Consider the following 144,179-nt stretch of genomic DNA (forward strand, 5'->3'; position numbering starts at 1 on the left):
ATAAATGAGCATTAGTTGATAAATCATGGCAGGTATGCATAGTAGACCTGACTGCATTTTATTTATTTTTTCCTTGGTAAAAATATGATACAGGAAGTGATTTTTTTATGCTTATAAGCAATGACTTTTGTGAATAAACAACTATCAAAAGCATGATTAGAAAGGACATGGTAAAAATATGAATAGTCTTTGGACTCGTGTAAGGTGTTATCATTGGGAGTGAGTATGCGTGAGGGATCGGATCTCAGCACACTGTTATTTATACTGGTGATGGACGAATAAATAAACAGTTCAGGTGGGGCATATCCTCAATGTTGCCATATGCAGCCAATGTGGCACTACAGACAGCAACTAGAAAGAGGTTCTAATGCAAAACTGAAGGCATGTGGGATGAAATGGAGTACAGCTAAAACAATGGATGTAGCAGTAAATGGAAGAAATCAGAAGAAGCTTAAAACTGAGATAGGTAAAATAGTGGTAGAGGTTAACAACTATGTGGAAAGTGTGGTTGAGGAGAAGGTAAATCTGAATGAGGATCTCAGTCCTGCACTCTGAGGTGTTGTAGACAAATGGAAAAATGTGTCTAGGGTTGTGTGCAACAGAGGAATGTCAAGGAGATTGAAAAGTACAGTATTTAAAATGGTGCTGTGACCAGTGTTTCTGTATGGCACAGAAGCCTGGACAGTGCAGGTAGAACAGCTGAAGAAGCTTGAAATAATGGGGATGAAGTGCTTGAGATGAGGTGCACATTGGTGGGCAGACAAAGAAATAAGGACATTAGAACAGAAGCCAAAGTATCTCCACTCAAGTAGACCGGATTACAGTGGTTCAGTCAATGTGCAAAAAATCAGAATACAATTTGATAAAGCAGATTTGAGAGAGACAAGAAGAAGGCAATAGGAGATGCAGACATCCAGGCAAGAGATGGCTGGATTACATGAGAAAGAACTTTAGACATTTGGGCATGACTGTTGAAGAAGGTAGGATAATGCCTCCATATAGGCGACAAATGGCGATGATTGATATGACATCTTCATCACATGTAAAAATGGGAAAAAGAGGGTTAATAATGATGATAATAAATATGATGATTAGAAAGGAAATAAAAAGTAAGGATAAGAGAAAAGGAAAATGAATGGCTTGGGGCCTGATTCTTTCAACTGGACATCTGGAAATTAGATATGGCTGAAATTTTAAATGATAATAGAGGTTTAATGTTATGAATTATTTTTTATTTATTTACTTATTTATTTGTTTATTAACATATTTATTGTACTTTTGTGACTGGGTAAGTGAGCTGGTGTGGCTACCCTTTTCATGAATGTCCAGGGCTTAAAAAAAAAGTCAATGAAATGACCAAATGCAGATAATACATTACAAACAGTACACTAAGATAAAGGCATTCACTGCATATTGTGGATAAAACAAGGTAATACTGTATCAATTAACATTATTGAAATATTTACATTTATATTGTATATATAGGAGTGAATCTTATTCCATCCCAGAGTTATAATCATTGAGCATTGAAATGAGCAAAGACAAGTAGTTGTTACAATGACAAAGAAGAATACTCAGCAAGGGACATTATCCAGTATCAAGAACACAACTACCTACATATTTCTTAAAAAAATGCTCTTTCAGTTTTGCCTTAAAACCTACAAAAGTTTTTTTTTTTTTTTGGGGGGGATCTTATTCCAGAGTAAAGTTGGTTCCATGTAGTTGTTGCAAGTTTAGTAAATGAGTTCTCACCTAGTGGTGATCTGAAAGGTGATCTAACCAGGGTGATGCTTTCAACCAGACTACCCTTGAGTGGATACTTCTCCTGTCTTATAAAGAAGGTGATGTTTAATGGAGTGGGGGCAATGACAGAGAACTGCAGTTTTGAAAATGAGTGTGCTTAGTGTCATTATGTCTCTGCTATGTACTGGAAGCAATTGGAAGCACTTTAAGTGGTCACAGTGATGGATCTGATTATTTGCAAATAAGATGAAGTAACACATCTCTTTTATGCTTCTTGAAGATTATGAGTATTTATGTCAGATTGGAGTGAAGAGATCACACGAGCATACTCAGTCTTAGAAATGAAGACATATCTAGTGATGGATTGAGGTGCAACTGATTACAGGAGGTGAGATATTCTGTGGCAAACCAGTTGAGCATGTATCTTACTAACTATATTATCTGTGTGTAAAGACAAGATAAGGGTGGGTCACAAAGAACTCCAAGATATTTTTGATGGGTGACATTTGGCAGCAAACTGATATGATCACATGTTAATATCATTAGTGGGAAATATGTCAGTTTTTGGGAAGTATTGAATAACATAACACTGAGCTTGCTGGAATTACCCATTACTGTACCATCAGAAGTCCAGTTGCACAGAGCAGGAAAGTTTGCTTGCAGGGTTCACTTCAGTTCAGAATAGGATTTCTTGAAGGCTAGGAGTAATATATCATTTTTGTACATTACTTTGTTCAGCTGTGGAAGGTCATAAGTGAGGTCATTAGTGAACAGAGAGGAAAAGTGATAGTTTAAAAACTGACCCCTGACAGTGTTCCAATGTTTGCAGTAGCTGGCTCAAAGTAACAATTACTAATATTGACCTGGAGGGTTCAGTCAACAAGGTAAAATTCAAACCATTACATAGCATTTGCCAAATCACTGTCATACACGTGAACAGTTCTAACTTCAAGACAGCTTTTAGACTATTCCATAGAATTTACCCAAATATGAGTTGGCATAGTTTTTAAGTGAAAGGCTATAATTTACAGTTTTGAAGGTCCCAGCTATACTGAATAAGAGTCTTGCTGTAATCGGACTGCCATTCATGTTGCAAGAAACCTTACTGGTAGCAGTGTATAGGGCATTCATTGCACTGAAGACATTACAGAAGTCGTGTTGATAGTTGCATAGAAAATTATAACTGATTATTTGGTAGAAAACATATTCATATACGTTTTTTCCAACAGTTTGGTGAGGAGAATACATTTGAAAATAGCCTGTAATCCTTGCATTCTTTGATAGGTGATGAAACTATGATGGAATGATTAAAGGATGTGGGATCTATGCTAGTTGCTAGTGATTGGTTATAGATATAAGTAAGTGTTGGGTGCTGCCATTTTTAGAAGTTTGGATTAATGTGCTGAACTTAGCTCAAGGATTGACATCTAGCTTTAATGGTAGCCTTTTGGTTTCTTTAACTATTATCCTTTTTAAAGTAGAATGTGGCACTGGACTCTGCCAGGGTACAGAGTTGTGAGGAGAGTGCTTCATTTATTAGACTCTGTGAAGAAGTATGGACTGAAAATATATACTGCCTACATTTTAGATTGTTTCAAGTAAGAAGTGACAAGAAAAAAATGGGAGAATAAACTTCCACTAACTCAAAACCAGTAACAATCCAAAATGTGCAAGGAAGAGCTCCGAATGCAGGATGTAGTCAACCTTTTATTAAAATAAATGCTACAAAAACAGACTTCATCAGAAATACAAAGCACATTTCCTCAACTGTCTTAAATAATCCAATTAATTACAAACCCACCAATCAAGTTCTAAGCTTCATAAATATTAATGCATGACATGAAGATATGTAAAATGTCACCACAATTACTTATAAATACTGAATTACATATAATATTAATCATGTGTATTTATGCATTATATGTAATTCCGTATTTATAAGTAATTGTGGTGACATTTTATATATCTTCATGTCATGTATTAATATTTATGAAGCTTAGAACTTGATTGGTGGGTTTGTAATTAATTGAATTATTTAAGACAGTTGAGGAAATGTGCTTTGTATTTCTGATGAAGTCTGTTTGGAGATGAAAATGTGTGACAACGTGTAGCATTTAATTTAATAAAAGGTTGACTACCTCCAGCATTTGGAGCTCTTCCTTGCGCCTTCAAGTAGGAAGTGCCTATACAATGATGGAAAAGAAACATTAGCATTATCTAATGTTGAAGTAACACCTGTGTAGAGTGCATCTGTAACTTGGCCTATTAGTTGCTTTAACAACTTCCAGAAAAAATGTTTTAGGTTGGCTAATGAATGTCCTTGAGACAGGTAGCCTTATTAGAGTTGGTAGTTATTCTGGTTTCCTTTAAAATATCTCTGGGGCTTGTGTTATTGGTTGGGTTTTATTTCCAAAATCTCTAGGAATCCTCCCTTTGTTTAATTAGTTTTGTTAATTTGTCTGTTAACCAAGGACAGCTTAGGCCTCTAAGCCTTCTGCATAATAAGTAGAAGAGTTTGTCTTCTATGTTAGACAGTTTATTAATGATGTAGGCTAGATCAGTATTTAAGTGCTTTTAGTATGGATTATTGACCAGTCTATTGACTGAAATAGGGTCCAAGCATATATTAATTAGATTCATTAATTACTCTGTTTTGTAATAACTTGTGTTGGCTTTTTAATGAGTCTTAAAAGACCAATAAGGGAGGATTGGTTAACAGTCACTAAGGTTATTAGTAAGGACTTTGATCTGTAGGCATCTGTGTTTTATATTGTTTTTTGTAAAGTTTAGTGCAGAGCCTCTATCAGTCAGCTGATTAGCTCTGGTTATTTTTCTATTTGGTAAAGTTCTAGTTGTTGGAGATGTTTATCAAGTTGGCAAGATTATGAACCAGAGGCATTCATACTGAAGTCGCCTAGCAGGATATATTTAATTTAAAACAGTTTGTAAGGTTGAAATGGATGAGGGAGAAGGTATGTATACAGAGGCAATATGCAAAGGGTGTTTTTACCTAGTGTTAGGTTGGCTTGAACTCATTCATTATTTCTGTCAAGATCACTGCTGGATTTAGATTCCTTTATAGTATCTATGGAGATGTTGTTTCAGATTAGTGAATGTGCTTCTACTTCTGGACTGATATGCATTCATTTATCACTATACACGTAATTAGAGAATATGCGGTATGACAAAAGAAAAATCCATCTTTCTTTCAGTCAAGTTTCTGTTTCTAGGTAAATACTACATTGTCAGTCTGCAGACTATTACAAGGCTAGCCTATATTCAGTTGTCAAAACTAAACCCTGTACCTTATATAAACGAGGTAAAGACATTAACCATTATACCAACCCCTCCCTTCTATAATGGATCCACTGCAGATTAAATAAACAACTTTATGCATGGAAAGCAGATGTAATAACCAGTGTATCACAGAACTTTTTTTTGAGATTGTGATAGAGTTGTTCTGACATTAACCATGCTTCTATATTAATCCACTTCCTGTTTATGCTAACAATATCATGACATGTGATTTTAAAGTCTTTCCTTCTAATGCATTTTTAGGAATACTTTGTAATTAGATTTTGGTCTGGGGCTGAGGTAGATATCTCCTGATCTAATTATTCCAAGCAACATTTAGTAGAGTTTGAGGAGTAACATTTTGAGTAGTAATAGTGAGTTATTGTGTTTTTATTGTAGAATTACATGTTAAAAGCTGCTATTTCACAATATAGTTATATATTACTGAGAATGAAAAGTCCTCATAAACATTTGGTGGTGCAATATCAGAGTTCTGGTTATATTGTGAAGTGATGATATTGATACAATATGTGTTTGGTCAATTAGCAGACTATGTGTAATGTAAAAATAGGATAGTAGTGATAAAACCAAGGAAGTTATAAGGACAGAAGTTTTGAGATAGGACATTATGCTTGTATGTTTTCTATTTTAATGTAGAGAATTTCCAGATGAAGATTCAGCTTGTTTGGCTATATTCTAGAAACACAGGGTTTTAAACCCAGCTGATGTCCATAACCATTAAAGATCCTGTGTTTCTAGAGTACAGCCAAACAGTCCACTTATGCTGTGCTGACAAGGTCATAAAAAGGCCAAACCGTGTATGTCCGCAGCTAATGGCATTTGGCTTTGTTGGCCTAAATCTGTCCATAAAGACTTAAAAAGTAAAAAAGTCATGGACATTCAGAAACCGTATAGCTGAAAAACTTGATGTCCTTAAGGAGTCATTTGCATATAACCCATGGGCCTCTGTTACAGGAGGTATAAGGTATCACACAGTGAAAATTGTAGCTTGGCTAGGTTTTTCTTGCAGATTTTAATAACTGGTAAACAGAGAGAAGTGAAGACTAAAGAGTAGCTATAGCCTGCTGCTGAATATAATAGTTAGTTGTAATTGTAGGCAGGGGTAAGTCTTTGTGTTAGTTAGACTTGTTATGGAGAAGACATTAACTGATAAAGAAATGGCCTGGGGCTTAAGAAAGTTAGATTTAATGTTGATGAGAGTTGTATTGGGGTAGGTTTTTATGCAGAGGAAGAGTATTTTTGTTAGGTGTAAGGGGAGAATCAGACAGAGCTCCCTGAGAGGCAATTGAATTTAGAGAAAATGTTAGGTCTAGCTTAACTGCCACTAGGCCAGAAAGCTTTTGTGAAAAAAGATAGTATTAGTCTATCTGCCAGCTAGACTGGGTAACAGTTGTATGGAATACCTACCACTTCATATTAATATAGTAGTAAAGAAAAGCACTAAGACTTGCTTATAAAAAATAAGTAATTAGAAACAGTTTACAAGTCATTACCAAGAATAATTTGTATCTTCTGTCATCAATAAATATGACTAAAGGGTAATATAAAACATGAGAGTACCAATGAAGGTCTGTTTCCTATACCAATGTAGCAGAAATGTGAAGAAATGATTAGATGCATGCTATTTAACTGTGTGCATTTTTAAAGTATGGAACATGTTCATGATAAAGAGAAACAGAAGTGGTTAAGGACACTATCATACAAAAACTAAAAACAGCATCTGCTTGGGCACTGGAATACCATTCATGTCACATATTTCAGTTGTCAGCATGTGAAGATCCATTTATTTGGGGAGTGAGGAGGTGGGCAGTACCAAGACATGCGTATTATCTCTCATTAGGTTTAGTCCTCAGCAACAAGAGATAGCAGAAGCATGCTTCTCCACTGTCCGGAATATCATATTTTTGGTCTGTTCTTCATAAAATTTATGGTTTTCTGGCAAATCACTGAGGATTGCAGTCACTAAGTATTGGAAAATATTTGGGTTTCAGACTTCAGATTATTCAGAAAATGCATGGTAATGAAAAACCTTCTGGTCCAGCAACTTTCTAAGTTTATAAGAACAATATTTACAAGCTGTTCCTGATGTTGGGCCTTTGCCCCCCCTCCCCAGAGTTTCTGCACTAAGAGATTGACAGATATGAACATAGGTGTTATCTAAACTGCTGTTGTATGTCTTACCTTATTTACCATACCACATAACTTTGTTTTAAGTTCTTTAGTTGTCAGACAATTCTATAGCTGAAATAGAATTGGTCAACAAAAAGAGGACTGATTCCCAGTAAAGATTTTGATAAGGACTGTTTATCACCTTGAAGTATTTTTCAAGCAGAAACATTAAAATTTCAGATGAATCCATGTCAGGAACACATAATAATGAGGGTTATGATCGGAAAGACCCAATCATAATTCTTTTTAGTGCATGGAGCTTTACCTTCTCCCATGCACTACACAAGTTACAGAGAAAAACATGTTGTAGCACCACTTGTTTTACATTATTAAAAGTTGTAGCACACTTACTGCTACTCCACATAGCAGCATAACAGAGCTGCAAACTTCTTTCAGACTTTTTTTAAGGTAGGAAATAAATTTCAAATAAAGTGTTTAATGGCTTCCCACTGCTTTTCTGTGATGGCTGCAGACTGTTATAAATGCAAGGGGTTAACAAAAGTTATGTACATTTCTAATGAAATATATATGCTTAACAAACCTGTTGGAGTATAATCATGGAGCTCTGTGCATAACATTTACACTGTGGCACAATATGTGCATGTGGCATAAAGCTCTTTCCACCTTGGTATATAATGTTCTCATGAAGTGCAATAAAATTAATCGTATGCTCTTTACGGGTCTATATTATGAGGTTGAAAGACGAGTTCACCAAACACGTCTTAATCGACACGTAAATATTGATCTTTTCAAATGCCGAACAACCACTTCAGCAAATTTTTTCCCAGGGGAAAAAATCTCTTGGTTATACACAAACAAACCAAACTTTCAAACCCAACAGAGTGGTGGGCTTCGTCCCCCACACTTCCCAATGTGGCACCCCCCCAACTAAATATGCCAACTCTGAGATCACACTACAGTGGGGAAAGGGGCAAATCCCTGGTGATGGCCAAGTGATTTTTTCCCCTAGGAAGAAATTGGCTGAAGTGCCTATTCGGCATTTCAAAAGGTCGATATATACTTGTCGATAAAGACGTGTTCAGTGAACTCGTCTATTGACATCATAATATCGACCCCTCTGTACCAACACTAAAGCACAAACTTTGTGAGTATAAAACATAAAGCCTTTAATCATTTACCTTGCATCTTCTTGGGAAAATAATGGTCAAAATATTATTCTATGTATTGAGCAATGCAGGGAACAAGGTCTTCATGGAGGTCTATATGTGTATGGAGGTCTATATGTGTATTATGTCTACTGTATTCTTATCTGAAATGTTTACTGATCTAGTACAAATTCTGCACCATATATGTAGAGTATCCACAAAATTATGCACATGCCATGTACAGAATACTCTCGAAATCGTGCACATGCCAAGTATGGTTGCCAACTGTCCAGAATTCTTCCAGACTCTCCGGAATTAAGGGACAGTGTCCAGAAAAATGGAGAATGCCTGTATTGTCCAGAAAAAATGGTGCACATTTTCTTTTAGTTTAAAAAAAATTACGTTTTTTTTTTTTTTATGGGCATTCTTCTTTAAGAACATCCTTTGCGTCCGGGTGCAGACGACGAAAACAGCTTCTGTGTGACTGCTGTTTACGTCTGTCTTTCACGTGTGCATGGAATTTGAATTAGAAAGAAGAGGTTTGGACTGTATGCTGAAAAGCCCCAGGCAAAGCATGAGTCCGGCTGGTATTTGCTCTGAGTTTTCTCTAATCCAGTCATAACTGTGGAGCACTCAATGTTTTTCTTTCCCCCTCAGCTTTAACCTATAACTGAGGTAAAACTCCTCTGTTTTCTGAGTTACTTTGGTAAAGATTTATGATTTTATTGCACTTCCTTTTCCGGGGCTGAATAATAACCAAGTGTGATTATTAGCATTCTTATTGGAGACAATGCCAAGTTTGGTAGTAGTTTAACTGTTCCATTTTTAGGATGACTTTGTAGTAGAACGCCAAAATAGTGCTTCTTGTAACACCCGATGAAGAAAATTCAGCCAGTTCTTGTTGTTAGATGTAAATATGTGAAATATTTTCTAGCAGTTTGCGTTTGCTAAGCCTCAAAAGAGCATGTTACTATATAAAGAACTGCAACATTTAGCATTTTTGAAGAATACATAGTAAAGCAAATCTAAATATTCATTTAAATGTTTAGGTATTTAATAACAAAAGGAAATACATCATTTTGTGAGTTTTTAAGTTAAAGCTTCAGTAAAATGAGTTGTCAGACAATCTTATGTTGAAGTATTTCCAAATCTAAGCAAAAATAACTTGGCATTTTACAAAGAACAGTGCACCACTTTGACTGATATTTGCCCTGGGGATTTTCTTACTGAAGCTTCTAGGCTGCTGGTACTTATGAGTAATTGATGTGCTGTTTGCCTCTTGTTTGTTTTGCTTCATTGTTATTGACTTATGAGTTATTGCCCTGAGGGGGACAGAAGGGAGGTGGATTTATTGGCAAGCATTAGTCTTAGATGGAATGCTAGTCCATTGCAGTATACATGAGTATGGTCCTGTGGCAGTACACAGAATGAAAATGATATCAGACCTCTGGGCCTGGAAGAGTCTCAGAAGTAGAATGTAAAACTGGTTGCCATTGCTAGATTTTAGGCTTTGTCCAGATTTCTTGCACTGAGTTTGAGATGTGTGTGAGAGAGTGAAATACCCTAGTGAGGCTTAGCAGGTGGTTACTAATTTGCTTAGGCTCAAGCCCTGTACCTTAGCTACAGGAAACAAGAACCTGAATTCTCTACCCCAGCTACCAAGCTGCATTTTTCAAGGAACTGAGCTTCAGGTGCATTTTTCAAGGAATTTAATTTCGAGTACCTTTTCAAGGAATTGTGAGCTTCAAGGGAAACAAAGATTACTGCTGCTTATGCTAAGTCTGTTTACAATGTACAACTGTTTTGTTTAGCACTACTGTGGTTTAGAACGTTAAAGCAGTATTAGTAGCACAACAGGTAGCATACTTGTATATTGTATATAGGTTCATAGGTTCATAGGTAGGTGCTAGGCTATTGGCCCTGGGGCCTATACAAGCCCAGCCAAAAAGGTACCCTGGCTTTTGCCATGCAAGAAAATTATTTTCCTGTGTCACTGTCAAGCAGAGCCACAGAGGTGATCCCCGGGGTGAATTTCCTATTTCCCATCCACTCATCAAGATTTTTCTTGAAGAGTGCTAATGAGGAGCTTTGGTTGATATAGATAGGTAGTTTATTTCACAGTATGGGAAGTCTCTAGGACAGGAATCTATCCCTCCGGCATGTTCTGTTTATTGTGGTGACAAGGTTTAGGTCCCTAGACCGTGTAGCTCGGAGGGATTGGGATTTCTTTAAGTGGAGCATGTCCAACAGCTCTGGGTTTGACATAGCTTTGTATATTAGGCAGAGATCACCTCTGAGTAGGCGATATGTGACAGAGTAAAGCTGGATTTTTTTGAGACGGTCTGCATAGGGCATCTGTTTGAGGCCGGTAATCCTCTTTGTGAGGTATTTCTGCGGCCTTTCCAGTTGTTGTAGATGTCTTGTGAGGTACATACCAAAAGGGGCATTGGACTCTATAATTGGTCTAATGAGTGATGAGTAGAGGGAACAATGACCTCTTTTTTCTGGATGAGAAACCTTTTGTGATGAGGTGTGCCATGTAGAAGGATTTCCTGACTACTGTGGTGATGTGATTATCAAAGGAAAGACTACTGTCCACCTGTGTCCCAAGGTCTCTTATCACACTTTCTGTATTAAATATACTACCGCCTATGTTGTAGTTCATGGGTACAGAGTTTTTACCAAAGGGGATGACAATGCACTTTTTGGCATTGAGCTTGAGGCCATGGCTTTGACACCAGGCGTCTGTCTCAGTTGATCTAGAAGGTTGTAGGCTCTACTCCCACAGCATATAGATAGATTGCTCATACTGTGCTGTATTTTAATGGGGTAGGGTGCTGCAGTCCTGAGTATGTCCTCCTTTGGATGAGATGCCTAGTAACTATGAACCCCTTTTCAGCTTGCCATCCATTTCCTATTCAATATTACCAGCTTACCATTTTTTAATGTAACATAGGCAATCAGTTCTTCAAGGGCAGCATGCATTGGTTTGTAGATGAAACACTGAAATATAAAATTGTTTGCTAGCAGCAACCTTTTACTTAGTTACAGATCACTTTAATGTGGAATTATTTAGATGAATTTCACTTCTGCAGACATTGTGCATATTGACTGATATTGGTGGATTCTAATGACAGAAGTTTGAGTGGCCTTTTATGGTTAACATATTCTGTATTTGGCAGTTTTGTCATTATGGGTTCATGTGTTTTGTGTCAATGCTTATTGGCAAAATGTTTAAAACTGCAACTTTAACACACGGTCTAACAAGTGGTGCTGTATTATACAAGGGATATAATTTATTTATTATGTATTATAATTTAATACAGTCAGGAAGGTGAATCAATGAACTTTTGCATGGCCTTAAAAAATGTGTGCAAGGGGCCTATGATTTGAAAAACCCCAAAGGTAAACTTAATCCACCATTGGCCAGATGCATTTTCTTTGAATGTAGGTTTCAATGCTGTTTCAGTGAATGTGAGTTTTAAAGGCAAAGAAGTATTAAAGCTATGTATGTATGTTTTTATTGAGAGACTGTATATCTTTGTTTAGTAAATGTCTATTAGTATTTCTGCAGTAAAATTTGAAATAAAAGTTTTACATTAAATCCAAATATCTGTAATCATTGTAGAAGTAAAGCAGAAAGCAGTATGCACACAGAATTTTGAACAGTGTTTATGGCAAATATGGAGAAATGGAGAGATAGCCAAGTAATGGGACACCGGAATGACTGCGTTGGGGGGTTACCACATTTGCTTTCATGTACATGTCCAGAATGTTTGACGTGAAAAGTTGGCAACCCTAATGCCAAGTACAGATTAACTCTGAACTAATTAAAACTGAATGGCAGTGCTGTCTGCTTGCATGCACATGCAGTACATGTGAAGGAAATATGAGAAACAAACTGTGCCAGCATGCATAAAAGTAATGTGTTTCTTAAAACTTGATTTGGGATGTAATAGTGCCCAGGAGAAATCTTCATGTAGTTCTATTCATGTGGGATATGTTTAGTCAAGTAAATATGATGGGGCATTCATGCATGGAATGATTCTGAAAAAGAATGCAACCCTCAAGAAAGATAAATAGCACAGAGTAAATTTCCAAAAATGTAGTCTAATTTGCAGAACTCATTATTTCTAAAGTACTTCTGTCTATATAATTTCATTACTGCTGTGTGTGGTGACAAACAAGCAGTGGAATATAATATGCATGAAATCCTGGTAATGCTACCCTTCACCCCTAAACACATACCTTCTGAAGTAATACTGTCTATGTGGCAATTTGTTTTAGTTTTATGACTTCATGGTACCTCCATAATGCATTTTAAATAATAGAGATAACAGTCATGGAATGTTCCAGGAATTAAACAAACCAACAAAATCAAATTTATTCTAAAACACCAATGTCTTAATATCGGACTTATGGAAAATTTCTGGTGAAATACAATATGCATAATGTACACAGAAATATCACAACAGAAAAAATATTGGGGGCGGAGCCTAGATGGCCAACTGAGAGCAGTGAATTTTGAGAGCTCCATAAACCAGTATAATAATACAGGAAAAGTGTATTATTTTCAAGTATAAAACATCAGAAGGGGAACGGGGTGGATAAAACTGTGATTGAGTCACTGAATATGAACAACTCAAGGAATTCTTATCCAGATGCTGCTTTGAAAAAAGAACTGCAATTGATGACATCAATCTTACAGGAACTATCTTTGAAGATGGATGGCTTTAAAAATGACTTAGAAACCTCAAACTAAATTCTCAAAAACAGAGTGATACTCTTAAGGAACTATTACAGCAATACCATACAAAAATAATAAATATAGAGACTTCTCTAAATGACATTGAAGGGAGATTCAAAGAGGAAGAATTCCAAAAAGAATTGCTGCATAAACAGAATACATAGCTGATGAAAAAAATAGATGCCTTAGAAAACAGGGAAAGGAAAAACAACATAATGATCTTTGGTCTGCCTGAAAACACTGAAGGAGAAGACATTATTTCATTCTTAACCTGGATTCCTGAATTTTTAGACTTGAAAGAAGGACTTTGATTTTGAATTGAAAGGGAACATACAGCACTGAGGAAACCTGCTTCTAACTCAACAAATACTCCACCTAGATCCATAGTTATAAAATTTCTTTCATTTCTGGACAAGGAACTAATATTAAAAATCTGCTTGGAGAAAATCACCCTTAAAATATGATCAAAGCCTGATAAGGTTTGACAATGATTATTCTTCCAGAATACTAGAACAAAGGAAAAAAGTCTGGCCAATAATAAAACTGTTGAAACAAAACAACATTAAAGCACAGCTGGCCTTTCCAGCCAAGATAAAAATACATTTTGCCAATGAGATGAGAACCTTTAATGACTTAGAAGAAGCTACTATATTCATCAAAAACAACAACGTAATGTCTATCCAAGAAGAAATGGAATGGATGGCCCCTACTCTTAAAAGAATAATTGAAACAAATAATTGGAGTGATGCTAGAAAGAATAAACAAAAAACTGATTCCAAGATAGCTGCCCCCCTCTTACAGCTACATCTCTCAAAGTATCAACTGATATGGTGCATCACTTGTCATATGTTTTTATTTAAAAATGGAGGGTTTCTTAAAGAACTGAGAAACAGTAATGATTTATTCAGAATGTTCAAAGAGTCCAATAATTCTTCACACACAAAGGTAAGTCAAGATGGGTTACTATTTACATTATATATAAACCAAACAAAGCGACATATAATACAAACATAGAAGTTTCTATTCCCCTACTTGAACTCGATTAATACTTATCTTGTTCATTTTTCATTGATTTTACTTATAATAATTTAAGTAATTAATTAAATAATTCAACAAGGTACCATTCATCAGAGTTCAGACTCAAATGTAACAAATTAACATCATATATAATTGCAGTAACAGGAGAGTGTTTTGAAAAAAAAATGCTGCCATAGAGACTAATGCCTTCTTCAGTTAAAGTATGATTTAGAAATGTCATGTATATCCTGGTTAAGTAATAGTAGCAAGCGCTTAGTACAAATATCATCATTATTCTGTCTAAATATAGTTAATATCAGTTACGGCAGGTATCACAGCTATGAGTGCTGTTTGATCAATCCTGATATGGTGTGCTTGGATGCAGCTGTGTCTGGCAGCTAGTACAAATGTCATTATTATTCTGTCTAAACATAGTTATTGTCAATTATGGCAGGTATCATAGCTTCAAGTGCTGTTTGATTAAGCTTGACATGGTGCGTGTGGATGCAACTATGTCTGGTAGCTGTTGTATGTTGCAGTTTTCATCTCCGGGTAGCTGTGGGTTGCAGCTTGGGATCGAGGTTTACTGATGCTTGTGTATTAGGAAGAGACATTTGGTGTTTTAGCCTGGATCCAGGGGAAAGGGATGGATAAAATTGAGATTTGGGATATTCTGGCTGAGAATAGTTTGTTTATACATCTGCTGAGTGAGTGGTGGGAAGGCTGGAAGAATGTGTTATCTCTAGTTGTGGCGGCTTGTTGGGAGTTTTTCTTTTTATCTGTTTGCTCTCCATTCTTTTCCTGGATGCTGCTTCACTGAAGGGAGGGAATTTAGGCTTGAAGTTGTAGTGAAGTGAAGCTTTGATTCAGGTGCATTGCGAGCCTCTGGTATGCAGTACACTACAGTTACAATAGTTAACCACTAAGCCATCACAGCAGTAAAAAATAAACAGTCTCTGCAAGGCTCGAACCCAGGACCCTGCATACCATACACAAAGTGATTTACCACTACGCCATGGCAGATATCAGGCAACACAGATACACTAACAGAAACAGATGCTCCCAGGTGTATTTGGTAACACAGACAGAGTGACGATAATACTTAGCGGCTCTGAGGAACCTCCGAGATGATTCTAGGCAATGAAGTTTTTGGTTTAAAAAAAAAAAAAAATATATATATATATATATATATATATATATATATATATATATATATATATATATATAAAATGTTTAAAACCACATGTACACATACTGATGGTCTCCCAACACTTTGTTTAGCTCATTAAGTTGATTCTTGATAAAAAAAAAATAATAAGCGCAGTTTTATATTTAAAATGTATTTTGGTCCAAACACATTAAGGACTTACATAAGAGTGGAAGTCTGAGTTATTATGAAAGACTAAGAGCACTTGGTCTTGTGGAGTACCCTTTATAGTGGTCTGGGAGGTGAGCTTGCTCGGACGTGTTGGGCATATGGGGATAGCTGATTCTATGGGTGTTTGGGGTTGCTGGAAAGTGCTAGAGAGTCATCAGATTTCCTTCATGGAAATATCTGTGAGAATGGAAGGTGTGTTGAGTGGTTCACTGGCAGAGTGACCACTGCATAGAACAGGCTGGTAAAATAGAACAGGGCAGATATTGGTTTGGATATTTTAAGAACAGCCTGGAAGCACACCACAAGAACTAGTGAATGGTATTCTGGCAAAACTGGATGGGCATTGTTGCCCGTGCTTGAAGTTCTGATATGTATGTATGTAAGAATGGAAATATACTTATGACAAATGATAAACTAGAAGGGTCTCATAATATAAAGTCTATGGACTGTATAAACATGCTTGGAAGAAGCTAATAATAAGAATTCGCATTACAGCTTGTGGTCTCTCAAATAACTAAGCAACAGCCAAAAAATAAACACGCAATAGTTATGTAATGTATGATTTTAGTAAATCTAGACATAAAATATATAATCATCATATAAGATGAAGCAGTCTGCTGAATTTAGATATTAAAGACAGGATTTAATATCATGGGTTTGTGTATAATAACACTACTGTCTTAACTTGTCATAAATGACACACACTACATTGAGCATCAAGGGGAAGCATGATGATTTTCTTAAATAAGTAAATATGCATAACAAGTCATGTAATTGCTTTAACTTGAATTGTAGTTTTTGTAATCCATCTTCACCATATATAATACTTAAGCTGTTACCAAGGTTACTAATGTTTTATACATGACATCAAACTGACAAAGTTGTACAAGGGAAACAATGGAAGACTGAATTAGGAATGTCACAAAATGTAACAATCACATTCTGAACAAATAGTATTAAATTGACAATAATCACTCAGTTTAACCTTTGCTGATTATACAAAATAGAATGTTGCAATTTAAATCTAAAAATTTTCAGTATATGCCATAAAATGACAATTTATGAATATGGAAAGGGAACTTATAATCATTAATCACAATAAGTGAATTTGTTGTTTTTAACCTATAATTTCACTCATTTTATAATAAGAAATGACAGATATGAAAATCCTTATATGTAGGAAATGGGGGAAGAGGGATGCACTGATAATTAAAATGTGCTAACTTTCATCAATGGTCACATAAAACAAACTTGATGCTTTAAGTAAGTTAGCAAAAAACAAAGTGATTACTTAAATGCTGGCAAACAATGAAATATAACTTCTGATATATTCAATAAAATACATGGCACTATAAACATTAGGTATATATATATTATTGCCATTTATTTATATTAAGTAATAAGTTTTGAAAAACTTCATCAATAAGGTTGAATATGTTAAATAACTGTGTGCTATAATCTTTTACTGAGGTCTTATATATGATACATCCTGCTTTATTATGATTGAATACTTGTCATCGATCTTTCATGTAAATATTAATTGCTTATACAATAAGTAGACATTTTTATTATATTAGAATTCTGTCTAATCAACAATAGTCCCATATCTGTTCAAAATAATATAAATATTGCTTATTCCTATTACAAATAATCTAAATATGATAATTAAATTTATAGAGCTCAAATGTTCTGGATTGCCAAGGTATGAGTGATAATCTGATGGATTTAGGTTTATCCATCAGATTACAAATGATTTTCATTCCATGGCTAGTGCAGCTCTTGGTTTTCTTAACATTTATTAATTTTAATTTGTTATTTCACAAAAACATTTTTAGTATGGCTGACCAAAACATTACTTTATTGGCAAACACTCAAAGTATAAAACTGATAATTTCCTTTAAAAGCTTAAACATATAATTTATAGTTATCAGTGGAAAATGTTTAATAGTCACAATAAAACAAAAAATCCATAGTCTAAATAATCTAAAATGGATTTAACTGTATTATCTTTAAATACCAATTGCTTAAATAATCCTAGCAAGAGATCAAATCTACTGAAATATTTAAAACTGAACAAAGCATAAATTGTCTTCCTTCAAGAAACTCATTTCAAAACAAATGGCAATTACACATGGAATCTCAAGGAATATATGATATTGGTGCAATCCACTTACAAGACAAAGACAAAAGGGGTAAAAATTTATGGAAAACAAATGTGATTAACCCAGAAATCATTTATACGTATGAAGCTAAAGTAGGCCTTATGGCATTAGTAATAGTTAAATATAACAACAGAATATGGACCCTAGTCAAGCTATATTGGTTCCAAGGCACTGGAACAGGAACTGTTAAAAACACTTGGATTTCATTTCCAATAATTATAAAGGTAACTTAATATTAGGAGGAGATTTTAACTGTATATTTGATATTTCTGAAACTACAAATAAAAAAACACTGTGTACATCTACTGTATCAAAAGCTTTAAACAAGTGGGTAGAATCATTTCATCTTCTAGATGCTTTCAAATTTAAAGAAGATAAATCTTTGATGTTTTCCCATCAAGATCACAGATTTGGTACCCAAACTAGAATAGATAAAATATTTGCTGCCCATGACTTACACTCTAAAATTATTGCTTTCTCAATCACTCCCTGCCCCTTTTCAGACCACAATTCATTGATACTAAAACTTCAAATTTGGTACAAACCATTAATATTTAACTCCAGAATTCCAGCATATATAACTAAAATTAAAGAGCTCAAATGCTGGTTATTATCTGAATTACAGTTCTTCTTAGATATTAATTACACCACAGAGATAAATAAAATAATGATATGAGACTCATTAAAAGCTTACATATATGGTAAAACCCTAACTTGGTATAAAAAAATCAGAGAATGGGATTCTGAATTATTAGATCTTCAATCTAAACGTTTGTCAGTAACAGCTGAAAAAATCAAAACCATTTGGTGAAGAAAAAGAAAGTAGAAGTATTAAATAATAAATATAATGAAACTCTAACACATAAAACTAGCTTAGCTTTAGAAAAACTAAAAATTAATACCTTGGCCACTTCTCCCAAATATCTACATAATTTATCGACAAGAATCAAAATACAATCAAAAGCTAATAACATTAAAATTATCTTCCATGAAAAGAAATGGAAAAATGTCTTGGATATAGGTGACATTCTTGATGCCTATAGAAATCACTATATGGGGCATTTCCAAAAAGAAAATATACATAACGATTAATTAAATCTAGATGAAAATGTTCTAATATAAAAAAAAAAATACCAGAAAAAAAAACTAGATCTGCAAGCTCTCATATCCTACAAAGAAATTTCAGACACAATAAAAGAGGGTAAAAACAATAAAGCTCCAGGTATAGATGGCATAATTATGGAAATACATAAACTTTTTCCTTCAAAGATACTATACCTCTTCCATAAAACTTTATTAGAAATTCAGTCACAAGCTTTAATACCACCCTCTTGGAGATATTTCTTAATCACACTAATCCTAAAGGAAAACAAATCCCTGGGAGGATGACAGAATCCCTGGGAGGATGGCAGAATGGTTAAGGTGTTTACCTTGCAGACACAAGGTGCAGGGTTTGATTCTCACATTGGGTAATTAGCTAGGCTTAAAATAGCCAACAAAGGCAATAAGCCTAGTACTAATCTATAAACCACCATGCATTTGTTTAGGGTAGTGGAGGGTGGTCTAATGGTTAAAGTGTTTGCCTTATAAACACAAGATGCAGGGTTTGAGTCTCACAAGGGGTAATTTGGTAGGCTTAAAATGGCTCAAGGGCAGTTAGCTTAGTACTAACCTATGAACCTAAACCTCTGTACCTCATATAGACCTATGTCATTATTAAACAATGACTATAAGATATTTATGACAATATTAGCTAACAGAATGAAAATACCACTATCCAAAACAATAAATAATGATCAAACTGGAGTTCTATATTATAGACACATACATGACAATATTAAAAGGATAATTTCTCTTATAGATTATGTTAATAAAAAAATAAAGACACACTCAGAACTGGCTTAGATATAGATAAAGCCTTTGATTCCCTAGATTGGGACTAATTATTCAAAATGCTGGTGTTATTTGACTTTTCTCCTTCCTTTGTTTATCTTCTAAAGAATATATATATACAAATAATTTAGTGCATGTTAAGCTAGGTTCTTTTGCCTCTAAATCTTTACATATAACAAAGGTACTAAACAAGGATGTCCCATGTCACCAATTCTATTTGGTTTGATGTTTATGAACAATACAATTCTAAAGTAATGCTCTTTGCTGATGACATATTATTAACATTATCCAATACAAAAGAGGCATTAGAAGAATTAGATATTTTAATTGACACCTTTTACAGGACTTCGGGACTCTATTTCAATAAATCAAAATCAAAATTGTTATTTTTAAATAAAAAATGCAGATAAAGGGGAATGACATTATAGGGAAACAAGAATCTACCTTAAAATATCTAGGAATTGAGTTATGCAAGGATAATAATGAATTAGTATAAAAAACTACAATAATATCATCAATACAATTAAAATCTCTGTGGATAAGTGGATCAAAATAATATTAACATTTGAAGATAGACTACAGTTCATAAAAATGGTTTTACTACCCAATATTCCATATATAGCTTTGGCAATACAACTGTTACCAGAAAGCAATATACTCAAAGAAATAAACTCATGCCTAATAACATTTTTATGGTTTCCCAAAAGAAACAGAATAGCTTTAATACATCATATCAGACCATGGAAACAGGGAGCATTAAACTTTCCTGATACCGAAAAATATATAAAAGCATCAGTATCTAAAACAATCTCAGATTGCATAAGTCCAAATGATTCTGCAAATTGGAAAGAATTACTAACTGTATCAATAAATTCATTTGATTTACAAAAAAAAAAAAAAAATCAAATAGATAAAAACAATTTGCCATGGCATATATTATGTATTAGTATGCAATATAACATAACTAAGCCCACTAAAACTCATATGATTAATTATTACATTGACTCATTTAGGAAAATTATTAATGCAAATATAGATTTAAAAATCTGGTTTAATCTTTTAACACCATTCATAGTTACAAAGAGCTATCCACATAAAATATACAGAGAAATAATTAATTCATAGTTTCATAGTATAGTACTAGGCTATCTGCCCTGGGGCATTTGTAAGCCTAGCCATAGTGATGTGGCTTTTGCCACCCCATGAAATGGTACAAAAAATGTACAGAATAAATTTAGAATACTGTGCCTCTGTCTAGTAGTGACACAATGAAGGTCCCCTTATATAATAGAATTAGTTTACTGTGCCCCTGTCTAGCAGTGACACAGATGTGACCCCTGGGGTAAACTTACGATCTCCCATCCACTCATCAAGATTTCTCTTGAAGAGAGTCAGTCAGGCGCTCTGCCTAATACGAACTGGGATCTTGTTCCAAAGCATGGGAAGCCTCTGGGTTATGAATCTATCCCTCCAGCATGTCCTATTCATACTTGTGCCGAGGTTTAAGTCTTTAGCTCGTGTTCCTGATGGATTTGGATTTTTTGAGGTGGAGCATGTCCATCAGATCCTGATTGGACATGGCCTTGTATGTCAGGCAGAGATCACGTCTGAGCAGGCGGTATGCTACTGAATAGAGCTGAAGTTTCTTTAGTCTGGCAGAATAAGACATATATTGGAGACCCTTGATCCTCTTGGTGAGGTACTTTTGTGGTCTCTCCAGCTGTTGCAAATGCCGGGTGAGGTACATACCAAATGAGGCATTGTACTCAATCATGGGTCTGATGAGGGAGGAATATAGGGGTACAATGACATCCTTGGATCTGGATGTGAATCCCTTCATGATGAGGTGCGCAAGGTAGAATGTTTTTCTAACCACTTTGGCAACGTGGGTGTCAAATGAGAGGTCGCTGTCGACTTGGGTCCCTAGGTCTCTGATTACTTTTTCCATACTCAGTGGGTTGCTGTCTATGTGATAATTTGTGAGTACTTTGTTTTTCCCAAAGGGGATGACTATACATTTTTTGGCATTTAGTTTAAGGCCGTGACTCCGGCACCAGTTGTCCGTTCTGTGAGGCCTTTTGTAGGATGTGTGTGTCTGCTGGTGTATCGACTATGGCGCCTAGTTTGCAGTCATCTGCGAACTTTGTCAGCCACAGCCCTCCCATGTTTGCTTTAACATCTGAGAAATAAATGCCGAACAAGAGGGATCCCAGGACAGATCCCTGTGGGACACCACTTGTGACTGGCTTTGAGTCTGACATTGCTCCAGCGATTTTAACTTTATGGGTTCTGTCCTTTAGCCAGTTTGCAACCCATCTAGTGACATAAGGGTTTACGTTTAAGCTGTTGAGCTTATCTATGATGCCTGAGTGGGGTATTGTGTCGAAGGCCTTAGCCAAGTCCAGGTATGCTGTATGGACTGCTTTGCCCTCATCAATGGCTCTAGTGACTGTTTCGAAAAAGTCAACCAGATTTAAAAGACAGGATCTGCCCTTTACAAAGCCGAACTGGGTGGGGTCAAGTGTCTGCAGGTCCCCTATGTCTCTGTTTATGAGTTCCATAATGATTCTTTCCATAGCTTTGCAGACCAGGCTGGTTAAGCTTATGGGGTGGTAGTTTCCAGGGTCTGTAGAGGCACCCCCCTTGTGGAGTGGGACCACTGTTGCTGTACGCCAGTGTTCAGGTACATATCCCGAAGTAAGGCTAAGGTTAAATAGCATTTTTATGTGTGGGTTTAGCTCCTCTTGGAGTTCACGTAACACGCAACCCGGGATACAGTCAGGTCCCATTGATGCTGTGTTTTTTTGCTTTGTTTAGGGCGGTTCTCACTTGGACATCTGAGATGACAGGGAGATTACATTCAGCTGGGATAAGTATTTCTTCTTTTGGGGGTGAAGGAGGGGAGACATTTGCACTGAACCTGTCAGCCAGAATGTTGGCAATATCTGTGGGTTCAGTGTATTTTTTGTTGTTGTGAACCAACTCTGAGTATATCTGAGGGTTTCCGCCCAGGTTTCTAACATAGCTGAAGAAGGCTTTGTGGTTATCTTTAGTGTCCTTAGCGATTTTTCTCTCAAAGTTGGCCTTGGATGTTTTTATGAGAGAACGTAGTTTTCTGCTAATGTTGATCAGAGATGTCTTCCCTTCATGGGATTTTGCTCTGACGTGCAGTAGCTTCCTTCTTTTGTTATACAATTTGTTTATGGCTGAGGTCCACCAGACAGGACGGTTACCTTTGTTGGAGAGGGTCTTGGATTTGTTTGGGATTGCATGATCCATGCATTCTTGGAGATGTCCATAGAAAGCATTTGTGAAGGATTCGGCATTGTGGGATGTGGTATCCACTGGCACAGTGGGCTTAAAGGATACCATCTCAGTCTTAAGAAGAGTGAAGTCTGCTTTTGAGAAGTTTTTCACTGTGGTCTTTTGTGCTGGGGGTGGAGGTGGGATATGTATATCCAGGGTGATTAGTTTGTGGTCAGATCTCACTAGTGAGGGGTATACTTCCAGTGTGGAGCATTTTGTCCCCATGTTTGTGATGATCAGGTCTAGTATATTATCTCCCCTAGTGGGAGAGGTGACTAGTTGTTCCAGTGCATTTGAATTTATGAATTCCAGGAACCTTTGGGCTAGGGTATTAGGGCTAGAATAATGTACCCAATCTATGTTTGGGTAGTTGAAGTCTCCCAGTATGATGGTATTTTGTGATACATTCATATCCTCCTGGGATACAGAAAGGGTTTGTTTGTTGGTTTCAATCTACCAAAGAACTAAACGTTCTGCATATGCAAACAATAGAAACACCTTACAAAATTCTACAACAAGACTGGCTAACTATGCAAAGCATTCTGACATATTCACAAGATTTATGCAGAATCATTAGTAATTCTTCATTTAAAGAAGTACCTAAACTTATGAAATACCTATATGAAATCATATATAATGATTATGACATGGGATATAGTATTTCAAAATTTTACAAGATATTGATAAATTATAAAACAACACCCAAATCCTTATGTTGGAATTATATAACAAAAGGACACTCATTTCAGCTAACTGAAAAAATTAAATCAAATATTTTATTACAATAAAACATACATCCTTTACACAATACTGGAAAGTTTTTAATTGGAAATGCTTGCACAGAGCATTCTTAACTCCAGATTGAATTACTAAAATTAATTCTTCCATAAAAGGAATATGTTGATGTAAGCAAGTACACAATGCAGATTAGAACCACCTTTTTCTTTGACTGTATTAAAATTAAGCCATTTTGGAATTGTATTAATAACTTTCTTCAAGCTTTATTTAATGAATCATTTTATTTAACTAAAGCTCTTGTATTAGTAAATGTGAACAAAGGTCCTCATTTGAATAGGTCAAACATCTATCTAGTATGGACTATACTTGCAATTTCAAGAAAGTGTATAATAAGAAGATGGAATACAAACACAATGCCAACTCTGGAAAACTTCTACAGCCTACTGAAGAACATAGCATTACTGGAAATTAAAATTAAATAACTAATAATTTATCCAAAGCCATTTATCAACAGCCCTTGGGGAAAAGTCTTATTGCTGATTGACACTATACAATAATTGATCAGACACTTTGATAATTGATTGGATATACTTATAAAGTAACTGTATACATTAAGATCTGTTATAGTGTCAGGCTATTGTAAATAGTGCACATAGTTATTTAAGATGTTATGTATAAATACTATGGAATTCATACAAATGTATTTGAAAAATAAAAAAAAAATTGAGAGAAAAAAGAAAAAATATCAGAAGTAATTCCTCATTCTCATGTTTTTTTCTTTTGATTACAGTTTAAGTGCTTCTGCTACGGAAGTATTGCTGTGATGAAATTTGAACATTTGAATGTTCTAGAAATAGAATATAACTCCCAAACTTATCAACAGTTAAGTAGCACTAATCACAATGCACGTTCATTTTCCTTAACATTTTGAGGAGTCTTTAGCAAAATATGAATAATGGGATGCTTATGAATGGAGTACTTTAGAAGTGGAATATATATACCCTGAGATACACAAATACTGTAATATTTTGTCTCATATAACTGATTCTCAGTTTCCATGATGTTATCACATATTTGTATTAAAATACAGAATATAACTGACATGAAAATCTAATCTAAACATCACAAAATAAAATAGAAATTCACAAATAATGAAAAAAGCCAAATACAGAGTCTGAAACTATAAACATGCATATTACTAGGCAATTACAAATAAAATAAAATAAAGAAAAAAAAAGAAAAAAATATGTTTTGTAGAGGCAATGCCCATTGCCTTCCCCCTGATATGGATGGATTTTCCTCCACTCTGCAGAAATTTTAACATGCTTACATCACGTTTACACAGCTGTGAAATACCACTAAGTAACAGCCTCATCCCACACAAATCCTTTCCCATTCTCCAATAAGACTCCCCACTGGAACAGTTATAGGGTCCAGATCTCAGCCTAGTGGGCAAGCTAAAACCTCCAGCACCCTCTCTGTCCAACCAGTGCTTTGTGTCCCTGCCCAAGTAGCTGACACACACACACACACACACACACACACACACACACACACACACACACACACACACACACACACACACACACACTTTGAGAAGAGTTTATATAACCACACAGAAACTCCTGGGGAAGGCTGGCACAGGTTCTGCAGCTGTGCCCCTTTTTCCCAGACTATACGGTAGTACCAGCTGCCACCACCCATTAATATTTATCAGCTACTCAAAGGCCCTTAAAAGGGTGTCCAATTATTACTGTGCAATATTATTATCCACTTGGTAGTATAGCCCAGGGCTAAAGATATTAGAGTGGCTTTGTACAATTTACCCAAAGGCATGAAAGTACTCTAAAGAGCTTAAATTATCTCTACAAAAACAGCCACAGTTGAAAGGGTTTAAAACTATTTAATAACAAATAGTCAAAACACAAGACAATACTTTTTAATACACAGTGCTAGTCAAGAGTTCAGATATCACAGAGAAATACTTAAAATAATTCAGTAGTACAGTTCTGACATCACAGAAAACACAGTCTAATCTTTCTAATTTCTAGCTATTTCTAAGAGAAAACACAAATCTAAGATAATCTTACATATAGAGCAAAGGCAGTGCTGAGCTGGATTGTCAAGACAAAAAATGCTTAATTCTCTCTGATTCTCTCTATTTTTAAAATCACATTCCTGGTCCACATTACATCATTCTTCACACTTCCTTGGGTTCCCAGGCTAATTGAAACTACATTTACATTCTTCACCTCTGGGCAGAAAGCAGAACAATAAAGGACATTTATGCATGCAAATTCTGGCCATTAACTCTGGCCTTACAGCAATAGCAAGAATTCCTTCATTTAGACCAGCCGGAGCCATATTTACATCAAAGGATCGCAACATGCTTACTTGGTCTGTAGAGTGCACTGTTGTTACATTATTTTCCAGTCCCACATGTAACATTATTTTTACCATTTAAGACAACAAGCCTGTGGTTTACATTAATATTTACAGATGACATAATTATCTCCAAAATTCTATCTGGGTAGGCTGGCAGCCTTCATCTATCTTCACCCAATCTTCACAAACAGTTTAAAATAATCCCACTATTTCAACAGCCTCATGTGAGTAAACAATACAATCGCTATCTGAAGAGCTCTGAGCCAGACAAATTGTCTCATTCCATTCCTGGGGTTTCAGAGCATGAGCTTGCCTCTTAAGGTTTTTTTCTAACATGCTAATGGTCACTCTAGTAGGTAGTGGGCAACCCCTGAATTGACAATCTTGCTCAGCGACTGTGGACAACTTATGTTGTCTATGCTTACTCTGTTAGAAGTTTGATTAATAGTGTTTAAACAAATATTTTCCAGTAGTGCAGGAAGGATTTCTTAAAATTTACATTGATTTAAATGGCTATTTTGCATTTTTAACTGTTCTTTCACCTCCTTTGTGGTAACTTGTTTTGCTTCAGTTCTGGGGTTGACAGTGAGCTGATTAGTAGTTGTATGTCTTTTCTCCAGCCATCACCTTTGTTCAGTTCTGCAGCTCAGTCAGGTCTCCCAGACTGGCCAGATTTGTAAATCGCCATCGTCCCCTGTGATGACTCTTGTCTTTTGCATTATCCTGACTCTGGTTGGGGTGGAAATAACAATATCAGGGCTACCATTAAAATAAATAAATAAATAAATAAATAATAGGGAAGATTGCACTGGACAGTTGGGGCTTTGGGACCATTGTTTACTCCTGCATTGTTTACTCCCCTCCCTCTTCTGGTTCAGCTAGTCATATCTTTGGCCCTCACTTTCGGTGTGTTCCTTCCAGTACACACCCTGCCAGCTCACAGCATAATAACACATTCAGGCATTTCCAAGCAGAGTACCTGCTAACAGTCTCCTGCACCACAGCTACCTAGCAACACAGCCTTCAAAATAGTTCAGTAAAACATAAATAAATAAATAAATAAATAAATAAATAAATAAATAAATAAAATAATTTCTCATCATGAGAATTCACAACAGTTACAGGTTTGCTTCAACTTCTGGGCCAGGTGTCATTTAATTTTTCATCATTAGCAAACAAAACAATCATATCCACCCATCCCAAAGAAATAAAAAATAAAAACATACTAGTCCATCTGGTCCCTCCCTGGTTCATCAGGTTACAGTGACCATTCTTCAGTTTGCCCAATCATTTTGTCTGCATTGGGCTTAGCAATTCAACATCAGTGGTTTAAACCACTTCAACGTTCCATAAATATGTTCATAGGATCATAGGATCATAGAGGATTACTAGGCTGTCAAGCCGGAGGTCATTTTAAACCTAATAGTTTCAACCCAATGTAATACCGTAGAGGTACTAGTCAATACCCAAGATTACATTTAGTGAAGACTGCCCATGTCCAGGAGGGTTGTGGACACTATCCCTGGTAAGAATTTATGGTGCTTCATCCATTCGTCCAGGTTCCTCTTGAACAGTGTCATAGAGGTGCTCTGTTTCACATGAATTGGTAGCCTGTTCTAAAGATATGGCAGTTGCTGGGAGATAAATCTGTCACTCCAGCATGTCCTATTTAAGTCACAGACCATATTTAGACCACTGGAATGGGTAGCTCTAGTCCCATTTGATTTACAGATATGCAGCAAGTTCATTAGTTTGGGCTTGGATTGTTCGGTAGGCCAGGCATATGTCTCCCCTAAGAAGTCTGTATGATATGGAGTGTAGTGACAGGGATTTTAGCTGGTCTATGTAAGGCACATGCTGGAACCTCTTGATGTTCTTTGTTAGAATCCTCTGAGGTCACTCTAATTGCTGCAGGTGCATAGTGCCAAATGGGGTGTTATACTCAATTATGGGCTAGATAAGTGATGAGTACTGAGTGGGTTATAACTTCATTTGCTCTTCGAGACAATGCCTTTACTAATCAAGTGTGCTGGGCAGAAAGCTTTCCTTACTACTGTAGACACATGATGTTCAAAGTTAAGGTCGCAGTCAACTTATGATCCTAGGTACCTTACCACTTCATTGGTACTTAGGGTATTGTTGTTGATTTGATAGTGTGAGGGGACATTGTGCCAAAGGGAATGATGATGCATTTCTTTGCATTCAGTTTGAGACTGTGACTAATACACCAGTCACTGGTCTGAGTGAGACTCTCCTGGAGTATACTGACATAATTTGGCAATTCAATGACTGCACCTAGCTTGCAGTCATCTGAAAACTTGGTCAGCACAACCCTTTAGTTTTGACATGAACTTCTGAGAAGTATATACCAAACAGTAGGGGGCCCAGCACTGATTCCTGTGGAACCCCACTGGTAACAGGTCTGCTGGTTGATGTGGAGTCACCTACTTTGATAGTGTGTGTCATTTTTGTGAGCCAGTTGGTAACCCATCTGACAACGAAGGGGTTTATATTCAGTTTGGTAAGTTTATCGATAAAGCCTGAATGTGGGATTGTGTTGAAAGCCTTTGCCAGGTAGAGGTATGTTGTGTGCATAGATTTGCCCTCGTCAATGGCTTTGCCTGCTCTGTCAGACTCATACTACAATTTTTGCCTCTGGGTGACATTATTCTCATAGTCATACTTCGGAGCTTTCCAAGTCAGTGAATTGAGTGGAAGTCTTAAATGGTGGGAAGTAATTTTCACTAAAGATGTGGTCCTAATCCGGATCACTAGATCCAAAACTGACCAAATAAGTCATGGCCACCAGCTTAACTTTACAGAGAAGTAATGATCCTATAACTTGTCCTGTTTCATGGGGGCGAATATTCAAGCAACTAACTCCATATCCAAGCAACTACAATTTTCTATTTGTTAAAAGCAAAAGTTCAGTGATCACTATCACTGGTCTATCTACCCAGCTCAGGCGAGTTTTAAAACACTTAGATATTTACCTCAGCCCATACACTTCATACTTATTTAGAACTCGCCGGACTTCTGCTTTAGCTGCTTCAGGACAGCTGCAGAAATTCTCAAAGGGTACGCAAATGGCCCTCTAATGCTTATTTAAGATGGATCCCCTACAGAAGACTGACAGCTCACAACACTGACACGCACATTGCCGACACCAAAAGCACAACACAAGAAATACCGACAACAGCGCTACTACAGAAAAAAGGAAAATAACATTTCCTTTTTTCTGCTAGCAGGGGGGCTATGCCACCACCCACCCCCATAACTTTAATATACCAACTCCGAGATCGCACTACAGTGCAGGAATGGAAATATTTTCATTCTGCACTATGCACACTTACTGTTTCCCCATTGTCAGTATTTCATGTGTTGGGCTTTTGGTGTTGGCGATATGGGTGCCGGTGTTGTGAGCTGTCGGTCATCTGTACGGGACCTTTTAAGATATATATACACCAGCCCAACTATGATTAATATCATACAAATTTCATTTGAAGTAAGGACCATTCTTATTATGAGGCATTCCTTCATTTCACAAGCCCAGAACAGATCCTAAATTTGACCTAAAAGTTCAAACCTTGGGTTAGATTGAGCCAACTTCAAGGTCATATGGAAAGGGATCCATGGATTACATTGGAATCAACTACTGATTTGTCTTATTCAGATTCTTCAATAAACAAGATCCCTGCACACAATCAGTCTTCATGCTTGGGGGAAAGATTTGGGATTTATACCCAAGAGACATCTTACATACTGCATTCTTTGAGATTTAACAACAATTAGATATACTTTCCTTCAACAATGATCAGCTATCATGCCCAGACTAAAGTGGCCATCAGCCTTCATCCCACGAGCTATAGAAAAAAAAAACCAGAAGGTTGGTTAACCACAGAGTAGCAAGAGCAATCTCTGTACTAGGTATTTCAGTAATTGATCATCATAAGCTTTATGACAGGCATACTATTTGGTTTAACAAAGATGGTATTCAGCTGTTGGATGTTGATTTGGATCTATTTAATGCACACTTAACTTTGTCCTTAAAGGAACATTGTAAAACTAGTGGGTAACCAAGTGTAAGAGCAAATCACAGTTACTTTACACTGGTCATAAATAGTATCACTTCTATTTGTTAATATTATCAGTCAACTAATTTCATTTGAAGAAAATGTAAAAAAAATGCATAACAAAATTAAAAAGAGGAAGTAGGGTAATTTAGTCTGGTGGGAGGCTCCTCATGGCCTCAGCCCCCCTTGATGTCTACATTTCCCCAGTTTTTGCCTTTCTTGATAGTTTATAAGTAAAAAATTCAATTCAGAGTGCTGCTCAGATAGTGACAGGATTTACTGATTTATGGGTTTTGTAATCAAATCCAGTTAATGACCATCAAAAGGGCTTTATGTCACACAGACTGATAACAAGTTAATGGCATTAATATTGTCAGTCAAGTTTATAAGTTGTAGTGTGGTTCCCAGTAATCATATTTAGAGCCTATACATTTTAAATGTTACATTAATTGCCAGTAATAAATGTATTGGTTGCTCATGCAACAACAGTGTCTTGTACGTTTATTTGGGAATGGTATCCAGACACAAGACCCATCATGAGAGCTCCGGGCTTCAGAGCTTGAGTCAGCCTCTTAAAGTTTGTTTTTCTCAAACAGTAGTAGTCAGTTTGGCAGGTTGGGGCTACCCACCCACCATTCCAACATCCCCTGGGGAAGTTTATTACAGCCTTAGACCCCACTTGTTGTCTACATTCCTTCTTTTTCTACCTTGCTTGATAGTTTATAACTAAAGAATGCAGTTCAGAGTGGTGCTGGGCATGATTTATTGGTTTATGAGTTTTGTAATCAAATCAATTTAAAGACCGTCAGGAGAGCTTTATGCCACAACACCCAAAAACAGACCTGTGGCAGTATTGGTGTCAGTTAAGTTTATAAGTTGCAATGTGGTTCACAATGTACATATATACAGTCTGTACATTTTAAATTTAACATTAATTGTCAATAATAAATGTATATGGGTGCTCCAGCAACAGCAGAGTCTTGTGTGTTTATTTGGGAATTGAGCCCAGAAAAAATCAAATAGCATTTATGCTGTGACACTATTACATTCCTATTTGACACTCTAAACAAATATATTGGCTCATAAGCCTCCTTTACCTCATACATTCCACCACCAGAACATCATGACCATGCACATCAATCGTATTACTAATTTACCATGGCATCTTGGTACATCTGACTCCAAATATCAATCTGTAATATTGCTTCTTGTACTGGTCTTTGTTTCCTATGCACACCAAGCCATTCTAGTCAGTTTAAGATCTGCATATCTTACTTTGATGATGTTGAGCATAATACCACAGAAATAATAAACACAAAATAGAAACATATGAAATTTGTTCGGCCTTGCAAATAAACACAACATACATTGCAAAGAGGATTATTTGACTATAACTCATTGATATTTCAGGTCACTATACTCATAAACCAATGATACGGCAGGCTTCTTGTGGTATGTCCATACAGTAACAGATTGCTAATGCATGTCATGTTTGAGAAACTGAATTTAATAAATGACGTGGATGAAGTCTGAATTATTACCATTCAGATATCCTGCAAATAGAATGGGTCCCTCAAAAGAGGTTTATGCCACAACGTTGCTGCTCACATTATATTTGTATGCAGTTTAATGAGTACGTATCATACCTGCTATGAAAAAAAGACAGAATGTTTGTATGTGCAATGTTCCATAAATGTAGCAGAACCCCTGTACCATATTAATTCTAGCTTGGTCCTGTTTATATGAAAATATGTTGTCTAGCCATGATCTTAAACCTCAACCTTAGTTTAAGAGGTTTTATACACATATATGGCATTCCAAGAGCAAAACATAATCCCTGAAATATATCAGTCTGGAAGTACGAGTGACCATGTGACAGTTTAAAGTGTTTCCACATGTCAAGAACTGCATGTTTAGTAAAACATAAATAATTAAGAGCTTGTGCAAGCAATGTTCAAGAATCAAGCATAAATGGAAACATGGCAGCTATGAAGTATTATTGTCCAACAGAATATATATATATACATATATATATATATATATATATATAGATATATATATATATCTACACACACTCACACACACACACACACACACACACACACACACATATATATATATATATATATATATATATATATATATATATATATATATATATATATATTTATATAGTATATTTAAGTGACTCTGTATCCATACCTTGGGTTTGCAGTAAGACAGAATGATACCTTTATAATACAAGAAAAGTTTCATAAATAACAAAGATGCCCATAAATCAAAGCACTGTATTCTACCACTATTCAGTGCGTTACGCATTTTCATTGTCATATTAGAAAAATACTTAATTATATAATAGCAAATTATTGAATATCATCTCATTAATAGTATATTATTGAAGATTACACTATTTAATTGTCATGGAGTTGAAATTCATAAAGTGATAAAGTGATGAAAGATTAAAAAAAGCAGATTAATACTGAAAAAAATGACAGGCACATTTTTTAAAGAAAACACACACACACAAACACATACATATATATATATATATATATATATATATATATATATATATATATATATATATATATATATATATATATATTTTCCGCTTACATGGGGTTGATAAATCAGCGTTCGCTTTTTTAAGCATTCGCTGATTTAATATATACCCTATACACGAAGCCTCCGTGTAAGAGTTATAACTCTTACACGGAGGCTGCAGTTAAACGGAGTGATGTCAGCATGCTCTGCATACTCATGAGAGCATGCTGAATCACACCTAAGACGAACACGGTCCGTGTAAGACAGTAGGGGGCGTGTCCGTAGGCTGAGCCCTGTAAGCGGACACGCCCCCAGAAGTGTAAAAGTGCCCAAAGTAGACACCCACAACAGAGACCACGGAAATGTGAATAAACACAACACAACACATACCCCTACAGACTATTAAACATAAAACAATCTAAATGAACATGTCATATTTTTTTTAAATTGTAAAGATGTTTAACCGTGAGTGCGCGTTATGCTGGCGTGCCGTAGCGCAGCTACAGTTAGCAGTCAATGGGAAAGCATATAAGAACTAAATATGCAAAATAAGCCAGGAAGCAATAGTGTAGCGGTAGAGATGTCAGCTGCAGAGCAGGCATTCATGGTTCGAGCCCCCACAACTCAAATTTTTTTTTTTGCAAAATAAGCAGGAAACAAGTCCCTGACACATATGTACACATAAAACCGGAATATATGTAAAATACAATGAAATATCCCATTTTTATTGAATAAATGTGAGCTAAGAAATGAATATAAACTGCCAGATGTGCCCATAGCTGAGCTACAGTACAACAGAGGGAGTGTATGTGCCCGTAGATAAGCATTGGTCTAACTGGTGCAAACTGACTGCCCGTAGCTGAGCAGTGGTTTACCATGCGAAATATATGTGCTCCTAACTGAGCTGAGCGGAATATGCGTGCCGATAGCCAAATGAGGCTTAAACCAGCGAGCCCGTTTGCCGGAGCTGCGCAGCGCAAACAAGCTAACCGACGGGCAACGCGTTGAGCAAGCCGTATCCAAACTGCCTTTACACAGACACACCCCTCAATATGTCTAGACAGTCATGAAAAATAAAAGCAGTGGCCAGGTTCGAACCCAGGATACTATACACCATAGTCAAGGTACAGAACCACTAAGCCATGACAGCAGTACTTAGAAATGCAATAATAGCTCATATATAGGAATGAATACAAACTACAGCATGACAATGCAGGTTTACTGAAGTTGATACAATTCCAAACTGGCCAATCACAGATATATCTTGGAAAAACGAACTATATAAGCCCCATAGGCGGAATACACAGCATAAACGATTGTAGAACAGACCTGCAGGCAGAATGTCAGGTGTAGGTGAGGGTAGTCGCCGAGCGCAGAGGTGGGGTGTTGAGGAGTCCAGGTACATGGCCTGCCTCCTAGTCTACAACCATGAGGCCCAACTCATGCATGGCCAGGTCCTCTGGGGAGCGTGCAGGGCTGAGGCGTGGGACCAGTTGGCTCATGAACTCACCAGTGCCACAGGAATTCCAAGGACAGGTGAGCAGGTCCGTCACCACCATGCGGACCTGAAGAGACGCAAGCAGGACCAACTGAACCTTTGGATCCAGGAGGCCCGCAATCACCCAACGCCCACCACTGAGTAAGTAACAATTAATTATGTATGTAGAAAGTTAAACTACCTGAAATTATGGAGATGTGTATTCCAATATTACTTCATTTATATTACAGCTGCAGGTGTCCGTTCTGCGAACCGCAGAGCCTATGCCGATAGGCTGGTGCGGTTGCGCCACCAGGCAGGTCAGTAATCCACTACTAGTAACTGTAAAGATATATAAATGTATGACAGTCAGCAAAAGAGTGCAGTGTAGCCAGGAAGGAATTAAATCTGCAAGTAACAGTGTGAAAGTGTATGCAAGTATTGCCTGATTACAACAGTTCCCAGCCTGTAAGTGTAAACTAAACATGACACTGTCCAACATATATTTTTAAGTAAAACTGCCCTGCCTGTAAGAAAATAGTACACAACCTGCAGCAGCATGTAAAGTATAGCTGCAGAAGAGGATGAAATCACATGTGTGAAATATATCCCTGTGGAAATACTGAAACATGACAGAAGTGAGACTGCTGGAAAGAACTGTAATAACTGTTGTTAAAACATGTCAATAAAGCCTAGAAGTACCAGTCTGAATAGTAACATGAAAGCAAGTGAGAGAGTGTGAGAGAGTGTCAGGAATACAGCAATACAGTAGTTATCACCCCTGAATAAACCATACTGCAGTTAGGACAGAATTAAATGCATGTGAGACTCAGAACCAAACAGCAAAATCTGTTCAAAGTGTTGCTGCATGTGGAATGTGTACACCAAAATCTGGATATGTTGCTCCCAGTCTGAAATACGCAGATAGGATGATTGTCTGATATACCAAACATCCACACTTATCTACAAGTATATAAAGCAAAGGTAACAGGATGATGTATCTGAACAAAGCTCGATATGAATGTGTATGAACAGCAATAAAATGTAGATTGATGTTGCAGTAACAGTCCCATCTGCAAGGTTAAGTAGTTAACATATAGGACACTGTAGTTAGAACAGTAGTGTGTATATAACTGTAGCTATTAGAAATGTACAGCATATGTCTTTGTATTCAAGGTGTTAATATTACTTTATTTACCCCACCCTCTAACCACCTATAACCCATTCCACGTGAAAATGGTATGTGCAATCACAATTACCACCCCTGGACGTCTGTCATGTTGGGTCATATATATTTGCATGTCTGTTGATGCATCCGCCCTGTTCATACATCCACACCTGATGGCCTGTTGCCATCAATCAACCCTGCATGTTGTTCGACTGTGTATTACTGTTCAAATTATGCATGTGTTATGCACGCTGTTCAATGGTGTGAATATCTGGGTGTTTGGTTAATGGTAATACTAATGCATGCTCTTACAACTAACTGTGAATGGTATTAAATGTCACTAACCCAAACTGTCATGACATAATGCAAAACATAGAACGACAGGGAAGGCGGGTTCCAGCGGACCCACCTCTCCCACCTCAGCTGGCGAGTGCACCTGGCACTAGTGCCGAGTCCGGACCATCCTCCGGTGGCCCTGTGCCACCTGCGGGTGGAAGCGCTGCAGGGGATGGGGCCGCCCCTCTGCAAGTGTGGCCGGCGGAGAACCACCACTCACCCTCCGTCGCGTCCGGACTATGGTGGGTAGGGAGATTCGGGACTCTGTCCTCGAGGGCCTACGCCAGCTCGAGGCACGGTGGTGCAACTAACGGGCATGCCCGTTGCCCGCCTACACAGCCCCCAGCACAGCCCGTCCTGGGCAGTGAAGGAACAGTGGCAACTGCCTATGGATGGGGATATCAGTTCCACTGTTGCCATCTGTGGGCTCATGGGCTCTGGATATCCAAACCTCCGTCCCGTCAATTGTGTAACCCCCACACGTGTCATACACCGCCCTGTATGCATCTTGTTTGTCTTGTCTGTTAACCTACCCAACCTACCTCCCCAGCTGTACCGACTATCTTCACCTGACATACCACTCTCACCTGAAAAAAAAAAAGGGCACTCTGTACCCACAAAAAAATTATGCCCCATACATAGCTGCCCATTCCGCACACATGTCTACTGGACATGGAACCTGTCAATTCCAATTGGCTGTACAACAAGTATTATTGTTGTCCTGACACCTCTCTCAGGGGTGGAAGGTTTCAAATGTCACACCAAATTACACACATATGCACAGCTGTTGCTGCTGAAGGAATGGGCAGCTATGGGCCTTACCTATATCCCTCCTGCACATCCCAAGCTTGTTTCCCTACTGTCTTACCCTCTTTGTGACCCCTTTTTCACCACTTTCCTGTCTCCCCATTTTCTTTTCTTTCAAGGAAAATAGCGCGGGTGTGTGCAAGAGTAAGCACATTTAAGCGGTTGTAAGCGGGTGTGCGCGGAGCTAACCGCCAGTGCGCATGCGTGAGCTCCACGCAAACCAGCGCTAGCCCGGTTACAACTGCTTAAAAGTGCCTTAGGCACTTTGATTGACAGGTCCTGTACTCAGTTCAAATGAAAAATAAAATCCCACTGTGAGTCCCGAACCCAGGACCTTGGCAACTATAGTCTGCATGACTTACCACTAAGCCATGACTCTTATATAGAAACATTGTGCTAAAGTAAATATATCATGTAACAGTAGGAATGAATGTAAAGGGAATATAGATGTGTAGTACACAAAGCATGACATTTAGAATCACAAACAAAACTGGTGGAATTCCATAATGGTAGTGTGTGAACAGAAACAGCCATGCTAGTTGGAAGATAGTAGGTAATAATGTCACCATAGCACCTTGCAAGACACACACATACTCACAGCAGGATAAGCACTGCCAATACCCCACAACCTCTTACAGGAACACATCCGGACCAAGTAATAAAATATGTGGAGCAAAGGCCCAAAACCAGGGACACATTACAAATAAAGTTACAACAAACGCAGACATTTCAGAAAGTAACAGGGTCTACACCTTGTGGGATGTTTGGAAGGGTATGAAGTCTGGAACTTGAATGTTTGTCACCATATTCTGACTTGAGCCCAGACTAACTTGCCAGATAAAGGTGTGCATGAGATATTGACCAAATTATGAGGCAGACATGTGGACAGCCTGCAAATATCTGTACACATGACGGGTCCAACACCACCATATTTGAATAGTTAAGAACCTAGACATAGCAACAGTGAATGTCTTACAGGGATGGCCACAGACCCCATGTGAAATGTACAAACAGTAGGCAGAAAGGTGTAACACATGCAATGGTAACTATGGAGTCCGGAAAGTATTCACCACTCGCATGGCAGAAAAAGTGTAGTAATACATATGCTCATGCTAACCCACAGTCACAACTGCAGCATACCAGACATTTTAATGGGTGTACCCCACTGATATGTACCATTCCATGAGGCACATAACTGATGAACCTGAAAGTCTCTGGGGCCTGCTCAGCAGCATACTCAAATACCCTAATAGATGTCAAGGCCCACACCATGGCCAGACCACACTGCATGCTGTAACACCCTAGCAGATATAGCAAGCATTCCAAGGTGGGAATGTACATGGAAATTAGGAAAGCTACAGCAGCACACTACAGTCAAGACACCTAGCAGTCATACAAGTAGTGACTGTAAAGGGCAACTATTGAAGCCTTAGCAACAGAGTGCAAGCAAAAGTGAAAGGAAAGCACACACACACACACACACATTAACAATAGTAGTAGTTGTAGTTGTCAGTGTACATACACAGTTAGTACAGAAAACTGGAGAAATGAATGGAGGAATGTTAATCTACAACACACCTGGAAATATGAGAGAGATACCAACCTTTACACTCACAGAACATTGTCCACAGCATAACAGCATGGTCCCTGCCCTTAACATCTGAAAGGGCTATGCCTATCTCACACACCTTTTTATAGCACCGCTCTGAAATCACAGTGAGAACTGCAATCAGTACACAACTGGCTGCATGCAATTAGCAAATGCTGGCTAACAATTGGTGCAGAGGCCATCACATGGGCATATGCAGATACCTACAAAAGTATGCTGTACTCCATGTCCACGCATGCAATACTTTCATTGCACCCTGAGAAGGACGTGAGAGACAGACAGAGAGAGAGAGAGAGAGAGAGAGAGAGACAGAGAAAACTGCAATTAAGCAGACAGAAACGAATTGTTCAGCAACAGCTACCTGAAAGCTGACAACTGGGAAGTGGAGCAGCAGGACAGAGAACCAGACAGCAGCAGAAGCAGCTGTGACAAACACAGGTAATGTAAAGTAATACTATAAAGGTGTACATACTGTGAACCCTCCATATGTGTCATTGGTCTGTATCCATATGTATATGAAGATGTGTAAAGGGCAGGAGACATACAGCAACTATCAGTGAAGGCTGTACATACATTTGTATGTGAGAGCATGTATGTGCACATATCAATGTTGTTTTATTGTAGGTTGTAGTGCCATGTACAAATTAGGTTACACAGCTATGTATGTTTAGCAGTATGTTAGTGTGTGTATACAGTATGGTAGACAAATATGTTGATATACCTGTCTAACATATGGATATGTATGTATGTCAACATATGTATGTGTATATATATATATGTATATATATATATATATATATATATGATATGCATATATGTATACATACATAGAGAGAGAGATGTAGGAATACATAGACAGATGTCGATAGAATATTGTACCAACATATCTATGTAATGCACACATGCAGATATAGATATATGTAGATACATATACATAGACAGACTGATCTGACTACCTACAGGTATGATTGTATATGATGACCTGCAACACAGCCTGTCCCACCCCCTCTGTCACTCACACCCCCCTGTGCCCCCCCCTCCACATCTATGGCAATATATGTACATCAATATATATGTGTATATGTATACGGACATATATATATATATATATATATATATATATATATATATATACATATAGATATATCTATATACATATATATATATATATATATATATAGAGAGAGAGAGATGTATATAAAGTCTGAGTGAGGCACATGTGTACAGATGTATTGCAACAGGTGCCTGGTGACAAAGGCATGGAGTGAACACCAGTGTCAAATCCGGAGTATCATACCACATTCCAGATCACCTACACCAGTAACCACCAGATATGTGATTGGCTGCCCACCACTGCATGTGTCAGGGGTGAGCAGGGTCAGAAATGTGTAGAATAGTGGCCCCAATGATAGTCACAGTGGCACACTATCCCTGGAATACCTGCACATGGTATGTGTCCGCAGACATGGTGAGTCAGGTATGGACATGTAGGTCGGTGTACCCCCCACACCACATAATGGATGCCATGGTATGGACCTCACATGACAGCAAGAGATATGGAGAAGGACACAGTGACATGTACAACACTGTGACAACGCACTCAAACACATTACCAATGCACAGTGACTGACAACACCACAGAGTACACATATGCCACCCACATAGAGGTTACCACTCCCAGATTTACATATGGAGGTCACATCCATGACAGATGTCCAACAACCATAGTAACACCTCCCACCATCCACAACCTAAATGTCTGCTGTGTGTCGTCCGTGCCACTGCAATAGTGTGCACATGTGGAGGTAAGAGTTCCTACTCACAGATAAGACACACCCTGCAATAAACCACACAGTGTTAAGAAGCGAGACTCCCCATGAGTACATGTCACACATACCCCTGCTGAATGTTAGTCAGATAGGTAATATGCCATATGAGTCACCCTGTGTAACTGTGTGACGGCAGCAGTTACCATCACACCACATGTGTCACAATGGTCAGGGTAGCAGAACAGTACGCTGCTGTAGACACAGGGCAATAGCATATTGTATAGTATTGTATTGTAATGTAATGTATTGTGTTGTATTGTATTGGTATGGTGAGGTGCCTCCTTCATGGAGTGGAACCACTGCTGTGCGCCAGTGTACAGGTACATATCCTGTAGTCAGGCTAGTGTTACATAGCACTTCTATATGTGTGTTTAGCTCCTGTCAGAGGTTATGTAGCATGCAACTGGGGATACCATCAGGTCCCATCCATGTTGTGTATTCTGCTGTCCTGCGGGTGTCTCTCACCTGGACATCTGTGATGACGGGAGGTTACAGTCAGCTGGGATAACTATGCCTTATTACAGGGGAGAGGGGGTGACACCTGCACTGAACCTGTCTGCCACAATGTTGTCGATATCTGTGGTGTCAGTGAAATATGTGTTGTGTACTACCTATGGGCATAGAGGATGGCTCCTGACCAGGTTGCTAACATAACTGAAGAAGGCCTCCTGGTCATCTGTAGTGTCACTCTTGATTTCCCTCTCAACGTTGCCCATGTAGTCAGTATGATGGGAAATAGATCCTTACCAGTGTTGCTCAGACATGCCCTCCCTTCAGTGAATGATGCTCTGTCTTGCAGTAGCTTCCATCTTCTCTAATACAATCTGTCTATGGCTGAGGTCCACCAGACAGGATGCTGTCCCTTTGTGGAGAGTGTCTTGGTCATATATGGGATTGCATGATCCATGCATTCTTGGAGATGTCTGTAGAAAGCAATTGTGTAGGGGTCACCATTGTGGGTTGCATCTGCCACTGGCCCAGTGGGCTGTAAGGATACCATATCACTGTTACAAAGTGTAAAGTTTGTATCTGTAATGTTATGCACTATAGTCATCTGTGCTGGTGGTGGAGGTGGGATATGTATATCCAGGGCAATCAGTGTGTGGTCAGCCCACAGTAGTTGCCAATGTAGGCCATACATTACCTAGATACAAACCCCCAGAGTGAGGAGGTGCTTCTGACCTGAATCGGTGTTCTGACTGCTGGTGTTTGGTAGTATGTCGTATGGAGTCTGCCAGGTACTGTTGCACAGTTGCTGGCCGAGCACTGATACCTGGCCATCTACATGTGTATCCACCAATAGACAGACAGATGCTACATATGTGAGATATGTTGTATCATAACAGTCGAGTAGCATGTGTAGTATGTGTGCCAACGTCTGCTGACATATATTGCTGATACCAGGTTATTTTCTTTCTCAGGTACATGGCCCACCTGCGGAACCCCGCCTACTCCACAGCTGAGGATGAGGAGATACACCAGAGCCTGGTGCGGGACTATGCAATACTCTTTTCCCGCACCAGCCAGAATCAGCAGGAGAGGGCTGCACTGTGGCAAGACCTTGTCCGTCGGGTAAATGATATAGGCACGCATAATAGGACACATGAGCAGGTACGACATCACTGCAGTGATTTAATCAGACATGTCCGTCAGCTGCGCCAGATATCCACAGGCAACAGGTCGCCACAGGTGGTGGGGTGGCTACACATCCCCACTCACCAGACTGGAGGGACTACTCCTGAGTGTAGTGGCTCCATCCACCAGCAACAACAACAGCAGCAGACATGCATCATGATGGAGGCTGGAGCCACACAGCAGCAAGACAGTGAACGTGCAGGTAATATGTCATATGTATAGTTGACTGTTGTGTACACTGGTAGTTAATGCATGTGTGAGGTGTGTCCTTGGTTTGTAGCTGTCACCATAGTATTTAATGTGCAAGTGTGATATCCTCAATATTAGCTGCCGACCTGTGAAAGGCGACTGTTGTACTCCTGACCTGTATCATACTCAGTAACAATGGCACAGTTGTGCCCACTGACAGTTTCTTCATGTCTACAGGACCCTCTGGTATAACTGCAATGCAGCCTATCCATGCTGGTGAGTGTGTATTAACAATTCCTGTAATAGTGTTGATAGTAATAGTACTATTTGGCTCACTTAGTAGTGCTCTTTGTATGCATGTAGGTGTGTCTGTGTCTGTGTGTTGATATCACGCATACTGAGTACTGTACAATTGTGTGAAACTGTGTGCATGTGTGCATGTGTGCATGTGTGCACCTGTGCACCTGTGCACGCGGTGCATGTGTGCATGTGTGCATGTGTGCATGTGCACGGTGCATGTGTGCATGTGTGCATGTGTGCACCTGTGCACGTGTGCATGTGCATGTGTGCATGTGTGCACGCAGGCACGCAGCACGGTGCATGTGTGCATGTGTGCATGTGTGCACCTGTGCATGTGTGCATGTGTGCATGTGTGCATGTGTGCACCTGTGCACGGTGCATGTGTGTGCATGTGCATGTGCATATGTGCACCTGTGCATGTGTGCATGTGCATGTGTGCACGCGTGCATGTGTGCATGTGTGCATGTGTGCATGTGTGCATGTGTGCACCTGTGCATGTGTGCATCGCTGGTAATGTAGACATTGTAAACTGTGTTTCCTGTTTCCTTCCCACAGGTTCTGTTGCTGCTCTGGTGTCATGTAGCAGGAACCTGAGTCAGGTGCCGTGGGTACTGATAATGATGACATTGGTGTAATGGCACAGGAAGGTATGCCAGGGTCCGCCATTGGTCAGCCAATTGACAGTACACAGCTGTCGACCCCATCAATGCGCAGTTATCCTGCCAATACACCCCTTGTCACCACTGTCCCTAGGTGATGGACAGCATACAGTGGGCATTGACCAGGGTAATGTGGTATCTGTGGCACATGCCTCCCCACACAGCAGCCATGGGCATGGCCCAGAGATGGTACCACACAGACACATGTCCAGGGGTTCTCGTGGAGCATCCATGGGTACTGCCCCTGTCAGGCGTGCCCACAGAGGTCTTACAACCTCAGCTATGTTTCGACTGTCATGCAGGCACAGTCACGTATGGAACGGCACACCAGACAGGGTCTGAGGGAGCTGGCAGCATGTCGCACAGCCATGACTGACAGTATGCGTGACATTGCGGCTGCCATCCGTGATTTCACCGATGTCGTAGACAGACGTTGTGGGGACATATTAGACCGGTTCCACAACTACATGTCCATGAGCCAGGGTGATGTTGGGCGGTTGAGGCGTCGACATGGCCGTATGCCAGCAACAGCAGCAGCTGGCAGTCGGCGCGGACGACAACAGGGCCATGGCCGCCCCTGTAGTGCCAGCAGAAGCCCCAGCAATGCTGGGTCTGTGCTGTCATCAGACCGCCCCAGGGGGCCACGTGCACGCACTCTGGCCAGGCCCGACAGGGATCTGTGTCCAGTCAACGAACACCTGCTTCTGATGACAGTACCCAGTCTGGGTTGGTACCGGATATGGTCCGTAGCACCCCTGCAAGGCACAGGTACCGTGTCCGTGGCCAGAGACACTGATCTGTATGACCTGGCAGGTACAGTCTGTGGCTGTCCACAAACACCAGTAAATGGCAGCCATGAGGTGGAACTGTGTGCATCCATACACACATGCAAATTGACAACACCTAGGGCTACCGCATACACGCACACACTGCATCAACATTGCCCCACCTTCTACTGCTTTCCCTCACCAACACACATACACATACATGTCAATTGGTGGTATGGGTGGCTGACTCAGGCATACCAAGTACACACCCTGTGCATATGATGAAACTGTGCCACCTCCTGCAATCTGTAACAACTGTGCAGGTACAGGTTAACATGTTGCTGATGCACAGGGTGACCACATAGATGTGTTGTAATAGTATCATGTTGTTAACAGTACTGTGTGCTGAATTAATTGTGGGTATATCACAGCATGCCTGATGCAGTAAGTGTGTGATTGTCATGTCCTGTTGTCTACACCCATGGTAAGTACCATAGTGTATCATCTGCACATGTTGGCATACTGGTGGTAATGATGTCAACAGAAGGCTACATACATAGGTAGCACAGGGAGGGTAATGAATGTAGTAATACACAATGATGGACATGTAAATTGCAAGTGGCATGTTGCCCACACTAGACTCTGCAATGCAGATGTTTGAGGATGTTGATATGTGTGCAGTACTACACAACTGGTACAGGACACACAGGAGCACCCTAGCACTGCATGCACACATCTCATACCATGCTAGACAGCCCCAACACACATAACTAACTGTCACAGGAGGGAGAGTCCCATATATGTCAGGGATACTGTGGTGGCAGGCCAGGGAGCATACATCCTACTAAGTATGGAACCACTGAGTGAAGGCTCAGTGTCTGTTATTTGACATGTGTATTACTGCAGGTATGAGCACATGGGTTTCTATCCAATTATTGTACATCCTGACAGTACATGCATGTTCCGTACACTTGTGTGCACTGAGACTGGACCCTAGCCATCTGACCCGTGTATTTCCATGTACATGTGCATAGTGCCTGCATATTTGCAGTGTTACCTACTGCAACTGGTACAGCTTGTTTGTTGTACAATGGACTACATGGAGCCCTGTTTACTGTATCTTTGTTTGCATGCATGTTTGCTTGCAATTACCCTGGAATACCGATCACACCTGCAATGCATAGTTATAGAGCTTCTGGACTCCTAGTGCCATCTGCATAGCCTACTATATGTATGTCCATGTCCCACTTGACAGGTTGCCACTGTTTGTCCTGTTCACATGTACATTGCCTGTGACACAGTGCATATGACCTGCCTGGCATGTGTCCACGTGAGCAGTCATATATGCTACTGCTAACCAATCACAGGCACTACACCTTCACACATTCATCTTCTGTTGAACTACCTGCTTTGCTAGGACAGCCTGCACCTGTCACCCCTGGCCTTTCAGATATTGGCAAAGGCTCTTGCTACCCCCATAGTGCCTATGTTAGGCAGGGCTCAAATGACAAACCCACCTTCATAGGTATCACAAGGGATAAGACACTAAGAGCAATGCTACTCAAGGCCAGATGTCTAAACCTCCAGATGCATGCACCCAAAACACTCCTTGGCATGGAAAACATCGATATCTGTGCAGTAACAGATGCCTGGTTCAGGGCTACTGAGAGCACACCAGCACTACCGGTGTAACCCGTTGATTTCTTTGATACAGTCACCAAGGCCATTGCCGAGGGATTGTGGTTCACAGCCTACCTGGACCTTGCAAACGCCTTAACAATAATACCCACTTGGGCATTCTAGGGAAGCTCACCAGCTTAAATATAAGCCCCTATGTCACTAGATGGATTGCACAGTGGCTCAAGAACAGAACCCACATGGTTAGCATTGCTGGAGCCATGCCAGACCCCATAACAGTTACAGGTTGTGTCCCAGAAGGCTCAGTCCTGGGACCCTCTTGTTTGGTATATATTTATTGGAGGTACAGGCCAACACGGATGAACTGTGGCTGTCCAAATATGCAGATGACTGCAAACTGGCCACCATAATCGACTCCCCAGCTGACACAAGCATCTTCCAAAGGGGCATCATAGCAACAGACAACTTGTGCCAGAGCCATGGCCGCCTGCTGAACAGTGTAGAAGGGGAAATGTGCATCCTGTAGTCTGTTCACCTAGTTGCCAAAAGGGATATTGTCCTCACACACACACTAACCCCCCACAGCCAAAAACACACACTTGCCAATTGCAGGATTCAAACCCCTATCTGACTGTTATGACACTTGAGACAGACACATTAGCAGAGCACGCTATTTGCATTACTGGGGTTTCCTCTTCCCCTGCTATACTTATAGAGTGCTGACATCATCAGTGTTTAGAAAAGGGAATGGGCATCCTGTAGTCTGTTCACCTAGTTGCCAAAAGGGACATTTCCCTCACACACTAACCCCCCTCAGACAAACACACACACTTGCCATTCACAGGATTTAAACCCCTATCTAACTATGTTATGACACTTGAGACGGACGCATAAGCAGAGCGCGCTATTCGCATTACTGGGAGGTTTCTTTTCTCCTGCTGTACTTATAGGGTGCTGACATCATTGGTGTTTAGAAAAGGAAATGGGCATCCTGTAGTCTGTTCACCTAGTTGCCAAAAGGGACATTTCCCTCACACAAACACACACACTTGCCATTCACAGGCTTGAAACCCCTACCTAACTATGTTATGACACTTGAGATGGACGCATTAGCAGAGCGCGCTATTCGCATTACTGGGAGGTTTCTTTTGTCCTGCTGTACTTATAGGGTGCTGACATCATCGGTGTTTAGAAAGGGAATGTGCATCCTGTAGTGTCTTATCCTATTTGCCAAAAGGGACATTTCTCTCACACACAAACCCCACTCAGACACACACACACACTTGCCATTCACAGGATTCAAATCCCTACCTAATTATGTTATGACACTTGAGACGGACGCATTAGCAGAGCGCGCTATTCGCTTTACTGGGAGGTTTCTTTTGTCCTGCTGTACTTATAGGGTGCTGACATCATCGGTGTTTAGAAAGGGAATGTGCATCCTGCAGTGTCTTATCCTATTTGCCAAAAGGGACATTTTCCTCACACACAAACCCTTCTCAGCCAAACACACACACTTGCCATTCACAGGATTCAAACCCCTACCTAACTATGTTATGACACTTGAGATGGACGCATTAGCAGAGTGCGCTATTCAAGGCGTTGGAGGTTTCTTTTCTCCTGCTGTACTTTATAGGGTGCTGACATCATCGGTGTTTAGAAAGGGAATGTGCATCCTGTAGTGTCTTATCCTATTTGCCAAAAGGGACATTTCCCTCACACACAAACCCCTCTCAGACAAACACACACACTTGCCATTCGCAGGATTCAAACCCCTACCTAACTATGTTATGACACTTGAGACGGACGCATTAGCAGAGTGCGCTATTCGTGTTACTGGGAGGTTTCTTTTCTCCTGCTGTACTTATAGGGTGCTGACATCATCGGTGTTTAGAAAGGGAATGTGCATCCTGTAGTGTCTTATCCTATTTGCCAAAGGGACATTTCCCTCACACACAAACCCTCTCAGACAAACACACACTTGCCATTCGCAGGATTCAAACCCCTACCTAACTATGTTATGACACTTGAGACGGACGCATTAGCAGAGCACGCTATTCGGATTACTAGGGAGTTTCTTTTCTCCTGATGTACTTATAGGGTGCTGACATCATCTGTGTTTAGAAAGGGGAATGTGCATCCTGTGGGGAGCAGACACCAAGCACACTATGGCTAAGCTGTCATTCCCTAGGGCAAACAGCCTAGTGTTGGCCTCTACACCATTATGTTTAATTGTCAAATGCACATTATTTGTTGCTGATAGACTGTTTGCATATCTTTATTGCCATAGCATTCCCTGTTTGTATGAACAACTTCTGCATCTGTGGAAAATGTTTGCATATGGGAGGGATCCACTATATCACGTATGTCTCTGTAGTCATTTAACTGTGTGCACTGGGCAGACTGCTGTAATGTGGTTGGTTCCTGCATAACACATAACAATACCAGATATGTGTGTCCAACTGCTAAACCTAGATTTGGACTAAGTGTGTGAGCATGCCCAGTTCAGTCCAGCTTCCTTCCCATGGCATGTTGTCAAAGTGTGTGAGCATGCCCAGTGTGTGAGCATTCCATATGTTGGACTCTGCAGCCCACCACATTTGTGGATGTGTGTGAACTTTGACAACTATCACCCGTTTATGGTTGTGGGTTGTGTGTCATGTTGTGTAGTTACTGTACAACTGCTTTGTGTGTGAACACAACAGGATTATACTGTGCCTGCAGTGTTTGCATGGGATACTTTGCATACAGTTGTCAACATCCTTTCACACTGACCTAACACTGTAGTACTGTATAGTGTACTGGTAGTACTTTGACTGTGGTGGACAGTATCCTGGGCTTTACTGCTATCACTGCTTTACATTTCGATAGTGGGCACAACAGCCTGGTTGGGGCCAGTTGTGTACATCTCACCATGTTGCATTCTGTTCAGCTATGAACTACTTACACCAGGCTTGTCCAACATTGTTAGTGTATTCCACAACATAGGTGTACAATTGCAAACACTAGCGATGTGCCCTAGTCCATGTCTAATGCAAGTTGGAGAGTGTGTTTGTCCTGCAACACACATTGTAAGAGGGATTTGCCATGACATATGTCATGGTTAGTACTGTGCCTCTGTCTACCTGTGACATGACAGTGATACCCAGGATAAACCTACCATCTCCGTCCACCCATCAGGATTCCTATTGAGGGAAGATTGATAAGTGCCTCTATGGGTAGCCTGTGCTGAGGGTTCACTCATGGGTGGGAGTGGCTTCTGTGTTATGGATCACACAGTACAGCTTGTCCCATGTAAGTCAGTGCTGGGGTTCAGGTCTCTCATGCATAGCTCCACTGCCATTCAGATTGTACAAGGTGCAGCATGTTATTGATGCCAGCAACACAGGCAACACATGGCATCTGTGTAGGCTGTTTGATACTCCTGCTGAGGTACTGTTGGGGACTTTACAGTTGATGGAGGTGTCTGCTGAGGTACATCCCACAGGGGCTATTGTAGTCGACATTGTACCCACTGATGCAGGATGACTGCAGAGCCACAATGACCTCCTTATGTAGAGCTGACAGCCTTCATGATTAGGTGGGTATATGGTATGTTTCTGTAAACACTACAGCACATGTTTGTCCAATGCAGGATATCTATCACCCTGTGTCCCCAGGTCTCTCATTACATGTTAACTACATAATGGGTTAACACCTATGTGGTAATTGGTGGGGCACTTACTGTATATCCACGGGGTTGACTATACACGCTTCTGCACTTAGCTTGCTGACATAGCTATGGCACCAGTTGTCTGTTTCTATGTGGCCCTTTGTGGGATGCATGTGTCAGCTGGTGGATCATATGTGGTGAGCAGTTTGTAGTCCTCTCTGCAAAATGTTAGGACACAGTCCTTCCATGTTTGCCTGTACCGATGGGACATATATACCAGACAAGGGAGATACCAGGACAAAGCCTTGTGGGATGCCAGTTATATCTGGTTTGTAGTCTGACATGGCTGAAGCATGTCTGACCATGTCTGTTCTGTCCTTGGTCTGGTTTGCAACCCCCTACTGACATGTGGGTTTATATTTACGCTGGTGAGCCTATCTATACTGAACATGTAGGGTATTGTATAGAAGCCTTTGCAAGGTCCAGATACACTGTGTAGAGCACATTGCCCTCATCAGTGACCTTAATGACTGTTTCAATTGAGTCAAACATGGTTAGGGGCAGGATCTGCACTTGAGAAGGCCACACTGGGTTGGGTCCGGTGTCAGTAGGTCCCCAACATCCTTATGTCTGTGGTACATGCTGATCCTTTCCATAGCTGTGCAAACTGGGCTTCTCAGGATTCTGGGGTAGTACTGTTCAGTATCCATTCAGGCAACACCTTTGTTGAGAAGGACCACCACTGTTGTTGTTCTGCTCTTTGGGTACATCTGTGGTAAGGCTGACATTGAGCAGTAGTGTGGTTTGGCATTCCATTCATCTTAGAGTCCATGTTGCACTAAGCCCAGGACACCATCTCATACCATTGCTGCTGTGTGTTTTGCTTTGGAGATGTTGTCTCACACCTCAGCACCTGCAATGGCAGGGGGTAACAGTCTGCTGGGATAGATATTCTGCATTTGTGGGGGTGGGGGTTTGCACTGCACCTCGTGGGATGTATGTTGGCAATATGTGTGTGTGTTTGTGGTATTTGTGTGATTCAGGGCATATCTGTGAATTCCCAACATGGCTCCTACCATCAGTTGTGTAAGCCTTTGGGATTATCCTTAGTGTCCTGTACAATTTGTATCTACATAGGTTCATAGGTTCATACTAGGCTATCCACCCTGGGCATTTGTTAGCCTTAGCCAGAGTGTGTGGCTTTTGAGACCCCTTGCTATGTGGATATTATGGCCATTTATGATTTGCTTTGCTGTGCCTCTGTCTGGACATGACACAGTGAAGACCCCCACTGTAACTCTACAATCATCCATCCACTTGGCAAGATTCCTGTTGAACAGTGTCAGTGAGGGCTCTGCCTAACATGGAGTGGGATTCTGGTCCAGGGTGTGGGAGCCTCTGGATTATGTATCTGTCCCACTGGCACATCCTATTTCATTATTTGTTGAGGTTGACATCTCTCACTCGCAGCGCCCAATGGATATGTGTTTTCTGGGGTGGAGCATGTCCATTACTCCCTGTGTTGGGCATGGCCTCCTACAACAGGCATGCAATGCCTCTGTGTGGGCAGTATGTGACTGGATTCAGCTGGGGTGTCTACAGCCAGGCAGCATATGACATATATCTGAGACACTTTATCCTCTTGGTGAGGTACCTTTGAGGTCTTTCTAACTGCTGCAGGTGTCAGGTAAGGTAGATCCCATATGAGGCATTGTACTAGATTATGGGTGTGATTGGAGAACAGTATAGGGCACAGTGACCTCTGTTGTCAGAGATGTGACTCCTTTCCTGATAATCGGTGTCACATGTAGACAGTCTTCCTAGCCACATTGGCAAATGTGGGTAAGTCACATAACAGGTTACTGTCCACTTGTGTCCCTAGGTCCCTGGTTACTCCTTCCATACATAATGGTTTTACCACCTATGTGGTACTTCGTGGTACCTTGTTTGCTATTTGGTGGGACATTCATACTGTCCAGTGTCTTCAGGATGGTTTGGGGGTTATTGTGTGTGAGAGTGCGGTCAGTAGCATGCTACAGACTGCACAGCAGTCTTGCCTACAGTTAGTTGCACATGGGTGAACTCCACTGCCTTGTGCATTGTCAGTTACCTGGGCGTATGGGTGTCTGTGCTGCCTATGGATACTCACCCTCCTTTTATGTTTTATTCCAGGTTTTGGGGCCATGACACATGGTACGTGGTATAACCTGGTAGTGCTGGTGTGCTGTCAGGAGCCTTGCAGCAGGTTTCTGTCACTGCACAGACATCGATGTTCTCTATTCTGGGGATGGCCTCGGGAGCATGCATATTGGGGTGTACACATCTGGCATTGGTCAGCATTTCCCTTATGTTTCTTCCCACTTATGTTTTCTAGGGTGGTTTGTCAGTCTTTTCAGCCTTGCCTACAAAAGGCTCTATGGAGGTGGCAAAGGCCTTATCCAATATTCAGACGCCCAGGGGTAACAGGTGCAGGCCATCCCAAGAACAGCTGCATGGCTTGTCAAGCATGACATCCCAAGCAGACAGACATTGGATCCCCTTGGAATGACACCAGTAAGTGTGCTACTTGCTATGACTGATCATTCCGTGTTTGTACTGTGGCATTATTCTTGGTAAGGGTAGGATGCTGCAAACGGTGAGTGTCATACCGGCCTGGACTACATAATCGGATAGCTCATCTGTGTCTCTTTACATGTAGTCTAGGGCAGTACATCTCAGGTCATTCACACCAGCATGGACTATGACTGCATCACATGTCTACTCTGTTTCTGGAGTGACCTACATATTTCTGTTATGTGGCATATTGTGGCAGCCTACAGGCAGCTTACTGCACCCTTTCCCTTGCTCAGTCTGGTGTGGGACGACAGCAGTGTGTCTGACCATGGAGTCACCTATTACAACTGCCAGGCATGTTGTTTCTCCTTCTGGCCTGTGACTGTTTGGCACACCAGCTTTGTGTGCTATGTGTTGCATGTGCATGTTTGGAGGCTGTTTCATTGGGTGTCTGCTTTAGAGGCCTCTGTTGGTGTGCTGTGTTTGTAATTTCTGCCTCCGGGAATGTATTTCTGTGTTTATGTGTTTGGTTTGCAGTTGTGATAGGTCTATGTGGGTATGTGTTTGTGGTGTGTGGTTACCTTCTCCTACTGCCTTGTTTGTGAGTACTGAGTTGAGGGAGCTCAGCCTCCAGTTTGGATGGATGGTTGCATCTCTCACATATATTTGTATTTCTTGGGTGGAGTTGGGGGTTGTCTGTGTACTTGGGGACAGGTGTAACATTGCCTCAGGATTCACAGATTCCACTTGTTGTTAGCTGGCCTTAGTGGATTGCATGTGTGGACAGATTTTGTGCCATACTACTGATCAGTAATTACTTCATTGTTCATGTTTGCTGTATCATGTAGTAGCTTCCTCATTCTCTTGCATGTTTGGTTATGGCTGGTGTCCACCATGCCTTTGGGATTTGAACACTGTGTCTTGTTTTAATTTAGGACTGCATAATCCAAGCATTCCTGGCAGTGTTCATGGAATGGCTGTATTACAGGTTCTAGAGGAATTGGTGGCCCATATTTTGCACCTGCAGGACCTTTAGTGGATTCCACATCAGTTTGGAGGTGTGCATATATTGCTTGAAGCACATGTTTTCCACTGTGGTTTCCGGCCAGGGACTGTTGGTCAGGATTTGTATATCCAGTGTGATTACTATATGGTCTGGTTTTACCAGTGAGCAATACACTGTCTCATCTTCCCATCCCGTACCCATGTTGCTGATTATCACATCAATTATGCTTACCCCTCTTGTGGGGGTGGCACATTGTTCCCTCTGGGCCTTTTGGTTCTGTGGATTCGATGAACTTTTGTCCTACACTGTTGCAGCTGGTATAATGCTCCCAGTCTATATGTCTGAGTGTTGCAGTCGCCCAATATAATGTGGTTTGGAGGACTTGATATATTCATGTATTCCAGCATGGGCGGATGCAGTTCCTGGTGTTGGGCCAGTAGGTCTGTAGCAGGCTGTAAACTGGGGGCGTTTTAGCCACTGTTACTTGAGCATGGCTAGTCCATGCTGCTTTTGTCGGGTAAAATGTACCAACATGGGGTGTGGTTATCCTTGACAATTCTTGCTAGTCACCTCCTTTTGTAGCTTGTTCCAAGTTTTGAGGCTGTACAGCACAGTATGAGGTGTAACCTGGTAGTGTTAGGGTGCTGTTGTGAGCCTTGCCTCAGTTTTCTGTTACAGCACAGTTATCAACATTCTCCATACTGGGTGAGCTTAGACTGCATGCTGCATCCTGCTGTTTCAACTTATCCCTTATCTTATTCTTATCCCTTCTGGTACCTATGGAGATAGGTTTGTGTTTTTGAGCCTTACCTATTCAGGGCACACAATAACGGACAACAGCCTTTTGCCAGTATCCAGGCGGCCTGCACTGATAGGTGCCGCGCCAGTCCTAGCAGGTGGTGCATCATGTCATGCTCAGCATGTCATCCCAGACTGGCACACATTGGGTCCCCTTTGGTAACTGCAATACTTCAGTCAATTGTTGCACTGCATCATCTCGTTCTCATGTGGTGGGATGCTGCCTGTTGAGGGTAGGATGTTGGTCAGGGTCCTCAGGTATTGCATATGGTCTTGGTGTTACATTACTTAACACATAGCATTCATGCCTCAGGTGGTGCTGCAGGGCTGCCTCTGTCGGATCGCATATTACTGCACTTCCCTGTACATGTTTGAGAGCAGGTTGTGTCCACACGTTAGGCATCCCTGTTACTATATGAGTGAGTCAGAGAGGGTATCATTCCCAAGGTTCCTACTGAGCCAATGTATGTGCTTGCGCGTTGCCTCTTTGCCAAGGCCAGGGCATACTGGGCACGCACTCCTTCTGCCTACTGGGGCAGGCTCAGGTTGTTCCTCCTCCAAGTCACGCTGTCCTGTGGTGGCCTTGGCAATGGTGGGGGGGTGTTTTGGCCCGCCCTCAGCTGGTCCTGCTGCAGCTCTTTTCGCAATGATCATATTATGTAGCATAGCACATACCATGACAATTTGGGTACATGTGGTTGGTGTGTGTACTGCAAGGCTCCACCAGATGTGTCCAGACACCGGAACCGTGGCTTGACTTAGCTCCAAACACACGCTTCTATTACATTACGTGTTTGTGCGTGTGCCTCATTATGGCGTTCCTGTTCAGGTGTGTGTGCATTTCTGATGGGTGTCATCAGCTACAGCTCCAGTATATGCCCTGCATCCCCGCTTAGGTGTCCGGTCGGGATGTCCCCATTGGCAAATGTCTGGTACAGCGCGTCAAATGCCAGATGTGGGAATGGTGGTAGCTCCCAGGACAGCCGCACACACATTCATTATTATGCCTCTGGACATCACACTGACCTGGCAGTTGATGGAGGAAGCCCTTGGCGGTTGATGTAGCGCCCTACCGCTCACGGCTGGTGCATTGATCTTATCGCGTGCTCCGCACCCACTACCTCAGGGTATTCCGCTATTTGCTGGAAGAGACGCGATGTTGCTGGCCAATACCTCACGGGCATTGGGGAAGTATACATGATCACCGACATGTGCTGACATGGCATCCAGGAACTGGTGCAGTACCCTGGAAGCTGATGCCTGTGATATCCCATCATATCGCCAGTTGGTCTCTGGAAGGTACTCTTGCTAGTATTCTTAGGCCAACACATACCTTGGTTTCCACTGGGATGGGTTCCCTCTGTTGGTTCTGTGTGTGAGGTGGCGTGGCCTGCACAGCTCCACTATTTTGCTGCAGGAGGTCTCTGTCCACTCTATAGCGGCTCTAATACCCTCCAGCTCATGTAACCCTCGTGGTAGGTGACCCTGGGCCTGTACACTCTTCTCCGTCTCCTCACTCTTGCGGGTTGTCTGGCACCATCTGCATTGTCACCACCCTCAGCAAGTCGCCTATGTCTCATTATGACATGTGGCAGCCCCTAACATTTCTGCTCTGAGTTCAGCTTTCAGTTTTCACTTCTGATAACTTAACTCCTGTCTTACAGTGTCTCTTGAGAGAAACATTCTGCACTGCTGTTTGCAGAGTTTTAAGTGCTGGGCTGGCCTAGTATTCTGCCTCGTGTAATTGCCTGCATCTAATTGTTTTCACCTTGCTAGCTCCAGCAGTATTCCCTGCTAACTTCCTACTACATCTGTTGCTTCCTTTTTCCTTTCTGTTTCCTCAGGGTGGAGCTGTGTGCAGACCAGCAGAAACACGCCACAGTGGCTTCACGCCTGCACACATGCTTACACACAGTTCAGAATCTGCTATTCGGTTTTAAATGTGTGTGCACGCCGGTGTTAAACATCTCCCAACATGCTCCCACATGCGAGTCTGCCTTACTGGCGGCACACTGTCTTACAGCACACTGCGCTCAGCTCGTGCAGGGAGTGCCAGTGGGCATTAATGCGGCGCGATGCCGTCCAGCAAAGAAACTTTGGTGTGAGCAACAGTGTACACCTTCCATTTCTTGACTTTCTCATGTTTTGTAGTGGCACACCTCTTTCCTTGATATCTGTCGACATCTGTCGCCTTAACTCTAACCTCAATGAACTGCATCTCTTTCTACCATTCATTCCCCCTGTGATGTCACCTATCTCCTACTCTGTTCCTCACCCATATGTAACTCTTACACTGCTCAGAATGTGCTCATTTGCTATGTGACAGTGGAATTCAGTATTCTTACACTCATTTGCATCAGATTGCCTACTAATGCTTAGTTACATCTCTTAGACTCAGCTTCCCCATAGCAACCACTCACACGGTGGCCATGTTGGTTTGCTCTGCTGGGGTCCCTCCATTGACATTCCATGTATTGCATAAAACCTACATTTGTAGGTTTAAAACCTTCCGTTTTTATGTTTCGCCACTGCGGGCCCTGGTTTAAAAATCGGCAACAAAAAAAAAATATTTTAAATTTTTTCTGGGTTTTTCCGGCCCAATTTCCATTCTGCTCCCACATTCACCCATTTACACTGGCCCTTTGGGGAGCCTATTGCAATGATACATTTTGCACCGCTCTTTCCCTGTTTCCCGGACCAATCCCCCTTTTCAGCTATTTGGCTCAATTATTTTAACCCCCACCCAAGACCCTTTATTTCCAACCCCTGGGTCCCGGGGGTTCTTTCCCTTAAAACCCAATTTTGAATCCCCCATTTTTTTAATAAAAATTAATATTAAAATTAAATTTTAAATAGTTAAAATAAAAAATTTTAAATAAAAAAATTTTTTTACCTTTAAATAAAATATAAATATAAAAAATTAAACACCCACCCACAACCAACCCACCCAACAAAAATAAAAAAAGTTAAAAAAAGAAAAATTTTAAAATTATAATAAATTAAATTTTTTTTTGATAATTTAAAAAAGCCCCTTGCAAAAAAACAATAACTTTTTTCAACTTAAAAAGTTTTTCTTAAAAAACTTTTTTCTTTGAACATTCAAAAAAAACTTATTTTTTCCCCGAACTCTCTTAACAGGGAGAGTTTTTTTTAAACAAATAATTTTAAAAATTTCTAAAAGAAAATTTTTTAAAATTTTAGAATCCTTATTTATGTTTAACAAAAATATTCAAAGAATTAAAAACGACCATTACAAAAACTCAATGGATCCATTATTTAATGCAAAAGCCCATTTTATGAAAAAAAACCAAAACCCCCGGTCTTTAAAAAAATAATATTGTTTCTTTGTTCCCTAACCTTTTTTAAACTTCCCTCAAAAAATGGGACCAACAAACTAAAAATTTTTTCGAAAATAAATTGTCAAACCCTATTTTTTTGTTTAAAAGATATACCTTTTTTCTTATAAAAATTGCCCAAAATGGATTTTTAACAGACTTTTAATGTTTCAAACCTTAATCAAATAAACAAAATAAAAAAAAACCCTTATTTTCTAGATCTTGTTGAATGTTTCTAAAAATTTTGTAAATTTGCCAAATGGTTTACCTTTCCCTTGGAAAAAAATTTTATATTAAAATTTCCTTCTAGGTTTTTCATTTAAAAATTTTAAATAATTAAATAATATTTAATTTAAAAGAATTTAAAATGTTAAAATATCACATCCTTTTTTAGAAACTATTTATTCAAAAAAGTTTTAAAATTAAAATAATTTATAATTGTTTTGATACTGAAAAAAACCTCTTCCCGTTTGAAAAGGGGGGAAAAAAATTTCACATTCCCAAAATCAAAAAAGTAAAAAAACTTATATTTTTAAAAGAAATATAAATAACAAGGTAATTGGGCATATTCCCCCCTTTTATGACCCATTAAAAAATAAAAGTCAAAGAACAAAATTGTAATTTTAAAAAGATTAAATTTAAAATCCCCTTTGAAAACAATTTTTGGGATAAAAAACTTAATTTAAAAAAAGAAATTTTAAAATTACTTTTTTAAACCAAAAACCAAAAATTTTTCAAAATTTTTTAAATGGTTTTATTAAATTAAACCTTTTTCCTCCCAAGGTTTTAGAGTTTTCATTAAAAAACTGAACCAGCAAAATAAAACAAACAAAAAAAAAAAAAATTATTTAAGCAAAATTTTTCCCAGCCCTGGAAATTTTAGTGGATCCAATTTGTTCCCCCTTTGCCTTTAATTTACATTTTTCACAAAAGTGCTCAGTCTTTAAAAAGAAAAATTTTAGTAAAATGGTTTTTTTAACCCAAATATTTTTTCCTTGTTCCCTTCCAAAATCCCTGTTTTTGGTCAACAGTTCCCTTTTTTTCCAAGGAAAATTGAAATAAATTGAGTATTGAACTGTAGAAACTTTTTGTGTTACCCCCGTTGAATGTTTATATTTTTTTAAATTTCCTTTGTAAAATTAGTTTTTCCAGTTTAAAATGAAATTCCTCACCCTGCAAATTTAAAAAAATAAAATTTTCAAATTGCAATTTTTGACCTAAATTTTTGAAAATATTGTATTTTTTTTTAGGATTGATTCTGTTAAAAAAATTTTCTGTTTGAACAGGAAGAAAAATCATTCTCATCCTTGTAAAAAAACAAAAAAAGATTATTAAATTTTAAAAAAACCCTGTCTTGTTAAAAGGGGAAAACATGTTTTAAAAGAGTCTAAAATTTCAGAATTTTTTCATTTTTTAAAAAATTTTTTAAACTTTACAAAAAAAGTCCAATTTTATCTAAAAGAAAAAATTGGCCCCAAAAAATTTTTAAAAATTTTAGAATTTTTTAAAATTAGACTTTCCCCCCACATAAAAGTTTTTTTAAAAATGTAAAGAAATGTAAAAAAAAAATAAAAAAAATTCTAAAAAAAATTTAATCAGGGTTAAAAATTTACCATGCAGGGGATATTTGGGGCAAGTAGTATCTTTCAGCTTGAAAACATAAACAAAAAATTAAAAACTGGAAAAAAATGTTTTTGGTTTTGGACCCCTTTTTTCCTTGTTGCAATCCCCTTTTTTCAGACCCCAGCTATTTAGCCCAAACAAAGTAAAAAATTGGTATTTAAATTGGAAACTTAGACAAACCCAGCCTTGACTCTTAAAGACATTCTTATTTCTGATTGGTTTTTTTCCCGTGCTTTCACCCCCAAATTTGTATTTCCTTTAAAACTGAATTTTTAAAGATTTTTAAAATAATCCCCCAAAAAATGTTTGTAAATTCTGTCATAAAATTGTTTCTGTTTTAGGTATCACAGCAAGCATGTCTATTACTTGCATTCTGCCTTCTGGTATTAGCAAAGAAAAAGAGCTTGGGAGGTTTCATTTTACTTCCATCAGTCTCTGTTAATAAGAAAGTACTATGGTTTGTAATGGAGTATTCCTAAAAATGGGAGTCACGGGAATTGGCATAATAATTTAGATGTTTACCTCACAAACAAAAGGTCCAGATTTGGATTCTCACTAGGAAAAACAATTGGCTAGATTTAAAATTGTCAGCAATTGCAACAATCCTAGTACTTACCTACCAACATTAAATAGTATATTTGACGGGGTGTATCAGATGTTTTTAAAGTATTCTTTGCAAATTGAATCATGTCCTTAATTTGCCTATGACATGCTGATGATTTGGGCAGTAGATAACATCTTCTTTCTAGCTCCTGAAACATGATCTGCGTGCCATTATCTGATATAACATGTTCTATTTGGCATGTTTTGGGATTACTTCTTTATCACTCTGATATCTGTCATTTTCTTGCTTCATGTACCTCCAGCTATTTATAGCAGACACAAAGTAAACAGTTGGTATACTGAATCATGTCAGCACCACATACCCATGGCAACATTGGTATCTCATTAAAGATCAGTTCTTATTTCTGATTTTGGTTTCTTTGCAGGTTGCAAAGGCACCAGTTTTGTGTCACTTGCTTTATCTGTAATGTTATGTTGGAGTAACATAATACCCACCCGCATGTCTCTGTCTATTTCTGTCTCTCTGTCTGTATCCTTGTATTTAGGCATCCTGAAATATGACTCATACAAATTCAGCAGCATTTGATTTGCTAGCACAGATGGAATGAAGACTTGTAGAATTAAGACTTTATTATCACTGAATAGCTGCCATTGTGTACAAGATAATTCCTCAAGGAGTGTACAGTGTAGTTTAATTAGCAGATATAATTGCTTTACACTGCCTGGTCATACTTACATTTTGACTTCATGCTACAACTGAATGTCTGTGGCATTTCTTCCTGCTTTCAGTTCCTGCAGCTTCTCCGCTGTCACTGGTATTTTTTGTTATTGTCCAACATATACTGCTTTCATAGGTTTATAGGGACTTACAAGGCTATTGATCTGTGAAGATCTTAAGAAGTCCAGCCTTCAATTCTCAGGGTAGTTTTTTGGCCCATGTGTTTTGTGTATTAGTAACTGAGTTTCATTGTACTAATTGCTCTTTATTTGTCTTTCTTCTGCCTTATCCCTTGCTTAACACCCCTCAACACACTCTACTTCTATTCTACTTAACACTCTTTGTTGGCATTTTTCTGTATCATCTCACATTTTACACACACATTAAAATATGTACATACTACAGAAATGCTCTTTGTGGTACAGCTATTCTGGAAATTCATACCTTGCAATGTATTACCTGTTGAGATGTTTTTCATTGCTCAGTGTTGGTCTGCAATTACAAATATGGCTTCCAACCTCTGTCTGACCTCCAATGAATTGTTATATTTTCAAAGCTCTAGCAGGTTATTTAGATCACTACAATCTTTGGAAAAAAATATTTCCTGGGTTCTTCTGCCTTTCTCTGCAAAATACTCCATTTGCCTACTGTTCTTAACAGAGTGCGTGATTTGCATTACACTCTGAATGGCCAGCCTACTCTGTCCTCCTCCATCCTGGCATCAGTCCTAGCTACTCTGACCCATAACTGCAATTAAACTCAACCAATCCCCACTACAACATAACCAACCAAAATTGCCTAACTAATAAACAGTACTGTTAAACTACAGTCATATTTCCCTCCTATAAAAATGACATGCCGCTGTACTCTGATTTCCTTTTTATCACAAGTGGAAAAAATAGGAAAGAATAGCCATTTGAGCTATTCGAGCTAATCTAAAACCCAAGCAGTAGTAGTAAGAAATATTTGTAAATTAAACACCAAACAGTAGTAAAAATCTTGCTGCAATCAAAATTTCTTCACTTTTGTGAATACAAATGGCTTCACATTCTTCTTACCAAAAACAACAAATCTTGTTGCAATGAAAAATATCTTCACTTCTTAGTAGCAAAGCAACAAATCTTTATTTGGTGAAACTTATATAAATTGGCAAATAAGCACTGTGCTTATGTAAAGAAACTAAAAATAAATCTTGTATTTATATATATTTCAAAAACAAAGAAAAAAATAAACATTCTATTTAATTCTATAGAAACATCAATATTAATTGTGATTGGTTAAAACTTGAATATCTCTTAGAATATATATTAGAATATAGGTGGTTTTAGTATTCAGCGGTAGTGGTGCTGCGGTAGCGTTGTTGCCTCACAGCAAGACGTTGTCCCATTCAAATCTCAGCTAGAGCATCTTCTGTGTGGAGGCATGCATGAATGAGTGTGCCTTCATTGAAGGTTGTGCATCAGGGCTGGTAACGCGTCACGTAAAAATCCACTACCAAACATTAGTGGACCGGAGTTCCGCTGTGGTGACCCCTAACCGGGATAAGCCGAAAGACACAACAACAACAGGTGGTTTTAGTATTCATATGGTTATCTTGTTCCAGCTTCTGTGTGATTAAATGGAGTGCTTGCAGACAGGAAATTCAGTAGTAAAACTTGAATGAGAGAACTTTGAAAAACTGGTCTGCTATAAGACTTATAAATGCTCCTATGAGGATATAGTAATTGGGGTCCGTGTGTTTGGTGGTTTTTATAGATACATAAATTTCTACCATTAGGTGTTAACCTACATAGTTGATTAGATGGTTAACTTGTCTAAAACATATACTACACTATCATGGTCTGTGTGATTGGAAAGAAAAAATGTATGAGAAATCAGGAAGTAAATAATAAGGAAAGCAACTTTACTTAAAACGTCTCTGTGTATTAAAAATTAATAAATATAGCTTGTCTGCAGTGCTTTCACTCACACTTTTTCAGCTCTGCCTCCAGGGTGGAACCGTTTAATTCAAAAGGAAACTTTTTGTGTACAGAAGTAAAATAACTAATAACCAATTAATAATTAAAAATGAATAATAAATAATTGCATAAATCTCCACTAAAGTCAAATTAAAATAGGAGAGTTCAGCTGTCAATAGTAATCGTGATGATGGAGTCTTCTATGCTTGAGAAGGCTGATGATGGAAATATGAGTGTTAAGTCTTGGTGGTTTACATGCTTCTAGTGTTATCTGCCATTCTAGTTCACATTTTTCCAGTCTGCCATTTTATTTATTTATTTCACATTTATTTATTTGGGAATTCTGACTGGGCAGGCTGCCCATTTTCAGTGGAGACCCAAGGGGAAAGCTCCATTATTGACTATACGAGATTATAAAAATAAGAAGACAGTCTTACAGTAGGTGCACTGTAGAAAACTTATCTTAATACATAATAAAATTGTTGTCATCCATAATTTGCAGAGTAGAAATCTTAAATACATAGTAAAAATTGTTGTCATACATTTGGTGGCAGTTTTATATATAATATCCATTACATAATGCAATGGACTGAGATACATTAGAATAATGCAAGTGAGAAGGACAACAGTGAGATAAACAAGAATATAAGAGGAAATAGAAATAGTAGAAAACAGCCAAGATGGACCTGCATATATTAATCTTGAGTAACACAGCATAGTTTTCTAACAAGGTAAGTGAACATGAGAAGTGTTTCGCCTAGTATGGTGTCATATTGATATTAGGGGTAATGTAATATATTATGCTAGTGTGTATTTAATAGTGAAAAAAGGCATTATTGCTTGAAACAAGTGATAGTGATAGTATTTTGTGAATAACATCCTAGGTATGCCTTTCTGTGTAGGACAGCTGTGTTGCAAAAATGTCTGTATTTATTATGGAAATAGTTTAGTCTGGATCAGAGCAGGTGCATATCCATGAGCTAGCTAAATGGAATTTGAGAAGTTTTTTGAACTTGGCTTTGGTGGTTGCAGTTCTTATGTTAAGGAGTTTGGTATTCCATATTTTTGCAATGTAGCTGGAGTATAGGGAGTCACCTGAGATGTTTTTACTTCTAGTAATCTCCATTAGCGATTTATTACTGGATCTTAGAAAGCATTTACTTGGTATTGTTTTAATATGCCTTGTAGAGCTGGAGTTTTTTCAGGATGTAAAATATGTGATGGGCCATGGTGAGTTGGTTAAGGGTGAGCATGTTGGGGAGTTCAAGCCAAGATAGTTGTTTCAGGGCCTGTCAGTGATCAGACCTAAAGGCTGAATCAGTTGCAAATTTTGCTGTTCATAGGTTCATACTAGGCTATCTGCCCTAGGGCATTTATAAGCCTAGCCAGAGTGTGTTTGGCTTTCACCACCCATTTTAAATTAATTTTGCTATGCCCTTTTTCGAGGTTAGTATACTGTGCCTCTGTCTAACAGTGACACAGAAGTGATACCCGGGGTAAACCTACGATCTCCTATCCACTCATCAAGATTCCTCTTGAAGAGAGTCAATGAGGGACTCTGCCTAACCTGGACGGGGATTTTATTCCAGTGTGAAGGGAGCCTCTGGGTTATGAATCTGTCCCTCCAGAATGTCCTATTTATTTCAGTGCTGAGGTTCAAGTCTCTCGAGCGCATAGCTCGATGGGATTTGGATTTTCTGAGATGCAGCATGTCCATTAATTCCGGGTTGGACATGGCTTTATACATCAGGCACAGATCGCCTCTGAGCAGGCGGTATGCCACTGAGTAGAGCTGGAGTTTCTTTAACCGGGCAGCATATGGCATCTGTTTGAGCCCTTTGATCCTCTTGGTGAGGTACTTTTGGGGTCTTTCCAGTTGCTGCAGGTGTCTGGTAAGGTACATCCCAAAAGGGGCATTGTACTCAATTATGGGCCTGATGAGGGATGAGTAAAGAGGCACGATGACGTCCCCTGATCTAGATGTGAATCCCTTCATGATTAGGTGGTCTATATAAAATGTTTTTCTAACCACTTTGGCCATGTGGTTATCAAATGAGAGATTGCTATCAACTTGGGTCCCTAGGTCCCTAATTACTTCTTCCGTACTTAATGGATTACCACCTATGTGGTAATTTGTGGGCACTTTGTTTTTGCCAAAGGGGATGACTATACACATTTTGGCGTTTAGCTTGAGGCCATGGCTCTGGCACCAGTTGTCTGTTTCTATGAGGCCCTTTTGGAGGATGCTTGTGTCAGCTGGAGAGTCGATTATGGTGCCCAGTTTGCAGTCATCTGCGAACTTGGTCAGCCACAGTCCTTCCGTGTTGGCCTGTACCTCCGAGAAATATATACCGAACAAGAGAGGTCCCAGGACTGAGCCTTGTGGGATGCCACTTGTAACTGGTTTGGAGTCTGACATGGCTCCAGCAATTCTAACCATCTGGGTTCTGTCCTTGAGCCAATTTGCAATCCTTCTAGTGACATAGGGTTTATATTTAAGCTGGTGAGCTTATCTATAATGCCCGAGTGGGGTATTGTATCGAAGGCTTTTGCGAGTTCCAAGTAGGCTGTGTGGACCACCTTCCCCTCATCAATGGCCTTGGTGACTGTTTCAAAGAAATCGACCAGGTTTAAGAGGCAGGATCTGCCCTTAACAAAGCCGAACTGGGTAGGATCCAGTGTCTGTAGGTCCCCAATATCTTTATTTATGAGGTCCATGATGATCCTTTCCATAGCTTTGCAGACCAAGCTAGTCAGGCTTATGGGGCGATAGTTTCCAGGATCCGTTGAGGCACCACCTTTGCGGAGAGAGACCACTGTTGCTGTACGCCACTCTTTGGGTACATATCCTGTAGTAAGGCTGAGATTGAACAGTAGTTTTATGTTTGGGTTTAGCTCTTCTTGGAGTTCATGTAGGATGCAGCCCGGGACACCGTCTGGTCCCATTGATGCTGTGTTTTTTGCTTTGGAGAGGGCTCTTACCTGAGCATCTGTGATGTCAGGGGGGCAGCACTCTGCTGGGATAGATATTTGCCCTTTTGGTGGGGAGGGGGGAGAGAAGTTTGCACTGAACCTGTCAGCTAGGATGTTGGCAATGTCTGTGGGTTCAGTGTATTTTTTGTCATTTTGGACTAATTCTGAGCATATCTGGGAATTCCCACCCAGGTTCCTAACATAACATGTTTTGTTGTAGCAGGTGTTTATTTTGGCTAAGTCACCTTTGCTGTAATTAATGAATAAGGGAGATGTGTAGAAAAGTCTAGAAATTAGGTGGCATATGGCAATAATGGTTTTAGTATTATTGGAGAGATATATTTTGCATCTGTATAGATTTCCAAGTTTTTTTGGTCTTTTTGTATTGTTTGGGCAGTATGTAGATTGAACTTTATGTTTTGATATATTTTAACACATAGACATTTGGTGGACTGATGTAATAGAGGTTCTGTTGCTAGAAATGACTTTGAAAGAAGGGATGGGATTTGTGGCTGTTGTGGGATGAGATAGCATCAGTTTAGTTTTGTTTGGGTTGAGTATGAGCTGTGCATCTGATAGCCATGTTTTGACTGCAGTAAAAGATTCTTGTGTTATTTTTTTAAGTTTTGGAGGGTTGGGGCAGAGCTAATTAGGGTTGAATTGTCAGCATATTGGACCAATGTAACATGAAGGATAGCAGTATGAATGTTGTTGGCGAATAAACTGAAAAGAAGGGGACCGAGGATAGACCCTTGTGGAACACTTAGGGTAACAGGTATAAGAGGATATAGATTGTTTTGCCATTTTACAGCTTATCTGCAAGTGGATAGGTAGCCCTGAAACAGTGCAAGACCGGAGTAGCTTAGGTTGAGTTTAGATAGTACCATTAAGAGTTTATTATGAGAGACAGTATCAGAAGCTTTAGAGAGGTCTAGAAAGATAGGAGATACAAGGTTGCCTTTATTCTGGAGTTGATTAATAGTGTTAGTGAAGTTAATAACGGCTGTAGTACTACTGTAATTTGGGCAGAATCTGTGCTGGGTATTTGCCATAAGCTTGTTGGATAGGAGGTGGTTTAGGATTTGAGTATGTATGCACTTTTTTAGAATTTTTGATAAAGGTGATAGGATAGCAATGGGCTGGTAATTTGACAGTACAGTTGAGTTTCCACTTTTGTGTAATGATATTATGCATGAAATTTTCCAGAGAGCAGGGACATGTTGGAGATGAAGCGATTAATTAGTAGAGTGACTGGGTATGATATAGCTTTGGCTAGAATTCTGATGTATTCAGTAGGGAGTTTTTCTGCTGCAAGGGTTGTGGGTTTAAGTTTATTAAGATATCTATATATAGTAGTTGGGACTGGTTGTAGGGAGACGTGTTTGCTTTTATGAGCTAATGAAGATAGATTAGGTAGTGGAGTTGGGCAGTTATTATTAGTGAGGGCAATTATGGATTTAGTTAAATATTTGTTAAACTGGGTGGCAATATTGACATTGGAGATACTGGTGGATGGTGAGGGTGTGCTAGTTTGGCCTGGTTGCAGAATTTTATTAATAGCAGACCAGAATATTTGTGGGTTCTTTTTGTGCTTAGATTGTATATCAATATAGTGATTTTTTGTCATCTGATTTGCTTTTTTAGATTTATTTCTTAGTTCATGGCATGGTTGTTGATTTGTTGCAGTTTAATTATGGACCCAAGCTTCCCAGGCTTTATCTCTTACTTTTAGAAGGGATCTTGTTTCTTTGGTAAGCCAAGGGGCATAGTTTGATTTTATTCATAATGTTCTGGAGATGGGAGTGGCATGTTATTTAGGATCTTTAGGAAGGCAGTGTTGACATATTCTATTGCATTGTCTAAGGGAGGAATTTCAGTAGATTCCAATTACAAAGGTTTGAGGTTAGTTACAAAGTCTTTAGGTTTGAAGTGCTTTGTTTAATAGATGTATTGGAAAGAGTAAGTTTTTATTGGATTTACATGAAGTTGGAGGACAAATGTTGGATGGTGGTCACTAAGAGAGTCTAGGAAGGTACTACAGTGGTATGATAGTGAAGGTTGGTTAGTAAGGATGCAGTCAGGGATGGACTACTTACTGGATGCTTTGCTGTAGTTTGGATTATTTGAGTGAAGCCATGGAGGTTAATATGGTCAGTAGGGTGCAGTGAGTTGCAGGAGGACCAGATGACATTAAAGTCCCCCAGTATGATAGTCTCCTGGTGGAGTGTCTTTGCTGTCCGTTGTATGAGGGATTCTAGTGTGCTGATAATATTACAGGGAAGGGGAGATAGGCTCTGATTATATTTAAGTTTTTCTTTGAGTTGATTTTTAATCTGGAGAAAAGTACCTCTGCATTATTGAAAGTTGGTGAGCTGTGGTCAATGATTTCAAGTGTAAGTTTGCTTTTGAATAGTAAGGCAATACCTCCACCCCTTTTAGATTTTCTATCTTGCCTGTATGTGTTGTACCCTGGGGGAACTATTTTGTTGTCACTGATTTCAGGTTTAAGTCAGGTTTTGGTGATGAGAACTATATGTGGGGAGTATAATGAAAGTGCGGCATGTACTTCTTATATTTTATTAAGAATGTTCCTTATATTTAGATTAATTATGAGCAAGTCAGTTCCTTTTCTGGGGAAGTTTAGTAAATTTTGTTGTTGGGTGGTGAGAGTAGTAGGGTGGCTTAGAGGGCTGGGGTTGGGGTGGATGTTGAATACGTTTGGATGTTGTGAGTAATATAACATTTAGGTATTTAGATATAAATTGTCATATTGAAGGGGTATATGTGCAGAATAGTTGAGGAAATGTTTTAAATGTGGCTAGATCAACGTCCGAACAATTAAAGACTGTTGGGGATATGATGATCATGGTGGGTTTTGATAGAGAGGGGTTGGGAAATGGAGGGAAGATTGGGATGTAATGTTGAGATAAGTATGGTATGAGGTTAGATGAGCTATGAAAGTAAGAGTTAGGATAACTGTGCTGTATAAGATTAACATCTTGTACTATGGATGGTTTTGTAGAGTAGTTTAGAAAGCAGTGCATTTTGTAGTTTGGGGTGAGTTATGATAGAATTATGGGAAGAGGGAGTGCTTAATTAGGTTAAGTATGATAGGGGGATTTAAGCAATGGTACTTAAGCAGAGCACTTGAGGAGTAATTGTGATTAGTGGGTTGGGTTTTAGTGGGTGGGGTAGCATTTGTTGGTAATAGGAGTGGAGAGTCTAGGTGAGTTGTGATTGGATAATTGAGATTAGTGGGATTGGCTTGTCTAAAATAAATGAGTAGTGGGGCTGGGTGGGAATTGAGGATATGGTAGGGGACCATCGAGAGCCCAAGTGTAGCAAGGGGAAATGGAGTGGGCTGAACGAATTGGACTGGAGAGCAGAAAAACTACAAAAACTATCAGCTTTTCTGCCCAGGTCAGTGTCTTACGACAGCAAGAACAGTCTGTTCACACTTTAAAACTGAATGATAGCAACAATAAACACTTGGTTTTGCATTAAAAGTTAGTGAGACAGAGTTGTGTGCATGCCATTATAATGCAATTTCTTTAGAAATAATATGAAATTTAGTAGAACATTTACTGCAGACATTTTAGTCTTATTGTAAGTTTTGTTTTCTTAACGTTATTTCCCTTGCTGAAGCCATTATTTTGTCAGCAACTGGTAGTGGTTTCAAACAGCCAACTGAGTTTGGGAAAACCTTCACAGAGCAGTGTATAAGGGATTTTAATAGAGAGGAAAAAGAATAATATTTTGAGAGAGGGAATGCAAGATTCACCTGAAATAGTTAAACATAGTCTATCTAGAAATAACAGTAGGAGGCAGATAAAGTAAAGTAAGAATCAAATTGAAGTGAATATATCTGCTTGTGTATGATTGAAAGTACTTGGGTAAAAATAACGGCATGCATACACAAGCAGCAATTAGCAACAGTAAGTGGCTAACTATTATAATGCAGTAACATTGTTAGTTAGGCACCATGTCATGTAAGGCAGCCGAAAAGCCTCAAAACAGGTAGCAAGCAGTACTAGTGATTCACTAGCAGATAATTAAGAATAAACTGCCATACATTATTAAACTCAGCAAACTATCTCTTATCATAAGCAACCTCTATAATAGGTTTATGAGTACTATAAATTCCTTTAAAAAGTATAATAAATTCCTTTAAAAAGCATCACAGTATAATAAATTCAATTAAAAAGTATAAAAACTTTTATAAAACATGACACAGTAAATGCAGTTTATTCTGCGTACAGAGATAATCTGTGAGTCACTTCTACTTGGTGCTATTGTTAATGATACTGTGAAATTTTATTAGCAAAAATTATATTTTTCTCAGTAGCTTTTTGAAATAAAGATACATTGTTCTTACAGCAAGTACACAGCAATGTAGGCATGGACGTTTGATATGCACAATGTAAATGCAATGATTCACAGTAAAATAATGTGTAAATCTAAAAACAGAAACAGAAAACAACTTTAAAAAATGCTTATGTAGTGAGCAGACTAATATCATAGAGCAAAGAGGATGTTGCAGTTGCAGTTGCTACTCAGTTCTGTTTGAAAATGGCACCCTTAGCAGTCCAAGAAGGGCCATATAAGACAGACAAAACTACAGAACTGAACCACGAGTTACACTGGAGGGAAGAGAAAAAACATCAAAACTATCATGATAGCAAGAACAGTCCAGTCACAGATTAAAACTGAGTGATAGCGACAGTAAATACTTCTTTTTTTTGTTCATTAAAAGTTAGTGAGAGAGAGAGGGAAAAAAATTACTGTTTAGGGCTTTCGTAGGAGGGAAACCTGAAACTGCAGTGACTGGGTAGTGTGCATGCCACTATAATGCAAAGCTTTTTAGAAGGAATATGAAATTTAGTAGAGCATACACTGCTGGCACTTTAGTCTCATTGTAATTTTTTTTCTTTATGCTATTTCTTTTACTGAAGCCACTATTTTGTTAGTTGGCGGTAGTGGTTTCGAACAGCCGAGTTTGGGGAACCTTCACAGGGCAGTGTATAAGGCAGAGGCAAGCACACTACTATTGGAGCACAGAGAGGCTGTTGCAGCTCCTACTCAGTTCTGTTTAAAAATCTTTTGAAGTTTGAAGTTCTTCTTTTGGTATGCAATCTAAAATATGAAACTGGAATGTCTTGTGTCTGGGTTGATGTCAGTTGTGTTTAGCTAGTCCATTCTTTTTTCTGTACCAGATATCTGAAGGTGTCTAGCAATTCTGGTTTTAAGTCTATTGATAGTTTTCCTGATATAGAAGGAAGGGCATTGGGTGCAATGGGCCTTCTAAACTACTGATTCTGAATTGCAATTCCCAGGTTATTGGCTGTGGTAGTAGCGGTCAGTGGTAGGGCAGTGGAAACCCATTTTGTTGCTCATGTGCTTAAAGTAACTGCAGTTGGGGGTCCACAAGGGAATTTACCCTTAGGGGAGTTGGACAGTGGTTGTTTTGCTCATTTTTTCAACAAAATGTCTGACAAGCTATATTTATTAATTTTTAACATACAGAGACATTTTAAGTGGGGTTACTTTCCTTATTATTTATTTCCTGCAAACATTTTTTCTATCCAGTCACACAGACAATGGATAGTGTAGCAAGTGTTTTAGACAATTTAGCCTACATAGTTGATCTGATGGTTAACACCTATTGGTACACATTTATGCATTTATAAAAAACACCAAACACACAGACCCCCAATTACTATATCCTCATAGGTGCATTTATAAGTCTTATGGCACACCAGTTTTTCAAAGTTTTTCAAAGTTCACCCATTCAAGTTTTACTACTGAATTTCCTGGCTGCAATCACACAGAAGCTGGAAGCTAGATAAGTATTGGAATATTAAAACTGACTATATTCCCTCAACCGGTTTTGCTTGTTGCATAATGACCTTTTGTTCACCATGACCAATAAGCTAAACCTAAGTTTACTACCTGACTTTAATATTACCTTTAACAACTTTAGCAACAAATTCACTGGTCCCAGAAAAAGTGGTCTCTGTGGACTCCCTGCTAATGTAGGTCTCATAGAACTTAAGGTTAATCTGCTAGGCACAGCTTCAGAATTAATAATGACTTCATCATTTACCTGCACATTATTAGCAGACTTGCCAAGGTACAATACATTTGCATCGCATGTATAAAACTTACTGGCCCCTGCCCTGCCACATCAAGCTAGTTTAGCAACAGACCAAAACCCCATCTCTGCAATGTGTTAGTAGACATAGATCTGCAGAAACATTAATGCACTAAATAATGACCTTATCGACAACGATTTACCACACTTCCACCATACCAAGTCTCCTAAAACTGCTGACATATACTTAACACCATCCTGCTTAACATGCAAAGCAAGCATTTTCTACTAATACATCTGAGAAAAAACACAAGTATTCTAGTCTAAGCAAATAAATCCTGCTTTGCAAATGTGGAGATTTTACCTGGTTAAAATAGAAAAAAATATTTAGGAACCCATGGGGAAAATAAAATAGGTAGATTTAATTCAAGTGATCTAAAAATACTAGACATTATGTGTGTAAACATTAGCTTTCCTCAATTTGTAGTAATGATTTGGTTTAGAAGTTAGGGAAGTTGCAAATTTTTATCTACAAAGACACAAATAAAATCAAAAGCAATTTTGAAAATGAAATGGTACTAGTGAAAAAAAAATCAGAATAAAGGAATGTTTAAATGAAGTTCTTGTAAACAATGTAATTTATTCATGATGGTCTTAATAATACCATAAATTATTTCTCTGTGGTTATACCATTGCCAAGACATTGCAGTTTTATGATGTTAGGGTTGTTTTAGGTGAGTAAATATATTTCTAGTAAAGCATTATACATTGGAACCAGATGTTTTCATCAGTTAATTTATGGGCATACCTATAGCATAAAGAAACTTGATAAGGGTAATGCATTATTTTAACATCAACTATTCTATTAATATTTCTAGAAGTTTGCATTCTTTTTACTGGAGAAAGTATTTAAGAATTTAAGAGGTACTTAGATATTGTAAACTTGCATAGCAAATTAGATTCAATGTAGGTGTCTTTCCAGGTTTGAATGAGTTCATTTCCATTTCTTGTATTTAAAGGTGACAGCAGATGTTTTTATTCTGAAAAAAAAAAACATATATTATTCATCTAGTAACTGATATATTTTTGTGTTTTGTAATTAATGCTCATTTCCTGTTTAAGATGTGAATTTGAGGCCATGTTATTATTTTTTTAAACAAGAAAAATATTTAGTAAATTATCACTTATGACATAGGTAATCATACATTCATGTAAATGAAAACAAACCATATTGATATATTTACAGTAGCAAACATTATACATCACATATAATCTTCTATACAGTCATTGTCAATTAAACAATGCATAGTTCATTCAATTCCTGCCTTTCGTTAAATCTCACCCCTCCTCAAAAACATTATTATGTAAGTATTGTTTTTCAGAATTTCCCATTTTTTATATGCAATTTGCTCCAACCCTTTTCTAAAGATACCACTTTCAGTTCTTTTATCACTGTTATTTTGTTGACTACTTCTACTATGGTTGGTTTAGACTTTGATTTCCATTTTCTAGCAATTGCTTTTTTTGGCAGTCACCAGAATTAAACTCAGCAAGGTCTTACTAAGTGTATACAATTCCAATTCTGTATCAGAGCTCAAAAAACATTTATTTTGTTACATCAACTTGTTCACCCAGTATTTCTGACAGAGTAGTCTGCATGGGAATTTTAAAGAATGTCAACTCATTAGACTCCAAAAAATAAGTTCCCAGTTATCTTTTTCTTCCCATTCAAACATCCAACATTTGCAATCTATCTGAGGAAACATTTTTTGGAGTCTCCTTAACGTATACAAATACCTATGCAAACATTTCCAATCAAAAATCTTAAATGTTCTAAACTTTGTTACTTATTTGGGAGCCATACATATATCCTTCCATTTTTCTTAGTAAATGGCTTATCCAGTCTCTCTTATCAATCCTTTATAACCTCCTCTGATTGATTCCTATAGTTATCATGCAATGTCTTATATTCCCTCCTAATTATTGCTTTTTAACAAAAGCTTCTGTTCTGGACTTGACTAAATATTCTAGCAGTGCTTGTCTTTCACTCAAATTCCCTTATTCCTTTCTCTTTTTCTATACTCTGATATCAGTTCTTGATAGGAAAGGCAATCTCTAGTCTGTAGTCCAAGTGTATCATTGGCCTCTTCCCATTCTATTACCTCTCTAATTATTTGCTCCCAATACTTTGGTTCCTTTGCCATTTTTTTCTAGTAAATTCCAACCTCCTCTTGCCTATTCTCTGTACCCCAAATTGCAGCCACCCCATCAGAAGAATCTCTATTCTTCATTTCCATGTTGGCTTAGCTCTTAGAATACTTTCTGCTACTTTATGCATATAACTATTGTTATTCACCTTAAAGATCTCCATCCAAAGCCCAGTCTCTACTTATTTATTGAACTTCCACCCTGTTTCATTACCATCCCTTTCCACTTTGAATTATAGCTTTCTGCTTTTGCAATGTATAAGAGCCTTAACTGTGCAACTTTGAAATACCCCTTCAAATCAGGTAATCCCCAATCACTTTGATCTGTTGGAAGGATTTACTTGTCCTACTTGAATCTTTCCCTCTTTTCATTCCCTAGATAAAATCCTTCAACTCTTTATTAATTGCTATCCCTAACTCCTTCTCTAGTTGATAAAAATATGCCCGATTTATGCATAAAATTAAAGTGCTCGTGTCTTGGTATACATGTCCATAAATCAGAGCTTCCAGTTTCTCAGGTTTGTATTATCTTTTGTTTAGTCTCCTCCCACATATCCTTAACTGACATAGAATCCTTTTTAACCCATACTCTTAAATACTTTAATTATGTCCCCATAAGCACATACATTGAACCAATTTGTGAGTGGGTACATAATTTACAACTATTGCTTTTGTTTTATCCTCATTAGTTTTGTATCCCAAAATGACATGAAACTGTCTCAGAATGTTCCACAACACTGAAATGTCCTTTTCTGGTTTTATCAGGTACAAAATAACATTATTATTGCAAATAAAGCCAGCTTTTTCTTGATTATCATAACAATTATAACCTTGAATTTCTGAGCCTTATATTTTCTTTGCCAATGGTCCTAAATATAATGCAAATAACAAAGGGAAAAGAGTACACCCCTGCCTGTTTTGTCTGTTCAAACAGAACTAATCAGAGAGGAACTCACACTTTAATTTTTACCTCTGATTCCTCATAGATCTCCTTAATTAACCTAATTATTTTATCAGGGAATGCAATTGCTTCTTTTGCCCTATTTATAAAATATCAGCTTACTCCATCAAATGATTTCTCTTCAACAAGACCAACCAATAACAGTGTTATTTTCTTATGTTCTGCTCCCCTCTGTAACATCATTGTTCTGTTAATGTTGTCAGTGGTTGCCTTCCCTCCACAAAACCACATTGATTCATATTTATCAATTTTAGAATCAACTTTGCCATTCTTTTATGCATTATAAACATCAACACTTTATAATCATGCTTTATAATTGAAATGGGCTTGTATGAAGCTGGATTTCATGGGTCTTTACCATCTTTAGATATTACAGCCACCACAACTTCCTTCAGGATATTGGGGCTTCTTCTACTTTTAAAATACTGTTAAAAACATTCTAGATCTTTAATACTTTCTTTTCTCCTAGCTTCCAAATTTTCACAAGAATACTATCTATTCCTGGAGACTTTCCTGTAGGTCACCATTTTTATTTCATCTCCTCCTGTCTTAACTGTTAATAATTGAACCTCATCTACCTCTCACCTTGGCATTTTAATTCTTCCATAAACATTCCATTTGTACTTTTTCTTGATTTCCACATTTCTCTGCTTTATACAGAGTTTCATAAAATTTCTGAAATATTTCTAATACCCCACAGGATCTATCTGATTATTTTCCTTATTATAGGCTCTGTAAGCTTGGAAACAGCCCTTTCTACTTTATGTTGCCTGAACCATTGTGTTAAAGGCTTTTATGCTCTGGAGTTATCAAAACAACAGTTGCTTAACAGTAATCATTCTAAACTCATACATATTATCCAAATAGTCCATTATTTTCTCTTTAGCACTCTGCAGTTGCCCATCTTCTTGTTCTGTAAGATCCACCCTATTCTTCAACATTTTAATCTTTATCAGGCCCTCTAAATCATTCTTGTTATTTCTTAACCATATTGTTTCATCCCACACCCTCACAATATTTTCTGAAAAAATTTTGATCATTCCTAATAGCTCCTGAATAATTTCTAGTACCCATTCCATAAATTCTCGTCAGTTTAACAGATAGGTGGGGAAGTGCCAGTTTCTCATTTTTATCTCATACCTTGCATTTTTATCTCATACCCTGCATTTTTATTTTAGTTATTATTTTGCATGATCTGAAATAGTTATTGGATGTGTATCAAACCTTTCAAGTAAATGCACATATTCCTGTGAAATATAATTCTGTTTAGCCTAGCCCAGTTTTTATACCTTGGGGGATAATATGTACATTTTATTTGAGCTCCTACTACTGAATTCACATCTTCCATATCAAATATGTTCATACATTTCTTCAAAAATGTATCTTAGTTTGTTATATTTTCCCTTCAAGGCCTCACAAATTATCACTGTTGCAAATTGAATTTTGGTCCCCACCTTTTAGTAATATTCTCTGCTAAAAGCTAACTATTTTTACCAGAATTTTCTTAAGCTGTACTGTAGCAGTTTTAGGTGGAACATAAATATGTCAGTGTAGTCTTCCTCCATTCCAGTAGCCTCTTACTACTACAAATTTACTATTATCCCCTCTTCTATCACTATTGAAGCTCCTGTAGCAATTAATATAAGAACTCCCCTTTTCCTTGTCCCAGATATTCCACTGAATAACCCTTATGAAATCCTTTCTTTATTAAATTCATATGCTCAGTTCTTTACAAATGTGTCTCCTGTACAATAGCTATCTGCACTCTGCATTTCTTGATATAGATCACTACTTTTTCTGTTTTGTATATACGTGTGAGATCATTCATGGTCAAAGATGATAAAGAAAGTGTTGCCATTATGATAAGAAGTTATTATTTCTACATAGTTTCAGTGTTTGTGCTACATGCATACATTGATGTTTGGCAGGTTTATATTTTACAGTTTTTTTCTTGTCATATCTATTTGAATCTATGTCACCCCTTACAAGACTTTTAGTTTTAATGAAAACCTTCAAAAAAAACATATCCCCAAAACACCCCCATAACCTATTAACTTAATACAGATGCACAAAACTATGTACATCTTCAAATAATAAAATTTAACCCTCCCAATAGAAACAATTGTCACAGATTGACAGCTACACTCACAGGCTTTAACTGATGTATAATGAAGGTTATCCATGCTAAGATGCATGGTACAGCCTGTGCTTTCACTTACACTAACTGCTGCCTGTTTTTATCTTATGTTTATTCCTCTCCCAGCTGTAGAAAAGAACTTGAATGCCTTCAAAAAGCATTAAGGCAGATTCCCTACATTGTCTTTAAACACTATGTGCATGTCTGGTAGCATACTGTTTTGTATTCAGTAAGCGGCTCTACATGGTATGTAGAGCTGCGCAACCACGGTAAACATTGTGACATGCTAATTACAGCATAAACAGCTTAACTGTATGCTAATCAACCAATCCAAGAAGGGAGAGCTATTCAACAAGCTATAAAGCAACCACATAGACTCAATGTTTTTCTCTGCCAATTTCAAAACCTTTTGGAATACAGCCACAAAAAGGGTTGTACACAGAAAGAATGTCTGGGACAGCTGTTGCTTTAATTCATGTTTATGTGCAACAGACTAAAGTATATGCTGCTGCTGCTAATAGACCAAGGCCAAAAAAGGAGAAGAGTTTTCAGACCACAATTAACTTATCACAATCTGCATGAGGTGGAAATTGTATAGTGCTACAGGGCAGATAGAGACACACTACAGGAACTCTGGAAACTCTGTTGTCCTCAACTCAGACCCAGGGCAAATTTTGGGGAACCCATACTAGTGGAGCCACAGGTATGTGTAGCACTTGTAAGTTTAGCTACAGGAACTTTATAGAGTCCAGCAGGGGACATGCTATGGGTGTCACAGGTGTCAGCATCCATGATCCTCCATCAATTCCTGAATGCTATGCTCCAACATGCAATTGCTCACGTATATTTTCCCCACACTATTCAGGACAGGGCCACAAATATGCAGAAATTCCTACCCTGTAGCACATTAGCCTGAAATACTTTGTGCCATAGATTTTACACATATAGAAATTAATGTACCATCCGGGGAACAGTTAAGGCTCTACATTTATAGAAAGGGCTTCCACTCTATTAACTACCAAGTTGTGTGTAATGCTAAGGGAATCATCTTGAATGTGTGTGCTTCAACCCAGGCAGTTACCGCAACTCATATATCAGGCACAACTCCCAACTGTATCAGATGTTCACTAGGAGTGATATCCCACAGAGTCATTTACTGGAGGATGAAGGTTATGCACTGGAAATGTGGCTGATGATGTCCATCAGAAATACACACACACCTGCTGAACAACACCATAATGAGGCACACACTCAAACCAGAAATAGAGAGCATGTGTTGGGCTGCTGAAGTCACCTATATACATCTGGATGAGCCCTGCAGTACAATCCGTGTGCATGTACTGACATATTCACAGTGAGTGCCATGCTTCTCAACATCATCCTGAGAAAGCAGCTTCAACAGGATCAACAAGGGGAAGGGGCACATATCCCACCACCAAATGAAAGGTCACCACAGCCACATGCAGGTGAGGAGTCAGAGGAGGTACCAGCAGCTGCTGTCAATGTAGGCCAATGTAAGCATGCTCAGTATGCCCTCACATTGGCTAAGAAGCAATGATAGCACACTCACTCACCACCTAAGGGACTAAAACCTTCATCCTATGCACATACATATAGTAACATTGATGCCAGGCAATGCTCACAACCTTTACCTACCTATGTAATGGCTGTGTACTCTAGGCATCATACAGATTCAGCCCTGAACAAAAACTGTAGCAACTGCTGGATTTACAAGGTAAGTGTTGAACCCAGAGTGTTAAAACAGAATTGTGTAATAATACAAATGAATGGCATATCCTTGCATGATGTTACTTGGTAATGTAAGTAAGTAAAAGGTGGGTTATTTGTTCAGCAATGACTTCAAACAAGTGACAGTAGAGACTTATGTGAACACATCCACCCTCTACCATGTAGTAGGACTCAGGCATCAAAGATTGACACATTCATACCTCTCAAAAGTACTGATAGTCACCGAATAGCCTCAGTTTGTACTCATACTTCTGTACTGGAAAATCATTAAACAGAGAAGTTAGAAAGTAATGAGACACATTTCAGTTTCAGACTTCACAACCCTCTGAAGATTATTAAAAATACTGATGCCAAAAAGATTTTTGATTCTATGAGCTGTCTAACTTTCTAAGACAAAAATATGTCAAAAGTACAATTAGCAAAACAACATCACAAATGCAGATACACTAAGCACTAAGTCAGCTATGCAGCTTGAGCATGAAACACAAATATTATGTATCCTTGAATCCAAAAGATCAAAAACAAGGATATGGAAGAGTTATCATCACTTGCACAGGGTGTTTTGTGCATGCGTGTGTGTGTGTGTGTGTGTGTGTGTGTGTGTGTGTGTGTGTGTGTGTGTGTGTGTGTGTGTGTGTGTGTGTGTGTGTGTGTGTGTGTGTGTGTGTGTGTGTATTGGGGGGGGCAGGAAGCCTAGGCTGACATAAAAGGTAAGTGAGTGCATGTGAGTAAGAAACAGAAGCAGGTAGACATTCAGATAAAATATCAAATGGCCAGTGAGGCAGAAAGAGCTTTAATCATCAAGGCTGAACCCAGTTATTGTTGGGTGTGTGTCTGTATCGGCCCTTCAGGTGAAACTGGTGTGTGACTTTCTGCAGGAGCAAAGCCAATCTCTGTGCTTGCTCTACATCTTGGTAAATCAGACAAGAGTGAGCCATGCATGTTAGAGATGCCATTTCATTGTTGCCATATCTGACCATGAAAACTAGCTCTGCCAGGAGTTGCACTTGCACTTGCACACCCACAGTCAGATGCGCTGCTGGTACCTGAACATGACTGATGTCTGTTGGATGAGTTGCCCTCACAAGGATGCCAAGGACCATGATCCCTAGGCCTGCTGTATCTGGGTGTGGACACTTCAACCACTGATGGAGCAGTGGAAGTAGTGCCACTATGGGCGTGTACTCGGGTACTGTCATGTTAGCTAACATCAGATAATACTGCTGACCTATGCCACATGGACTCCATCCCCCTTCCAACACATTCCATCACAGATACTGCACATTCTGAGATGTCATTCATCCAATCCAATGAATCAGCAACACTGTAGAGGCAGACATGCATGTCAGCCTGTACTACATCTTCCACTCTAAGCATTTCTCTGGAGGTCCTGGAACATGGCCACACTTCCATGATGTCCCTAAACATATGTTGAGGGGCACAGAAAGACACATCTGAATCAGGTGGAAGATGGACAACAGGCCTCCTCAGAGCACCCCTAACAAGTCTTCTCTATAGCACCTCACCCACACTTGGCTATGGCTGGAATCATCAGGTAATGAAGCCACAGTGACCAAACTGCCCTGATCAAGTGTCTCACCCTGCACCTGTCCAATATCTGAGGAATCACTGGAATGGTTTGGCATCAGCCTACTGGCTGTGTCCAGTGGAATGACAGGGGATGACTGAATGTCAACCTCAGTGTCAGATTCAACCTCTGCACCCCTGACTATGCCTCTGTTTGGCCACCATTATCATCAGAGTCTGCTGATTCTCTGACATCAGGTGACGGGAGTCATACACTTCCACTTGTCAGAGTCCCATGTGCAAATAAGCAATAAACATAGGATAAAATGTAATACCTACACTACTATAGTCCAATATATGCTAACAAATTAGCAGTGGTGCCACTATTACAGACAGCAAAGCAATACACACAACAGTCCTAACACCCACATCACAAATTATTTCTTTGAACTGCTAATCAGTACTGACATAAAAATGTTTGGTTTAACATGTAAAGATGATTGTAGGCTTCCTTTTTTGGACAGTCCTGGAGGAAGTTAAGGAAATGTTAAAGACACCATCATCAGAATGAACAATGACAAAGGAAGTTAAAACTGTTTCCCCTTTATATGTACATTAACAGTACTTTTAACAAGAACTTGGATGACACGTCTACCCTAAGCCCATATGTAATCAACTAGAATGTGTTGCTAACTGTATCAAGCTACAATTATCCACCCACAAACAAAGTTAATATTAATCAAACTTAACAAGTATTACTGTCAATATTTTACTATACAGCAAGTATTTAACATTTGAGATAGCTAAGCCTATCTGTAAGCTCCTTCTGGGACATACTTGTCCATCCCAAAACAGCAGCACCAGCATCAATGACATGCTGTTGTGCACTTTCCAGTCAGCTATCTGGATCCCTGACAGTGGGTAGGGACTCTTCATTTGGTGTCAGGGGTGGCTCTGTAGCAGCCCCCCCTAGTAGCTATCCATTCACAGGTACTGCAGCTGCTGTCCTCCGGGCTGATCATGTCAGTGACCCTATGGCATACCTGATCATATGTCCTGCTCTGGCCATCTAATGCTGTTCACATCATCGACTATCTGTCAAATTTGCATTTGCCATGACATATCCCCATATTCCTTCTCAAGCAGAAATACACCGTGGCCCCTAAATGTTTCTACAATTACTTCATTTTCAGGGTCATTAAATGGGGGTTTCAGGGATTGGGACACCTGTGTACCATAGTCCTAGGTGACATCAAATGCAAAAGAAGGATAATACACATTTGATATAACACATAGAAAGGTTACAGTATTTCATTGTTACCTACTGGAGAACATAAAACAGTCAAAATATTCATATATAAAACATTACAATCACACACAAAACAAGGTTGGATCCAAAACAAGGAGAGTAACAATAGCAAAATTTTGTTTGTGCCTAAACAGAAATGCAACTTTGCTTCCCCATCCATCAAAACAACAGGTAAATTATATGTTTTTCTAACAAGCCATCAGTAGCATGCTAAAGGTGCTATCAAATAAACTTTCCCTGAAACATGAGTACAAATTAACCACAGAATGTACTAATTTAAGCAATTGCCTGTAGCCAGCACTTCCTTAGAGATGTGTATGGTCCATCCTAGAAGGCTAACACCCCTGTGTCATTGACAATATAGGACATTTACATGTCAAGGAAATAAAAATAGAAAAGAGTGCAGAGAAAAACTGTTGTAACATTAGCACGTGTGATGACAGTTAAAAGGACTGTGCATCTGAGAAAATAAAATGCCCTGACAAACATGCCTGTGCCATCAGTACACGTGTAAGAAATGCATACTCTAAAAGTAGCATTTATTAATATATATATATATATATATATATATATATATATATATATATATATATATATAAAACAGAATTTTCTTACTGACATTTCAGCATATATAGTATAAAGCTGAAAAATGCAAGCATACCTTATCAAGATCAGCAGCCTCACCTTCAGGTTCCCTAGTTTCATGGTTCTCTTTTTATAGTGTAGATTCAGGTCTGTGAGCATGGTGAAAATGCAAATGAAGTGTGAACTCATTAGAATTATTAAATCCCAAATACCTGGCTTCATGTATGAAATATAAACATACTGCAGGCACTCCCTCAGTGTTTCCACCAAATACAAAAAAAAAAAAAAATATGATGAAAATACAACCAGCCAGTAGATCCAACACTTGTTTATTGTCTGTGACGTCTCAGCACAAGAGCCTTCAAGGAGCCTTCCTTGAAGGCTCTTGTGCTGAGCTGTCAGAGACAGAGATTTTTATAATAAACATGTGTTGGATCTATTGGCTGGTTGTATTTACTCCTTCAGTGTTTGTTGCTAATAGATTGCAACTGTGAATGATTACTCATAAGGAGAAGGAAAACAGAACCGAAATTCAAACTCCCCTACCTCCAGTGGGTGTGTCAGCCAAGTTATTCTTACATAGTGTAGAAGTAATTGTATCAAGGTTTTAAATGTAAGTAAGCAGCACACGTTTCACAGTTTCTGTTCAGTAACATCCATCCTCCCTTTCATGTCTTGACATCTGTATATTACTGCAATTTAATATCCCTACATATTTTAAGGACAATGGTACAGAATGCCTTACAGACTGCATGTCTCAGATTACTGGTCAGATAACATAAGACTGGGCAACAAACACAGATAGATAAGATACAGCTGCATTTATTTAATTTATTTATTTAACATCTGTTTACCAAGAAAGTCTGACTTTGAATGAAGCCAATTTTCAGCAGAGGCCTGGGAAGAAATGCTCCACATGCATGTCTTTGTATGTGGGAGGACACTGGAGCACCTGGATGCAACCCACATGAATGCAGGGAGGACATGCAGACTCCACACAGAAGGAACACCAGCCAAGAATCAAACCAGAGAACCTCTTGCTGTGAGGCAACAGTGCTACTGCTGCACCACTGCGCCCTCCACATCCGAAATGGTTGTTTAATCACTCAGTGCACTACTGAAATTAATACATGTACAAACAACTGTCATATATTTTGTTAGTGCTGTGGATGATGTTGCAGTCAGTTGCATGCTCAATGATTTTAGTTCTTTGCTGCAAAGCTGGATGTGTGGCAAAGAGGGATAAGCCACCCTTATTGTGTTTTGAGATTCCATTGCAGTGAGAGTTGAAATCTAGACCTGTGTAAAAATATTTCATGTTTACCAACATAAATTTTGTAGTGTTGTTTATTTAAAAGATTTATTTTCTTCATTTCACCTAATTTCCCTTTTGGACATTTTTCTTATTTTTTTTTAAATACCAGTGTTTACATAGTGCACGGCTTACAGCAAATAAGGGAACTGGAGAAACACAATGCATGTCAAGTTTAGCTGTGCTTACCTTGATTGCCTGACTCTTAGCAGTAAGCAAACATAGACTATTGGCCAAAATAAGAAGCCAACAGAACACCGCAGACAGGGCATACACAGTGTATAAGTCAAAAAGGATACATTGTTGCAGTTTCCACTTTACGCCATACAACAGTGCTAAGCAAAGTTGCATGGTGGTTAGCAAGATTCCCCAACACCTGCAGCCATTGAACACCTGCATTCAGGATACAGGCAGTCAATCTAATATGGATACATTTGAAGAATTATGTCGGGCACTGCACAAACACGCTAAGCAGCATTACACAGCCATTAACACATAGAACTTAAGAATGAATAGGGAATTATGCAACTCTCATTTAACCTATTCCTGTGGCAGCAAGTGTAAGTGTAGGAATGTAATACAGATGTTCCTCGGTTCTAATAGAAGAAGTGCAACATTTTTTTTGTTGTGGCAGTCCAGGTTATAGTAATGAACAAGAAAATATACAAGTGTTATTTCAATAGTCCTGTGGCAACAGGTGCACATGTAAGGTTGCCACACACATGGCCCTGGATTCTAATACAGGAAATTCCAGACATTTTTACTGCTGTTCCATTTCACATTATATTTAGTCTCACTTACAATACATTACACATAATTGTAAATAATGGGGTTCATATGAATTATATGTATGAGGGATAAGGCACCATTACTTTGTTTTGAAGGTTAAGATGCATTACTGAGAGTATACTGTCTACTATTTTTCAGTAAATATAATTCTGCTATCTGGACTTGGATGGCCGTCACACTTAAATAAGACACATACATGAATGAATCTATATAGAAAGACCTTGTAAAGTTACACACATACATGGTTAACACCTCAAATTGTCATCAGTATTTATGAATAATTCATGACTCTGCCTGAGAAGCACTTCTTCTGTGGCAAAGATGGGAAATCACTGCTGTGAAAAAAAATGTTTTGTCCCTTATACATAGGTTTGAACCCCAGACTGTAAACATCAGTTTTATCAGTGTATAAAGTCAAACCAAACATGTGTCAGGTCATGAAATTTATGCCCCCAGTGCATGTCTACAAAGGTAAATCACCTAACACTTATAGCAGCAGACACCCCTAAAAAGTGTCGTGTCAGATTAACCTTCCAATTAAAAAAAAAATCTTTTGCTTTCAGATTGGCACTGTTGCTCTTCACTTGACATTGTACAAATGTGGTTGGCATCATTGCTCAGGTTAGCACACTACCAGTAAAAGCAATAACAGGAATTGGCAGGAAATCATTATTTGCCATTGCTCTACTTTTGAGATTAGACATGTCTGGAGATAGAGGGAAAGGTGTCCAATTTAGGGTGCAGAGGTGGGATATTCAGGAGTCCAGAATATTTATTAGACTCCTGGTAAAGTGCCACAGCCAAAAGCTTTTGCATGGGGGACTACTCTGACTCCCAGTACAAGCCTGAGGCTTGTAATAGTCTGGGCAAGGCTGTATCCAGTCCAACTGGCATTCCACACACTGGAGAACAGTGTAGGCACCACTTCACCAACCTACAAAGACAGAAGAGGGATACATTTAACCAGTGGTTTTATGGTTTCATACTAGCAACATCACACAGTTGTATAAGTATGCTAATAAAGAGAATGTATAATACATAGAAAGTTAAATATAGTCAAGACTGGTATGCATAATGTTCTTCTATTTTCATTTTTTTCTCATCTAATCCTGAAATTGAGTTGAATTGGCAGGCTCATGCTGGTTGTTTGGAGATAAGGGGAGACAAAAGTGGTATGTATGCAGCACAGGCATGCATTTATGCATAAGTGTGTAGCACAAGCCAGCTTTAGAAGTCAAATGCAAGACAGTAGTCAGAGGTTATAGGTTCAAATTACACAGATAATAACTATACAATGCTCATTTTATTAATAATATTACATAAATTAAACTTTATATAAGTGGCATATATGCCCTGCTGTTAACTGTAATCTGTATAATTGGACCAAGCATATGTGCAATGTATGCACAGTGCAAGGATTGCCTTCAGCAACCCATAATTATAATGTGTAGTTGTTAGGACATATACTTTAATATAATAGTTCAGATAAAATAGTTGTATAATTGTGATAATGCATTGTATGTCAGATATGATGGTACAAATGTTACCTCTGTTTTTTCTCTCACTACAATCCTTATCTCTTTTTATTTTCTGTTATGTGTCGTCAGAATGTCTCCATGTCATCCATCTATAACAAATCATTAAATGCTTCACAGCACATTGAGGTTAGCCAACCCCAGTGGGTCAGCTTGCTTCCACTCCAAGGCCTCCAGTATTAATGCCCAGCACATCTGGGACCCAACCTATGATGCCCCTGCACTACCTGTGCCCTCAGGTAGCACTACCTCAGCAGCTGGTGCTGTGGTACTCTCTGGGAGTACTGACAGAGGTGTGGATTTCATCACCCACCAGGAGATAACAGGTTTGGTGCATAGGTTTGTACACAGCACCATCGGTGTACACCTATGCTGGATGGAAAGTCTGCTCTCCATCATGGTCTGTAGGAGGAGAAGATGTCAAGCATCCAGCAGCCAGAGGAGTAAGGGAACAGTGATGACAATTCTGCAGGTGAGGACTAGATTCTCACTGTCTCCATGTTTGACAGGCGTGAGCTTGCATTGTCCACTCACTCACTCCAATCATGGTATCCCTCAAAATTTTGTGTCACTCACTATACCTGTGTCTTGTCTTGTGTGTCTTGTTTGTTTGCATTTAATTTGTCATGTATCCAACTTACCTGACCCAAAACTACCAGCTTCCATTACTCAGCATTACTCTCTTACTGAAGTAAATAAACAAAAACTGGCACCTGTCCCACAAAAAAAAAAAAAAAAAAAAAAAAAAAAAAATCACCACACACATAGCTCTCCATTTCACACACATGTCTTCTTGACACACATGGTTTGGTCCAATTGGCTATACAACATGGTTGTGCTGTTGTCACCTGTCTTTGTGGAGGTGACAATCCAAATTCAGTGAATATTCTGCACATATTTTCAGTTCACACTATTAAAGAAAAGGATAGCTATGGTTCTTTCCTACCACCCTCCAGCACATTCCTGGATTGCTTTCCCTTTGTTCTTCTCCCTGCTTGCCCCCATTTCACCACTTTCTTATCTACCCCCATTTTAACACCTATAATCTGGTCAAAAAATAGAATCATACACAACACACACAGGTACCAAAAAAGCAATGGAGCCCTTCACTTTTTGGTCTCTATGTTTCTGTGGAGTTTGGCATTATGCACCAGGGACGAAGGTTGGTATAATGGTTAAGCTGTTTACCTTACAGACACAAGGTGCAGGGATTGATTCTTATGTGGGGTAACTGGCTAGGCTTAGAAAATGGCCCACAAGGGCAGTTAGCCTAGTACTATTCTATGAACCTATGCACCAATGCCAAGTGACAGTGAACAGCTTTTTCCTAGTGCACTTAACTTCACACAATGTCACTTAAACTTGATGCAGTACATCAAACAAAAAAAGTGAAAAACTAAAAAGAGTAAAGAATAATTTCAGTGCATTATCAATACTTATGTAAAAGTATTACATACACATGGATTTGAACCCTATATCTTCTGGGCTCAAAGAGGAATGCATTAATTCATTTACACCTGCTACCACAGAGTCAGTTAAACATCAGGTCTGCTTCAAACGCTCAGTACTAACTCTCATAATTTTAGCAATGAGCCTCATGTTTGTGCACTGTTGAACTACGTGCAAACAGGGAAAGCAGTAGAAATGTGTATCTCACATGTGCAAACACTTTTCCAGTCAGCCCTCAAACCCATTGCTTGCTGTTGCACTATCCAAAGTAAATAATTTTGTTTACTGTCCATTTAGTCTTCATGTCATGGAAACTACAAGTGAAAACATGAAAAATGTTGGCCCTATCTATGAAAATGTTAGGTATTTACAATGCAGCCATGTGTTACCTCCCCATGCACTGCAACCTTGGTCTCTCAGTACTTGTTCACAAATATATCAACTAGACTAGATGAATAAATAAATGTTGGGTTCTATACTATGCACAACTTTAGAATGACAATAAACATTCGGATTTTCAAATACTTATAGTAATGTGGACACCTGTTTGCATATAGTTTGTAAAGCTATCTCTTACAGTATACCAGCAGATTGGAGCACAACCACTACATACTACACATTACACACTCATTAGGCTAACATACAGGACTTGAAATGTCTTGTCAGTTGAACATGCCTATACATCCAGTTCATGCCTATACATCCAGTTCATGCAAGTCTCCCAACATCTTCTTTCCAACATCCAGTGCTGATGTCATCCAACATAAATTGTCCTGCAGCCAAGGAAAAGTCAGACATGGTGCTTGAGTAAATAATAAGTTCCCTAGTCAGTGTACTTAGATAGTTAGGGTTCTGTTCTTGCAGAAGTCAACTTGGGTGTGTCTGTGTTTGTGCACTTGATTGACATTTCAAAAAGTATTTTTACTCTAGCATGTGTGACACTGCAATTAGCATTTTCTCCTCACCAGACACTGCTGATGTCATCACCTATAAACTGTTGCCTTACAGTCTCCAAATCAGACTTGAGCAGTGGCACTTGCCTTAAATGTAGAGCTCTCTAGTTAGTGTACTTAGGTATGAGTTATGTTCTTACTGTAGTCAACTGAGGTGTGTGTGTGTTTGTGAACTTGCTAGACATTACAGGGAGCATTATACACCAGCAAATGGGACACAGCTATTATAATCTTCTCCTCACCAGATGCTGCTAATGTCATCACCTGTAAACTGTCTGACACTCTCCAAGTCTGACTTGAGCTGTGGTGCTTGACTTAAGTACAGAGTTTTCTAGATGGTTTATTCCGATAGGGAGGGGTTCTGTTCTCACTGCAGTCAACTTGGGTGTGCATGTGTTTGTACATTGATTGACATTACAGAAAGCATTTTACACCAGCATGTGGGACACTGCTATTAGCATTTTCTCCTCACCAGGTACTGCTGAAGTCATCACCTATAAACTGTTGTCTGACACTCACCAAGTCAGACATAAGCTATGACGCTTGTATAAAGTATGGAGTTCTCTAGTTAGTATACTTAGGTAGGGATTCTGTTCTCGTTGAAGTAATCTGGTGTGTGTGTGTGTGTGTGTGTGTGTGTGTGTGTGTGTGTGTGTGTGTGTGTGTGTGTGTGTGTGTGTGTGTGTGTGTGTGTTTGTGCACTTGCTTGACATTACAGAGAGCATTTTATGCCAGCATGTGGTGCATTTCTCCTCACCAGGAACTGCTGATGTCATCAGCTGTAGCTGATTTGCAGATGTCCAGTATTCCCATCAGGGCTGGGTCAGAGGCTGGCCTGTAGGCCAGGCACAAATCACATCATTCTATGTTATACAGATTACAGTGACAGGGCTTTCAGTCTATCCAGATACATCATGACATGGTTTGTAGGACCTGTGTTTTCTTGGTGAGAAATCATGGACCTTTTCTATATGGACACTAGTAATATCCCAGCTGTGTGCAACAGACATGTGTCCGTTGTTCATGCTACATCCATGTCTTTTACATCTGTTAGATGTCCTGAAAGAGGTCATAGAGGGCATGCATGATGAGAACACTGTCATCCTATGAAACTTGACCAGGCCAAGGCATTTGACACAAATCCACATTAAGGGATTCATTCATTCAACACTGTTAGATGTGTCCATAAACACTAGTATCACCAAGTGGATAGACCACTGGATAACAGACGTGGCATCTAAATATGTTGAACTGTGTGAAGTGAAATTTATCTCTAGTCCAGTGATTAAGTCTGTACATCAGGAATGTCTGCTAGGCCCTTTCCTGTCCATTATTTACATCACAGATGTCAGGAATAACATACACATACTTTGTCCAGACAGCTGTCTGGAGGACTACAGATTGTGGACAATCATTGACTTCAACTGTGATAGTATAATACAGAGAGTATCAACATATACCAAATATTGCTGCCAAAGCCATGATAACACATGAGATGATACAAAAACATGGAGGGATTTGTTACGTTTTGAAAACAAATGCACAAACCAAAGATAATGTAGACATTGCACTCTCTTAGTAGACCAATTAGTATATGACCTGTGTCCTGGAGTAGATGATATGTGGGACTCCACCAGCATGTGGTCACAGTGGTGTGTACTCCTTTGTATGTATGCACACCTTTGTATTTATGTACTACTGAGTATGTGCAGAACATTCACATCAAAGGCCATAATACCACCATAGTTCACAACCTTTATCACACCAATAATGGAATACAATGCAGTTTTTTCATGTACTTACCTACACATCTTCCAGTGATGTCTAACTGAAGTGTAACACCTTTGCCACAGTGAGCTGTCACACATCTTATTGGCCATATCTAGGCATTCTTTTTGTTGCATAGACACTACTGTCTGATGGTGCGGAACACCCATCAAGGTGTTACAGCAGATGCTTGCATGATACCTGTTACAGTGATGCAGACAGTACAAGTATGTACATAGCTGCTTGACAAAATTGATGGTATGGGTTACATTTATGACAGTGTGCATTGGATTGTGCCATATATCTATAAATATATATATATATTTTTTATTTTACATTTGTTTATTGGGAAAGTCCAACTGGACACATGTCCTTTTTCAGGGGAGACCCAGGGAGAAAAGCTCCAGTTAGAACAGTGATATACAAAAGATAAGGAACAAAAATGTACAATACAAGTCAATAATAGAAGTCAACAAATGATTAGTAGGAATAGTCTAAACTAAATACATATATGTACCCTGTACAAATAATCAAGGCTAAGTACCAATAGTGTATATTATAGTATTAATTTAATGTTATACAAACAGCAGGACATTAGTGGAATTTTATACATGGTTGGAAAATAGACTCACAGAGAGAGGTTTTACATTATAGTGATAGCAAAATCACATAGTGTGTTCTATTTTGCATCAAGGCATCAATAAGTGATCCATATTTGCAAAATGTTTAAAAAAATTGAACAGACAAGAGTTAGTGATACACTCTCTTCTTATTAAGTATCTTAGTGGTAGATTGGGTAGAGTGGGAGATGTGAGGTGGAAAAGGAATTGTGAAAATTGTATAGATGAGTTGGAGAGGTGATTGTTGAGAGTGAGTAGGTAGTTGTCAGCTGGGAGTAGAGCAAGGGCAAATCCACTTGCTAAGGACATAGTTTTTTAAGCTTGTTTTAAATATTGTTAGGGATGTTAAGGAGGTAAGATTTGCTGGCAAGTCATTCCAGAGTTTACCTACGTAGTTTGAAAAGATGGGTGGATCAGAGTAGTCTACTTGTAGCATAGGGTTGAAGAAGAGTTTGTAGCGCAGGTATTTTTTCAGGGTCTGAGAGGATTTTGTAAGCCATTGCAAGTTGTATGTAGCATATGAGATGGGGAAGCTCTAATGAGTTGAGCTGCTTGAGTGTTAGGCAATGGTGAGATCTAGCTGGTGAATTTGTGGCAAATCTTGCTATTTTATTGCAGCAGGTTTCAAGTTTTAGTAATTCAGATTTCTATATATCTATATATATCTAGTGTGTTGAGCAGATGGAAAGAGTACTTTGAGGGACTGATGAATGAAGAGAATGAGAGGGAGATAAGGTTGGTTGATGTGCGGATAGTGAATCATGAAGTGCAGTGGATTAGCAAGGAGGACGTAAGGATAGCTATGAAGAGGATGAAGAACGGAAAGGCTGTTGGTCCAGATGACATACCTGTGGAAGCATGGAGGTGTTTAAGTGAAATGGCAGTGGAGTTTTTAACTAGATTGTTTAAGGAAATCTTGGAAACTGAGAGGATGCCTGAGGAATGGAGAAAAAGTTTTTGGTACCGATTTTTTAAGAATAAGGGTGATGTGCAGAGCTGTAGTAAATACAGAGGGATTAAATTGATCAGTCACAGCATGAAGTTATGGTAAAGAGTAGTGGAAGCTAGGTTAAGAAGGGAGGTGATGATTAGTGATCAGCAGTATGGTTTCATGCCAGGAAAGAGCACTACAGATGCAATGTTTGCTTTGAGAGTGTTGATGGAGAAGTACAGAGAATGTCAGAAGGAGTTGCATTGTGTCTTTGTGGATTTAGAGAAAGCATATGACAGAGTGCCTAGAGAGGAATTGTGGTATTGTATGAGGAAGTCGGGAGTGTCAGAGAAGTATGTAAGAGTGGTACAGGATATGTACGAGGGTAGTGTGACAGCGGTGATGTCTGTGGTGGGGGTGACTGATGCGTTTAAGGTGGAGGTGGGATTACATCAAGGTTCAGCTCTGAGCCCTTTCTTATTTGTAATGGTGATGGACAGGTTGACAGACGAGATCAGACAGGAGTCCCCATGGACTATGATGTTTTCAGATGACATTGTGATCTGTAGTGAGAGTAGGGAACAGGTGGAGGAGACCCTGGAGAGGTGAAGATATGCTCTAGAGAGAAGAGAAATGAAGGTCAGCAGGACTAAGACAGAATATATGTGTGTGAATGAGAGGGAGAATAAAGGAATGGTGAGGATGCAGGGAGTAGAGGTGGCGAAGGTGGATGAGTTTAAATACTTGGCATCAACTGTTCAGAGTAATGGTGAGTGTGGAAGAGAGGTGAAGAAGAGAGTACAGGCAGGATGGAGTGGGTGGAGAAGAGTGTCAGGAATGATTTGTGACAGACGAGTACCAGTAAGAGTGAAAAGGAAGGTCTACAAGAGGGTAGTGAGACCAGCTATGTTATATGGGTTGGAGACAGTGGCATTGACAAAAAGACAGGAGTCAGAGCTTGACGTGGCAGAGTTGAAGATGTTAAGATTTGCACTGGGTGTGACGAGGATGGACAGGATTAGGAATAAGTATATTAGAGGGTCATCCCAGGTTGGAAGTTTTGGAGACAAAGCCAGAGAGGCAAGATTACGTTGGTTTGGACTGTGCTGAGGAGGGATGCAGAGTATATTGGGAAAAAGATGCTAAGGATGAAGCTTCCAGGTAACAGGAAAAGAGGAAGGCCTAAGATAAGGTTTATGGATGTGGTGAGAGAGGACATGCAGGTGGTTGGTGTGATAGAGCAAGATGCAGAGGACAGGAAGAAATGGAAACAGTTGATCTGCTGTGGCGACCCCTGACGGGAGCAGCCAAAAGAAGAAGAAGAAGAAGACAATATCTATATATATATATATATATATATATATATATATATATATATATATATATATATATATACACACACATACAACTGCCTTCCATTTACATGCACTCATCTACTGTACATTACAATATTTCACCTATCCTTTTTCCCTGTGTTCATTCCTACAATTTATCTGTGTGCCCCTATGTAATACACACATTTCCCCTGACTGTCTATTTTAAATAAAACGTACTCTAACTCCTTCCTCCACTTTTCAAGTTGTCACCCATTTCATCAAAAGAAGGCTGTTATTAAAGGGCAACTTGTCAGAGCGGCCCGGATTGTTACTCTCAATAAAGAGTTTGATGAGGAATGTTTGTTTCTAAAATCAGCTTTTTTGAAGAGGGAGTACCCGGTGGAGCTCATTGATGAAATTATAGCCGAGGTCAAAATCAAAAGGGAAATTAACCATTTTAGGCCTTTATTGGCTATACAAAGTTCAAGCCCTCAGAGCCTATTAGACAACTTGGAGAGAGAAGGTACTGACCAAGTCCAATTGACACACACTTTGGATTGTTTAAAGGATGTTGAAACTGGTCACTTGTCTGACCAGTGGTCAAATACCGATGTAAACCTTGAAAATCCACTTAACATCCCCAAGACTGATAGAAACAGAGTTGTGTCATTTATTACAACCTATACCAAACTGAGTCCTGAATGTATTAACATCTTGAATAAAAATTGGAAATTGCTAAAAAATAACACATCTTTAATAAACAAATTAGGCCATAAACCTAGTGTTACATTCAGGCGTGGTTTGAATTTGAAGGACTCTATGAGATTTCAATCTCACTCACTGAGAAAGTCAACTGGGATGTTTAAATGTGAGTCATGTAGTATGTGCAAACATGTATTGGTTAGCAGTGCATTCACTGTGGACAATGTATTATATAAATTAAGTGATACATTTAATTGTAATTCAAAAGGCATAATTTATCTGGCTAAATGTTCATTATGTACCGCCTTTTATGTGGGTAAAACTGAGCGTAGACTCAGAGATAGGGTGTATGAACACATTTATGCAATTACCCACCATAAGGCTGACAATGCATTGGCAAAACACATCATGTGTTTCCCCGACCATACATTTACATTTTTGATTATAGATAGATTAAATATCAACCCTAGAGGGGGCCCTTATTCTCTAAAATTATTGGAGCTTGAATTGAAATGGCAAATTAAATTAAATGCTAGCAACTATCCAGGCCTCAATGAAGCTGTGTCAGTAGGTGTCTTATTAAAGTTAAGAAGTTTGGTGAGATAGTTAAATGTAAGATTAAATTTAACAATATTTTTTTATATATATTACACTATACACATTATTTAAAAATCAATTGAATTAATTTAATTAATATAGTCAATTATTTGTGAAACAGTTTGTCCTTATGAATTTTCATGAAGTATCTTGAAGTTTTTGAAAAATACATATAGACTCTACGATTATAAACTCTTTTGAATTTGATTAATCATTTTTTTGGTTACTTTACCTGGCCTTATTTCTTGACAATTTGACTTAGTTAAGTTATGAATTTTACACTTACTTCATTTTTAACATCTATAATTAGGGGTAATCAGTGATTTATGGTTAAATTAAATCGAATACATTAACATACACCTGTACTTATTAGGGGTTCCAAATGAGGTTTCTTGTTAAAATGTGTGGAAGTTGTAGTTGTTTCCATAGAGACCCACTGCTTTAATTTCACAGTGCATCTTTTTCAGTAAAGTATACCCTTGTTTTTAAAGACTGTGTTTTTAGTATGACTGAGTAATTACTTAATTAAATTATTGATTAACTATGGCGCCTTTTTTTGTATATAAGGAATGAAAATTATTTGTATTTTGTATTCTGAAGAAGGCTGTTTTATTGTGAGCCAAAAAGCGCTTAAATTAAACTACATTGTGTTCCTGTGCTGACTGGTCGTGGATCTTATTTCTTAGTTTTGGATTTCGTTTGTGGAATTTTATTTTCTCAGTTTGATGGCTTCCGATCCGCTTCCAGCTGACCACTCGAACAGTTCAAGTCGTTCATTAATTGACTCCGGTATGCCGGGTAAACTCCTTTCTAATGTTTCTACTCCGGACTCCGAGTCCGTTAATTTCGGGCTCCTGTTGGGTAAAATAGATGCACTGTGTAAACACTTGGATTTTGTGGACACTAACCAGCGTTTATTTAAAGAGTTCATTGAAGCTAAGACTACTTCCACTAATTTAGTCAGTCCTGATGTTGCCTCTAATGGACAAACGTGTTCAAGTGCTAACGTTGGAACCGGTGATGTTAGCACACCACCACCAGGGCAAAGGTCACCAGCTTCTCTCACACAAGCGGGTAATAATGCAGATACAGCGTCTCAAAGAGGTTCAAATGCTGTACCTCTATCCGGTGCTGGTGTTACAAATAAAGCAACTACCAACTTAAATGGTGAGCGAAACCCTGCTGTGCTTAGAGGGGACTCTCCGAATATAGCAGGGATCATTAAAGACTGTTTTGTTTTTGGTAACAATTCAATAGGACTATCTTGTTCTTGTACAACGAACGGAAGTCAAAAGCAAGACACATTCAATGGACCGGACATTGTAAGTAACTTGAAAGCTTTGGATAATTCACTGTTAAAATTGAAAAAAACACAATTAGAAATTGCTTATTTCAAGGAATGTCTTAATGTGAACATTATACCTAAAGGGCTGCGCAGAATGCAATACCCTACTGGGCTGGTTAACAGGTCCCCTTTCCATAAAGAGTTACTACAACTTTTTGAACAACAAGGTGCCGATCTTTTGAACTTAATGATTAAACATTATTCATTACTTGTGTCTGAATTGACTGAAACAGTGTTGGATTTGGATAAACAGGTTACTAACCACGCTGAATTTTTTAGATATAAGTTTGACTATTCTAGATCTATCTCCAGTATTGACAAGCATTTATTTAAATTACAATCTAACAAGTCCAAGAAACTGGAGAGAGACATTAAAGCTTATAGGGAAGGCACTGCTTATCCTGTGCCTTCCCCAGCTCAAGTTTGGCAGCGACCATCAGTTGCTTATTCTGTTGTTAATTCAACTAATATTGTTTGTAATGCTTGCAATAATTGTTTATCTAATGATCATTTGAGTTGTGAAACTGGAATGTGTGATAGTCAAACTGTTAACAACGATGAATTTAATAGCAATTTTTTGGATGATGAAGCTGAATTTCCCACTCTTAGGAGAAGTGAAAGACTCCAGAACACTGTTAAAAATAATCATAATTTTAATCAGAGACACAATTGTAATTTTGTAGCTACCCCTAGTATGCCACCTAATTCAGGGTTTAATGGAGCAAGGCCTAAACAACAAAGAAATGTTCATAAATTTAACACAAGATCTAAAAATTTTCAATAGAGGAGGCAACTGGTTATAGTGTATCTTTAAATCCTCCAGTTTCCCCCTCCTTTGACACACATGAAGCAAATTCTGACACTGGTTCTGTGGATGAACCTGAAGTTTTGTTAGATGATTTTAAAGTTCTGGGCGAGTCATTAAAACCTATTATAATGTTTAATAGAAATAAAGACTTCAAAGTTTATAATTTTTCTTCTTGTCCACTGTCTAACGACCTTGTAGATTTATTATCTAAGGGGACAACTTATGTTCCTTATACTAAACTCAACGTTACATCTGTGATTATGGACCTCAAAAAATACACTAGAAAATTGAACTTTCAATATTTACTGGGCAACACCAATAATGTAGGTTCTCTAAGTGAGTACAGTATACCTAGTACATTTAACCCACCACTTCACCCTGTTATACAAACTTTTGAGAATGTCTGTGAGTTAGATTTGAGATTCCTGGCTAATGTAAAAAGGAAAGTATCCAGTAACCAGGATGAACTGGATTTAATTAAACTTGTTCAGTCACAGAAAATTAGATTATGTAAACCAGATAAGGGGGGTGGTATGGTTATTTTCGATATTGATGACTATAATCACAGAATGAGTTCTTTACTCAATGGTGATGCTTATGCTACTAGTTCTAGGTCAGAAGTAAACTCTGCTTATGGGCTAGTTAAATCTTGTATTAATGACTTATTCATTGAGGGACATATTGACAGTGAACTTTTAAACTATCTAACTACTTCATTTCCTATTTACCCTAGTTTCTTTGGAATTCCAAAGATTCACAAAGACCTGCATGAGCCACCTATGAGACCATTGGTGGATGGCAGGGGGTCACCATTATATGTTTGTGCTAAAGTAATAGATGTTACTCTACAGAAAATAGTTATTCAAGAAAAACAAATCTGTAAAGATTCCTGGTCTTTCTTGTGTGAGATTAACAAACTGACATTTGAAAGAGAATTTAATTTTTTAACAGTGGACGTAAAGGATTTGTACACTTGTATTCCCCATGACATTGCTATTGAATGGGTTACACTCATGATGTACAAATACCAGCTCCCAAAAAAGGAAATCTATTTAGTCTCTGAACTTTTAGATCTTGTCCTTTCTTATAATTTTTTCATGTTTGAGTCACTATTTTACAAACAGAAAATACAAATAGCTATGGGCTCACCGTGTGGAGCTAGCGTAGCCAACCTAGTAATGGCCTTTTGGGAGTTCGATTTGGTCTTTAAATCTAATTTCTACAAGGAATCAGTTGTTTTTTACACCAGATTCCTGGATGACATCTTTATGTTGATTAGAGGCAATAACCAAACTGCATCCCATATAGTTGACTTTCTTAACATGTCCACTGATTTCCTTGAGTTTACTCACACGTTTGACTATCTTGCCATCCCCTATTTGGACATAATGTTATCTAAAAGCTTGGATTTAAATTGTTATGTTTCAAGAGTGCATCGTAAAAAAACGTACTCTAACTCCTTTCTCCACTTTTCAAGTTGTCACCCATTTCATCAAAAGAAGGCTGTTATTAAAGGGCAACTTGTCAGAGCGGCCCGGATTGTTACTCTCAATAAAGAGTTTGATGAGGAATGTTTGTTTCTAAAATCAGCTTTTTTGAAGAGGGAGTACCCGGTGGAGCTCATTGATGAAATTATAGCCGAGGTCAAAATCAAAAGGGAAATTAACCATTTTAGGCCTTATTGGCTATACAAAGTTCAAGCCCTCAGAGCCTATTAGACAACTTGGAGAGAGAAGGTACTGACCAAGTCCAATTGACACACACTTTGGATTGTTTAAAGGATGTTGAAACTGGTCACTTGTCTGACCAGTGGTCAAATACCGATGTAAACCTTGAAAATCCACTTAACATCCCCAAGACTGATAGAAACAGAGTTGTGTCATTTATTACAACCTATACCAAACTGAATCCTGAATGTATTAACATCTTGAATAAAAATTGGAAATTGCTAAAAAATAACACATCTTTAATAAACAAATTAGGCCATAAACCTAGTGTTACATTCAGGCGTGGTTTGAATTTGAAGGACTCTCTGAGATTTCAATCTCACTCGCTGAGAAAGTCAATGGGGATGTTTAAATGTGAGTCATGTAGTATGTGCAAACATGTATTGGTTAGCAGTGCATTCACTGTGGACAATGTATTATATAAATTAAGTGATAAATTTAATTGTAATTCAAAAGGCATAATTTATCAGGCTAAATGTTCATTATGTACCGCCTTTTATGTGGGTAAAACTGAGCGTAGACTCAGAGATAGGGTGTATGAACACATTTATGCCATTACCCACCATAAGGCGGACAATGCATTGGCAAAACACATCATGTGTTTCCCCGACCATACATTTACATTTTTGATTATAGATAGATTAAATATCAACCATAGAGGGGGCCCTTATTCTCTAAAATTATTGGAGCTTGAATTGAAATGGCAAATTAAATTAAATGCTAGCAACTATCCAGGCCTCAATGAAGCTGTGTCAATAGGTGTCTTATTAAAGTTAAGAAGCTTGGTGAGATAATTAAATGTAAGATTAAATTTAACAATATTTTTTTATATATATTACACTATACACATTATTTAAAAATCAATTGAATTAATTTAATTAATATAGTCAATTATTTGTGAAACAGTTTGTCCTTATGAATTTTCATGAAGTATCTTGAATTTTATGAAAAATACATATAGACTCTACGATTATAAACTCTTTTGAATTTGATTAATCATTTTTTTGGTTACTTTACCTGGCCTTATTTCTTGACAATTTGACTTAGTTAAGTTATGAATTTTACACTTACTTCATTTTTAACATCTATAATTAGGGGTAATCAGTGATTTATGGTTAAATTAAATCGAATACATTAACATACACCTGTACTTATTAGGGGTTCCAAATGAGGTTTCTTGTTAAAATGTGTGGAAGTTGTGGTTGTTTCCATAGAGACCCACTGCTTTAATTTCACGGTGCATCTTTTTTAGTAAAATATACCCTTGGTTTTAAAGACTGTGTTTTTAGTATGACTGAGTAATTAATTAAATTATTGATTAACTATGGCACCTTTTTTTGTATATAAGGAATGAAAATTATTTGTATTTTGTATTCTGAAGAAGGCTGTTTTATTGTGAGCCGAAAAGCGCTTAAATTAAACTACATTGTGTTCCTGTGCTGACTGGTCATGGATCTTATTTCTTAGTTTTGTCTATTTTAAATGGTAAACCATCTGCCCTTACAGATCATTTACACAACTTTTGTACATAATGCCTGGAATGGGATTTCAGAAGACTCTGCACTGTATACTTTGTCCTGTTGTGTGTTTGGACCAAAAAGGTTGCTATATAATAAATCCTGGTAATCATTGTTGCATTCCGTGCAACTCTGGTAATTTAGTTTGCTTTACTGTAAATAGGTTTGCTATTCATGTTATTTTACATGGTTTCAAGGCCATCAGTACTGTTGCCAACCATGAAACACACTTGTTTATGTTTAAACACAGTGCACAGCATGAATATGTAATTAGCACTGCTGCTTACTGCACAAACATGTAAATTCCATGCATGCTTTGTGCAAAGCCTACACAGCTTATTGAGTCCCACAGATTATCTTTCAGCTACTGAAGAAAAAAGTATTCTGTTTTTATTGCCCTTTATCAATTTGTCTCTATGTAAACATGAGAACCAGATACACAGTTGCTTTCAGCTACAAGCTTTTGATGTTGCACTCCAAGCATTTATTTGTGTTCTTTTTTTCACTTGCTTCCACTTATATCTTTTTGTTAGATCAAGCCAGTGGCCTTAATGCAGACATTTAGCTATGAAAAAGTAAGAAAAAAATATCAATGTTGCTTTTATTATGCCCTGTATACTTTTACAAACTGTCTCTTACCTCATCCACCTAAGATTATAGCCTGTTATCTTAAACATGCTTTTGTCCTGGTATTCTTCTCTTTTTACATTGCCGGGTCTACATATCTTAAAATTAAACAAGAAGAAATAAAGAAGGAAACAAGGGCATCTGTTAACTTTAGCATCCCTATAGCAGACAAAAATAACTGAAAATGCTTTTCTATACATTATGCAGTATATATCATGGTTTACAAAAATACTATTGAGAACAACAGTTACCTCTTTGTTTTCTCTTTCCCCTTCTTAATGTTCTTCCAAACATAAAGGAAATGAAGTAAGGCATATGTTTTGGAGTCTAACAAACTCAAAAAAGTCCAGTATTTCCAGGTTTCTTGTTCTGCCATATATCACAAATGTGATTGATGTTTATTCATTAATTTCTGAGTCGATGGTTTTGTCCCTGTTGATCTCCATCTTTTAACTCCAGTCACTTGTTCATTTCCAGTAGACTCCTGGCTTTTCTGGTGAACTCCTGTGCTTCTGTCTGTCTGTCAAGCATTTTCCTTTGGAGCTCTGGAAAATGTTTCACTGGCATAGTCTCTCTATAAGCTTTATTGTCAGAAGAATAAGTAGCAGAGTTCCATTCTGTTTGATACCTCACTTTTTGTTGGACAAACTTTTACAATTTTTTCTTAGCGTGTTCTGTGTCAAAAATGACTTTTACCCTCCAGAAAAAATATTCTGAGGATAGATGGACACAACAGATTGAATCTCATACCTACCTCTTGACATTCCTTGATTGCTGAATACATTTACTCCTCTTCTGCCTGGTGTACAGTGAGTAAACATTTTCCACAAATACTCCACTGTCTTCAACTTCTCCATCCACCACAGTTTTGTTAGAATCAACTATTTCTGCTGGTAGGATAAGATTCCATCTTTACTTATTTGAGGTGTTGGCTGCTTTCTCATGGCCAGGTTTGGTGCATACTCATGATGTGCCCTTTTAATTAACAACTCCTGTTGTAGAATACCAGTCCAGTTGCTTATTTGTGCTTTAATAAAATCCCTTCCAGTTTCTCTGGTACATCTGAAAACCTCAGATTTTCCCTGTGCACTCTGTCCTCTAATTCTACAATATTTTGAAATAGCTCTTCTTGAGCAGTCTCATATTTGTCATTTCGACCTTTGATTTTTGCAGTTTTATCAGCTTGTCTCAATATCTGATTAAAGCATTTCCATCCTTTCCAGATGTTTGTTGATATACTTTTTCAGTGTTTCGTTTATTTTAATCAGCTCTGAGCACATTTGACTTATTTTTTTTCCTTTTGATTAGTTTCTTGTACTAAAGTTGAACCTTAAACAGCTTTTTGCTGAACAGCTGCAGGATTCCTCTCAGCCAATGTTTTTTCCTCGCATTTTGTGGTTGATTTTTTTTCAGGTTCACTAAATTTCTTAAGTGGCACCCAGTCAGTGCACTTACTAGCCAGTGACTAAAACATACCAACAAAGACAAATTCACTGATCCTCTTTTCTGAGTTTCCATTTTCACTCTGTGAGAGCTGAAATTAAGCTGTTACTCAATGTGCAGCCATCTTGGCAATCCAAAGTCATGTTATTTTTATCTGAATTGCTGTGAATATTTAATGTGTGAGTTTTTCATGCCCATTCTTTCTGATGAAGTCCTTATGATTGGTCAAACAAAAAAGTTACTGTGTGTGGTATTCATTCAGGGATTCATACACAGTATTTTACCATTCATAGACACAGTAGCCATAATGAGGAAAAATCTCATTATTGGTTAATTTGCATGTGTATAAATCAGAGCTAACAGTGAAGTGCAGAACAAAACTTTCTTTGGTAGTTAACTGTGGCAGCTATATAGTGTAAGCTCAAGTACCCTTCCCCCCTGAGTCATTCGCCTATACCCACAAACACACAGTAAAAGGCATACATGTACTCACAAGGCATACCTCTTACCTGTCAAAGTAGTCAGAACATCCACAATAGCCCCTTTTCCTCTGCCCACTTAATTCATGGATGATTACAGTCATTCAGTAACGCTAGACATTTGAGTTTAACAATTCATAGCTTGCAGTAAATGCATGCTAGAGCACAAGCTGCTTACATGGTTGAGAAGTATACTTAAAGATTCATGACGGTCTCTGTCATGCATATAGACCTTTTCCAGACATTGCATAATCACCAAGATCTTCAGTATATAGCAGAAAACATACCTGCTGCCCTAACTTATCAGTTATTAAATCAGACTAATGCAAGGGTTTCATACATCAAGAGTGCATGGTACAAATCCCCCCCTTTTATCTACACATATCTGTCTAAATATATACAGTATCTCTCTCTCTCTCTCTCTCTCTCTCTCTATATATATATATATATATATATAGTTTACTAGCACAATGTAGAATGATGGTTTGGCAAACATGGGAATGCCGAATGTTAGTTGCCCAATTTTCATATTGCGAGCCTTCAATTCTGCGAGTCTCCTGTTCAATGAATGCCACTGCTCATACGTGGGTGATGTTTCACACTGAGATCATAGGACAGTGCGGATCAGGATATTTACCCTTTTCTGCACTGTAGTGCAATCTTGGAGTTGGAATATAAAAATGGAAAAATGGCAGGGGGTGTCAGGATGCAGCCCCCCACAGAGGGGACAGGGGGGGCTTGCCTCCCTGAAAAAACATTACTGTCATTGCTGTCCAGTATGGATCTGGTCCATGCATACTGCTGCAAAGGGGACAATGGACTTCTGAAGTCAAATTCAACTTCACCTCAATTAGGTTGCCGATATTTCAATCTAATTAATATTTCGAACATCGAACATGTAAACCGCATTTTTGAATAGTTCACGTTCTGATGTTCAACGTTTTAATAGTAAACCTATATACACATACACACACACACACACACACACACACATATATATATATATATATATATATATATATATATATATATATATGTATAAAATGACTGGCCATTAACATTCCAAAAGGAGCATGCTGATTGGTCAGCCCAACCAGCATGCTCATTGTAAATCGAGAATATACCAATAAAAGTCGGGCCGCTAAAGTATCATTGAGTGGACAGATTTTTTTTTTTCTATTATTATGTGGTAAAAATGCATCCGTCTGAATGAAAGAAACTCTGAAATTGAAATGCATGTCATCATTTAGTGACTTTGTTCCTCATAAAATGTATTTTTTCCAACAAATCACTGAGGAACAAAGTCACAAAATAATAACAGGCATTTCAGTTTCAGACTTTCTTTCCTTCAAACAATGCACATATTCACATTTTCTTTAAATAAAAGATTGAGAGGTATGTAGGAGACCACAGAAAATACAAGAAAAATCAGGTACATTGTACAAACTAAAACATACCTGATTTTCCTTGTTTTTCCGTCTCTTCCATACCTCTAAACTCTGGGGATGTTACACTTTGTTTTCCATTAAAAAAATAGCAACAGAAATCATCCTTTCTCTGTTGCTTGCTTGCTAAACCAGTGATGTACTATGTAAGCTTGGGAATGGTAGCCCCATATGCATGTGCAATACATCATCAAAGAGCAGAAGCAGGAAACAACATAGAAGAAAAACATGGCATTGTTATGCGAAGACATTATTTAAGAAAAGTAATTAATTTTTTTCTTAAATAATGTCATTGTATGATAGCAGTAATTAATTCCATGGTGTGGTATACAGAAGATTTACCCATGGTTGGCTTTGTGTAATCAGTTGGGCTTGGCCTAGTAATTAAATCACACCAACCATGGGCAAGTTTTCAATATACCACACCCACGTCATTGGTTATTGCTATATTATACAATGACCCCCCCCATCGATATTCCAAAACGTGCACGCTGATTGGTCAGCGTGCCCATTGTAAATCAGACTTATACTAATGGAAAAAGGTCTGGTCGCCCGTACTTTTTCCATTAGTATAAGTCTTTTTTTAGACAGCAACAGAGAATGGAAGAGCTCTGTAATCTCACTATGTTAAATGGGTTTAACATAGCGAGATAGCTTTAAAAAAAGCAACGGAGATCTTCCTTTCTCCATTGCTTCCACACACATCTCTGATGTACTGCGTAAGCCTACGCATGTGCAGTACATCAGAACTGTTGGAGAATACCGGACAGCTGTTGAAAGGCATCACGGAGGCATTATACAATGCCATTATTTAAGAAAAGTAAGTATTTTTTTTTTTAAATAATGTCATTGTATAATAGCAATAACCCACTTCTGGGTGTGGGTAATGCTGAATTTACCCACGTTTGTCTTTGTTTGGCCACTCCGGCTTCACCCTCGTGACCAAACCACACCAACCGTGGGTAAATCCAGCATTACCCACACCAGGCGTGGGTTATTGCTTAATTATATATATATATATATATATATATATATATATATATATAGATAGATATAGATAGATATAGATATATGGATATAATTCATTTCATTGAAAACTTATTTCACTGAAACTCAGTTGCCTGAGCACAATTCACTGAAAGCTCACTTCACTAAAAACTCATTTGACTGAAACTCAATTAGTCGAAAGTTATATATTGCCTTTTCCCAACTGTAGTGCGATCCTAGAGTTAGTATATAAAGTAAGGGTGGTGGTGTATCCTCCCAACTATTTTAAATGTTTTAAACCATAGACATGGATACTTAAAAGTCCAATGAATAACTCTTTCCAGAAGACAATATATACCCAAACTATGTGGGGGAGCTATACCACTGTAATGAGATTTAGGACTTGGTATATATAATTAGCAGGGGGGCTGGGGAAGCAGAGTCTCACACATAAGAGGATCAGATGTTAACTTCTCACACCCACTACTAATTATATATACCAACTCAGAGATCACACTACAGTGGGGTAATTACAGTTTTTTTTATCCTACATTACCGATAGTTAGGTACTACTGTCCTTTCCCTTCATGTTGGCCAACTATGATTGTTTGATGTAATTATTTATGATCATTTGACCATTTGATGAAGGGAGTTTTTGATATTATGATGAATGGCAGTTTGATGAATGTTCATTACACCAATAACCGAGTACAATGTATCCTTCTTCATGTACCTTCCTACACATCTTCCAGTGATGTGTAACTGAAGTGTAACACCTTTGACATATTGAGCTGTCACACATCTTTTTGGCCGTACGTAGGTATTTTTTTGTTGCACAAACATCGTCTGCTGGTGTGAAATACCCATCAAGGGGTTACACCAGATGCATGTGTGATACCTGTTCTGGTGATGCAGACAGTATGTACATAGCTGTGTGACAACAGTGATGGTATGGGTTAGATAGATAGATATATAGATATAGATATATAGGTATATAGATATAGATATCTATATATCTATACACCTATAGATATAGATATATAGATATAGATATATACATATACACAAATGGCATGCACACCAGTCAGCTAGCCTGTAGTGATCATAATGTCACATACAAATATAGCAGTGTCCTTCCTAAAACCTCCAGCAGATGTTACAGTGTCAGGATGGTGTGCTTGATTACCCTCATAGATTATTGACATGTCATGAAAGTTGTACAAGTGTGTTCATGCAGAACCATCTATGATCACTCAGAATCATATTTATTGTATCAGAGACATGGGATTACTAGTGATATTATTCTGATATCGTTCATGATTGTGCTTGCTTCTTTTACTGTTGCCCATGGGCCTGTAACTGTACCCCACTTGTTGTAGACCTCTGCTGACATTACACTTATATTCAGGCAAATCAGTTTGTACAGCTTCACAATATCCACCCAACACCAATTCTATATAATGTACCTGATAGATGTCCTCTCCATTATTCACGTCAGGATGCTTATCTCACAAAGACATCTTCTCCATTGTTATGTCATCTTATCTGACAGTTACATACTATACATTTTCACTGTGAAGTCCATACTGTACCATGTTGATATGTGATTAGTGTTCCTGCTACAACTGTCTTCCATTTACATGCCCTCAGCTGCTGTACATTACGATGTTTCACCTATTCTTTTTCCCTGTGTTAATTTCTACAATTTTCTGTGTGTCCCTATGCAATACCTACACTTCCCCTGACTGTTTATTTTACATGGCACTCCATATTCCCTTACAGATCATTACAAAACTTTTACGCAGAATGCCTTGAATGGGATTTCACAATACTCTGCACTGTATACACTGCCCTGTAATGTGCTTTAACCATACGTAGTACATCCTACTCCACTGTTCTAAGTGCAAATATAGTTTAAGGCCTTTCTATATTCATTTACCTTACTTCCTCTCTGAAGTAGTGGTTCTTTGTCACCAGTGTGAGCACAGTACCATTGAGACCCTGGCGTCCTATACTGACCCTGCTCCACAAACTATACTCTGAGATCTCACTACTCCAATAAAATACTATATAACTTCCTGCAATTAAACAGAATAATTTCCAATATCTTTAAGAAATCCTGAGCTAATCTGACAGAGGGCTGACTGTTTTTTTCACATTCAGCAGCTGCACAGTAGGGCCCTGCTCCGTTTGCCCTCGCTACGCTCAGGCTCACTTTGCTCTCCCCCACCCCCATATCATTTCCTTTATACTTATCCACCTGAACCGCACCCCTTCCAGCTCCTCCCCTGCCCCTTCCCAACTACGTTCTTACTGACACACCTCTTCCCCTAAAGTACCTTCATACACCTCAACTTTCCCACTTTCTACACATACTCTACCTTCAAACCATGCCTTTCAAACCTCAAGCCTTACTCATGATACTTTACTTCTTATACCTCCTCTCATCCTATCATGCACATCTACCCCCAACTTACTTCTACCTAACAAACAGTACTCTACATCCAAATACCAAACCCGTGACTCCTCTGCAAACCAGTCCTTCTAACCCAAACTATGCCACTCCCTAAAATATAATTATCTCCCTCCCTCCCAACCACATCAAAGCAGAAAAAGAATGTCTCCCCATTTAAACACTTACTCTACCTCAAACCACTACCTTTATCAGGATACATCCATCCTAACCCAGGCCCCTCCCAACCTACCATAAATAATAATCCTCTTGTACAAACATCTACTAACCTCACCCCCTTAAAAAACAAGTATCTTTCTGCTCTATCAACCTCAGGAGTGTAGTAAATAAAGTACAGGTCTTCCATGCCTAGTTATCTAACTATACCCCTGACATAGTCACCCAAGCTGAAACCTGGCTGAAACCATATAATAAAGATAGTGAAATTATCCCACCTGGCTATAACATCTTATGACTTGAGAGACAAAAGAAAAGAGGAGGAGGGGTAGCCATACTCTTCCATGACCACCTCTCAATAACTACCCCAAATCTCCCACTACCCACTTTTTCTACAGCTGAACTCCTACTTACCAATATTAAACTTAACAACTTTACCACCATAAGTGTTGTAGCAATCTACATACCCCCTGGTGATAATCTTAGTATACTGGAGAACATCCTACACCACCTCTCACAGACCATCCTTAATGAAACCATCATTCTAGGGGACATAAACATAGACTGACTTAGAATTCAAACTCCCCAAACTACCTCTTGTATCAACCTACAGGGGTTTGAGCAACTAATCATTCCCCCTACCCATATTAGCAAGTCACATCTGCCACAGTTTCTCCTGGATTGGATTTTGGTGTCTCATCCCCAAACTTACCACAACCCTTACACTCTACCAAATTCCCCTTAGTGACCACTGCCCTATCATAGTAAAAAGACACACTCCCCATTTCACCAGACCTTTCAGGTTTATCACCTCCCACAAAACCCCATCCTTTAGTCCAGACTCTTTCATAGACCAACTCTCTAATATTAACTGGTCCCATCTCACTACACTCCCCTTAGATGAGGCTGTCAACTCTTTCAACTCTACCTTTCTAAACATCCTCAACTCCTTAGCTCCCCTCCGTACTATCAGAATCAAAGTAAACATCGCTCCTTGGCTGACCAAACATGCTAGAGCCCTGATGAAAAGATGTAACAAGGTATGGAAATTAGGGACCAAAACAAAGACCCCTTCTCTCCCACAGATTACAAAGAACTTAGAATTCAAATAAAAAAAAGTATCAACAAAGAGAGGATCAACTTCTATACAAACCCTCCCACTACCCTAAAATCTGACCCTAAAAAATTCTGGGACTCAAGCAATCATATGCTGCATCCAGCAAACCCTTTCCCTCCCAACCCATGCCCAAATAAAACTTTTGAAGAAACTGCCACTGAATTTAACAATCATTCTATTCTATTAATTTGGTAACTACCATAATTAATGACCTTCCCACTAGTAAAAATACTAAAACCCCCACTTTCTCATCTTGCCCTCCTTTTCCTTCTAACTCTTTCTCTCTTACATCTGTCTTAACTAAATATATTAAATATCTACTCTCTAAACTCAAACCCTGCTCCCCCTCAACTGATAACCTACCCTCTTACTTCCTATATATAGCTGCTGAACTCCTAGACTATCCAGTATCCATCCTGATCAACCGATCTATCTCTGAATCATACGTTCCATCAATATGGAAAACTTTCTACACAATACCCATACATAAAGGAGGTAATTGTTCTCATATATCAATCTTCAGACCAATTGTTATACTGTCTCCCCTCTCCAAGATTCTTGAGAAATGCATTCACAAGCAGATAATGCAATACCTTCTCCAACAGAACCTTCTAACACACACACACAACATGGATTTCATCCCAAACACAGCACTACTACTGCACTAATATCCTTCATCAATACTGTATCACTGGCCCGTGACAATAATAAACTAGTCTCATGTCTGTTCCTCGACCTGTCCAAAGCCTTTGACACTGTCTCCCATCCCCTCCTCCTAGACAAACTCTCTTACCTAAGATTCTCTCCTCCCACCATATCCTGGTTTTCCAGCTATCTCGCTAAGAAGCTGTTAAATGGCACTCTACTCTTTCTCTCCCCCCCTAAGCACCCCAATGGGTATCCTCCAAAGATCCATACTGGGGCCACTGCTCTTCAATATTTTCATCAACCTTCTTTACACTTCTTGTCCCAACTCCACACTTGTACAATATGCTGATGATTCTACAGTAATCACCATTGCTGACAATCCATCTGACCTCCAGTCTACTACCCAAGCATAATTCAACACCATAGAGACATGGCTTTGTGACAACAAATTAATTCTCAACCCTAAGAAAACTAAGCTCCTACTCTTCCTCCCAAAAAATCTCATCAGTCTCAAAACAACATTTTCCATCCTATCTAGAAATAACACTGTCATTACCTCTGATCCTAGCACTAAACTGCTAGGAGTCATAATAAGTGATCAGCTTAAATTTGATCTCCAAATCACCACCTCCATCAAAAAGACTCACCAGAAACTCGGACTCCTTTACTGAAACAAAAGACATATACCCAACTCAGCCAGAATAACTTTCTCCCATGCATTTCTTCTTCCCACCCTCTTTTATAGCTCTCAGTTATACACAAATCTTAACACCACACTCATAACCAAACTTGAAACTATGCATAATAAAGTTGCCAGATTTGCTGCAAACCAGACCTACAAATCACACTATTGCCTATCTCTTAAACAGTTGCAGTGGCTTGAATCCCCTCATTTGCTGCTACTGCAGCAACTGTTAATTACCCACTCCATCCTCTATCTACCATCTTTCTGCCCTAGCCTTCAATCAATTATAACGAAATATTCCCAAACTAGGACATTAAGTAGCTCAGACTAAGACGTCCTACAGATCTATAAACCCAAAAACCAAATCAGGGTGTTTAAATTATAACTATAACCCTGCTACAACATGGAACCAACTACCCCTAGAAATTAGGTCCCTTAACCAAACAAAACCTTTCAAACTAGCCACTTGGGAATATCTAATAAATAAATGGCCCTGCCACTGTAGTCATCCTTCCTGAAACTACCTAACCCTAGCTTGTCTCTCATCCCCCCTTTCTCTTCCAAAGTCTGTCTTAATATCCATCTACCTCTCAGTCTCGTTGCTGAACCTCTACATTGCCTTACTACCCTATGTGTACCTATACTGTATATAACTACTTAGAAATGATGAACACTGTTTTCCCTACATTGACATTGTACCCAAGTTTTTGTTGTAAAAATTCTGACATTGTACTCTACTGCTATTTCTGTATGATTTGTTGTAAATGCTTTTTGCAGTTTGATTTCTAACATTTGCACCCAACCGTGTTCTGTAAAATGTTACTGTAAAATGTCATTTCTCTAATTGTTTTAGCTGCCAATGCAATTTTCTTGCTGACTTCATGTAAAATGTTAATACTGATTGCGGAGCTTTTCTCCTCGTGTCTTCACTGAAAACGAGCTAAAGCTCAGCTGCACTAACCCGGTTAACAAATGTAAAATAAATAAATAAATATATAATAAATGTATAATAAACCCCAGTAATCATTGTAGCATTCCATACAATCCTGCTAACCTGGTTTGCTCTATTGTAAACAAATTTGATACTTGTGTTGTTTTACATGGTTTCTTGGCCATAAATACTGTTGCCAACCACAAAAACATGCTTGTTTATGTTTAAAGCCTACACAGAGTTTATTGAATCCCAGCGATTATCCTTCAGCCATTGAAGAAAAAGTGTTCTTTTTTATTGACCTCTTATCAACTTATCTCTGTATAAACATGAGAACCAGATACACAGTTGCCTTCAGCTACAAGCTTCTGATGTTGGGCTCTGAACATTTATTCCAAATGAAAACTTTTCATTCAATATTCTTTTATTTAATTGTTTCCACTTATTTCTTGTTGCTAGATCAAGCCAGCTGCCTTAATCCAGTCATTCAGCTATGGAAAAGTAAGAAAAGCATATAAATTTTACTTATATTATGCTCTATATAGTTTTAAAACCTGTCACTTATCTCAACAACCCAAGATTATAGCCTATTATCTTAAACATGCATTTATCCATGGATTCTTCTCTTTTAGATTGCAGGGCCTACATATCTTAAAACTAAACAAGAAGAAATAAAGAATAAGGAAAAAGGGCACCTTTAACTTTAGTATCCCTATAGCACAGAAAAATAAGTGAAATGCTTTTCTTTACATTATGCAGTATATGTCATGTTTTATAAAAATACTATTAAGAACAAAAACTATTTTATTTAGAGTCTCATAGCATGTGCAATACATCATCAAACAGCAGAAGCAGGAAACAGCATGTAAGTATACTGTGATACCATTATACAAAAACATTATTTAAGAAAAATAAGCAATCTTTTTCTTAAATAATGTCATTGTACGTTAGCAATAATTAACACTGTGGTGTGGTATACTGAAGATTTATCCACAGTTGGCTTTGTTTAATCGCTCGGGCTTCACCCTCATGATTAAACCACAAACCACACCAAACATGGGTAAATCTTCAGTATACCACACCCACGTTATTGGTTCTTGCTATATACATGCACACACACACACACACACACACACACACACACACACACACACACACATATATATATATATATATATATATATGTGTGTGTGTGTGTGTGTGTGTGTGTGTGTGTGTGTGTGTGTGTGTGTGTGTGTGGGTGTGTGTGTGTGTGTGTGTTTTAACAACATCCTGATGTCTGTGTGTTCCACACAATCCCAGTGCTATTTAAAAAACATTATGCCACAAACAAGTGATAGTCATCTTGGGTGGTGAGTGGTTCCCACCACTCAATATTGCAGACTGTGCATGTTTGTGTAGGGGTGTGTGGCAGTATGACAACTATCCTACACACACATAGGTTCATAGGTGATTATTAGGATAACAATATGATGGGGGCGGTTTAACTTAAAAGTAAACAATGATCATGACAGAATTACCGCATTCCTTTTTAAACTAGTGGTGGAGTTCCAAATATTAGCTACAGGCAGACATGATATTGATGCAAACTCTTTGCAAAGGCCATTGAGGTCTGTGTCTTTTTCATGTCAGAAACAGCAACAAAATACTAGGTGATTTTGAGGTTGGCAGGTCATATTTGAAGCTTATTTCAATTTTAACTCCCTTTGTCTTTTTATTACAGATTATTCCCGGTGCTATATTGCAGTGTGGAGGGTGCAATTTTGATTTATTTTGGTCATTTGGCAGGTCAGTGGAATGCATAGTGTGAGATTCTGATATGTTGAGCATATGGTTTTCTGAGAAATAGACAAGGCATTTATGACTTACCTATTAAAAGCCCTAGCATATGTGGAGGCTGGTGTGTGTGTGTGTGTGTGTGTGTGTGTGTGTGTGTGTGTGTGTGTGTGTGTGTGTGTGTGTGTGTGTGTGTGTGTGTGTGTGTATGTGTGCGTGTGTGTATGCATATGTGTATAAATAGGTTTATGTTTAACGACTGAATGAAACATTCATCGAATGGATGTTTATTGTACATAAAACCAGTGAAACCTCCCTTAATCAAATGGCCAAATGATAGTAAATATTTTCAATGAACAATCATAACTAGTCACCATAAAGAGAATGGACCATAGTATCTACTTATCAGTAATGTAGTGATAAGGAAACCTGCCCTTTCCCCATTGTAGTGCATTTTCAGAGGTGGCATTTATAATTAGCGGGGGTATGTGGGACAGAAGCCTCCACATAAGAGGGTCCAATGTTCACTGAGTCCTTCTTACACCCCCCACTAATTATATATACCCACCCTGAGATTGCACTACAGTGGGAAAAGGGAAGGTTTCCTTATCCCTACATTACCGATAAATCGGCACTACAGTCTGTTCCCTTCATGTTGGCAATCTATGACCGTTCAATGTAATTATTTATGATCATTTGACCTTTGATGAAGGGAAGTTTCAATGGTCTATGTATGATGAATGGCCGTTCAATGAATGATCTGTCTGATCGTTAAATATAGACCTTGTATGTTGTATGTCTTTGTGTATGTAACACTGTGTGTATATGTGAGTGAGTCTTTGTGTGTGTGTGTGTATGTGTGTGTGTGTGTGTGTGTGTGTGTGTGTGTGTGGGGGGGTCTATATCACCACATCGAATGGTGATAAGTTCGAATGCCTTTTGTTTGAACCTAAATGTCCGAAAACCCTAAACAGCGAACTCACGGAACAGCGATTTTTTTCCCAGGGAAAAAAATCTCTGCTCCGTGAAAAAAAAAATCACAACTTTAAAACAAACTAAAGTGGGGGGCTTTGTCCCCCCACACCCCCCAACATGGGGGGCTATGCCCCCCACACCCCCCTAATTAAATATACCAACTCCGAGATTGCACTACAGTGGAGGAAATAGCAAAGCCCTGAAGACGGCCCCCCGATTTTTGTCCCTGGGGAAAAAAAATCAATGTTCTGTAACTGCGGTTTAGGGCTTTTGGACTTTTCACTTTAAACAAAGGGCACTCAAACTTATCTCCATTCGATGTGGTGATATAGATCTGTGTGTGTGTGTTTACGTGTGTACTTGTGTGAGTGTTTATGTGCATGTGTGCATGTGTTTGTTTACTACTGAGAGTTGAACCACAATATTCTGGATACCCTTATATCCCTCACAAATATTTCAGGTCATGTTGGAAAGGAACACATGTTCTCTGAACAGGAAGTAGTTCTTATTTTTCTTAGTCAGCATTTATCAAGTGTTTGAAAGTTTGCTTCTGTATTGCTTGCATACATAATACAAAGAAAAATATTTCATATGCAAAAGATGTAATTTGGAAAAAATGTGTCCTAATATACTAATATTTAATTTTCATTTGTAAAAAGACCACTAAAGTATTAAATTTAGTATAACGTTTTTTTTTTCTATTTTTCAAAAGTATGTGTTCTATTTTCTTTTTTCTTTTTTACATTTGCTTTTCAAACAATGCATATCCTAGCTGTCTTTTGAACTCTTCATCTCTTCTGCTACCTACTGTACAGCAAAACAAGAAAGATTTAACCAGGAGTGAAATTACTGATTGGTTTGGTAGGCTCATGACAGACCTAAACCTTGTACAAAGGGCCATAGGTTTACTATGGTTTCATTGATCATTACAATGTTGAATCATTAAATCAATAAATCACGAGACCAGAAGGTCGCAAGAAGAGAAAGCCGATGACCACTTTTATGAACACCTGAACTTGGCCCCCTTCTGGACTCATGTTAGCACTTGTTCTTGTGTCTGCACAGGTCAGTAGAATTGATGTTTGATATTGTTTGAACTAATAGATGACAAGACGCCTTCAATGTACCTTTGCACTTTACTGAACATCCATGACAGAATACAGCAACAGTGACACAGAGGCAGAGTGGCATGTGGGTATCAGAACAAACCATAATGACATGACACTAGGGGCAATGTACACATTGACCAAGACATGTTACATTAGGACAACTTCACCATATTGCTGTTACAGAGACCTGGGCCAGAGATGACTTTTGCCCTTCTTCTTACATCTGTAACAACTGCACTATGCTATCCAACAACAGAACACAAAACAGAATAGGGGGAGTTGTTATGCTACTTATAAGATGGTATAACTCAATAAACATAATAGATTACATGACAGCAAACTCCATTGATGATAAAGGCCCTAAATGGATACTTAGCAATACAGCATTAGGTGGACACCTTCATATGTCCATAGAAACAGTATATATCTATATCTATATCTATATCTATATCTATATCTATATCTATATCTATATCCATTTCTCTCTTTCTCTCTCTCTCTATATATATATATATATATATATATATATATATATATATATATATATATACATAGAGAGAGAGAGAGAGAGATCTGTGCCCCTAGGTATACATATATATTTATATATACAGACACACACACAGACACACACACACACACACACACACACACACACACAGATTTTATATATATATATATATATATATATATATATATATATATATATATACATATATCATCCCTCTTCACTTCCAACAATAAAACAAACTCAGTTAATCTGTTAACCTAAAGTTTTATTGAAAACATTTTAATCTATTTAGTCACAAACTTCTAACCATTTCTAAACTTAACAAAACACTTCACATGAATAGTTTACACAGTTGGTAATGCAACCCATAAAATCAAGCACTCAAACAGGCAATTACTCTACCCTTGAGCTCATAGTAATTAATATTCACTATTGATCCTTCCCTATTCGAAATCCAGTCCAACACCATTAGCAATCATTGCACAGTCATCTCCACATGGTCATTTAATACAAAAGCACTCTACAAGAAATAATTATAGGCAGACCTTTTACCCAGAATAAAATAACACAATTATATCACTACCTTAACAGTATTGACTGGTCTCCTCCATATATCCAATTGAACACTATTCCGTCTCTCTTATACTTTATCAACACTCTCTTACACATACAAGAAGTCATTTTGCAGTTATTAAGATGATTGAGAGGGTGGAAATGTCCTTTTTTAATAGAAGATATAAAAAAAGTAGAGATACTAGCTGGAAGAAATGGAAACAAGATACATGGAGATAATGTCTGGAAAATTAGAGACACGATATCACTAACAATCAATAAATCAACTACACCTAGATCACAGAAAATTAACCAGGATAACCAACAATAATGCCAAAGCATCCTGTTTAGGGCAAAACAACCAGCTGTCACAAGGTAACCAAAGCTGATTAGGAAAGATATAAAACATCTCATTATTAACTACTCAAAGCACTAGTATAGCCACAAACAAACCACAACAGGATAATACTAACTTCTCCAATGAATGCAAAAACTATCTATCTGCCATACATGATATTACCAAATTACCCCCAACAGATAACCTAGAAAAGATGTTGGACTCTCTCCCATCCAACTTTATCCATTAGCAGATTATGCACTTTTTACTTCAGTGTTGTCACAGTTAAGTAAACCAACTTTCTCGCTGCAAAACTAAACTCCTCTGGTGCCAACTTCACTCAAATGCACCACACTTTTCTCAAGCTTACATCAGACAAAATTTCCATGTTTACAATTAGTCTTTGACATTTGGCACAGTCTTAGCAGGCTTCAAACATTTCATAGTCATACCACTACTGAAAATACCCAAACCCACCAGATATTTTATTTATTTATTTATTTTACATTTGTTGACCGGGCTAGTCCAACTGGATTTATGTCCATTTTCAGTGGAGGCCCGGGGAGAAAAGCTCCAGAGGTATAAGAAAATTTTACAAATACAAATTTTACAAATACAAATAATACACAGTACAAGAATGTTAAGCAATGGGAAGTATGAGATACAATCATATATATTAAAGGTCTTAAAGAACTAAATAAGCTAACTTTGAAAAAAAGGCCTAAGGAGAAAAGCTCCAGGGCTAAATCAATTTACAATTACAAATATTGCATAGAACTAATGTGTTATATAAACATGTATATTATAGTTCGTGTCTACCTGGTAAAGGGTAAATTAGAAAGAGTTTAAGTTAGAGGTTAACTCTTAGCAATACAAAGGAAGGTCAAAAATGTTAAGATGAATAGTGTAATATTAGCAGAGAAAAAGGGAAAGGGGAAAAGGGACAATTTGTTAGTTGGAGAGTTGAGGTAGGTGCAAGGGGAAAAGTGGTTAAGGAAGGTTAAAGATAGAGTAAGGTACTAACAGGTTAGTCTGGGTTGGTACAAGAGCAAAGCCAGAATTTATTAAAATGTCTTAATAGTTGTTTCTTAAAGAGTGGAAGAGTGGACAAAGAGGAGATATCAGATGGAAGATTGTTCCATATTTTACCTACTGAGTTAGAGAAAAGGCAGTTGCCTGCGGAATTATTAGTTTTGGTAATATTAACAAGTAGTTTATCAGAGGAACGTAGTTGTTTCAGGTTTGTGTAGGGAGTCAGGAGGGTATAAAGAGCTGGTGTTTTAGAAGGTTGGTATAGGATTTTGTGTGCTATTAAAAGTTGTTGAAAAATGAGCTTGTTAGGGAGTTCCAGCCAGTGTAGTTGTTTAAGGTTTAGACAGTGGTGGGTTCTGAATTGGGATAAGGTGGCAAATCTGGCAATATTATGATAAGATGTAGTAAGTTTCTTAAGGTTACTTTTAGATAGATTAGTATAAATGGGGGAGGCATACAGCAGGGTCGAGATTAGGTGTGTTTGGGCTAAGGTTGTTCTAGCTTCAGGTGTGAGGAAGGGCTTTATTCTGTACAGGGATCCTATTTTCTTATTAACTGCTTTTATAGTACTGTTGATTTGAGTATCGTAGTTAAGATTGTTATCAATAATAACACCGAGAAGTTTAGTTGTGGAATCTGGAGAGATAATTGTGTTGTCAGTTGCTGTAATACAGAAGTTTAATAAAGTTGATTTACGTGTAGGTGAAAAAAGTAATAATTTAGTTTTCTTAGGGTTAAGGAGTAGGCAGCGATTGGAGAACCAATATAAAACATATAGTCCCACTTCCATTCTGCTGATTTACAAAAATATTTGAAAAGCTGATACACAAGCAACTATTTAATCATATCAACAGCTATGGATTACTTTGCAATCAGCAGCACAGTTTCCAAAACACCTTTAGCAAGTATCACACACCAACTGGACAGGTGAAATCCTTGGTTACAGTCAAGGTGTCCCACAGGGCTCTGTCCTAGGACCTTACTTGTTTAGATTGTATCTTTCAGACCTTACTTTTTCATCTGAGGTGTTCTACAGTCTATATGCTGATGATCTGAAATTTGGTAAACTGATTACAAGTGTTACAGATAAGGTATGTCTGCAAAATAATTTGACTAAATCAACCATTTGGGCACAGGAGAATAATATGTTGATAAATACATAAAAAACTAAGCATATGAGACTTGAGAGACATAAACTGAAAGGTGAATATTTAATACAGCACACAGTGATTGAAACTGTAGACTCATTTAAGGACCTGGATATATGGGTAGATTCAGCTATGAATTTTTTTAATCATATCAACCAATTGGCTAATGATAGTTATAGAACTATTGGTTGTATAAAAAGATTTATAAAGTCTAGGAAATCAAACACAATGAAGTCATTGTTTATTAGTTACATTAGACCCAAACATGAGTATGGAATAACAATATGGAAACCCTATAGGAAAACAAGCATGAATAAACTGGAAAGAGTACAGCGGAAATTTACTAAGGGCATCCATGGATGTGAAAATCAAAGTTATTTAGAAATACTAAAATATCTGAACTTGTACAGTGTCTCTTACAGATATTTAAGAGGAGATCTTATTCAAGTATATAGGGCATTTAGGGACAACTACCTCTGGGAATGTTTGGGTTTATCAAAAAGTACTAGAGAATTGTCAGATAACCTATGTAGAAGATTCTGTAGCAATGAGAAGTGTACTAATTGGTTCTCTGACAGAGTAGCTGATGCTTGGAACAGACTACCAAATTACATTAAAGCAAGTACTAGTTTAGATATTTTTAAGAACAGCCTGGACATTTATTATGGAAACAAGTGTTTTGGCATACTGGCAAGCTAGAAGGGCTTTAATGCCCATGCTTGAGACATTTGTATGTATGCATGTATGTATGTATGTATGTATGTATTACAGCCTTACTTCCAGCTTTTTACACTTTCAATAACTTCATTTATGATGGCTTTATTTTTGATAGAGTTTTTGCATACATGACAATGGCCTTTGAGACATTCAACCACATCCTCCTTCTCCACAAGCTCAGTAAGTTAAATTTTGGAAAATATACAATGATATTGTTCCAAAACTATCTTAAAGAACAAACCTTAAAATTTATGCCATAAAATGTCACTCAGACAATTTCACCCTCAATAGCGGAGTCCCTCAAGGGGCGGTGTTATGCCACTTAACTTCCCTTTGCTTATCTCTGACATCATACTTCACCTACCCAACCTAAACATTGTAATGTATGCAGAAAACATGGAAACAAATATCATTATGCCCTTCAGTCAAATTTACAAACTCATTTTTCACTGCTATGCAAATGGCTCTACAGTAATAGAGCCCTAATCAACTGCACAAAAACAAATGCAATGAATTTCTCAACCAGCTAGAAATTGCCTAGCATACCATCTTTACTCATTAAATACACTAAAGGAAACAGCATCCCAAATTTATCAGAGCAAAAGACTCACTGCAGATCCCTATCTTAACTTTCCTACACATACTGAAAACACCGTATATAAATGATCACACCAAACTATTTTACAAAATCTCTTCTCTCTCCTCCAGCTCTCTCAGCCATTGCTAAAAGTGTTCACATTCCCAAACTGGAATATGGTCTACCTCTATTAGGCTTCATCTCAGCCAATAATACCCCAAAACATCATGCAGTAAAATCTAAAATATACAGATTTGCTCTACTTTCTGAACAGAAAATACACCATTGTTACATTCAAAATGAGTTTAACTGGTTAACAATTACAGATAGAGCTACTTTAATTCTGGGCTCCATCATTTTCAAAATATTTCAGCTTGGCTTTTTCCCACATTTGAAAAGAAAATATCCCCTAAGGAAACAAAAGTAGTCTCTCACAAATGCATGTCATGATACCCTCTTACTAGCCAGACTGAAATTCAACCCAGCTGTAACTGAAGAAACCCGTTTCAAGCTAGGATGCTTTCTATGGAACAGTCTATAAAATGAAGTTAAAATACTTTAACTCTAGACAGTTTATAAAAAACGTGAAAGAGTGTCTGCAAAATGCATCTAAATGCACATGCTACAGATATGTTGGTAATTCAACACACTGCACAGTACATATTGTCAACACATTGTAAACAGTATCATATTGTTTAAACAAAGTGTTGCAACTATTTTATAACCTCTATTTACTCAGAAAATATTTCTATACTAAACTGTTTAAAACATGGTCATATTCCACTTTGTATATACTTGTTTTGTACATAAAATGTATTTATATTGCACACCTGTCTGTGTCATGACAGAAAAGAACTGGATAACTACTACTCTTACTAGGTAAACAAAATGATAAAATAAAAATAAAATAAAAATATGTGTCCACTTATTGTGATGTGAAAGTGTACCAAGTGGTGTTGTTTATCACTATCTGAGCTTGTGGTATCATGTGTAATAATATTAATTGATGGTAACTGCTTAATTAATAACATAGTGCTACCACTTGCCCCATATCCTGGTCTACTGTCATATAAGATGTAATTAGTGCATATATATAACACAAAGGGGAGAAGCTACCTTTGGCCCAAGTTTCATAGACAGATACTATAAGAATATATTTATTACAGAGCCAGCTTCCAAGTATAGTGTACTTATAGTTCATGCTATGCACATTGGTGCTCATAATTTTATGAATTGGTTGTGGTTGTTGGTGTTGGTGGTGTTGAGATTTGTGATATTATAGAGCATATTGTTTTGGCTGGGTGGGCCTGAGTTTGAATGGATGATCCAAGAGAGTATTAACATTTCAGTGAAGTTGTTTAACTTGGCTAGGAGATCTTTCAAGTGGTCAAGAGGGTGAAACGCTGTTTGTAAAAGGTGGATTGATACTACATATTTCTGCCTGCAGGTGTAATTATCATTATGTAACTTTGGTACAATGTCACTATGGCTACTTGAAAATGAAAAGATAAGAGTCCTTTAGACCTAGTGCTGTGAGGAATATAAGTAGGCAAGGTGTGTAATAGATATAATGATACAATAAGGAGACAGAGAAGCAGGCTACAGATGAGCAAATGCATTGATAGTTTTGTTGTATAGGAATATGATATAGAGGCTTTAATGTGGAAAGAAAGATGGCTTGAAAGAGGGAATTTAAATAGAGGTTTTTGAGAGAGCAAATAAAAAGGGAAATGATGTGATATAATTAATATGTGTAGGAAGTACTAAGAAAAGTAGGGGTGGGCAGAGCTAATGTGGGAAGTTCAAAAGAGGTAAAGTGGGAGGTGTGGTGGAGGATGTTGACTGGCTGTGAACTTTGAGGCGGTGGTTATTTATTGGCTGTGAAATAAGAGATGAAGGTGGTTGATTGGTTGAAAATATGTGTAAGTGATGTACTTAAGTATACATTTAATAGTATATAATGGGAATGGGGGTAGGGTGAAGAGAGAAAAGAAGCCATGTGAAGCACAGCTGAGTGGAGAAGGGCTAACCCTTCTTTGTGACTGGCAAAAACAATCAGTAAGCAGAAAGAACAGAGATTAGCTTAGGTAGCAGCAACTGAGAGTAAGGTGATGCGCAGCAGAGTGGAGGAAAGGCAAGAGTGTAATCTGCATCCAGTAAGAGTAAGCAAGAAGCAATTACTTGGGATACTCCAGTATGCTTGTTTGCAAGAAATCAGTGGAACGATAACCTGTATAGCATGCTTCACTGAATCTCTTAAGGCATACAATTCCCTTATGAATACTACTGGTGTGGAAGAAAAAGAAAGCCACACCTCTCTGAGTAGTAATCTAGAGATTAGACAAGAAATAATGTCCAGAAGGACACAGAGAAGCAACCTAGGAGTGGAGATTCTGAGCTATATTGGCCCACAGCAGGATGGTGGCACAGCTAATACTCCAGGACAAATACTCAATATGACAGTAAAGGATAATTTGATAGTTATCTAATTTTTTCAAATAATGCCCGTCACTTACATTGATCCAGCAATGGTTTTAAAAGTGAGTTATGCACACACTGAATTGCTGATGTTATGCAGGAAATGTGCATTTCTGATCAGTGCTTTGAATCAGGTGTATATATATATATATATATATATATATATATATATATATATATACACACACACACACACACACACACACACACACACACACACACACACACACACACACACACACACACACACACACACACACACCATATTTCTTTGTAAATAAGACCTAACCAGAGAATAAGGCCTAGCATGGTTTTCCAGGGTGGTCATGATATAAGCCCTACCCCAAAAATAAGCCCCAGTTAAGATCTTCAACAACACATGACGGACATGTTGAATTATAAAATAATATTACTGACACCCTTTGACTGAGGTTATCTTACTCTGCTCGCCATTTTCGGACCATTCGGACACACAACTTCTTCTCTTTGCAGAAAGTCGTAAGATTCTTTACTTAGGAGTCCTCCATTTTTCTTACTGTAACCCTAATCATCACTCACACTTTATGGTTGAGATCCTTGGCCCATAAACACTGGCAGGTGTAATTTGATCAGTCAAAGTACAGACAATGCGCATTAGGCACACACACTTGATAACGAACGGCTGTGGTTTTGCCTTCTCTTCTTAACCTGTGCCATTTTGTGTTGTCACTCCAGTCTCGTAAGTCTTCAATTAACCCCCCCCCCCAGACAAGATGAGTGCAAAAAGAAAGAACTATTCCATCGAGTACAAGAAAGGAATCATGGAGGACTCCTGGGGAAAGAATCTGATGGCTTTCTGCAAAGAGAAGAAGTACGATCTCTGAATAGTCCGAAAATAGCATGTAGCGTACAATAACCTCAGTCAACAGGCCATCAACCATTATTTCCTGAACTGGAAGACATCATCTGTGAATGGATTGTTAACAGGAGAGCAAAGGCTTTGGTTGTGTGCAGGGCTTTTATTCAAGCATTTGCTCTTGCAATGACACCACAGTTAGAAATATCCCCAGAAGAATTCAAAGCATCAAAATATTGGCTGGCTGGCCTCCTTCAGTGATATGAACTGTCTCTAAGAAGATCAACAACACTGTTCAAGCTGGAAGATACTGAAGTTATTAAAAGTGCACTTGCATTCAAGTCCTTTGTTGATGGCATCGACTTTTCTAAATACCAACTGTCCAACATGATTGCTATGGATGAAACTGCAGTTTTTATGGGCCAAGGGTCTCAAACAACAATTGATCAGAGGGGTGCCTCGTCAATCTACATTCCCTCCACTGGTAACAAGAGTGCACGTTACCTGTATTTTGACAATTCATCTAGATGGAAAGAAAACCCCACCTCTAATCATTAGTAAGGGCAAGAAAGATAAGATTGAACATATTTCAGGCATTTACATTCTTGAAACAGAAAATGCCTGGTGCACACAAGCAGTTATAAGGAAGTGGGTCGATGTAATGCTACCACTTGTTTTGCGAGTTGGCGAAAAAAGGTCTGCTAGTCTGGGATTCAGCCAGCACTCACCATGCTAAAGAAATGAAGAAATTCCTTGCACAGAGAAGAATAGATCAACTAATGATTCCCGCAGGAATTACTGCCTATCTCCAGACTCTTGATATTGCAATAAACAAGCCATTCCAGGGCACAAGAGTCTCCATCTCCCACATATCCCCTGCATGCTGCCAAACTGTGCCTTGTCCCCATGCCCTCAGAGCCACTCAGGGGGACCTTTCTCTGATCCTGGCTGCCCTCCCAGAACTCACCTTGGCCGCCGAGGAGCAGACCCTCCTTGTCCTTGTCCCCCTCCTTTCTGATCCAGAGCACCAGACTCTCCATCTCCTGAATATCCCCTGCAGGTTGCCAAGCAGTGCCATGTCCCCATGCCCTTGGAGCCTCTCAAGGGGAACCTCCTTCAAATCCAGGCTGATCTCATGGAAATCCCCACGGCCGCCGAAGGGCAGGCACGTTCTCATCGGGACTTCCATGCGTCCCCCTCCTTTCCTGTCCAGAGTCATTCTGGGGACTTCACATTTCAGGGGACCCTATTGGGTATGAGGCAAGGTTGGATGCCTTCCCCCTGCCTGGCAGGAGCACTCCTGGCCCAGCAGCCTTCCACCAGATGCTCCCTTGAGGACTTCCTTCCCACCGGGGGCATAATCCAGACCCTCTCACCCAGGATGGAGTGCTCCCTGCTGGCCAACTTCCACCTCTCTCCCCTTTCTGTACTTCTAAAGGGACAGAGTCCCCCTCCGGTCTTTCACTTCTACCTGGGTTGGAGGGCTCTTTTCCTGGGTTGCATATCTCCTGGAGGCTGCCAAGCTGTGCCATGTCCCCATGCTCTCAGAGCCTCCAGGAGAACCTCACTCAAGTCCAGGCTGCCCTCTTGGAACTCCCCTCATCTGTCGAGAGACAGGCTTGCTTTCATCAGAACTTCCACATCCCCCCTCCTTTTTGGTCCAGATCACCACACTCCCTGTCTCCTGCATATCCCCTACAGGCTGCCAAGCCGTGCCATGTCCCCATGCCCTTGGAGCCTCTCAGCAGGACCTCCCTCTGATCCTGGCTGCCCTTGTAGAAATCCCCTCAGCCACAAGGGGTAGGTCTGCTCTCATTGGGACATCCACATCCCCCTCCTTTCTTGTCCAGAGCCATTCTGGGGACTTTACAACATTTTGAGGATGCTGTTGGGTACTGGGCAAGGTTGGACATCTTCTTCCTGCCTGGTAGGAGCTCTCTGGGCCTGCAGCCATCCACCAGATGCTCCCTTGAGGACTTCCATTGTTGGGGGCTCTGCCTGACACTTCTCACCCAGGCAGGAGTACTCCTGGCCCTGTAGCCTTCTGTCAGATGCTCCCTTGGGGACTTCCATCCCACTGGGGTTGTACGATCTGGACCCTCCCACCCAGGAGGGAGTGCTCCCTGCCTGGCCGCTTTCTGCCTCTTTCCCCCTTCTGGACTTCCATCCTGGAGGGGGCCGTGGTCTGGACACCCTCACCCGGGCAGCAGATCTCCTAGCCTGGCCATTTTATGCCTCCCTCTCCCTTAAGAACTTCCATCGGGAGGGACCCCCTCATGGCTTCCACTTCTACCCAGGTGGGAGAGCTCATTACCCGGGTTACGTAATTCCTGGAGGCTGCCAAATTGTAATGTGTCAACCCTGTCCTTGGAGCCTCTCATGGGAGCATGCCTCTGATCCGTCCCAGCCTTGTGGAACTCTGCTGGGCAGTGAGGCCACAGCCAGACCCTCATCAAGACTTCCATATGCCCCTACTCTCCTGTCCAGAGCACCTCCTGGGACTTTGCGATATTTCAGGGATGCTGTCTTAAGGACTTCCATCGGGAGGGACCCCTTCATGGCTACCACTTCTACCCAGGCAGGATAGCTCTTTTCGCTTGTTAAATACCGTATTTCTTTGTAAATAAGACCTAATCAGAGAATAAGGCCTAGCATGGTTTCCAGGGTGGTCATGATATAAGCCCTACCCCAAAAATAAGCCCCAGTTAAGATCGCAAACAACATACAATGGACATGTTGAATTATAAAATAACATTATTGACACCCATTGACTGAGGTTATCATACTCTGCTCACCATGTTTGGACCATTCGGACACCCAACTTCTTCTCTTTGCAGAAAGTCATAAGATTCTTTCCATGGGAGTCCTCCACAATTCTTACTGTAACCCTAATCATCACTCACATTTGATGGTTAAGATCCTTGGCCCATAAACACTGGCAGGTGTACTTTGATTGGTCAAAGTACAGATAACGTGCATAAAGCACATGCACTTGATAACAAATGGCTGTGGTTGTGTCTTCTCTTCTTATCCGGCACCTATTTGTGCTGCCACTCCGGTCTCATAAGTCTTCAAGTAACCCCCCCAGGCAAGATGAGTGCAAAAAGAAAGAGCAATTCCATTGAGTACAAGAAAGGAATCGTGGAGGACTCCTGAGGAAAGAATCTGATGGCTTTCTGCAAAGAGAAGAAGTTAGATCACCGAATTGTCCGAAAATGGCGTGCAGCATACAATAACCTCAGTCAACAGGCCGACAAGGGAAATGCTAAGAAATGCAAGTGTGGATCAGGTTGGCAACCATTATTTCCTGAGCTGGAAGACATCATCTGTGAATGGATTGCTGACAGGAGAGCAAAGGCTTTGATTGTGTGCAGGGCTGATATTCAAGCATTTGCCCTTGCAATGGCACCACAGTTAGAAATATCTCCAGAAGAATTCAAAGCATCACAACATTGGCTGGATGGCTTCCTTCAGTGATATGAACTGTCTCTAAGAAGATCAATAACACTGTTCAAGCTGGAAGATACTGAAGTTATTAAACATGCACTTGTGTTCAAGTCCTTTTTTGATGGCATCAACATTTCTAAATACCAACTCTTCAACATGATTTCTATGGATGAAACTGCAGTGTTTATGAGCTAAGGATCTTAAACAACAATTGATCAGAGGGGTGCCTTGTCAATCTACATTCCCTCCACTGGTTAGAGAGTGCACGTGTTATCTGTATTTTGGTAATTCATCTAGATGGAAAGAAAACCCCATCTCTAACCATTAGTAAGGGCAAGAAAGATAAGATTGAATGTGTTTCAGGCATTTACATTCTTGAAACCAAAAAAGCCTGGTGCACACAAGCAATTATAAGGAAGTGGGTCGATGTAATGCTGCCACTTGTTTTGTGAAGTGGAGAAAGAGGTCTGCTAGTCTGGGATTCAGCCAGCACTCACTGCGCTAAAGAAATGAAGAAATTCCTTGCACAGAGAAGAATAGATCAAATAATGATTCCCGCAGGAATGATTGTCTATCTCCAGACTCTTGATATTGCAATAAACAAGCCATTCAAGGACCATTTGCACATGGAACTCAATGGCTACATTGAAAATAGAATAGAGAGAAATCAGCATGGAAACTTTGTGAAGCTTAGCCTGCAAGAGGTCGTGACTTGGGTGCAAAATTCATGGAATAAAATCACTGATAGCTGTGTTGCCAATGCACTATGAGCAGGCTACTTGGGCAAGCAGTGCTCGTTTAAGGAGACCTCTATTGCTAGGCATGACAGATTGGGGCCAATGGCTCTACAGGAAATGGAGTAGCAAAAAATTCAGGCCAAAATTCGGCGGTTGGAGACTTATGACAATGTTCCAGAAGAAGATGACATGACTACATTTGAATAACTGTGAAAGCCAAGGTGTAGATATTCTGAAGTTGAAATGTTTGTTGCACTGTTTATGTAGAATTCTCACACAACTGTTAACGCGTTACTTAGAACTGTTGTCCAATAACAGGAAAGTACAAAATAAATGTCAATTTGTGTACATGAATAAATGTTGATTTTTGTACATGAATAAGTGTCGGTTTGTGTTCATGAATAAATGTCGATTTTTGTACATGAATAAATGAATAGAGGTAGATTGTTGTACTGTGGGGGTAAATAAGGCATCCCCTGATAATAAGCCCTAATGCGTATTTTGGCAGGGGAAAGAGTATAAGACCTGGTCTTATTTATATATCTATATATATATATATATATATATATATATATATATATATATATATATATATATATATATATATATATATATATATATATATATATATATATATATATATATATATATATATATATATATATATATATATATATATATATATATATATATATGTATATGTAGTGGTGAGTTGAATGTAGGAGCTGAGCTAATGATAACTACATAAACATATTAAGGGGATGTCATATTGTACAGTGCATGGCATGTAAGCCAGGAAGTTTTCAGCAAGAGGCTTCTGCATATCTAGTCTATAGGTACCCTGATATGTAACTGCAACAACCCGCACAAGAAGGTATGTGCTTATCCATATAGTATTCAAATACTTTGTCATCTACCAATATACTTTCAATTGGGGAGGGCATTTTCTTCAATGCTGGCATAGGCATCGTGTTTTTCTGCTTTTACATGTTTTACTGGTGGAAAGTCCAGCACATCAAAACAGCACATGCCTAATGTTAATAGGTCACACATATGAGGAGCCTGTGCACAAACAGGCTGAAACTCCAGCCTCACCATATCTGTCTACTGTCTAGATGTTTGCCTAATATTTTTGGCCATTTCTTCATAAAAATTGTGGTTTTCTAGCAAATGATTGAGGATTGAGTTCACTAAATAATGACAGGCATTTGGCTTTCAGACTTCATACCCTTTGGAAAATGCATGCTAATACAAAAAAAGCCTTTGTCCCCTATTATTTTTGGCTTTTTACAGATTTCATGTCTTAAGTGGTTGAGAGGTATGAGCCTCACCAATGTTTGGTGGACATTCTGTAACTGAGAGCACCACCCAGATCGCATAGTTGTCACCAGCCCAGATTCTATCTTCCTCGATTTGCATGCACATCCCACAGAGAATGAGGAGGAAGAGGAGGAGGAGTGTGATGGTCTGCAGTGCTACCATGAATGCAGGTCTTTCTCTGGCTTGTGTGCAAAACTTAGCATTAATCAGCGGATACACAAGTCAGCAAAGAGATACAGATAGCTGCTATCCACATCACTGTAGAGATGGTGACTGTATTGGATAGCCTGCAGCATGATATACAACACCTGCATGACCTGCATTATAACAGCCAGCACCTGAACTGTAACCTGGAATACAGAGACAGAGAGTAGGTGATGCTGCTAAGGTTACTGGTGGCTTATAATGCATACATTGGATCATCCATTAGGGAGATGGTAAAAACTCTCTGCTTTGTCTTTGCAAGCTGTACTGCCTTGCCAATGGTAGGATCATTCTTCAAACAGGCCTGCCACAGGCGTGGGATACATAAATGACACAGACCATTGATGACACAATGGTCTCAGAGATCACGTTACCTTTCTGTGGATGGTCTCGCAATTCTGACCACAATATTCATCAGGGTTTACTCTGGCACACTGTAGCAGGCTACATGATCTCACTCCTGTATTTCTGCAGCATCAGTATCATGGTGGGCAGGCAGAGCAGTATTGCTGACATTTAACCACCATTCAGACTGCAGACACCATTTGTCGCTTGTCTGGTCAGGATAAAACAGGCAAATAGTTGTGGGTTTGGTTCTAGCAGCTTTATTATACACAAACACATCAGGACTGAGGCTTAGTAACCTAAACTTAAATAAACTTATAAACAGACAGGCTACCACACTCATACATGTTAAGAGTCTGGCTGTTCTCTCAAAATGACACTGCTGCCTGCATGTGCTCACTATTTATATGCACGTGCCTACATCTAGAAATGTTTCTTAAAACTACACACACATGTTCTGTTCTACACCATACTTTATATTTTTTGTTATGACATGGGACACCTGCTTTGGGGTGCAATGTACCTGCCAATGATACACTACAAAATATACCCTCTCAATGTTCATGGTAAGCGTCTCAATCCTGCTATAAGAGGATGTGATGCCTGCCTCCCTATAACCTGCTACCAGACTGTGTAACTACCACACCCACCTCCTAAGACCTTAGTCAATATGATGCCATTACTGTCTGCTGTCACTTGGTCCATCCTACCTGTACAAATCATAATGACTGCACCTTGCTCACCCCTCAACTTTTTGGGTGAGGTAATGTCTGATGTGAAATATGGCCAGTCCATTTTGCATAGATACTGTTTGAGAATGCATGCATCATTTTATTGTATGTTGTCAGTACCAGAACCCGTAGTCATGTACTAGGTGCCACCTTTTTGCCAGTCCCTCAGTTTATTGTGCCTGCCTCTGTCTTATATTTGTTCCTGCTGTTACCTCTTCCTCTTCTGACTATCTGCCCTTCTCCTTATATTTTATTCCAGCACATAGGTTGGATATGCCTGGATGTTCCCTGCTGTTGTAATAGTTTCCACACAATCATGTTTGTTGTGCAACATAGTTCACACTATATAATATGTTGCTGCAGGTCTCCATTGTCTACAGCAGTGTCCCCCATAGATGCTTCAAGGCATGGAAGCATCTTTTAACTTGGCCCAAAACATGTTATAACACACTCCATGTTTCTCTGTGTGCAGTGCTATATGCTGTTGTTGCTGCAGTTTTGCAAAAAGTGGTCTTTGGTTATTGGCATGATGCATATCTAATATTCCATGAAGCATACAATGGTGACATCATTATGTGAGGCCTCGCACCTGACTGCATGATGAAAGTCTGTGCTGGCCTAAATATATTTATATATATATATATATAGATATATTTATATATATATATATATATATATATATATATATATAGATATATAGATATATATATATATATATATATATATATATATATATATATATATATGTATATATGGGAACACTACTAAATCTCGAACTTTTGAAATCTCGAATTTCAAAAGCTCGAGACCATGTAGCCGAAACCCACATTACCGAAAGACCAGAAGCGCGAAATTCAAAATCCCAAAATTAAGGGATTTTGAGGTAGCACTTCTGGTGTTGCGGTTCAGGTAAGTATGTGTTTGTAAGTGTGTTTCTGAGGGGCTTTAGTATACTTTAGTATGTGTAAGTGTGTGTTGTGTGTGTGTGTGTGTGTGAGGGGCTGTAATGTGTGGGTGTGAGTTTGCCTTGTGTGTATGTTTGTGCAATCTCGGAGTTAGAATATTAAAGTAGGGGGGTGTAGTTGCAGGGGGACTACGCCCCCCCTGCTTATCTTCAGTGCAGGGTGGTTGGTTTGGTTATGGGGGAGGCTGTGTGTATGTTTGTCTGTGTGCTGCATATATGTAGTACTTTCGTGATTTTGAATTTCGCGGTTTTAATATTTAGGTAATGTGGGGTTTTAGGCTTATAGTCTTGGTATTTTGGGCTTCAGGATTGTGTAATTCTGGAATTCAGTAGTGAATCCATATATATATATATATATATATATATATATATATATATATATATATATATATATATATATATATATATATATATATATAAACATAGATAGATAGATATATATACACATACACCTACATGTGCTGCTACCAAGTAGTTGATGCTGTGGGAAGTTACCCCACATACAGTGTTGGTAGTCACTTTGGATGTGCTTTGGATGTGCTACAGACATGGAAATCATGGGAATTGTTTTGATGGGGTACTGGAACATTATGGATAATACCTGGTACTTGAGGGAGTGGAATTTTCCTTTTGATACACACTATGGAACAGGTGAGGCCTTGATGGTAATGTGTGTGCAACTAGTGGCTTTCAGGACTTCAAGGAAATAGACAGTATTGTAAAATACCTGTGTAGTTGAGGTTTTCTACTTTGTAGTCCTTGGGAACAATATATGCTTCTCCATATCTGTATAAAGTCAAGAAACAGATTCAGGATCCATGAGGTTGATGCCTGTGAAATTCCAAGCGTGTCCCTTGTAGGCCACTAAAAGGTCCTTGTAGCTAGGATTTTTAAAGCTGTCCATATCATAAAGTCCACTGAGATGAGTTCTTTATGTTACCCCTCTGACTGCACTGGTGGGCAACACAATTCATCAGGCTGCCATATGGTATTCCTATCTGCATGGAAGTGGTATGTGATCTGCTGATCAGGCCAGGGGTAGGAGCAGTAGCTTAGCTGGTTATAGTACCATCTGCTTAGGTGCTGAGGGCTGTGCTGTGCACACGTCACTGGCACTGATCCCAACAGCAGCCACTAATGTGTTGCTCTACTACAGCTGCTGCGGTCACAAACATTGAAGTACCCTGTACACTGGCAGTTTAGGATACAGACTGGTTGTCATGCTGCAGTGCAGTCAACCAGTTTTATCCTTTGGAAACATCCCCTAATTCATTCTCATTCTCAAAAATAATATGACACTCTTTGTTTTCATTTATATAAATGTATGATTGCCTGTGCCATTAGTGATAATTTAATAAAGATGTTTCTTGTTAAAAAACATGATATGATACCCTTACTCTGTCTTGCATTTCTTACTTCTCTCCAGACACTTAATCATCTTTTGCTATGCCTTAGTATTGTCTAACCTAGTTTGCAATATCACCTTTCTGCATAATAGGTAGCCATCCCATTAACACTCATTATATTCTCTTTCCCCCTCTAACATCCCAGCGGTGCATTATTCTGTTCTCTCATATTCTGTGTATATAGCCCCCTTACATAAATGTACTCTATTAGACTTACATTCAAGATCTCCTTACCTCTGTAAACTTGTTGTAATTTGTGTATCTTCCCTTTGTGAATGTAATTTTCCCCTGCATTATGCCTGCAACCTTTCCTTGATGAAATGCATTATAAATATTCATTATGTCAAATACATTGTAAATTTCATTATTTCATTGTACTGTGTTTTTCACACCCAGATAGACATTGAAATAGGTCAACACAAAAAAGTGCTATATCCCAGTCAACAGATGTAAATAAATATATTGTTGTTTGCATATGCTGCATACTGCACTATTTTTACCCAGGTACTACTGCCCTACTTATTTCTCCTTGCATATCGACTGTTTCCATATTCCTTTGCACATTATTATGTGATAACTCTCTATAACTATAGACCCACCCTATAAAATAACAAACTACATAACACAATATATGGGCATTTGTGAAATCCTGCTGCATTTTACATTGAGATAACCAAACAAAAAGAAGAAACTAAATGATAATAAGAATCATCATAATATGACAGTGTGGGACTTTATTTTTATGGATATTCCCCGAGATACCAAATACACATTCCATTATGTCTATAAAATGAGACTTCTTAATAAAAAAACTTCAAGTCATTCCCCCTTAATTAACCCAGGCTGAGATTGAAATTGGTCAATATTGATCAGTGCACTATCCCAGTAAGCCAATATAAACAAAAAATTGCTATATTCTATTTGCTATGATAAATATGTTCTACTGTGGTTAAGTATTCCTGCAGTCGTGGGGAAAATAGAATTTCTGTTTACATATATAGGCTGTTCATTTGTTGACTATGGTCAGACTACTACATTTGTTTCAGATATTCATTTCAGTATCTTACTGAATTGTTCTTCAGTCAAAAACTGTAAAGTAGACAAAGGGTACGCTAACTGCACTGGATTTTGCCATTGTTATAAGATTTTTTCTTACATGGGGTATCTGTCAGTGATACTGTATGTTGCTACTAGATCAGAAACCAAGATGCCAGTGTTTTCTGAATTCACTCTAACAATGTTCATATTGTTTGTTATTTCATTGAGTATTCCTTTTTGTAGAGCTCAGCTTTTTAAGATGTTTAATCAGAATAACAGGTGATTCCTTTAGATTGTCTGTGGCCAACTATTAGGTATGTAGCTAATCATTTTGTTCACTTTCTAAGTGGAGGTCACCTGACAAAGAACTTATAAACAACTTTTTAACATTTCTATAATACAGAGGATTATGACTGGGTCTCTGATCATTTTTAAATATTATGTGTTAGTTATGGATGCAAAGAAATTAATCTCGATTACAAAACTCGAAAGTAGAATCTTTCCATCCATGTCAAGAACACATAATATGTTATGATTGGAGATCCAGTCATAATTATTTGTGCGCATGGAGATTTACCTGCTTTATGTACTACTAGGTACAGAATTGTTAAATAAATAAAATAATAATGTTGTGTTATGCCTTATTTAAAAGCCGGCAAAGAGTGGAGAAGTGGTTTATATCCTTAAGTATAACCTGTCTAAGGGAAGCTGCTTGTTTCAAAATAGTGGATGTAATGTAATAGACAGCAGGAAAAAATGGAGTTGTAGTGAAGCCTTTTCATGTTCTGCTGTTGTTGATTATGGGCCTGCACTGTCAGGATTTAGTCCCAAAATTAATCTTAGCAGCATGTACAGGGTGCTTAATAACTGTTAAGCATCCTTGTAAGTGTTGCTAAGGCTGTTTCTCACATTAGAATAGTGTTGAATCAGGGTTTATTTAATTTTTTTTTTGAAACATAACCATGGTGCTCCATGCACTACATAGTTAATACTTCTGGAGTGAGATTAGTCAGCAAGTTAACAAACTGCACTAGCGAGATCTGAAATACAACTTTACTTCATCCGTGACGTTAACAATTAAATGGTGTTACCTCATACAGCATATTATTTTATTTTGGAAACACTTCAGCAGACTCAAAGCCTGCAGACATAGTTTCAAGAGACATAAGTATGATTTCAATAGTCACAAGGATTTAGGGCTGGCAAAAACACAGACCTGCAATTCATAAGCAGGAGTGCTCTATCACAAAACTAATTATATGTCCATACATTAAGATTAAGAGTACACAGCTATTGAAACTGCAAATAACAGAAACCCGATAAGAGTCTCAGATCTCCATGTCTTTGACTTGTTATGCCCGAGCAGAAATGCATTCCTAAATTTGTATGCTGTTTCTTACGCAGTGCATTGTACAAATACTAAATTTTACAGTGAAAGCCACTACTGCAGGTTTCTGCCTGCCATAAACCGTATCAAGTTAAGTCTTCAAGGAGATTAGCTCCACATTAACCACATGCAGAATGGAACAGAAAGAGACAGCAGTATGAATTTCATATAAAATAAATAAAAAAGCATAAAAAGTTTTGGCAGAATGTTTCGGAAGTAGATTTTGTCTTGGAGCCAATGGTTACTTTACTGATGGGATTCCATGAGCATACTAAGTACTGGGGCCAAAAGCTAAGTTTCCTTATACTCTGCAGAGTGTTTTACTAGCTTTACACTTACAAGTGGATATCATTAGACTTAAACCATCTCCATGACAATTATGTTGTTACATGTTTTTTTTATAGATGAATAAGGATATTTACTTCTCAGGATGGCCAAGATGCTCAACCAAACATCTGAATGTCTAATGCTGCATTTCCAGCATACTATGAATGAGTAACAATATCAAAATGCTGGAGTCAAAAGTAATACAAACTGCTATAATTACAAGACTACTTTTACCGAAATCAGTGCAAGCTGCCAATAATTAAAACTGGTAGATGCTTCTCTGAATTTTTGTTATGGTGTTCTTGAAATACTTCAGTTATAAAACTAAAACGTTTATTAATAAGTATGATGAACATTTCATATATTTCCCTGAATACGACATTTTATCAATATGAAAACCTTTTTACTGGGGGTGGAGCCTAGATGGCCAACTGAGAGCAGTGAATTTTGAGAGCTCCATAAACTAGTATAATAATATAGGAAAATGTTATTATTTTCAAGTTTAAAACATCAGAACTCTATAGATAAACTACTAAACTACACAAATATTAATTTTGGTGGAGATATACAAAAGTTTTTCTGTCAAGTAACATGGAGATATATCGAGTCACTCAATATGAACAACTCAAGGAATTCTCATCCAGATGCTGCTTTGAAAAAAGAATTGCAATTGATGACATCTACCTTACAGGAACTATCTTTAAAGATGGATGGCTTTAAAAATGACTTAGAAAACCTCAAATTAAATTCCCAAAAACAGACTGATACTCTTAAGGAACTATTACAGCAACACCATACAAAAATAGTAAATATAGATACTTCTCTTAATGAGATTGAAGGGAGACTCAAAGAGGAAGAATTCTAAAAAAGAATTTCTGCTTAAACAGAATACAACACTGCTTAACAAAATAGATGACTTAGAAAACAGAGAAAGGAGAAACAACATAATGATCTTTGGTCTGCCTGAAAATACTGAAGGAGAAGACATTTCATTCTTAACCTGGATTCCTGAATTTTTAGACTTGAAAGATAGACTTTCATTTGGGCGCATAGAGTATTGAGGAAACTTGCTTTTAACTCAACAAATACTCCACCTAGATCCATAGTTATAAAATTTCTTTCATTTCTGGACAAGGAACTAATATTAAAATCTGCTTGGAGAAAATCACCCTTAAAATACAATCAAAGCCTGATAAGGTTTGACAATGATTATTCTTCCAGAATACTAGAACAAAGGAAAAAAAGTCTGGCCAATAATAAAACTGTTGAAACAAAACAACATTAAAGCACAGCTGGCCTTTCCAAGATAAAATACTTTTTGCCAATGAGTTGAGAACCTTTAATGACTTAGAAGACGCTACTATATTCATCAAAAACAACACCATACTGTCTATCCCAGAAGAAATGAAATGGATGGCCCCTATTCTTCAAAGAATAAAAGAAACAAGTCCTTGGACTGATGCTAGAATGAAGAAAAAAAAAATGATTCCAAGATAGCTATCCCAAAAAAATAACTCTTACAATGACATCTCTCAAAGTATCAACTGATATGGTACATCACTTGTCATCTGTTTTTATTTAAAAAAAGAGGGTTTCTTAAACAACTGAGAAACAGTAATGATTTATTCAGAATGTTCAGAGTCCAATAATTCTTCACACACAAAGGTAGGTCAAGATGGGTTACTATTTACATTATATAAAAGCCAAACAAAGCAACATATAATACAAACATAGAAGTTTCTATTCCCCTACTTGAACTCAATGAATACTTATCTTGTTCATTTTTCATTGATTTTATTTATAATAATTTAAGTAATTAACTAATTGAACAAGGTACCATTCATCAGAGTTTAGACTCACCTGTAACAAATTAAATTCATAATATAATATATTAGCAGTAACAGTTGAGTGTTTTGAAAAAAAATGCTGTCATGGAGACTAATGCCTTCTTCAGTTAAAGTATGATTTAGAAATGTCATGTATATCCTGGTTAAATAATAGTAGCAAGCTTTTAGTACAAATGTCATCATTATTCTGTCTAAATATAGTTAATATCAATTATGGCAGGTATCACAGCTATGAGTGCTATTTGATCAATCCTGATATGGTATGTGTGGATGCAGCTGTGTCTGGCAGCTAGTACAAATGCCATTATTATTCTGTCTAAACATAGTTAATATCAGTTATGGCAGGTATCATAGCTTCAAGTGCTGTTTGATCAATCCTGATATGGTGTGTGTGGATGCAGCTGTGTTGGGCAGCTAGTAAAAATGTCATTATAATTTTGTATAAAAATAGTTAATATCAATTATGGCAGGTATCATAGCTTTGAGTGCTGTTTGATTAAGCCTGACATGGTGTGAGTGGATGCAGCTGTGTCTGGCAGCTGTTGTATGTTGCCATTTTCTTCTTCAGGAAACTATGGGTTGTGGCTTGTGATCCAGGTTTAGTGATGCTTGTGTATTAGGAAGAGATATTTGGTGTTTTAGCCTGGATCCAGGGGAAGGGGTGGATAAAACTGTAATTTCGGATATTTTGGCAGAGAATAGTTTGTTTATACATCTGCTGAGTGAGAGGTGGGAAGGCTGGAAAAATGTGTTATCTCTTGTGGTAGCTTGTTGGGAGTTTCTTTTATCTGTTTGCTCTCTGTTCTTTTTCTGGCTGCTGCCTCACAGAAAAGGAGGGAATTTAGGCTTGAAGTTGTAGTGAAGTGAAGCTTTGCTTCAGGTGCATCGTGAGCCTCTGCTATGCATTACACAGACACACTGACAGAAACAGACACTCACAGGTTGCTTTGGTAATGGAGTGACGATAATCCTTAACAGCTCTGAGGAGCTGCCAAGATGATTCTCGGCAATGAAGTTTTGGTTTTAAAAAATATATATATATAATAAAAAGGGCTGTTTAAAACCATGTGTACACATATTGATTGTATCCCTACACTTCGTTTAGCTCATTAAGTTGATTCTTGATAACAAAATAAATAAATAAATAAAAAATAGTAAGAGCAATTTTACATTTAAAATGTATTTTGGTCCAAACACATTAAGGACTTACATAAGAGCACTTGGTCTTATGCAATACCTTTTGTAGTGGTCTGGGAGGTGAGCTTGCTCGGACTTGTTGGGTATATGGGGATAGCTGATTCTAGGGTTGTTTGGGGTTGCCAGAATGTCCTGTAGATTCATCAGATTTCATTTGTGGAAATATCTGTGGGAATGGAAGGTGTGTTGAGTGGTTCAGTGGCAGAGTGGCTACTGCATGGAACAGGCTGGTAAAATGGAACAGGGCAAATATTAGTTTTGATATTTTAAGAACAGCCTGGAAACACACCACATGAAATCATGAATGGTATTCTGGCAAAACTGGATGTGCATTGTTGCCCGTGCTTGAATTACTGATATGTGTGTATGTAAGGATTTAAATATAACAAATAAGAAACTAGAAGGGTCTCATAATTTAAAGTGTATGGACTGTATAAACATGCTTGGAAGGAGCTAATAATAAGAATAAGCATTACAGCTTGTGGTCTCTCAAATAACTTAGCACAGCCAAAAAAAAATAACGAAATCACACACAATAGTTATGTAATGTATGATTTTTAGTAAATCTAGACATAAAATATATAATCATCATATAAGATGAAGCAGTCTGCTGAATTTAGATATTAAAGACAGGATTGAATGACATGGGCTTGTATATAATAACACAACTGTCTTAACTTGTCATAAATGACATAAACTACATTGAACATCAAGGGGAAGCATGATGATTTTCTTATATAAGTAAATATGTATAACAAGTCATGTAATTGCTTAAACTTGAATTGTATATAATACTTAAGTGGTTACCGAGGTAACTAATGTTTTATACATTACATCAAACTGACAATGTTGTTCAAGAGAAACAATAGAAGCCTGAACTTGAAATGTCACAGAATGTACCCATCATATTCTGAACAAAAGTATTAAATTGACAACAGAAGCTCAGTTCAATAACATGGGCTTGTGTATAATAGCACTACTGTTTTAACTTGTCATAAATGACATACACTATATTGAACATCAAGGTGAAGCATTATGATTTTCTCATATAAGTAAATGTGCATAACAAGTCATAGAACTGCTTTAACATAAATTGTAATTTTGTAACCCACTTTGACCATACATATTACTTAAGCTGTTACCAATGTAACTAATGTTTTATACATGACATCAAACTGACAAAGTTGTTCAAGGGAAACAATAGAAGCCTGAACTAGGAATGTCACAGAATGTAACAATCACATTCTGAACAAATAGTATTAAATTGACAATAATCACTCAGTTTAACGTTTGCTGATTATACAAAATAGAATGCTGCCATTTAAATCTAAAAACTTTCAGTATATGCCATAAAATGGCAATTTATGAATATGGAAAGGGAACTTGCAATCATTAATTACAATAAGTGAATTTGTTGTTTTTAACCTATAATTTCACTCACTTTATAATAAGAAATGACAGGTATAAAAATCCTTATGTGTGGGAAATGGGGGGATTAGGGATGCATTGATAATTAAAATGCACTAACTTTCATCAATGTTCACATAAAACAAACTTAATGCTTTAAACAAAGTGATTACTTAAATGCTGGCAAACAATGAAATATAACTTCTGATATATCCAGTAAAATATATGGTATTATAAACACTGAATATAAATATTATTACCATCTATTTATATTAAGTAATACGTTTTGAAAGACTTCATCAATAAGGGTGAATATGTTAAATAACTGTGTGCTATAATCTTTTACAGAGGTTTTATATATGATATATCCTACTTTACTATGATTGAATGCTTGTCATCTATCTTTCACGTACATCTTAATTGCTTATACAATAAGTAGGCATTTATATTGTATTAGAATTCTGTCTAATCTACAATAATACTATATATGTTCAAAATAATATAAATATCGCTTATTCCTATTACAAATATTCTCCATATGATAATTCAATTTATGGAGCTCAGATGTTCTGGATTGTCAAGGTATGAGTAATAATCTGATGAATTTAGGTTTATTCATCAGATTACAAATGATTTTCATTCCATGGCTATTGCAAATCTTAGTTTTAACATTTATTAACTTAAATTTGTTATTTCACAAAAACATTTTTAGTATGCCTGACCAAAGCATTACTTTATTGGTAAACACTCAAAGTATAAAACCAATAATTTCCTTTAAAAGCTCAAACATATACTTTATAGTTATCAGAGGAAAATGTTTACTAGTCCAAATAAAACAAAAAAGACATTCTAAATAACCTAAGATGGATTTAACTTTATTATCTTTAAATCCCAATGGCTTAAAGCTTAAACAATCCTAGCAAGAGGTCAGATCTATTGAAATATTTAAAACTGAACAATGCATAAATTGTTTTCCTTCAAGAAACTCATTTCAAAACAAATGGTAATTACAAATGGAATCCTAAGGAACATATAATACTGATACAATCCACTTATAAGACAAAGATAAAAGGGGTAACAATTTTATGGAAAACAAATGTGATTAACCAAGAAATCATTTACAAGTATGAAGATAAAGAAGGTCTTATGGCATTCATAATAGTTAAATATAATAACAGAATATGGACCCTATTCAATTTATACTGGTTCCCAGGCATTGGAACAGGAACTGTTAAAAAACATTTGGATTTCATTTCCAATAATTATAAAGGCAACGTAATACTAGGAAGAGATTTTAACTGTATATTTGATACTTCTGAAACTACAAAGAAAAGACTGCTGCTCACATCTGCTGTATCAAAAGCTTTAAACAAGTGGGTGGAATAATTTAATCTTGTAGATACTTTCAAATTCAAAGAAGATAAATCTTTGTTGTTTTCCCATCAAGATCACAGATTTGGTACCCAAACTAGAATAGATAAAATATTTGCTGCCCATGACTTACACTCTAAAAATCATTAATTTCTCAATTACTACCTGCCCCTTTTCAGACCACAATTCATTTATACTAAAACTTCAAAATGGGTACAAACCATTAATCTTTAACTCCAGAATTCTGGCATATATAACTAAAATTAATGCATTCAAACCCTGGTTATTATTTGAATTACAGTTCTTCTTAGATATTAATTACAGCACAGAGATAAATAAAATAATGATATGGGACTCATTAAAAGCTACATATATAGTAAAACCCTAACTTGGTATAAAAAATCAGAGAATGGGATTCTGAATTATTAGATCTACAATCCAGACTTTTGTCAGTAAAAGCTGAAAAATCAAAATCATTTGGAGATGAAAAAGAAAGAAGTATTAAACAATAAATACAATGAAATTCTAACACATAAAACTAGTTTAGCTTTAGAAAAACTAAAAAATTATAACCTTGGTCACTTCTTCCAAATATCTACATAATTTGTGCACAAGAATCAAAATACAATCAAAAGCTAATAACATTAAAAGTATCTTCCATGAAAAGAAAGGGAAAAATGTCTCAGATATAGGTGACATTCTTGATGTCTACTGAAATCACTATATGGAACATTTCTAAAAAGAAAATATATATATATCGCTCAATTAAATCTAGATGAAAAATGTTCTAATATAAAAAAATACCAGAAAAATTAAAACTAGATCTGCAAGCAGCCATATCCTACAAAGAAATTACGGATACAATAGAAGAAGGTAAAAATTATAACACTCCAGGTATAGATTGTATTATTATGGAAATATAAAAACTTTTTCCTTCAAAGATACTATCCCTCTTCCATAAAACTCTATTAGAAATTTAGTCACAAGCTTTAATACCAGCCTCTTGGAGATATTCCTTAATCACACCAATCCTAAAAGAAAACAAATCCCTAAACCTCTGTACCTCATAAAGGTTCATAGGTTCATAGGTAGGTACTAGGCTATTGGCCGTAGGGCCTATATAAGCCTAGCCAAAAAATGTACCCTGGCTTTCGGCACCCAAGAAAATTATTTTTCTATGCCCCTGTCAAGCAGAGCCACAGAAGTGATCCCTGGGGTGAATTTCCCATTTCCCATCCAATCATCAAGATTTTTCTTGAAGAGTGCTAATGAGGAGCTCTGTTTGACATAGATAGGTAGTCTGTTCCAGAGTATGGGAAGTCTCTGGGAAAGGAATCTATCCCTCCAGCATGTTCTGTTTATTGTGGTGACAAGGTTTAGGTCCCTAGAGCGTGTAATTGAGGGAGTGGAATTTTCCTTTTGATACACACTATGGAACAGGTGAAGCCTTCATGGTAATATGTGTGCAACTAGTGGCTTTCAGGACTTCAAGGAAATAGACAGTATTGTAAAATACCTGCTTAGTTGAGGTTTTCTACTTTGTAGTCCTTGGGAACAATATATGCTTTTCTATATCTGTATATAGTCAAGAAACATATTCAGGATCCATGAGGTTGATGCCTGTGAAATTCCAAGTGTGTCCCTTGTAGGCCACTAAAAGGTCCTTGTAGCTAGGATTTTTAAAGCTGTCCATATCATAAAGTCCACTGAGATGAGTTCTTTATGTTACCCCTCTGACTGCACTGGTGGGCAACACAATTCATCAGGCTGCCATATGGTATTCTTATCTGCATGGAAGTGGTATGTGATCTGCTGATCAGGCCAGGGGTAGGAGCAGTAGCTTAGCTGGTTATAGTACCATCTGCTTAGGTGCTGAGGGCTGTGGTGTGCACACGTCACTGGCACTGATCCCAACAGCATCCACTAACGTATTGCTCTACTACAGCTGCTGCGGTCACAAACATTGAAGTACCCTGTACACTGGCAGTTTAGGATACAGACTGGTTGTCATGCTGCAGCGCAGTCATCCACTTTTATCCTTTGGAAACATCCCCTAATTCATTCTCATTCTCAAAAATAATATGACACTCTTTGTTTTCATTTATATAAATGTATGATTGCCTGCACCATTAGTGATAATTTAGTAAAGATGTTTCTTGTTAAAAAACATGATATGATACTCTTACTCTGTCTTGCATTTCTTACTTCTCTCCAGACACTTAATCATCTTTTGCTATGCCTTAGTATTGTCTAACCTAGTTTGCAATATCACCTTTCGGCATAATAGGTAGCCATCCCATTAACACTCATTATATTCTCTTTCCCCCTCTAACATCCCAGCGGTGCATTATTCTGTTCTCTCATATTCTGTGTATATAGCCCCCTTACATAAATGTACTCTATTAGACTTACATTCAAGATCTCCTTACCTCTGTAAACTTGTAATTTGTGTATCTTCCCTTTGTGAATGTAATTTTGCCCTGCATTATCCTGCAACCTTTCCTTGATGAAATGCATTATAAATATTCATTATGTCAAATACATTGTAAATTTCATTATTTTATTGTACTGTGTTTTTCACACCCAGATAGACATTGAAATAGGTCAACACAAAAAAGTGCTATATCCCAGTCAACAGATGTAAATAAATATATTGTTGTTTGCATATGCTGCATACTGCACTATTTTTACCCAGGTATTACTGCCCTACTTATTTCTCCTTGCATATCGACTGTTTCCATAATCCTTTGCACATTATTATGTGGTAACTCTCTATAGCTATAGACCCACCCTATAAAATAACAAACTACATAACACAATATATGGGCATTTGTGAAATCCTGCTGCATTTTACATTGAGATAACCAAACAAAAAGAAGAAACTAAATGATAATAATAACAATCATCATAATGTGACAGTGTGGGACTTTATTTTTATGGATATTCCCCGAGATACCAAATACACATTCCATTATGTCTATAAAATGAGACTTCTTAATAAAAAAACTTCAAGTCATTCCCCCATAATTAACCTAGGCTGAAACTTAAATTGGTCAATATTGATCAGTGCACTTTCCCAGTAAGCCAATATAAACAAAAAATTGCTATATTCTATTTGCTATGATAAATATGTTCTACTGTGGTTAAGTATTCCTGCAGTCGTGGGGAAAATAGAATTTCTGTTTACATATATAGGCTGTTCATTTGTTGACTATGGTCAGACAATTACATTTGTTTCAGATATTCATTTCAGTACCTTACTGAATTGTTCTTCAGTCAAAAACTGTAAATTAGACAAAGGGTAAGCTAACTGCACTGGATTTTGCCATTGTTATGAGATTTTTTTCTTACATGGGGTATCTGTCAGTGATACTGTATGTTGCTACTAGATCAGAAACCAAGATGCCAGTGTTTTCTGAATTCACTCTAACAATGTTCATATTGTTTGTTATTTCATTGAGTATTCCTTTTTGTAGAGCTCAGCTTTTCAAGATGTTTGATCAGATTAACAGGTGATTCCTTTAGATTGTCTGTGGCCAACTATTAGGTATGTAGCTAATCATTTTGTTCACTTTCTAAGTGGAGTTCACCTGACAAAGAACTTATAAACAACTTTCTAACATTTCTATAATACAGAGGATTATGACTGGGTCTCTGATCATTTTTAAATATTATGTGTTAGTTATGGATGCAAAGAAATTAATCTCGATTACAAAACTCGAAAGTAGAATCTTTCCATCCATTTCAAGAACACATAATATGTTATGATGGAGATCCAGTCATAATTATTTGTGCGCATGGAGATTTACCTGCTTTATGTACTACTAGGTACAGATTTGTTAAATAAATAAAATAATAATGTTGTGTTATGCCTTATTTAAAAGCCGGCAAAAGAGTGGAGAAGTGGTTTATATCCTTAAGTATAACCTGTCTAAGGGAAGCTGCTTGTTTCAAAATAGTGGATGTAATGTAATAGACAGCAGGGAGAAATGGAGTTGAAGTGAAGCCTTTTCATGTTCTGCTGTTGTTGTTTATGGGCCTGCACTGTCAGGATTTAGCCCCCAAATTAATCTTAGCAGCATGTACGGGGTGCTTAATAATTGTTAAGCATCCTTGTAAGTGTTGTTAAGGCTGTTTCTCACATTAGAATAGTGTTGAATCAGGGTTTATTTAATTTTTTTTTGAAGCATAACCATGGTGCGCCATGCACTACATAGTTAATACTTCTGGAGTGAGATTAGTCAGCAAGTTAACAAACTGCACTAGCGAGATCTGAAATACAACTTTACTTCATCCGTGACATTAACAATTAAATGGTGTTACCTCATACAGCATATTATTTTATTTTGGAAACACTTCAGCAGACTCAAAGCCTGCAGACATAGTTTCAAGAGACATAAGTATGATTCCAATATTCACAAGGACTTAGGGCTGGCAAAAACACAGACCTGCAATTCATAAGCAGGAGTGCTCTATCACAAAACTAATTATATGTCCATACATTAAGATTAAGAGTACACAGCTATTTAAACTGCAAATAACAGAAACCCAATAAGAGTCTCAGAACTCCATGTCTTTGACTTGTTATGCCCGAGCAGAAATGCATTCCTAAATTTGTATGCTGTTTCTTACGCAGTGCATTGTACAAATACTAAATTTTACAGTGAAAGCCACTACTGCAGGTTTCTGCCTGCCATAAACCATATCAAGTTAAGTCTTCAAGGAGATTAGCTCCACATTAACCACATGCAGAATGGAACAGAAAGAGACAGCAGTATGAATTTCATATAAAATAAATAAAAAAGCATAAAAAGTTTTGGCAGAATGTTTCGGAAGTAGATTTTGTCTTATAGCCGATGATTACTTTACTGATGGGATTCCATGTGCATACTAAGTACTGGGGCCAAAAGCTAAGTTTCCTTATACTCTGCAGAGTGTTTTACTAGCTTTACACTTACAAGTGGATATCATTAGACTTAAACCATCTCCATGACAATTATGTTGTTACATGTTTTTTTTATAGATGAATAAGGATATTTACTTCTCAGGATGGCCAAGATGCTCAACCCAACATCTGAATGTCTAATGCTGCATTTCCAGCATACTATGAATGAGTAACAATATCAAAATGCTGGAGTCAAAAGTAATACAAACTGCTATAATTACAAGACTACTTTTACCGAAATCAGTGCAAGCTGCCAATAATTAAAACTGGTAGATGCTTCTCTGAATTTTTGTTATGGTGTTTTTGAAATACTTCAGTTATAAAACTAGAATGTTTATCAATAAGTATGATGAACATTTCATATATT

Source organism: Protopterus annectens, chromosome 2.part2 (assembly GCF_019279795.1).
Source record: "Protopterus annectens isolate FY-2018-M chromosome 2.part2, PAN1.0, whole genome shotgun sequence".
Lineage (NCBI taxonomy): Eukaryota > Metazoa > Chordata > Ceratodontiformes > Protopteridae > Protopterus > Protopterus annectens.